This window comes from Physcomitrium patens, chromosome 7, assembly GCF_059467195.1.
Source record: "Physcomitrium patens ecotype Gransden chromosome 7, ASM5946719v1, whole genome shotgun sequence".
Lineage (NCBI taxonomy): Eukaryota > Viridiplantae > Streptophyta > Bryopsida > Funariales > Funariaceae > Physcomitrium > Physcomitrium patens.
The window spans coordinates 5,174,048-5,318,226 of record NC_143416.1 but is presented as its reverse complement, the minus strand read 5'-3'; the positions used below and the strand labels follow the sequence as shown (position 1 = coordinate 5,318,226).

The 144,179-nt window shown below is 32.6% G+C and overlaps 1 protein-coding gene across 18 annotated transcripts; it reads right to left on the bottom strand.

Annotated features, from left to right (window-relative positions):
* Positions 1-86,487: 86,487 nt before the first annotated feature.
* LOC112284397 (uncharacterized) lies at positions 86,488-121,409 on the bottom strand. 18 transcript variants are annotated; one of them, XM_073535060.2, is made up of 52 exons: positions 120,739-121,409; positions 119,781-120,256; positions 119,350-119,541; positions 118,959-119,035; positions 118,501-118,638; positions 118,202-118,324; positions 117,796-117,921; positions 117,233-117,667; positions 116,774-116,971; positions 115,767-115,856; positions 115,222-115,323; positions 114,832-114,945; positions 114,301-114,393; positions 113,720-114,008; positions 112,407-112,513; positions 111,995-112,158; positions 111,543-111,717; positions 110,894-111,034; positions 110,591-110,721; positions 110,112-110,330; positions 109,751-109,971; positions 109,161-109,329; positions 108,756-108,849; positions 108,069-108,271; positions 107,515-107,839; positions 106,893-107,217; positions 106,093-106,356; positions 104,751-105,430; positions 104,024-104,404; positions 103,545-103,817; positions 102,625-102,879; positions 101,951-102,208; positions 101,516-101,776; positions 100,732-101,038; positions 99,119-99,522; positions 98,553-98,795; positions 98,167-98,265; positions 97,423-97,683; positions 96,948-97,166; positions 96,185-96,400; positions 95,789-95,941; positions 95,154-95,321; positions 94,647-94,826; positions 93,518-94,408; positions 91,870-92,445; positions 91,581-91,731; positions 90,198-90,347; positions 89,337-89,803; positions 88,890-89,021; positions 88,406-88,558; positions 87,329-87,533; positions 86,488-87,217 (listed from the first exon to the last, which is right to left on the bottom strand). In XM_073535060.2, the coding sequence occupies exons 2-52, from the start codon at positions 120,079-120,081 to the stop codon at positions 86,985-86,987; spliced, it is 12,132 nt and encodes a 4,043-aa protein (XP_073391161.1). In that variant the 5' UTR covers positions 120,082-120,256; positions 120,739-121,409; the 3' UTR covers positions 86,488-86,984. The 18 variants fall into 18 exon arrangements, with proteins under 18 accessions (XP_073391161.1, XP_073391162.1, XP_073391163.1 ...); XM_073535061.2 differs by having other exon boundaries at positions 120,753-121,409; XM_073535062.2 differs by lacking the exon at positions 120,739-121,409 and adding an exon at positions 120,488-120,732.
* Between the last annotated feature and the right edge of the window lie 22,770 nt (positions 121,410-144,179).

The window sequence follows — 144,179 nt, the reverse complement described above, 5'->3', positions numbered from 1 at the left end:
TAGCGGATGTAATACACGAAATTGGAGAATCAAGTCGTACAGTGGTTCAAGGGGTAGCTCCGGTTATCGAAGCGAGACGGGTTCCAAGTGGTCTTGCGGTGGAAGAGGAGAATCAAGTCCCATTATTGATAGATATCAACCAGTTGGCGTTTCCAGAGGGTCGATTCCCTGAAGGAGTATCTCTTAAAAATGCCGTATTGAAGCACATTTCGCAAATACATTGTATGGTACGAGCATTGGATGTCGAAGACAGAAGTAAACGGGATTGGGAGGACAGTAAAAAAAGGATATCGGATAAAAATCAAAAAATCAGGGAGCAAGAACTGAGGATTCAAGAAATTGAAGAAGTCAAGTTGGTCCTGGAGCGGAAATTGGTTCTCCAATATGAGGCTTGGACAAAGGAAAAAGAACAGATTTCACGGATTGTGGAAGGACAACGGGACGAATTGATTCAGAATAGGAAGTCATGGAATTTGGAACGGGAGAAGTTCAAATGCCAGTTGCAAGCGGAAGTGGACAAGACAGAGTTATTGGCGACAGAGAAAGCGTTATTGTGTGACCAATTGAGATGTGAAACGGGAAAAATGAGGTCTGAAATTGAAGTTTTACAAAATGAGGTGTCAAAACTGACGGAAGAGTTAACTGTGAGGAGCCAATCTCAAGTGTCGATTAAAGATGTCCCAGAAGGGATGAGTCCGCAGCAACATCAGTTGGAACTTCGCGATGCCCAGATCCTGAAACTGGAAGCTCAGATCCGTGAATTGGGAGAATACAATGAAGATCTTTCAGCCCAGTTGAGAAAGGAGTCGCTTGAAATATTGGAAGAGGATGAAGACGTACCACTAGAGCCAGAATCGGTGGAACCAATAATGGATAATGTAGTAATTGATCAATTGGATATATCAAATAAATAGAAATTTTGGAGAAGTTTTTTTTTTAGTTATGTATCGGTTCTATGTTTGCGAGGACGCTGCACAGATGGGAGTGGGGCTATGTAGAATAAGTAGTTATTTGTTGAATTGTAGATACTTAGTTCATAGTGTAAACAGGGATAGATGACTGTTGAAAAGGTAGTTCAGTAGGTAAAATGGATGAATAGTTAGGAAAAGTAGTTTTCATTAGAGATGTAGCAGTTGGTATCTCGTGGTAGCATAAGGAGGATGGGAGAGAGGAAGTAGGGGCCATTACTGTGATAGTGTGAGTCGGGGTAAGCTTGGTACTACCTCTTTTCTTTTGTTGTTATGTTCTTTGAAATAAGAGTATTGAGAGTTTCTGAATATTGTGAAGTGAATCATGGAATGAAAGTGTGAATGGAATTATATGTTATTGAATGAGAAGAAGAGAGATTGAATGCTGAAATCTGAATGTAGTTCAGCAGAGAGAATGAGTCTGTGTTTGTGTGAAACACTGTAATGTGAAGGCAGTTAATGGTGAAGAACTCCAGAATTTGGATTATAGTATGATTATGTCCTGTCATTTAGGATAGTGCGGGATTACATGTTGTTGTTATCAGTGATGGTGGAGTATTATTAGGAAGTGGAAAGCATTGTAGTGTTTCCTGGATGTTTTAAGTAGTGCGGAATACAGTTAATTGTGTGACCCTAACGTGTAAGCTCATGCGGTATTCTTTCCCTCTGTTCGAATTCCCCTATACAGGTTTACTCTGATTAGATAAGTTAGAGTAAGTAAAACGACAATCACAAGTACCAATTGCAATACAAATAGGAGCAGTAGGAGATCGAACTACAAGTATGGCACCATTACCTACTTTTAGTGGTTGGCCGGACTCTGATCCCGATCACCATATAACTCAATTCTTGTAGCCTATGTGGCTAATAATGGTAGAACTGAAGACATTTGGTTGAGATGGTTGCCAATAACTTTAAAAGATATAGCTTTTGAATGTTATATTCAGCAACCAATGGATAGATTTCTCAATTGGGAGGCCTTGAAGAATGCCTTCTTAACCCATTTTAGACCAATTGGATTTAAAGATCAGCTTTGAGAAAGTTTTAGGAATAGCACGATGTTTGTCGGAGAATCTGTAGAGTCCTATTATAGCAGGATCACAGATATACTTTGTAAATGGTCAAATAATCAAATGCTAGATGCGTTTATATTGTAGATATTAATTAACGCTTTGCATCCACCAGAATTAAAAATGTTTGTAAAAGAGGCTCGACCAGCTGTTAGGGACATAGTCTTTAGAACCTTCTAGAAACAAGTTTCTAGAACCTTCTAGAAGCAAGTCTCTAGAACCTTCTAGAAGCTTCCTAGTTAATGGAAGTTGCTTGAGAAGTTTCCTAGTTGGTAGAAGATGTTAGGGACATAGTCTTTAGAACCTTCTAGAGATAAGTTTCTAGAACCTTCTAGAAGCTTCTTAGTTGATAGAAGTTAGTTGAGAAGCTTCCTAAATAGGAATATATATTGGAATCGAGGCTGAAGAGTTCTTCAGTCTCGACAACAAATCTCTTGGAGCTCTAGCTCACCTCTTTGGTATTGTTCTTATATTCATCTGATTAATCTAGTTCTTAGCAGTTCTTCTTAAACTTTTTGTTACATCTCGAGCTTATATTTCTGTGTCTGTGATATTTTGTCGAAACTGTACTCACCTCAGATATTAGAACTAGTTTCTTCCTCATTAGAGTGTGGATTATCCCTCTGCTTGAAGATGTACTAGCTTTTTAGAAGTTGCAGATTACCCTCTTCTAAACTGATACTTCTTTTATTACAATATTGGAGTCTTATTCTTCTTAGAGAGAGTGGATTACTTCTTTTTTTGAAGCTCTTAAGGCGTTTTAGAGGTTGCGGAGTACCGTCCTCTAAATCAATATTGTCTTTTTGTAGAATCATTTCTGTCCTTCTCTTAGAATGGCCAGAGGCCAAGACATTAGTATGACAGAAAGTTTGGAGTCCAAATTGGATGCTATCATGAATACCTTTATACGTTATCGCAAAGAATTGTAGAGATTGAAGGAGTCGTAGCAAGGCTTTAGAATGATGGAACATCTGGGATGGCACAATTTAGGTTGCACCAGCTTCAAACTTTTGCACTTGGAGAAGTAACTTTGCCTCAGGTTTGACAAGCACCGCTGGTTCTACAACACAAGGAGCCCTGAGTTAGCCTTCCGGACAAGTTCAATGGTATGCATTCCAAGTTTCGAGGATTTATCAATCAAATCAGATTGATAACAATTTTATGGTCCGAATGCTATCTAACGGAGGAGTCACGTGTTGGGCCTGTTGGAACCTTACTTACAGGGCAAGTTCTATGATGGTTTGCTCTTTTGTTTGAGAAATGATCGTCCATACTAAACAACTTTGAAAGCTTTTTGGAGGCGTTTGCGAAAGCATTTGGTGAACATGACAAGGTTTGATGCGCTACAACAAAGATCCAATCACTACGACAAGGGATGCGCTCTACATCAGTCTATGCATCAGATTTCAGGCAATTAGCATGCGACATCAATTGGGATGAAGAAGCATTAATGAGTCAATTCTATTGGGGTTTAAGGGATGATGTGAAGGATTTGCTGTTAACTCTTCCTAATCCACGAACGCTCAACCAAGTTATTAGCTAAGTTGTAAAGTGCGATAATCGCCTATTCCAACATCACTAAGATCAATGCGCAAGACAACATATGGTTCGCCACGCCCCAACTATGTTGACAAGCAGCATAAATTCACATTCAGAGGTAGAAGACATGCAAATTGATGCAATACGTGTCAAATCTCTCACTCTAGAAGAAAAAAAGTAGAGTATGGAGGAAGATCTATGCTTGTATTGCGATGAAGAAGGCTACAAAGTTGAAAACTGTTCCAAGAAGTAAAATCGACGCACTGTCAAGATCAGGGGTGCATTTGTTCAGGAAAACAAGGATGCCCAGCCACAATAGGAACCATGCGGCTGGACAGTAAAATATCGCAACAACAATTAGGTTCCTTTCTTTCCACTCAATCTGCCCTTTGTTTTATAATTCTTTTATTTATTGGCCCTCAGAAATTGAGAACCTTAGCATTATTAGATTCAAGAGCATCTGCTTGTTTCTTAGATAAAGAATTTGTGAAGTGTCATAAGATCCCTTTAGTACAAAAATCCAAACCTGTTCATGTTGAGGTCATAGATGGGCGACCTTTATTGTCTAGTAGTATCACCCATGAATCAAAACCTATAGAAGTGATGTTTAAGGGCCATAGTAGTCATATTATTTTTAATATTATTAGAACTCCATCAAATCCTATTATTCTTGGTCTTTACTAGTTGGAAGCATAAACCATCCATAGATTGGAGGTTACAAAAGATGACCTTTCTCACAAAACCATCCAAGAGCAAGCCTAGTAGAAAACCCCAAATAGAAAAATCCTTATTCATTGGAGCAAGAGTGTTTATGAGATCGTCTAAAGAAGGTACACCGTTTGTCATTTATGCGGCTCCAAGTATAGGGGAGAAGATCTCGACAACAAGTATACCGGTGCAATATAAGGATTTTAAAGACGTGTTTCAAAAGAAAAATACCGACATACTACCAGAACACCGACCATATGATTGTGCCATAGACTTCCAAGAAGGAACACAACCACCTTTTGGCCCAATCTACAATCTATCGCAAACGGAGTTGGCAGAGTTACGAAAGTACATCGACGAAAATCTAGCCAAGAACTTCATTCGTCATTCAAAATCATCAGCTGGAGCACCCATCTTATTTGTGAAGAAGAAAGATGGATCATTATGGATGTGTATGGACTATCGAGGCCTCAACAAGGTAACAAAGAAAAATCGTTACCCATTACCCTTGATTTCTAGTCTCTTAGAACAACTTGGATGTGCGAAGATCTTTACAAAAATTGATCTAAGGGGAGCTTATAATCTCGTACGAATCAAAGAAGGAGATGAGTGGAAGACAGCATTCCGTACAAGGTATGGTCATTTCGAATATAATGTCATGCCTTTTGGTCTTACCAATGCTCCAGCGGTTTTCCAACATATGATGAATGACATCTTTCGAGAACACCTCGACGATTTTGTTGTCATCTACTTCGACAATATTCTAATATTCTCTAAAAACGAGGAAGAACATGAGGAGCATGTTCGTTTGGTCTTGGAGAAACTACGCAAGCGAGGACTATATGCCAAATTAGAAAAGTGTTTATTTCACCAGACGGAGATGGAATTTTTGGGGTTCATTGCGACTACAGAAGGTTTGAAGATGGACCCCAAGAAAGTAGAAGCAATCATGTCTTGGGAGGTTCCGAAGACGGTTAGAGACGTACAATGCTTTCTTGGTTTTGCTAACTTCTATCGGATCTTCATCAAGAATTATTCTCAAGTTGCTGCTCCTCTCATTCGATTAACATGCAAAGATAAGTTGGAATGGGGACCTTTGGCGGAGAAGGCGTTTCAAGATTTGAAGACAGCATTTACTACAGCTCCAATTTTGGTACATCCAGACTTTATTAAGGCCTTCTATTTAGAAACTGATGCTTCAGATTTTGCTTTGGGAGCTGTGCTTTCAAAAATGAGTGAAGATAAGAAGCTCCATCCAGTTGCATTCTATTCTCGGAAGTTCTCTGCTGCTCAAATCAATTATGAGATCCACGATAAGGAACTTCTTGCTATAGTGGATTCTTTCGAAGAATGGCGTCACTTTCTTGAAGGAGCTGCACATCCAGTAATCGTATATACGGATCACAAGAATTTGGAGTATTTCATGACGGCTCGAGTTTTAAATCGGCGTCAAGCTCGGTGGAATATGTCGCTATCTAGATTCGATTTTGTTATCACTTATCAACCTGGAAGGCAGCAAGGACTATCCGATGCTTTATCAAGGAGATCGTATCTTGCACCAAAGGTTGGAGAAGCAGCGTTTGATCAACAATGTACAACGTTATTGAAGCCAAAGAGATTTCTACTTTGTGCTACTATTGTATCATTTGATACTGACTTCCTAAACCAGGTACGTGCTATGACCATTAAAGATTCAGTTGCCATTGATATCAAGCAACATACCAATGACGACAAGTTCAAGGTGGAGGGAGATCTTTTATACTTTGAAGAGCGATTTTACATTCCAAAAGGACTAGCACGACTCCGAGTTCTTCAATCTCGCCATGATTTTCCAACTGCGGGACATTTTGGATTCAACAAGACCTTGGAGCTTATTTCTCGAGATTTTTGGTGGCCCCAAATGTGGAAGGATGTGAAAGATTTTGTCCTCTCTTGTGACATCTGTTCAAGATCTAAGAATCCTCGGCATCGCCCTTAAGGACTTCTACAGCCATTGCTAATTCCACGTCAACCATGGTCTTCAATTTCTATGGACTTCATCACAGACTTGCCATCATCAAACTCATTTGACAGCATCTTTGTCGTGGTAGATTAGCTTACGAAGATGGCACACTTTGTTCCTTGTAAGAAGACATCGTCCAGTGAAGTCACAGCAAGACTCTTTCTCGATAATGTGTATCGATATCATGGACTACCAGATGATATCATATCAGATCGAGGTACCCAGTTCGTGTCAAAGTTTTGGAGATCTCTCTTTGGGATATTGAAGGTGGATATCAAGCTTTCTTCAGCTTTTCATCCTCAAACTGATGGCCAAACGGAATGGGTGAACCAAGTCTTGGAGCAGTACTTACGATGCAGCATCAACTATCAGCAAGACGATTGGACGACATATCTACCGCTAGCCAAGTTTGCATATAACAACACCCTCCATGCGTCGACTCAACAAACACCATTCTTTTCCAACTATGGATATCATCCGAAGCTTGATTTATTGAGTTCGTCAATAAATAACAATCCAGCAGCTGAAGGATTTGCGAAACAACTATTAGACCTTCAAAATATGTTGAAGCTTCAATTACAATCCGCTCAAGAATCCTATAAGGCGTCTGCAGATAGATTTCGGAATCAAGCACCTACTTTCAAAATTGGAGATAAAGCATGGCTTCTTCGACAAAATATCAAGACCAAGCGACCATGTGATAAGTTGGACTATCGAAGATTGGGACCATTTATCATCCAGAAGCAAATCAATCGAGTGGTGTACCATCTGGAATTATCGGCTTCTATGAAGGTGCATCCAGTCTTTGATGTTTCTCTATTGGAGCCTTATCGAGAATCGTCTTTTCCTGGAAGAATGCAATATCCGCCACCTAGTATTGAGATCGAAAACCACGAAGAATACGAGGTTGAAAAGGTGCTGGATTCACGGTGAAGGTGGGGCAAGTTGGAGTATCTTGTTCATTGGTGCGACTATGACATTAATGAGCGAACGTGGGAGCCAGCTGAAAATCTTGCGAATGCGCGACAAAAGGTACAAGAGTTTCATCAACGACATCCCGATAAATCTAAATCAATTCGATGATAGCTTCTTTCTGAAGCTTGTTCTCCCAACAATATAAGAAAAGGGAGGAGCACCAGCAAAATTCATAGTTGATGTAGTCATTCTCTCCAAGATAGCGTAGAACTTTGTTAGTAGCCCAAGTTTGTTCTTATTGTTTTAGCCTTTGAATATAGATAGCCAAGATACTACACTTGTCATGTCATCTCAAGCAACTAGCTCACGAAGACGACCGCGAGATGAAGAACCGCTTGCACCACGACGACGTCGAAGGATTCCGAGCAATAGATCGCTGGTGATTATATTTGAGGTCGAGCCTGCCTACAATGGTCAGCTAGAAGGAGTGTTTGCAGGACAATTTCACAATGAAGACACGGAGGTTCATGCTTGGTCAGAAGTTGAAGGCGTAGGCCACTACCGTTGGCTTCAAGGACCATTGAATCACTTGCCTCGTGAACAACAATTGGAGTTCATAGCAGAGGTTATGCGACAGATCTTCATTTTCTTGCGTTGGTATTGACTGACGATAACATTGCTTCTCGGAGACCTCGAAGCTAAAGGAAGAGGTGATGTTAGGGACATAGTCCTTAGACCTTTCTAGAGACAAGTTTCTAGAACCTTCTAGAAAGAAGTCTCTAGAAACTTCCAGAAGATTCCTTAAATATTCTCTTAGAATATTCTTCAAAGATTTCCTAAAGATTCTTTGAAGATTCTCTAAAGATTCCCTTAGAAGGGTCTAGAAGATTCTTAGAATATTCTAGTAGATTCTAGGAAATTACTTGAGAAGCTTCCTAGCTCTTGGGTAGTTGCTTGAGAAGCTTCATAGTTCTTGGGAAGCTTCTTGATGCGCTTCCTTAGAACCATAGGCCAGTAGTATATATAGGAGTCGAGGCTGAAGAGTTCTTCAGTCTCGACAACACATCTCATGGAGTTCTAGCTCACCTTTCTAGTGTTGTTCTTGTACTCATCTGTTTAATCTAGTTCTGCCACTTCTTCTTGAACTTCTTGTTAGATTTCAAGTCTATATTTTGTGTCCGTGACATAGGCTTGAAGATGGACCCTAAGAAGGTGGAAGCAATCGTGTCCTGGGAGGTTCTAAGGATGGTTAGAGACGTACAATGCTTTCTTGGTTTTGCCAATTTCTATCAGATCTTCATCAAGAATTACTCTCAAGTTGCTGCTCCTCTCACTCGGTTGGCATGCAAGGATAAGCTGGAATGGAGACCTCTAGCAGAGAAGGCTTTTCAAGACCTGAAGATGGCATTTACTATAGCTCCAATCTTTGTACATCTAGACTTCACAAAGGCCTTCTATTTAGAAACTGATGCTTCGAATTTTACTTTGGGAGCTGTACTTTCACAAATGGGAGAAGACAAGAAGCTCCATCTAGTTGCATTCTATTTTCAAAAGTTCTCTGCTGCTGAAATTAATTATGAGATCGACGATGAGGAACTTCTTACTATAGTGGATTCTTTCCAAGAATGGCGTTACTTTCTTAAAGAAGCTGCACATCCAATGACCATATATACGGATCACAAGAATTTAGAGTATTTCATGTCGTCTTGAGTTCAAAATCGATGTCAAGCTCGGTGGAGTATATCACTATCTAGGCTCAATTTTGTTATCACTTATCGACCTGGAAAGCAGCAAGGACTATCCGATGCCTTATCGAGGAGTTCGTATCTTGTACTAAAGGCTGGAGAAGCAACGTTTCATCAATAATATATGATGTTGTTGAAGCGAGAGCAATTTTGGCTTTGTACTACTATTGTGCCAATTGATGCTGACTTCTTGAATCAGGTACGTGCCATGACCATTGAAGATTTAGTAGCCATTGATATCAAGCAACATGCCAATGACGACAAGTTCAAGGTAGAGGGAGATCTTTTATACTTTGAGGAGCGATTGTATATTCCAAAAGGACCAACACGACTCCGAGTTCTTCAAACTCGCCACGATTTTTTAGTTGTGGGACATTTTGGATTCAACAAGACCTTGGAACTTGTTTCTTGAGATTTTTGGTGGCCCCAAATGTGGAAGGATGTGAAAGATTTTTTCCTCTCCTGCGACATCTGTTCAAGATCCAACAATCCTCAACATCACCCTTATGAACTTCTATAGCCATTGCCGATTCTACGTCGACTATGATCTTTAGTTTCTATGGACTTCATCACGGACTTGCCATCATCAAACTCATTTGACAACATCTTTGTCATAGTAGATCGGCTTACAAAGATGGCGCACTTTATCCCTTGCAAGAAGACATCGTCCAGTGAAGTCCTAGCAAGGCTCTTTCTTGATAATGTGTATCAATATCATGGACTACCAAATGATATCGTATCAAATCGAGGAACCCAATTTGTATCAAAGTTTTGGAGATCTCTCTTTGAGATACTGAAGGTGGATATCAAGCTTTCTTCAGCTTTTCATCCTCAAACTGACACCCAAACAGAATGGGTGAACCAAGTCTTGGAACAATACTTACGATGTAGCATCAACTATCAGCAAGACGATTGGATCGCATATCTGTTGCTCACCGAGTTTACATATAACAACACCCTCCATATGTCGACTCAATATACACCATTCTTTTCTAACTATGGGTATCATCTGAAGCTTGATTTATTAAATCCGTCAACAAATAACAATCCAGTAGTTGAAGGATTTGCAAAGCAACTATCAGAGCTTCAAACTACATTGAAGCTTCAATTACAATCCGCTCAAGAATCCTACAAGGCGTCTATAGAAAGATTTTGGAATCAAGCACCTACTTTCAAAATTGGAGATAAAGCATGGCTTCTTCGACAAAATATCAAGACCAAGCTACCATGTGATAAGTTGGACTATCAAAGATTGGGACCATTTATCATCCAGAAGTAAATCAATCTAATGGCGTACCGTTTGGAATTACCGGCTTCTATGAAGGTACATCCAGTCTTTCATGTTTCTCTCTTGGAGCCTTATTGAGAGTCGTCTTTTCCTAGAAGAGTGCAATGTCTGCCACCTAGTATTGAGATTGAGAATCACGAGGAATATGAGGTCAAAAAGGTGCTGGATTCACAGCAAAGGTGGGGCAAGTTGGAGTATCTTGTTCATTGGCTCGGCTATGACATTAATGAGCGAATGTGGGAGCCAACTGAAAATCTTGCTAATGTGCTACAAAAGGTACAGGAGTTTTATCAACAACATCTTCATAAATCTAAGCTGGTTCGACAATAGCTTCCTTCTGAAGCTTGCTCATCTAAGAATATAAGAAAAAGAGAGAGCACCATCAAAATTTGTAGTTGATGTAGTTATTTTCTCCAAGATAAAGTAGAATTTTTTCAGTAGCCATAGTTTGGTCTTCTGATATGGATAGTCAAGAGATAGATATTATGCCAGTCAGATTATCTCAATCAACTAGCTCATGAAGGCGACCCCAAGATGAAGAATCACCTATACTACGATGACGACGGAGGATACTAAGTAACCAATCACTCGTGATTGTATTTGAGATCAAGCCTACTTATGATGGTCAGCCAAAAGGCATATTTGTAGGACAATTTCACAATGAGGACACGAAAGTTCATACTTGGTCAAAAGTCGAAGACGTGGGCCACTATCGTTGGCTTCAACGGCCAATGAACTACTTGCCTCGTGAACAATAGTTGGAGTTCATAGCAGACATTATGCGATAGATCTTCATTTTCTTACGTAGATACTGATTAATAACAACATTACTTCTTAGAGACCTCGAAGCTAAAGAAGGGGGTGATATTAGGGACATAGTCCTTAGAACCTTCTAGAGACAAGTTTCTAGAACCTTCTAGAAGCAAGTCTCTGGAATCTTCTAGAAGCTTCCTAATTGATAGAAGTTACTTGAGAAGCTTCCTAAATAGGAGTATATATTGGAATCGAGGTTGAAGAGTTCTTCAGTCTCGACAACACATCTCTTGGAGCTCTAACTCACCTCTCTGGTGTTGTTCTTGTATTCATCTGATTAATCTAGTTCTTAGCAGTTCTTCTTGAACTTCTTCTTAGATCTCGAGCCTGTATTTGTGTATCCGTGATACTAGCTATAGTAGAGGCATTATTGGCACTAGCAAAGGTGTAGGAAGAATGTCATTATGACCAATTGTTAACAGTAGAGGCCACAATGATTTAAAGTTTAGGAAGCCAACAAATATAACCGAAAAATGTGTTGATGGATAATTATTCAGAAATGGCTGCCTCCAATGTGAAGAATATTATGTTGCAACAACCAATTAATGCTACACCACTTCAAGCAATAGCGCTAATAATGATGATACCTTATTTTACATCACCAACTTATCAACAACTAGAGTTGTTCACAAATGCGACTGTTAAAGATCCAAATGAAGTCTAGTTATTAAATCTAACAAAAAAAATGGAAGAATTGGTCGTGAATTTGGCTAAAGATAAGGAAAAATGACATAAGCCTTCTAATACGAGACCTAATGTATGGTGTAATAATTATAAGAGACAAGGTCATTTTGATACAGAATGTCCATCACCCAGACAAACGGGTGCTCAGTGTACATTTTATTGAGGAAAGCACCCTATCCAAAACTGCTGGCATTTACAAAGGCAACAACAATTCAGTAATCAGACCATGATCCCATTAACTTAGTGGAAAGTCAATCAAGTTTAAATGAAAAATACGTATGGATAGAATGAAAATCGATCTAATCAAAAAAATCAAACATTTAATAATTTTCAAAGTTCCAATTTTAATCATGGATTTGCATCAAACCTTTAGAACTATAAGAATGAGCAAGAGAGGTATCAGCAATATGCTCCATCGACGTCATCAAATCAATTACCCTCCGTACCAACAAAACAACCAAGATCATTTTCTAACCATACATGGAACAAGCTTAGTAGGTATATATCGGTGGAGACACCCAATATGCTGGATGGAGGTGCAAGAAGACCACTTCGTTGTTTCCATTGCAGATAGATTGGTCATTATGTGAGTGAATGTCCTAGTCTCAGAGCCAGTGACGATTATGTGCCAATATGTACAAATTGCAAGCAGTCGAGATATACTTATTAACAATGTAATGCTCAGTTTAATTTCAATAATCAAGATCATCAGATCCAAAGCCAAAGAAAAATGGAGGAGATATATCAAGGTCCTCAAGATTCACCAGTTCATTGAGTAGAAGTAGTCCAAGCAGTCCTTATAAGAAGTCAGCAAAATAGAAAAGGACCAATTCAACATTTGGGTGATCTTGAAGCAAAGGACCAATTGGATCTAATTACAGGGACATCCAATCCAGGTCCTGACATGGGCCTTCTACTCAGTATAAGACCTGAATTGGTTGTGCACCCCAATGAGGTACCAATTATAGAGGCTTCGGTTCCGTGTCGAGCTGTTCTGTTCTTTACAAAGTTTTGAAAAACATCTTTTTTGTTGAAAGCTTCTTTAAGAGGCGTGAATTCCAAGGAATCAATATCAACCCAATTGAGAGAACAATCTTACTTATTGAAAGAACTGATTTTATAGGCTCCATCAAATTTAGTTCCAAGAGCTTTACCAATTTTTAATATAAAAAAAACCAATTTATTTGCATCGGTGTCTAGGATTTGGAAGAAAAAACGGACATTGGAAATTACCACTAATGCACAACCATATGATATTCTAAAAGATTTGGGAACCATACAGCCTACAATCTCCATGAAGCAACTATTGGTAGTAGCAACAGAGTACCAAACTATCTTGAATTTTACATTAATTTGTCGTAGATCTCGAAATAAAGAAATCCGAGAAGTAAGTTTGAATCTCGATTCGGGTGCACCTACAATTGATGTCTCAATTGATGGAATATTATTATCAGGAGTACAAGTAGATGGAGAATCTAGTGTAAATCTTATGAATAGTACTACAATGGAGGAACTAGGTTTGGATCACTTATTGCCTATTACAGTGGTTTTGAGAATGGCTGACTCCAATCGAGTTAAACCTATGAGTATTTTACGAAATATTGATACAATAATTACGAGGATTATCTACAAAATTTATTATATTATTTTTTGATTGCAAAGCTCTATATTGTCATACCCAATTTTATTGGGGCGACCGTGGTTGTATCAAGCTAAAGCTCGAAATGACGAGGGCCAGGGTACATTGATAATTGGGAAAGGTAATGATAAAATTGTACTTCAAATATACCTTATCTAATATCACGGAAAAACTCAAGTGGCTAGTTCAAAATTCACGTTGGATTGTAAAGATGACTCTACAAAAGAAGAAATTGTTGCACCTGACCCAATTTATGCTAATACAAGGCAAGTTGTCAAGCACACTTGAATGAACTATCAATGCAGGGGATTGGGAGAGTACTTAGTTCCTCTAGATGTTATTCATGATTCTGATCATATGATTGCATATTGAATGAATAGACGGGATGTTAATCACGTTAGTGCTATGGAACTGGAGTTTGAAAGTTCTTATGTGTCGAATTTTATGAAAGATTCTAGAATTGGACAGAACATCAGTCTAGGGACTCGTGAAATTTCACGATGTCAACCAATTAATTTAGGTACAGGAGAAGCTCCCCAAATCATTCAGATTTACAATGGTATAAAAGGCAAGGATGGAGTTTTGTGACACTATATTTATCAGACTGAAGTGCATATTATATTCGAAGGTTGCCACTTGGACAGTTAGGGTGGACATTTTGTAGAAAAAAACAGGGCTTGTAAAGCTTTATAGGCTGGTTATTGGTGTCCAACAATGTTTGTAGATGCCCACTAATTCGTCTGTCATTGTGACCCATGTTAGAGAATGGGTCGATCTACTGGAACTTCAGCAATGCCATTGGTACCAATTCTGGCTCAAGCACATTTTAAAAAATGAGGAATTTTTTTTGTAGGACCAATTATACCAGCCTCGAGAAATGGACAAAAATGGTATATACTAATAGCAACGGATTATGTAACAAAATAGGCTGAAGCAGTAGCTACGAAAACCAATAATGTAAGTACAATAGCAATCTTTTTGTATGAAAATATTATTATACGGTTTGGTTTTCCAGAAGAATTGGTTAGTGATCAGAGAACTCATTTTACTAATAGTACAATCGAAGCACTCTCGACTAAATATGAGATAAAACATGAGAAGACTACATCGTATCATCTTAGAGCCAATGGATAAACAAAAAAGACTGATGGAATTTTATATAAAACCTTAACAAAAACAGTTTCAGGATCGGAAACAGATTGAGATACTAAGTTGTTCACAGCTTTATGGACATACCATTGTCGTATTACGTGAAGTCTTGTTTGAGAATGCACCAAGCACCTGGCTGTGGAAGGTAAAAGAAAATTACAACAAAAGGTCCTAACAATCCAATAGGATTATAGAGAATTTATAATTAAATATTAACAATCATAATCAAATATTAAGTAAGCTCAATTAAATTTTATGGAAGTTATAAAAGAAACACAAGGAAATCCTAAAGAAATATAAAAGAATATTAAAGAAAACTTAGTCAAACCCTAAAAAAAATCTAATAGAACCTTAAATTCTAACCAAATCTTAATCCTAATCCAACCTTAATCAAACCTTAGACAAACCGTAAATCTTAAATCCAATCCTAATCGAACCTTAATCCCTAATTAAATTCTAATCTAAATCCTAAATCCTAAATCCTAAACCAAATCCTAATCCAAATCCTAAATTCTAAACCAAACCCTATCCAAATCCTAAACCCTAAATCAATCCCTAATCCAAATCCTAAATCCTAAATCAAATCCTAAATCCTAAATCAAACCCTAATTAAATCTTAATCTCTAACTAAATCCTAATCTAAATCCTAAATCCTAAATAAAACCCTAATCCAAATCCTAAACCCTAAATCAAACCCTAAATCCTAAATCAAACCCTAATCCAAATCCTAAATCTCAAACCAAATCCTAAACCAAACCCTAATAATTCCTACAAAAAATTTAAACCTCAATAACTAATAAATAAACCGTTGATCTTAACTAAAATTTTGCACTCTTCTAAAAAAATAAGTTAAAAAGAAGCAAAAAAAATTTGATAAGGATCGGAGTTACCAAATTGACGATATCCTCAAAAATGTGCTCGGATATTGGCTGGCCTCCTTCTCCAATCTTAATGCCAATCTTCTAGAGTCAATATCTATCATTTCACCTTTCGATTGATCTCAAAATTCTCATACGCATATAAAAACAAGTCTAATATCCTCTCACGTAAGCTTCACTTCAATCCAACTAATAGATTGCAAGAAATCTCAAAAACCCCCACTGGACCTAAAATTCTACTTTCTGAGACCTTGACCCACTTAAACCTCAATATCCCTCAATTCAACCGTTAGATCAAGCTCAAATTCATGACCCATATTAAACACAACTATAACCAAAAATCCACAAAGTTTCACCCGTAGATCTATTACAAAACTCTTGAAATCATCCAAAATAGAAACCCTATTTTATTTCATAAAACCCAAGTCATCCGAAACAAACCTTGACTTTGCGAAGCTATTACAAAGTCAATACAGATCTAAATCACCGAAAACTAACATTCATAGAAACCCTATCCAATCTTCTATCAAACCCCACTCTTCGATCTACCAAAGAGTCCTTCAGTCGCCGTCAAAGCACAGTTTTGTGCCTCGGGGTCTGATTTTGATCTAGGTTCATAACCGGTCCTCTTCGGATATCAACTTTCATCTTCTTGAGGTAATTTTTACTAATTTGTACTCCTAACTCCTCCCTACATATGCCTATATTCTTTATTTTTCTAATCTACCTTATTTTGCCTTATTTATGGCCTTATAAAGTGAATAGAAGCATAATTTGCAAACAGGCAGCATTAGCACCTTTAATTTTTCTACCCTTTGACTAATATCTATTTTTTCAAGATAATTTGCTATAATATTTTTGAAGTGAGATCTTCAAAACATGATATTTTTTTCACCCTTTCACTTATTATCCATGTTACATCATGACACCATATTGCATATAAAGTTACTACCAATGCTAACTCTTTCCAATTGGTTTATGGCCAGGAAGCAATCTTACCTATTGAATTGGAAGTCCAAAGTTTACAAATTGCTATAGATAATAGATTGGAAGATCAGGATTCATTATGGCACCGTTTAGAAGAATTAAAAAAATTAGATGAAACTAAAGCCAATGCATTAATGATAATGGAAACTATCCAAAAACGAAAGAAGACTTATTATGATAGTAAGCTTAGACCAAAGGCTTTTATGCCAAATGATTTGGTACTTCTTTACGATAGTCGATTTAAAAAAATTTCAGAAAAATTTCAAGTTCGATGGCATATGCCATATCGAGTTATTGACGGATTTCTAAATGGTTCAGTACAATTGGAAGATTTTCTGGGTACTAAATTTACAACACGGATCAATAGTAATCGGCTTAAACTTTACTATACATAAATCTGGGATGGATTTTCTATTACAAAAGGAGGAGTCAACCCAATTGATTGGATCATAGTATGAAATAGGAAGGAGGCTCTTGACAAGCATCGTGTTTTCTTTTGTGGTTAAGGAGAAGATGGTGAACATGATATCTGAGACAGTAAGAATGGCGATCGATTGGAAGGAATGGCAAGAACGGCTGCAGGTAGAGGTTGCGATATTACAGACTCAACGAGCAGCATTAGCAAAGAAGGCCAATAATTTAGTACGAACCAATATGCCAGTTTCAACGATAATACCTTTAGAGATACTTTTAAAACTGACAGAAGAATGGCAGAAGATGTAAAGAGGAGAATGTCACCAATTCAAAGAGTGGTAAGCCAACACCGTTGATTGAAGAAACCAACACTGCTACGTCTTTATAAGTTGAGGCTAAATAATTTTTGTGAGGACATTGCATAATTAGAAGTGGGACTATATAGAATAGATAAATAAACTTTGTGGTAAGTTACTGGTTGGTTATTGACAACCTTGAGAATTAGACTGATGGTTAGGCAGTTTAGTTGGTAACAGTATGTTGTTAGTAGAATAAATGGTTAAGAATTCAAAGGGTCATAACCTTTGGAATCCATTGGTCGATGGATCATCTTTTTGGTAGGATCAATAGATTGAGGAAAGAGAAGCCGAGAGCCAGACTGAGATTTGTAAGTCGGGGTAAGTTTGGTGCTACCTCTTTGTTTTCTTTATTATTTGCTTATGAAGAATGGTGATTGAAAGAAGTATTGTTGAATTGATAATCATAGAATGGATTAATGATTGAATTAAGATGGAAGTAGTAAGCCTTGGTATTTTGTAGTTTGATACTTGATTTCACATAGCCAAAATACAGTCAATTGTGATACTAACAGACTAAATTCATATAACCAGTCTTTCCCCGTGTTCAAATCCACCTCTATTAGTTCAATTGCTTTGGTCTATTGAAGCTTGAACGCAATAAGAACAACACTATTCTATGCACTATAAGTTTATTTTACCAATATCTTACAGAAATGAACTAATATCTATTCTATACTTATACAATTTAGATTGGTACAAGACTATGTCTCTTAATTTAAGTTCCTATGTTTTTAAATTGGCAATGTTTTAAAGGCAAAGATGATAGATTAATTTCTACAAGGTTTGAAATTTGAGTCTAGTAAGAGGTGGAACTAAGAAATCTATAAATATTTAAAGAGGTAATTAGGATTGTAAAGAGGATTGATGCTATAGATTTCAAAAATCATAGAGCACAATCTATTACACAAAGTCCTATGCCACAATCTAATACTATGGCACAACAACCAATGCCAATGGAGATTGATGCCTTACAAGGATCATTAACACTACAAACACAACAAATATTGGCATAGGAGGAATTGTGTTTTTATTGTCAAGAGCTAGGCCATCAAATTGGAAGTTGTATAAAACCTCAAAATTTAAGTATCATGTGAGCTCTCAATTATACTCTAAAATTTAAATTTTTGTTATTTTGTTATTTTATGATAATTAAACATGTTAGATTAGAATTTATATAAGTGGAATTTAGTTTTATAGAATTTTTAGGATTACAAACCTTGATGGTATAAATCATAGTCTAATTCCTTGAATTAGATTAATTAGGACTAAAGTGATAAGAGTTAGAAAATTAGAATAGCAACTTAGTTAGTTTAATAATTTAGAGATTATTAGTCATTACTATAAGGATTGACTAAAAGCCTATGAATGCATCTATGATCATTCCCCTGATTTAGGAGTTGGAATTATAATTCTTTAAAACATTTAGGAAAGTTAGCAATGATATATTTGGATTTTCCTCCAAATTCGACAAATTTAAGCGGCATGGTGGTTCTTCTACTTAACGGAAGTCTTTTTAATGTAATGGTGGCACTGGATTTATCTCGTGGAGTGAAGAAAATAAGATTAGCAACCTCTCCTTCAAATTACAAGATAAGCAATGAAATTCTCATTTTGAAGAATTTCACAAAAATTGTTAAGATCCTTGTAAGTAAAAACTTCCATGAAAATTATAATTGAGCATGGATAGACGCATGTGAGTAGTCGATCTTAGCTTAAAAAGGTGTTTTGAACACAATAGTGAAGTTAGATTTACAAAAAAAATGCTTTCTTGACTACTTACAAGAGCCATCAGCCTTGGTAACGAGGTTGGCTCTGGGATGAATGAAGGCCGTAGATCTAGATTAGAGATCTTAAAAATCAAGGGTGGAGATGTAGCCACCCTTCTACGAGCCTCCACTCAATTGTATAAGAGAGGCTTGGTTTTCCAAGTCCTCTCTCTCTCCTCTTTTGGGTGAAGGGTGGAGCCATGCCAAAATTTGGCCAAAACCCTAATCTTAATTTTATTTAGATTTTAATTCTCATTGTGATTCTTGTGATTGTGTATGTATGGATTTTGAATTGTGAAGGATGGTCATTAAATTTTAAAATATGTTTCATTGAGGTAGATATCTCCTCGGCCTTTCAAATATCCCAAGGGTTTTAAGGGCCTCAGATTTTCTTCAATCAGTCACTCAATTTCTGTTGTTTCAATGTGAGATTCTAAAAAATTGTAGCTTTTGTTGTTAGCTTTCCAACAAGATAAGACTTGCTCGATTTGGAGTAAGAAGGAATTTTTGGTGAATTTTTGAGTTTGAGGGAGTCGACTGCCTTTGCAGTTTGAATCACTCGAGTTTGGAAAGGCATTTCTCAGTGCCTAGTAATTGGATTTATTTGAAATTTTGGGAGCATCAATTTTTATAAGCTAAGCTCTGAAAGGCACAAGTTTTGTTGAATTTGAAGACAATCTGAATTTTTAGTGAATTTCTAAGTGAAGAGGGTTGGTCACCGCGGCAGTTTAGATCACTCAACTTCAAAGGAGGAATTCTCACGACTGGATTATTAGATTGCAACAAAGATTATTGGATCAAAAGCGCCTTTAAGTCAGCCTTGCAACAAGCTAAGAATCAATTGAAGCCTATAGAATAAGTAGTTATTTTTAGAATATAGTTACCTAACGTATAGTGTAAATAGGGATAGATACCTGCTGAAAAGGTGGTTCAGCAAGTAGAATGGATGAATAGTCAGGAAAAGTAGTTATCATCTGTAGTATAGGAGTTGGTATCTTGGGGTAGTATAAGGAAGATGGGAGAGGGGAAGAAAATGCCAGACTGTGATAGTACTGAGCCAGGGATAAGCTTGGTGCTATCTCTTCTTCTTAGTTTTCTTGTTTCTTTTGTGTTAGTGTTGATTCTAGTGAAGAGAATCGATTTAATGAATTAATGTTTGATTTACGAAGTTGTTTATGGATCACTATTTATCAATTGTTGTGAAAGATTGACGACGTATGAAAGTTTCTAACCACTGTTTATCACAAGGTTGTAAGTTCAGTGGAGAGGAATTGTAATCGAAGGAATTATCTTGATCATATTCTATAGATTGGAAGTTGTTTGTTCTAGGGTTTGGGATATGCTTGTGTGTTCGTGAATTACACAGGGTACTAAAATTATTGTCTTGGATGTTATTGTATTGATATGAGAGAATGGACAGTAGGAGGGAAAGTTAAGTGTTCTTTGGTATGGTAAGCATTCAATAATTGCGGTTAACTGTGTGACCCTAAAAATTGGAGCTCATATACATGGTCATTGCCTGTATTCGAATTCTCCTATACGAGTTTATTTTAGGAGGTTTCTTCTGGAATAAGTAAAACGACAATCACAAAGCCAATTACAAATTTTGGTGAATTTTGGAATAGAAGGGGGTCACTACCTTCAATCCTTATGTATTATCAAGGTACCTTCGCTTTTACCTTTCTTACTTTATTTTTACTATCGTCTACACAGTGACTTGTAAGCTCTACATTTCACTTTTTGGCTAATAAATTTTAACTTTAACTTTTAATCTTTAACATTCTCACTTTAAATTTTAACTTTAACTTTTAATTTTTAACTTTAACTTTTAATTTTTAACTTTAACTTTTTAATTTTTAATTTTAACTTTTAATTTTAAATTTTTACTTATTTTTTCACTTAACCTTTAATTTTAACTTTTTACTTACTTTTTTATTTAACCTTTTAATTTTAACTTTTAACTTAAATTTTTAATCTTAATTTTTAATTGTAAATTTTTTCAACTTAATTTTTAACTTAGCTTTTAATTCAAACTTAAGTTTTTATTCTTATGGTCAATTAATAGTAATAACTTAGTTAATTATTTTTATTGTGTTTGCATAGTAAATTTTATTTAACATGTTAATTTAATGTTGATAACCATTGCTTGGAAGGCCTAAAACTAATTGAATTTTTAATATAAAGATTTAAATTAATCTAACAACTACACAATTGGGAGCTCTCCAATTCCACCTCTTGGACTTGTTGTGTGGCATAGGTTTCATCAAGAGGTGAAATTTAGCTTCACATACCAATAAAATAAGATAGATTTATAGTCTCGAGATTCACCAAGTCGATAATGAGGCAAAGCAAGAAAACAAGGTGCCTAGGGCTACTACTAGAGATAACTACTATTTCTTAGAGATAAATGGCATGGCCTTGGATAAGTATAAAAAGAGTCAATTGATGCATCTAACTAGATTATTAAGAGGACAACCATGTTAAGTGTGTAGATTGAGGCTCTATAAAAAATTACACCGAGATTGAAATTGTCGATCAAATCAAAATTAAAAATAAGGTTACTAAAAAAGTGACTATAAATCTTGTAAATAACTGGAAGAACATATTGAGTGAGATATATAAAAAAAAAACTTAAGGTTGATTGATATCTATGTCTTAAGAAAAAAAGTTTAAGGTAACAAAGCTAAGATATGATGTTATTCTTTCTATGCCATAGTTAGAGATAAAAAATAAGCAAGTTGATTGGATAACAAGGACAATCTCCTTCAAAGATGGTAGATACAAGATGAATCTTTGTACCTCTGCATCGAGTGAAGAGAAAAAATAATCTAAAACTAAAAGTTTTCTTGTAGGAATGACTTTTATGAAGAAGCAAATACAACGTAAGCAACAAATATATATGGTGGTTCCAAATATTACATTACTACTGGAAAAGTGAGTTAAAGGAGTAGAATGAATAGAACAACTTATACGAAAGTATTAAGATGTCTTTCCAACCAACCTATCTAGTGGTATGCTTCTTGATTGAGGTGCCTATCTTTCAAATAGAACTATTATCTACAGCCAAACTGGCAAGTTGACCAATTTATTACCTAGCACCAAATGAACTTGAAGAGTTGTGGAAGACATTGAACAAACTTTTGGAAAAGGGCTTCATTCAAGAAAGCACATCATCATGGAAAGTACTTATATTCTTTGCACCCAAAAAGAATAATGGACTTTGACTTTGCATCAACTATCAAGGCCTAAATAAGTCGACTATTAAGAATGCATATCCACTTCCATACATAGATGATCTTCTTAATCAACTTTGAAATAATATCATCTTTAGTAAATTTGATCTTAAAAGTGGCTATTGACAAATACCTATTGCAAGAGAGGATATAAAAAAGATGTCATATTATATGTGCTACGGATATTTTAAATAGCTTGTTTTATCTTTTGGCCTCATCAATGCTCCAATCTCTTTTATAGGTTAGATAAAAAAATTATTTTAGGATCTTTAAACAAGTATATAAACATCTTCATTGATGATATTCTTGTATATAATAAAATCCTCGAAGAGCATGAATAACATCTATAGAAAGTGCTGCATTGGCTACATCATAATCGCTTCTATTATAAGTAATCAAAGTATGAACTTTGTGTGAGCCTAAAATCCACCACTCTATGGAATTAGTACTACACAACAAGCTCAAAAGATAGAATGGAAGAACTTCCAATTTTAAAATTATTAAGTTAATTTAAATGCAGATGTATGTAGTTCAATTAAAATTAATGCCTTCCAAGTAATGATTACTAATATTAAATTAAAATATTTAATGAAATTTAAAATATAAAAATGATAAAAATAATTAATTAAGATGTTACTACTAACTCACAGTAAGAATAAAAACTTAATTTTAAGTTAAAATTGAAAATTAAAAGTTGAATTTAAAAGTTAAATATGAAATTCAATTTAAAAGTTAAAATTAAAAATTAAAGGTAAAAATTTAAATTAAAAGTTAAAATTTAAAAATTAAAGTTAAAAATTAAAGTGAGAATATTAAAGGTTAAAAGTTAAAACTTAAAATTTATTAGCCAAAAAATGAAATATGGAGATTATGAGTCATTGTGAAGATAAAAGTAAAAATAAAAGAGATAAAAGCTAAGGTAGCTTGACAACGTCTAAGGATTGAAGGCAGCAATCTACTTCTACTTCAAAATTTGCCAAAAATTGTAACTAGCTTCAATATGAATGATTCTTAGTTCATTGCAAGCTTAACTTAAAGATGCTGCTAATCCAATAAATTTCGTTGCAATCTAGTAATCCAGTCCTGAAAATTGCTCCTTTGAAGTTGAGTGATCTAAAATGTCGTGGCGACCAACCCCCTTCACTTAGAAATTCGCTAAAAATCCAAATTGTCTTAAAATCCACCAAAACTTATGCCTTTCAAAGCTCAGCTTACTAAGCTTAGTACTTCCAAAATTTCAATTGAATCCAATTATAAAGCACTGAGAAATGCCTTCCCAAACTTGACTAATCTCAATTACGAAGGAAGTCGACTCCCTCATACTCAAAATTTCACCAAAAATTCAATTTAATTCCAAATTAAGCAAGCCATATCTTGTTGAAAAGCTTACAATAAAAGCTAAACTCTAAAGGAAATTTGCATTCAAAATAAAAAAATTGGATAACTTATTGAGGGAAACTTGAGGCTCTTGAAACCCTTAGAATACTTGGGAGGCCAAGGGAGCTATCTATTACAATGAAGCATATTTTAAAACCCCATGATTATCATTCACAACTAAAAACCCATAAAAATCCACCCACAATGTTAATGATAAAAATTTAAAATTTAAATGAAATTAAGATTAGGATTTTTGGCCAAATTTTGTCATGGCTTTGCCTTTCACCAAAAGAAAAGAGAGAGAGGGCTTGGAAAATAAAGCCTCTCTTATAAAATTGAAATGTGAGGGATTTAAAATATATTGTATTAATTTAAATTGGTTCTTGCTTTCATGAATAAGTTTCTAAATACTTAAGAGTTGTCATCTTTATTTGATTTGTTCCTCTTCAACCAAATCTTTGTTCTTGACATCTTTTAAATAATTGATTGTTACATGCAATGGCTTGAATAATAAATTGTTTCAAAGATTTTACCTTAGATATTGTTAGTAATAAATCTTTGACATTATCCTTCAATTCATATCAAAATTGATTGATGAGGGCTTTGTCATTGCAATCCATGTCACAAGCAAGGTTTTGGAATTTAACAGTATATACAGTGGCTAACTATGATCCTTGTCATAAAGATAAGAGCTTAGTCTTTGCTACTTTTTTTTAATCACTTTCTTTAAATGTGGACACAAATATTTCTAAGAATGAATTCAAATCATACAAAAGTTAGAAATCTTTTATCATTAAATGTACAAATTAAGAGAGAACACTTATTGATAGAAGTGCATGTATGAATCTAACTTGAGTAAATCCATAAAAGTATTGGAAGAGATGCAATCTTAGATAGAGCTTATTTTGTTATAAAAATCCTCAAAATTTTGATCTTATTCCATCAAACTACTCAGGCATATTATTCCTTGTCTCTATTATACTTATAGAAAAAAAATTCCCTAGATTTGGTTGTGAGGTTAATTGACTTGCTTCTTTGAATTGCACAACTTCTTACCATAGATTCTAAACTTTTTTCATAGATGTAGGAATAATACTTCTATGATTCATATTCAAAATACATCAAATTTCTATTCTTAAAGTGTTGACAAGCTCATGAAGATCTATGATAGTTATAAATCTATTCTTACTTCTATTGAGAGTAGCATTTGTAAACTTTTTTTTCATAAAGAATTCAAATAAGTTCAAAAAGTTAAATTAAAGAAAGATAATCTGCAACCTCTAGTATCAAATGAAAATTATCATGAAGAAGGATAATCTACTCTCTTTAAGAAAAAGATCAGTATTAAAAAAAAGTTATTTATTTAAAGATGAGTAGATTGTAACCTTCAAAATATAATAATAGAAGTGAAATAATTTATTCATTTTTAAAATAAGATAGAAACAATAAGTTAGTACTCTTCCCAAATTGTCAAGGACATATATCTTGGAAGAAGAAAATCCTCAATATTCTCTTGTATTATTGAAAAGAACTAAAAAGTTACTTAAAGTTGATATATTATTGAATTAAAATAGCTATTGCTAAAAACAAGAAGATTAGAAAGTCTTAAAACAAGACTAAAGTCTAAAAAGGTACCTATATCAATCAATTTTGATATGAATTAAAAAATGATGTCAAAGATTTATTTAAAAAAATATTAATTTACTAAAATAATTTATTATTCAATCCATTACATGCAAAAAATAACTTTTTAAAAGAAACTAAGAATAATAATTTTTTTGAAGAAGAGCAAACTAAATCATGAAAAAAAATTCTAAATATTCAAAACTTTATTTTTTACAATAAAATCTACATAAATTGATATAGTATACTTTAAATCTCTCATTGAGTAAGAAAAAATTAGATATTATCTGCAATGATTGTGCTTATGTTATGAAGAGCTTAAGCATATTATTCAATATTATGTATAAAAGAAATACAATTATAGAACAAAAGAATATGGTTGTTAAAGAAGATAGAGTATTGGAACATGAGTTTGATTAGCTACGTTAAGTATTAAACATCTCAAATCTTATATAATACGTAATAAAGATCATATTTTTTCTCCACAACCATCATGTTATTTTATAATAGATGATTATTTAAGACATAAAAATCACAAAGCCTCTACATTGTTAGATTTAAAAATCTTAGTTTTTTTTTAGATAATTTTGTTAAAAACCATGAAATATCTTGAGTATAGTATATTAACCTTGTGTATGTAGAAGTTATACATGATCACATTTCATCTTTTAAAGGTATTATTCAGAAAAGTATTCTTATAGAAGTAACAATAAGTAGTCATAATAGCTTAGTAATATTTAATATTATTATATTACTTTCTATCATGGATATACATATAATTATTTATATAATATGAATAAGTAAAAGTAGATAAAATTACATTGATTTGATAATATCTTATAGAAAAGCTTCCTAAAAGCTTTATAGATATAATTTTATATTTATATATGTCTATAGGTAATTGATAGATTATTAACTTGGCCAATATATTATCCACATTTCATACGTATTGACGACTTATGATACAAGCTAATGATGTGGCATACATTTAAGAAACTTGCTTTATAAGTTAAGACATGTGTCTTGCAAATTGAACATTTATTAGAGGTTTTATAGAACATTGCCACATGGTTCTTAGCTGGAAAGTATATATAAAGGTAATAGGAAAGCCTTCTTCATGCTTCCCAATTATTTTCTTGCTTCTAGTCTAGTTTCAAGAGTTTTTAGTTTTCTAGCCTTTGACAATAGTCATTCCAATTTTTTATTAAATATATTTATTTTCTTATTTCAAATTTTTCATCTATATTTGATTTATTTTTTATTTTTTTAAAAAAATATGAATTTCAAAAAATTAAAAGTCTAATATATTCTTGAATTTTTTAAAAATATTAGAATTTTTTTTAAAGATAATATGATATTAAATTGAAATGGCTATTGCCAAAAATAAGAAGATTAGAAAGTCTTGAAATAAAATTAAGAACTAAAAAGGCATTTATAAGAGTGAAGAAGTCTTATCTCTTACTTAAATATATACTATCTAATTAAGAGCTATGTAAAAATGTTCTATAGGACGTTCAATATATATTAATTTTGTAAGAAAAATATCTTAACTTGCAAGATAAGTTTCTTATATGTGCACTACATTGTTAGCTTATATCACAAGTTATCAACATATACAATAAAGGTTAGGTTATTGGCCAATTTTCTAACCTATTAATCAAATAGAAACATATATAAAGTCAAATATGCATTGTCAAGAGAGTAAGCTTCTCTAAAAAAAATATAGGATCTTTAATCACAAGTAGGTTATAAGAAGGTACAATGTTGTTTCAAATAAATACAAATATAAAAGACAATTCAAAGATTAGGTACAATTTATAGATTAATTTCTTTCTTATTCTAAAATATATCCAATTCTTAACTCTAAATTTAAATCTAAACTTTCTTTTATTAAAATATCTATAACTCACTTATTACTAATTCAATCTAGGTAAAGTTAATCTCATTGAAAATAATAAAAAAAAAATCCAATAAATAGCGTAAAAAATCTCAAATCAATTTTAAAATTTGTTGCCCAAAAACTCTAATAATTTCCTTTAATAAATTTGCTTGGATCTCCTTCTTCACAATTTCATTTCTTGCATGCTATAGCTTATTGAAAAGCTCATAATTCAAACTAATGTTGAATCTCCCCTCTTAAAAACTCCAATAAAAAAAACCTAATTGATTCAAAAATCCTTCCCTTGACGTTTTTGCAATATTTGCCTTGAATCACTATATAGTCAAGTATCTATCCTAAATGATAATACCTTTAAGCTTGAATAATCCATTCAAGCCAAAAATTTCTTATTTTAAATTCTATTCAAATTTATAAATATATTAGCATTATGTTCCTCCTTTCCTATCAATGAAATTAATTACCTTCTAAATAATTTTAATGCTTTTAAATTAAGTACATCACAATACTCACCTCTTCTAAACTTGCACATATTTTGGTATGTACCAAAGAATTAGATTATAATACCATTGTCATCAAAATGAGAGTCATTGTGAGTTCTATCACTTTTGAATCATTGATCAAAATGTTGAAGCTCAAAAGCCTCTAAATCTTCTATATAATTCATTTCATTTTACCGCTTGAAGACTTTAATTTATTTTACCATAATCTTAGTCTTCAATGGTGCCTTATTAATTGTCAAAGAAAATAAGTTGCATTATTATGCACTTTAACTACTACGTAAGATCTAAAATAATGCTATGCAAATTTACAAAGAAAAGAATGTTGGTGCATCAAACTACTATTATAAACTAAAATTCAATCATCTACTTTAATTAGCTTAGGCCTCAATTAATAAGTTTTATCAAATCTTTCTTTTTTGTTCAACCTTGCTACTTTAAACTTTTATATAGCAATTTCTTGATTATTGGAAAATCTTTTTAGTTGGTGAATTTCAAGTTCCAACAATCTCTCCCTATCTGCCATCTTTTTAAGATGAAAACAATCAAGAAAGAATAAACTTCTCTGTAGGTATTAAAGGCTTTTGTCTCAATATCAACTCTATTGGCATATAGCTAATAACTATGCTATGAGTAGTCCTATCTATCTATAAAGCAAATAAAAAAAGCCCAGGCTACAATCTTGTTTGATTTCTACATGCTTTGATCAAAGTCTGAATGATTGGAGGATGCTCTTTTTTACTCTTACTATTGGCTTTAAGGTTTTTAAGAGGTGATCAATTTCAATTGCATCTCATATCTTGTGAAGAAATCACATGCCTTTGCCACGTCAAGCTCACCTTAGTCTGCTTTCATTTTGCCAATGCTTCTATGGCAACATATAATATCCTCCAAAACAAACCAACATACTACCTCTATAAACTTTGACCTCAATGTCTTCCCTTCTACATAATTAGAGAGCTCTTCTCTTGTCAAAATTAAATGCTTTATGTCTCAAAGTTCTATTGGCATGGCAATTAAATCAATCACTGTAGAATTGGTAATTGGTCTTTGAAACCCCGTACCAATTCTTTGTTGGTAAAATCTGGAATTGGTCGGATGGTTACCAATTGGTATTGGTAGGAATTGGTAGTTAGCGGAAAAAGCGGTTAACAGGCCAAAATACGTACCTTTTGGAATCTGTTAACTGCCATGTCAATTGAGTAGGATAAAGAGGTTGAGGAAGAAGGAATGAGGGCCAGACTGTGATAGTCGTGAGTCAGGGTAAAGCTTGGAGCTACCCTTTTGTTTTCTTTGCTTTTGTGTTTTTCTTTAGTATTGGATTTAAGAAAAAGATTGCTGAAACTGTGATTGAGATATTAAAAATTATGAATTCGAATTAATTAATTTAGAGAAAGAAAGTGTGATTGTGATAATAGAGATTATTGCATTGTGTTAGTAGCATTGGAAGATTGAGTAAAAGTAAAGGAATTGAGAATTGAAGTACTGTGGAAAGAGATTAAGCATCCTATAGATGTCAGGAATGTCAGTGATATTGAGTAGCTGTAGGGCAATGAACAATTGTAGAGATTATGAAGGGATTGAATTGAGATGAGGAAGAGAACTTTGGAAGTTTTAGATAATTAATACATAATCAATTGTGACATAACATATCCAATTCATACAACGAGTCTTTCCTTGAGATCGAACCCACCTATACTGATCAAATATCTTGGTGTTTTGAGTCCGAGTCAAACGACGATTTCATTTTTGGCACCGCTGCCGGAGAAAGAACAACAGTACGAAGTGTTAAAAATTGAATGTAAAATGGAAAAGGGAAATAATTCCAATAATAAAAATATTGGAAGTTGAATAAAAGGATTATAAGAATGTTTGATTTAGACTTTGAGAATTTTTAGCCAAGGTCATCAAGAAAAAGTTATCTCCATGAAAATGGCTTGCAATTTTTGTATGAACTTGAAAAATTCCAAGGTGAAAGAAAAGATTTAATTGATCAAATTTTAATAACAGATGAAATGATCAATGATTTAAAATTGGAATTGCGAGAAGAACATGAAACTTTTCAAATTCAAGAAAATCAATTGCAAGAAGAAAGAATATTTAGGGATATGAAACAACAAGAGTTCAATATGAAATATCAAAGAGAAGAATTGTTAAAGATATATTCTACATTTGAAAGTAAAACTTTACAATTGAAAACTGATATTTCAAAATTGACTCAACAAAATAAAGAATTAAGTAGTCAATTGGAAGAAATGAAAAAAATTAACCTTGATAATGACTACAAAAAGCAAAATTATCAATTAAATATTGAAGTTATGGAAAAAAATTTGGAAATGCTTCAAAGCTCTTGTGATACAATTACAGTACAACGTGATATGACTGAGGATAATCTTACCAAATTTAGTCATAATGCATAGAAAAATAAAAAGAATTATGAATTGTATATTGAATCTTTAAAAAATGAATTATGCACAAAAAAAAATGACTTGATCAATTCATTGGACGAAAAAGATGATTTATTGGAAGAAACTTCAAATCAAAAAAAAATATTTATAATTTGATAAATAAATTGCAACATGAATATGAAAAATTTCAACAATTAGAAGAAAGAAACCTTGAATGTATGGAAAGGAAAGAAGCAACATTCAAACAATTGCATGAGGATATGAATTATGACAATTTGGAATATAAAGATAAGAATATAAAATTGGAAATTGAGATTACTATATTAATTGATAATAATAGTAATTTAGTTTCACAACTAAATAAAGAAAAATCAAGATTCAAAATTAAGGAAGTTGAGGCCATTGCAAATAAAGTTTTGTCAAAAGGAGTTGAAGAAAATTTGCAATCAAAGATTTTAAAGAATAAAGAAATTTTATTTCTAGCTAGACAAAGAGGTGAAGCTTTGGCAAAATTAAAAGTTAAGCCATTGTTTTGCAATCAAGCCAATGAAGGTTGCTTAATAAAATATTTTGAAGTCAAATTCAACAAATTTACAATCTTTAGTACTTGGAGGCATCATTATTTATCAAATTTTAAATTGAAGAATGAAACCATGTCAAATTTGCTTAAAGTAGATAAGCAAGAACCAAAGCTGTTGAAAAAAATTGTTTTAAAAAGGACAATGGATTTCAACATGTGGAAAAGAAAAACTTTTGCAACTCAAAAATCAATTGTGAAAAATAAAATATCAGCGTTTCTTTATGAGAATTTTCATTCAAATTTGGAAGGTGTGAAGGAAATTTTATATTCTCAAACCTTTAATCTCAAAATTAATAAAATAATTATGGATCTTAAGACATCTATGACATGTTTAATTGATAACTGTACGACTATATTCAATATTGGTGGTTTAAGATTTACAAAATCTTATGATGATGTTTTCCAAACATTAAGCAAAGTATGTGTGCAATGAATTCAAAGTATTATCATATATTATTTTCAAGCAATATTATTGCATCAAATGGCAGTTTAAAGAATTTGTTTCTACAAGTGTCAAGTAATGAAAAAATATGGGATCCTGGCATATTTGAAAGGAAAGAAATTCATGCGCTGAACAAAATAAAGATATAAATCAGTTTATAAATGGGAAATCTAGTCTAATGGTAATCAACAAGCCAATTCAGATTGGTAAAGATCCAATTTAGATTAAAAATGACCCAATTCAAAGATGGAAATGACCCAATTAAATTAGAAAATATCCAATGTCAGATTGGAAAAGACCTAATTTAAATATTGAAAGACGAAGGACCAATTCAAATATTGAAACAGACCCAATTATTGAAAATCAGCAAGAACCAATACATGGCGAAGGTACTCCAATACTGTTTAAAAAGGAAAGTCCGATACCAGAACCAATAATAGGTTCAATTTTATTAACCAATTCGACCAGTATATTGGGTTGTTCACCAATTTTAAGCAGCCAATTTCAACCAATTTGGGTGGCCAGTCTTAACCCGTAAGAGAACCAATTTTACAAACGGGATCAAGCCAATTCCAGAATCAATTCCAATTATTGGGAAGACCAATGCACCAGTATCAAGACTAGAACACTGAAATAGAAGGTGAAGAAGTGGAGGAGGAGGTTACCAATTTGAAGCCTGGCGCACCAATATCAACGGAAGAAGCCAATGATGCAGCAATTTAGGAAATCGGTTACGCCTGTATAATACATAAACCTGAGACAGATTTTTTCTATATTGGTGGGGAGGAACGAGTGGTCATTACGTGCTAAAGTGACGGCGCAAGTATTATGATGGGAATTGTAACATGCGTAATAATGCGATTAAGACAGGAAGTGTAATACAGAGGTCGTTACGAAGATCCTAATAGGCTAGGCGTCAAGAGCACATCAGAGTACATCAATTCAAGAGGAGAAACATGGTAGAAGTTAGGAATGGGACTCTATTTTTACATTATTTACATTGCAAATTTTATGAGCTGTATTCCCGAGTGTGAGTTTAGAGTATTGTTGTGAGTAGAAGAGATAGTGATTCGTAAGAAGAGGACAGCTACGAGAGATGAGAGACAACGTTCAATCAGGTCGAAGGGCGAAATGCCACCAATAGAGTGTGTTATAGTGACCAATATGGAGCCGATAGCTATGGACATCTTTTGGTCGTAAAAGAGACAGAGAGAGTTTTGCACAGCGCAGATGTATGGGTTTTTGAAGTTTTCGCAAAAGCTACTACCAATTGACATAACATTGGTAACAGAATATTTGAAGAATTATGATCCGGAGGATGGGTCCAGTATGGCGCATGGCAGAATTATTGGTATAGATGACGTGGTGCTGAACAAGGTATTATATCTTCCAATGGGTGAGTTGCCAATATCGGGAGATCTGGAGTTTGATTTTGTTCCAAGCAACTACTTTAAGTCGGGTAATGAAGCATTTGAGAAGAGTCAAGGGTGGAAAACAGTGGATGCACTTTCGCCAGAGCTAGTAGAATGGATGCGGTTTGTGCAGAAGAAATTAGGGTTGAATCGGCATACGACATATATATCGAGAAGATTATTATTTTTGGCAATTGCTACGTTGGAGGGGATGGTCTTCAATTGGACAGCATATGTTGCAACAAGGATCCATGCGGAATTGGACACGAAGAGGAGAACAGGAAAGGTTACGATGTTGTTGTGTTCCAATTACGTGGGTAGCGCCATTAAGTATCAGCTGCAGCAACTAGTATTGGTGGCGAGATCGGGACCTGTAGCGATGGAGACAAGACCGGAGCCAGTACCAATACCATCAACACCAGTAGAAGGAGCGCCGATAGCAGAATGCAGTCAAGCTAGGAATTGCGATCGGACCAATGCGAGTTCATTATCAACGGAATTGGTTCCCCCCAACACCAATAGGGCAGAAGCAACACCAGTACCAGTGCAGTATTTTCAACGGGTGGATTCATTAGGAGGTAGTGAGCAGGCAGGAGAGCTTAAGGAGTTGATCTCAGCACAGATTAACCAATTGCATTTGGCAGTTGTAAGGATGGACAACGAGCTGAGTCTTCAACAGAAATTGGAAGAAAAGAACAAGATTTTGGAGAAGCAAAAGCAGAAGATCAAGGATTTATAACGCATTTTAGTAACGGACGCCCTCAAGTATGCTAAATTGGAGCACTAGGTCAAGGAGAGAGAAGGGGAATAGACCAGGCAGCACAAGATGATGAAGACTCTGGCGGAGCTTAATAAGTAGGAGTGTATTGAGTTGCGGAACCACTGTCAGGAGAAAATGAATCGGGCGGAAGAATTGGCGGCCGAGAAGACTAAATTGGAGGACGATTTACGTAGGCAGTCGGAGAGTTCAAAGGTGGAGAACGAGACGTTAACACTCCGGATTCAGGAATTGGAAGCCGAGGTGTCTACATTGAACAAGCAGAAGGAAGCAGCCAATCCCGCCAGTACATCGTCAGGAGAACCGGAGATATAGGTGCATGTACTCAAAGAGCAGCTGAAAGAGTGAGACAACCAAATCGCATTATTGGAATCTCAGGTGCGCACATTGGAAGCGTTGAACGAAGATCTGACAGCCCAACTTAAAGAGGAGCAGACAGAAGAGGGAGCGGAAGACGAAGCCAACCCAATAGCGAAGCATATTGGAACAGAATAAGGAGAACAACAAGTTCAAGAATTGGAGGAAGAAGATGATGTGCAAATGTTATAAAATTGGTGTATATTGGTGTTTGCGAGTACGCTGCACAGCTAGGAGTGGGACTATGTAGAATTGGTAATTGGTCTTTGAAACCCCGTACCAATTCTTTGTTGGTAAAATCTGGAATTGGTCGGATGGTTACCAATTGGTATTGGTAGGAATTGGTAGTTAGCGGGAAAAGCGGTTAACATGCCAAAATATGTACCTTTTGGAATCTGTTAACTGCCATGTCAGTTGAGTAGGATAAAGAGGTTGAGGAAGAAGGAATGAAGGCCAGACTGTGATAGTCGTGAGCCAGAGTAAAGCTTGGAGCTACCCTTTTGTTTTCTTTGCTTTTGTGTTTTTCTTTAGTATTGGATTTAAGAAAAGGATTGCTGAAACTGTGATTGAGATATTAAAAATTATGAATTCGAATTAATTAATTTAGAGAAAAAAAGTGTGATTGTGATAATAGAGATTATTGCATTGTGTTAGTAGCACTGGAAGATTGAGTAAAAGTAAAGGAATTGAGAATTGAAGTACTGTGGAAAGAGATTAAGCATCCTATAGATGTCAGGAATGTCAGTGATATTGAGTTGCTGCAGGGCAGTGAACGATTGTAGAGATTGTGAAGGGATTGAATTGAGATGAGGAAGAGAACTTTGGAAGTTTTAGATAATTAATACATAATCAATTGTGACATAACATATCCAATTCATACAACGAGTCTTTCCCTGAGATCGAACCCACCTATATTGATCAAATATCTTGGTGTTTTGAGTCCGAGTCAAACGACGATTACAATCACCCATTAAAAATGAATGACAAGTGGATAGGTAAGGCATAAACCATTTCTATATCTTACCTTAGATTACAATTGGTATTCTTTATAAGAGCTCATAAATTCCTCCATATTTTTATATAAGTCCTACTAATAGTGTTCCTTGATCTTTATGTAGGTAGTCCAAACTCTTCTATGTCCAATCCACAATGTATCATGAAACTTCTAATACCTTATATTTGGTCCCTAAATCATCTACCAATTTCAATGGCACACCATCTCTCCTCTTTGACCTCTTCTACAAGAATCCATTACATAAAAGATAGTTGTAAGATTGGTGCCTAATATCCTTAAAGGTCTTGTCTAAGCAACCATCTTGCCTCTCTATTGTACTCAAATATAAGCCAATGTCTCTCAACCTCCCTTCATACAAACCAATTTTGAAAGGTAGAACATTATTATCTTGATTTCTTCTACTTGTGACAAATACAAAGCCTTACTCTAAGTTTCCATCTTCTTCTTGTACAAGCATTTTTTTCTCTCTTGAGTACATTGTCTTAGATAATATATTTCCCACCAACTTTTTTTGTCCATGACATATACCAAAATAAGATTTAGAAATTTAATAAAAGAATTTTTTAGACATAGCTATATTTGGTATACTACAATTAAAAACCATTCTAAGCAAAGAGAAGCAATTGATCTCCAACACCACATGAACACCTATTAAATAATTCATCTTAGCTTTGAATATTGTAAGTACATTCCAAAGCTACTTTTTTACTTGTGGATAAGATCTTTGCCTTTTAATAAAAATCCTTACTTTAAATCTAATTACAAACTGGTTATCTTTCTTATTATCTTGTCTAATAGTCCATCCAATGTCTATAGGACTTGTATCAACTATTACTATTACTGATCTTCTACAATTATAGTTCACTTTCCTTAATACTGGTCATAATTTCAAAACCACCTTTAATCCATCCATGGCCAATTCTTGCTTTTCATTCCATGAAATTTTTTTTTTTTTTTTTACAATAAATAATACAAAGGCTTACAATATGAACATAATAGAAAATCCATATATAATAAAATATACAAGTATCTAAAAATCTTCTTATTTTAGTAATACTCCTATATACTTTTAATATTATTATAGTATCTATCTTATCCAAGTTTGATTTTCTTCCATAGCTTTTGCATGAATGGCCAACAACTATAATTGTTTTAAATCCAAATGTAAACTTTTCAAGAAATAAAGTAAAATTTTCTTCTTCAAGTCTTTTCAAAATGCGTTCCACCTCTTCAATATATTCTTTTATAAATGTATAGAATCCATTTTCTTCTAAAATCAAATCCTTATCTTCATCTTTGTAATTTTTTATTAGAACATCATCTAAAAAAAATAAGATCTTTTTTGGTACAAACTTTCTTAAAATTTGGTTCATTGTATTTTGCATATGAGCTATAGAATTAGTTGCACTTTGCTATAAGGTATACATATGTACTAGACTTGAAGGAGTCTTCATAGTGGTTAGGTCCCTATTCTCCTTTGCTAATTAAAATTGATCATAACTTGAGTATAAATTCTTATTAGAATAAATGACATGCCTTACAAAAGCTTTTGTTACTTCATCTATGACTAGTCTAGATCCTACATTCCTAATAGTCATCTTATTAGCTGATTGTATGTCTTGAATGAACCTAAGTGCTCTAGACTTCTTTGACACGATGAACCATCAATTAAAATAAGATATAATAGATAGTTGAAGAATGTCCATCTCGACCTTTTCTTTCAATAAATCTATCAATTTGAATAAAAAAGCCTTTGGCACTAGAATGGGCTTTAAATTCCTAGGTACATGTGAAATAATAAAAATAATTATAGGTATTATTATGCTAAAATCCACACAACTAATTCTTTTAGTTACAAAGGCAAAAGCCTTATCATGTTTAGAAACTTCTCCTTTTCTACCTTGATAAAAAAATTAACTCTTTCAATCATCAACTTATTCAAAGACTACTTAATGAACTGATGACCAATTTTTCTCAACTCCCTCAATCTTGGCTCTATAGTAGCTTGTGTTGATATACTTTTTGGTATCTTGAGGTAATTGAGTTTCCATATATTTTATCTTCTTGGCCATGGTTTTATACTTAATCTACACTCTAGCCTCTTTCAATATTATATGACTATCAATTATCTCAAGCCTTTTGAAAAATTCTAAAATATCCTCATATATTTACCTTGAATAAAGCTCTACAACAACACTATTTCTAATTCTATCTATATATAAAGCCAATCTCACTAAAATCTTTATATAATCATCTATAAATTCTTCTTCTTCAATAACATCCAAAATGCACTTACTACTTGAAATCATATTCAATTCTTTTAAATTTTTTTCATATTTCTTCATACAATTCTTATACATATGACCTAAATCTCCAACCTTTTGAAATCTCAAAACTTCTAAAGTTATTAAATCCAAAAATACACACTCATAGTTATTTATATTAGAAAGTGTATGGATAAAAGATTCACTTGCATCCTTGTATGTCCATACTATAGGGATTCTCTTTAGAAATCCAAAAATTCATCATTGATCTCAAAAGAACTTTTCTTAATTGGTCTTTATTTTATTCATGATTTGGTCTTATCATGACAAATTACATTAATTTTTTTTTATCATAGTCCATAATCTTTACATAGTGAGATTGTAGAATAGATATTAGTTCATTTTTATAAGATATTGATAAAATAGATTAATAGTCCATAGAATAGTCAGCTCAGGAGGACGGATGGTTGATATAGTTATTAAAAGTAGTTATTATAGGATTATGGTTAGAATTTGGAAATCAGTAGCAATTATGTAGGAGTTGTAGAAGTTTGTTGGGGGGGGCAAACTGTGATAGTCATGAGCGAGGGTTAAGCTTGGTGCTACCTCTTTATTCTTTATTTTCTTTGTTGTTGAAGAGTAATGGATAGTTTTTGAATACTGAGAAGTGAGTCTATGGAAAAAATCAGAGATTGATTTATGAGTTATTGATTATGTAATTGGAGTATTATGTGATTGAATTATATGAGAAGTTATTGGAAGATTGATTATGGATGCAAGATTATGATTGTTATTTATTGAGACTTGTGTGTGTTTTGGACAGAGGAAGTCTGTGATTACAAAAATTGTGTGGATCTAGATTAGTTGGAGTGAAGTCTGTTATTCCTAGTGTTGGATGGAAATTATTGTGTTTTGAGCAGTCTTTTGAGAGTGCAGGGTTGCACATTGTGGTTATCAGTTGATGAAGGAGTATTGTTCCTAGAAGGAAGCATTGTAGTATTTCTTGGTGTTTTAGTGGTTCGGATTACATTTAATTGAGTGATCCTAACTAATAAAGTAGTATAAGAGAATAGGAAGCAAATTCAGCAGTATATCATGAAAGATTATGATTATTGAGAATGAAAACATTGCAGTAAAGAAAACACTCCAATCGAAAGAAAGACAAGAGAGAGCATAAGTAAGAGAATCGTTGTGAAATGAATAAGAATATAAGTTAAAAAAGAAGCATTGATAAAGTTGGATTAAGCCATGATTGCATACATGTCGGCATATCCGAGTATACCTAGAAGCTGACCAATCTCTAATATTTCAGACATATATACCGTTAAGAAAATTGCCAAAAATACTCGTAGGAAATTTTGTCAACAGCTCAGCATATCTCTTGAGTTCATTAACTGCGAGTAGAAGAAATACAAAAAAATTGGGTACTCCATTGGATACCTTCTTAATAGCAAAAACTGCCGATTCTATAAAAACTAGTTCTATAGAATGGCATAAATTTCTTCTCAATAAAAGCCAATTCAGCATATTTCAAAATCCATTGTTTTCACTTCCAATTTAACTAATAAACTTATTCAGGGATAATAATAGTAAATTGAGGAAGTTAGAAAGTCTGAAAAAGATAATTTAGAAAGGTAGTGGTAATTTTAATAAGAGATTAAGCGGCACATTGTCCTCTTCAATGACGACAAGTGGTCCAGCACTTCCAATAGCAATCTAAATAGGTGACGTGAGCCATCGCATAATAAGAATGGCTCCATTACCTACTTTTAGGGGCTTTCCAGGTACAAATCCTGATCAACATTTATCTCAGTTTCTAACAGCATGTGTAGCCAATAATGGAAGAACCGAAGATATTTGATTACGATGGTTGCCAGCAATCTTAAAGGACACGACGTTTGAATGATACAACTGCCAACCAGTGGGTTAATTTCTGAATTAGAAAGCATTGAAGAATATATTTCTAATCCATTTTTGGCCAATAGGTTTTGAGGATCGTTTTCAAGAAAAGTTAATGAACAGTAAAATGATCTTCAGGGAGGCAGTGGAATCGTATTATGGCCAAGTGGCTGATATACTCAATAAGTGGCTGAATCACCAAATGTCGGAGGTATTTATCTTATCCATATTAATCAATAGTTTACAACCACCAGAGTTTAAAATGTTTGTGAAAGAAGCTCAACCCATTACGGTGTCTGCATCCCTTAATAGAGCCAAGGTTTGGGAGGAATGCCATTATGATCAGTTTTTAACTGCGGCTGCCACGATGATTCCAATTCAAGGCAGTTATCAAAATCTGACTTAGAACGGATCAGTGGGTGCTTATTCCCAGATGTTAGATTTAAGGGCCAATTCCATTGCTAATATTCAGAGGCTAGTTAATGTCACTCCATTGCAAGTTATACCACCAAACGTGACAACAATATATGCTCCCTATTTTTTGTATCAACAATAAGCATTAACTGCGACAGAATTATGAATAATACCAACTCCAAAAGATTCCAATGAAGCCTTGTTGTTGAACCTGACAAAGAAAATAGAGAAAATGGCCGTTAATATGGCCAAGGATAAGGAGAAGAGGCAAAAGCCTACCAATACTAGGACCAATGATTGGTGCAGTAATTGTAAGGACCACAGTCATTTGGTAACAGAATGCACTTCACCCTCACAAATGATGGATCAATGTACATTTTGTGGAGGAAAGCACAAAACAGGTAATTGTTGGAATTTACAAAGGTAACAACAATTCAATAATCAGACCATGATTCCATCAACTCAGTGGGATGTCAATCAAGTTTAATCGGAGAATACGTTTGGATAGAATGGAAATCGATCTAATCGACAAAATCAAGCATTCAATAACTTTCAAAGTTCCAATTTTAATCAAGGGTCTGCAATAAACCACTAATACTACGGGAAGAAGTAGTAGAGATATGAGCAATATACTCCTCTGACGTCATCGAATCAAGTTCCTTCCGTACCAACAAGACAATCAAGATCATTTTCTTAACGTATATGGAACAAGTCTAGTAGGTATATACCAATGGAGACATCCACTATGCTTGATGGTGGTGCAACAAGATGACTTTGTTGTTTCCATTGCAGACAGATTGGCCATTATGCCAGTGAATGTCTCAATCCCAGAGCCACTGACGATTATGTATCAGTTTGTGGAAATTGCAAGCAGTCGGAGCATACTTATGAATAATGTAATGTTTTGTTCAATTTTAGTAATCACGATCAATCCTGATTCATTTCAATTTAATGAACGCTAATACAATAGATGCTTTAGATTTGGAACACTTAGTACCCACAACATTGGTATTACGGATGGCAAATCATAGTCGGGTTAAATCAATGGATATTTTATGGAGTGTTCAAACTATAATTGCTGGTATTACATATACAATTAACTATATCATCTTTTGGCTATAATGTTTAACTTTATCGTATCTAATTTTATTGGGACCCTGACTTTATCAAAAGAAGGCCAAGAATGAGTGGAATTGAGGTACTTTGATAATTGGCAAGGACAGCGACAAAATGGTATTACAAATGATTCCAATACACTGTCGTGTTGTAACACGAGTATGCCGTGAAAATATAAAGAAAGAGGACTTTTATTAATGTTCAGTTACCTCGAATATTGGGAGCAACGACCAATTCCAGTGTAAATACTGAGAGGCTAGGTTCAGTCATCCCGTTACAGTCAGCCGGGGCTTACTGAAATGCTCCGTTCGATTCCAATAACGGGAGTCAGCAGAAAGGGAAAGGACCAATTCAACGACGGATGAGCATAGTTTGAAGAGCCAATTGGATCCAATTTCAAGACATCCAATCTAGATCTTACCCAATATGAGACCTAAATTGGTCGGACAACGTAATGCGATCCAATTGTGAAAACATCCAGGTCTTACTACGGGCCTTTTAGCCAATATGAGACCTGAATTGGTCAGGCGACTCAATGTTGTGCCGATTACGGGGCTCCAATTTCGTTTCAGGCTGTTTCATCCTTTGTACTGTTCCGGGAACGTCCTTTTGGTAAAAAGATCTCTTAAAGGTAAAAACGGAGGAGAAAGCTTTGACATCGAGAGCCAATTTTGGATCCAAGCTCTGACGGCGGGAGCCAATTTCGGATCCAAGACGGAAGATTAAAGAAATTCAGAATTAAGATTAAGAAATGAGAGGGGGGAGAGAAAAAGTTTTTGGGGGGATTTTTGAAGGGTCGGAGAGCTAGCTTCATGCTTCGGGAAGGGAAAAAAAGATGGAGAATTGGATTTTTTTTCTTCATAGGGTTTTGGGAAGACTGAGGCAATCGTTGCTGAAGTCAGTGTTGTAATGGTGACTCGAGATTTTTATTGAAGTGGATTTGATTACTCTTGACTGTTTTGTGAAATCGAGTTACGTCTGTGATGAAGAATTAAAAGGGTGTCTATAGGATTGAGTATGCGGAGTGAATGAAATTTATTGGGTTAATCTAACAAGACAGTCAGTGGATACAAGATCGTGAGTATAAAGCGGTGTCGTATTACGTGTTGTCTTGTTTGGGATTACACTGGGTATCTGGCTGTGGAAGGTATAGTTGTTTTTGCAAATAACAAAGAAACCCTAATAGATTTTATCCATGTATGAAGAATATAATTGAAATATTAATTTCCAAGTATTTAAAAACATTCCTCATAGTCATTTTAACCATACAATATTCCAATTGCTTTATTTCTTTTATAATTAAGTTGTTTTTGTTTTTCTTAACAAGTCCTAACCCTAGCCAGTGAGCTTTGACAAGCTGTAACTTTTGATCCAACCGTCCACTTAGTGTGAAATTTTGCACCCAAATACCAGTATAAGCCTTCTATATGCTCAAAAAATTTCAGCGCAACCCAACTTACAGATTGCAAGAAAAAACCGCACTGATGACACTCAGCCGCAACCTTGAAATTTGATATAGAAACTCCAGAAGTGATTTCTCCTTTGTCAACAGTTAACTCCAGTTCAAAATTGAATAGCTGCTTGATCTCCAAATCTTCTATTACCAAGCCAAAAATTACATCGATCCAACTAGTAGATCTTCAGATATCATAGAAACCCTATCCAACCCTAGACTGCCAACTTCCGACAACCCTTTGTACTAAAACCCAGATATCTCTTGATTGCATGGTTAGATTAAGACAAATTTTTGTATACACTTAGCACACCCAACTATCCAAATAATACCAAATTTTGACCTATAGATGCTACACAACTTGCACAAACCGATTGAGAATGCAAACCATCAATGTTTTATATAAAATCCGAAACACCAAAATAAACACTGACTTTGAGCAGCAATTTTTCTCCCCTCACAAACCCTAATGAAACCAAACTAGTGACTTTGAAAAGAACTTGAAGCTAGCTCTTCAATCCAAAAACCCGATCTAAAAAAACCCCCGTATTTTGCCATAGGCGGCCGTTTTAGTGGCTGGAGGTCGGATTTCGACCCTGTCTCATCTCCAGCCGACCCCCCGGATATCAATCTAATCTATCCTAGTGGTTTTATAGCCCGATCCTACCCTCAACTTAATCCTAGTATCAACCGTGCTAATAAATTATCCTTTTTATCCTTTTTTTACTATTTTATGGCCTTTCTAAGGTAATAAAAAAGTTACTATAGCCTAGAAGGTAAAATTACTAACTAGTTTTTATCTACTAGCTATTAAGTAAAGAAAATAGGATTAGAGGCTTTTATAAAAGCCTTGTAAAATATATTGAATGCTTGTTGAACCATGATAATAGAATATTAATTAAAATATTATTTTTTTTGTCATATTTTCACCATATAATCGTGTCACAACACGACAGCGGTATCAAAGATTAGCAATTTGGGTTGTTCGGGGTTCTCTATAACGTCTAGAGACCTACCGGCTGGGATAAAAAGGACTTTGGCGAGCAGTCGAAGGACATCCGTATAGACTTACGGTATATTCTTGCAGTTGTTTACATTCCAACAGTCAAAAACTGATAAACTGCTTGAATATTAGCGAATCTCCATACTACCTTCTACAACTAGACGCCCGACGCGTTCTCGAGTAGGAAAGCATGTAATACGATAATGCTATCATTGAGAGTCTTAATTGCCAGCATCTAAATTGACGTCGGACGATGAGCTTAGCTTCGATGATACCAAAGTCGCACTGATTACGGAGGTGCCTGTGGAGGTAGAGCAACATCCTGGAGTAGTGTACCAATGTGGAGGTCTGGAGGAGTACTTGATGTACCCGACGGATTCAAAAAGCTCTGATTAGGTTGATATTGATTGGATGACCAAGTATGATGTTGTCAAGGACAAGAACTCGATAAAAAAATAATTCAGACAAGTGAGCCTTCACTCAAAGAAAGGTAACAAAATATAAATAAACAAGTATGTATATTGAAAGTAAAATTGGAATGGCTATTGCCAAAAGATAAGAAAACTAAAGACCCTTGAAACTAGACTCGAAGCAAGAAAGGAATTGACAAGAGTGAAGAAGGCTTCACTCTTGTCTCTATATATACTATCTAATTAGAAGCTACGTGGCAACGTTCTATAGGACCTCTAATATGTGTTGACTTTGTAAGACACATGCCTTGACTTACAAGGCAAGTTTTTCTATGTGTGGGCCACATAGTTAGCTTGATCTTTAAGCTAACAACATGTGTGGCACATGGCCAACTTGTTGACCACGTTTCTAATCCAAAAAGTCAATTAAAGACACCTATGAAGTCAAAGCAGCGTCTATGAAGCTTCTAAAAAGCTTCCATATTAAATATTATAGAATTAACTTACTTTTATCTATTTTTACTTACTTCTACTTATTTGTATATATAATTACTAGCTTATATGATTATGTCCGTGACATTACCCCCCTTTCTATAGATGAGTTCCACGAAGAGCGGTCATCATATGTTGAGGAAATCTATGATGCGACAAATTGTATTCGCCACATACTCTGATCTTTGTTCTCTTCAAAGATGATTGATAGGGCCTCTCAACCATCGGTAGTGTTCCATACTAGGACGGAAGACCACCCAGTTATTTGATCATTGTTGAGGCCTACATAACTTCCTTCGAATAGAATATTTGGAACACCATCAGGAGTTGTTCCTACCTCTAGCACAATCACCAAACATCGGAAGTCCCTTCCCAAATCGTGATACTAAACGCGTTGTCGTGTTGTGGTTTGGCTACTATATAAAAATAATGTAATTATGTACTTAATATATAATTTATTAAGTAACATGATGAGAGCCATGTTACTAGATTTTAGTTGGTTGTAGAATATAATTTGATTATTACTTTGAAAAGAAGGTGTTTAAAAAGATTACTATAGAATTTGTATAACTTTAATTTTCTTTTGATAGTGGCTTTTAAGATTGGTTTTCGTTGATAGTAACTTCTAAATATTTAGAGTTACCTTTGTTAGACATTGGTGACATTTAAAAACTTATTTTGGTTCATTTATTTAGTGTTTAGAGTATACATTATGTAAATCTTATAAGAAAAAGGATTAAAGAAGGATTTTGGTAGTAAGGGAGGAATTAGGGCACCAATATAGATGAATGGAGATGAAAAATAAAAATCTCCATTCCTATTGGTCAATAATCATGACCAATGGGCTTTGAGGAGGCTGCCTAAGGCCATATTAGGGATTAGGGTTAGTTTCTCGAGGCCATTCGAACTTTAAAGGCTAGGTTCAAAAGGTTTAGGTTTTTGGTCAAGGTTTTGGTGCAAGTTTTGTGTCATTTAGGGTTTCTATGAAGAAGTTATAGGCGCTCAAAGTTAAGATGTTAGTTTTGGACCTACTGTCACTCTTTTGGGCATAACGCACTTGTATGGACGGAAAATAAGGATCGACGACTGCAACTGAAGAGAGCACTTTTGCGGCTATCGTTTTTGCATATTGCTTACTGGATTCTAGTTTGGAATGAAGGAGTTATTGGATTTTGAAGTCAGCACATAAAATCTAAGGGTAGTAAGTAAACCGATTTAATAGTGTTTGTCTCTTGAGCTATATCTTGAGGAATTTTGTGAGATTTTGGCTCAAAATTTCAAGGAATGTGTAATTTCATGTAAGTAAACTTTTTGCATAAGTTTTATGACATTTAGAGTTCGGGTTTTTGAGATATAAGGAAAATAGTTTTGGGTGCATGTAAATTAGGGTTTGGAGTGTCTGCTACGGTTTCTTAGATGCCAAAAGATCGGGAGTGAATTTGCGGTTCGTTTTTTTTGTGGTGAAAGGTAAGGCTAAATTCTACCTGTCTTGTAAATTTGAAACAAACAAAACGGTTGGATCAATAGTTATGATTTTCTAAAGTTCCAAGCGAGAAAACCCTTCGCGGGAATAATATGTTTTGAAGGGATTTTGTAATATTTGGAGTTTTGTACAAAAATTAAGGAGTTTCGGAAGCCAAGAAAAGAATCATGTAAAGGTTTAAGGTACACTCTCTACAGCTAGATACCAAGTGTATTCCGAGATAGCAAATCATGCCATTTGACAGCGTTGTATCTCGCCATCTATTCGAGGAAGAACATGTCGTTCTTGAAGATCTTCATCTTAATTGCGTCGTCTTGAAGGTTGTGACAATCGTAATGTCTTGTTTGATAAGTTAGCAAATGAAGGCTCTTGAGTCGAATCCACTGGTTGTTGGTTCTCCATCTCCTGAGCTTCACTACTATAAAGAAGCTACGAACAAGAATTGAAAGTAGAATGTTATCTTGCCTAGATGTTATTTCTTTTATAAAGAAGATTTTTATCTTGATTTTGATGGATGTCGTCGATGAAAAGCCTCCACCGCCTTTGCTGCATTTGCAAGATTCTTTATTGGCTCCTATGTGCATTCACTAATACCATATCCGTGCCAATGGACAAGATATTCTAATTTATTTCGGCGCCGCCTTGCATCTAAGATTTCTTCTACTTCAAACTCTTCATTATTGTCCACTTCTATAGGAGGAGGTGGAGCTTGTCGTCTTCTTGGTATGTTCACTGTCTTGTATGGTTCAAGAACAGAAACGTGGAATACTGGATGGATTTTCATTGACTCTGGTAGATGTAAACAATATGCAACTGGATTGATTTGTGCAGAAATAGAAAATGGTCCTAGCCTTCGATAGTCCAATTTGTCACAAAGACGAGTGGTCTTGATATTGCGACAAAATAGCCATACCTTATCACCCAAGATCATTGATGGTTGTTCCTTTAGATAGACATTTGCATTGACCTTTTGTTGTTCTTGAGCCTCTTTTAACTACGCCTTCATCGTTGCATGTAGCTCTGATAAATGAATTGCCAAATCTTTTGCAGCAGGATTATCAACTTTTGAAAAGTCAAAAGTATCAAGTCATGGATGATAACCATAATTAGCAAAAAAAGGTGTTTGTTTTGTAGAAGAATGTATCATGTTATTGTAAGCAAACTCTGCCAATGGTAAAAGAGTTGTCCAATCATCTTGTTGGTAATTAATGGTACATCTTAAATATTGCTCCAAAACTTGATTAACATGCTCCGTTTGTCCATCAGTTTGAAGATGGAATGCTGAAGATAGTTTTATATCCACTTTAAGAATCTTGAAAAGAGTCCGCCAAAATCTTGATACAAATTGAGTTCCCCTATATGATATAATATCCTTGGGTAATCCATGATAGCAATAGATATTGTCAAGAAAGAGTTTAGCTGTTTCTTCACCTGTGATAGATTTTGTACATGGTACAAAATGTGCCATCTTGATAAAACGATCTACTATCATGAATATAGGGTCATAAAGAGCTGAGATAGGAAGATCCGTGATGAAGTCCATAGAAACAGAAGACCATGGTTGTTCTGGAATGGGTAATGGCTGAAGAAGTCCAAAAGGTTGATGACGAGGAGTTTCCATCTTGAGCAAACATCACATGATTATACAAAATCTTTGACTGCCTTTCATATTTGAGGCCACCAAAAATCCCTACATATCAGCTCCAAAGTCTTATTATATCCAAAATATCCTGCTGATGGGAAGTCGTGACGAGCTTAAAGAACAGGTAAACGTGCTTCTCCTTCTATAACATATAAGCGTCCTTCGAAATAGAGTAGGTTGTTCTTGAATTCAAATTTAGACGGTCCATGAGATTTAGAAGAATTATTCTTGATATCATGAATAAGAGGGTCTGAAGACATTCTTAACAGGACTTGCTTGAGAAAAGTTAAATCAACAGTCAATGTTGATTTTATTGCTCGAAGATGAAATTGCTCCGGCTTCAAGAGAACTATTCTTTGTTATTCAAAAGCTGCATCTCCTTCTTTTGGTGCAAGATAAGAACGTCTAGACAAGGCATCGGATAAACCTTGTTGTTTTCTTGGCCGATAAGTGATGATAAACTCGAATCTTGATAAAAATATGCTCCAATGAGCTTGGTGACGATTTAATATGCATGCTGACATAAAATATTCGAGGTTCTTGTAATCCGTATACATGGTGACTGGACTAGAAGCGCCTTCTAGATAATGAGGCCATTCTTGAAAAGAATCCACAATTGCAAGAAGTTCTTTGTCGTGGATCTGATAATTGATTTCTGCTGTTGAGAATTTTTTTAAATGAAAGGCTACTGGATGAAGTTTGTCATCTGTTCCCATTTGTGATAAAACCGCACCTAGAGCAAAGTCCGATGCATCTGTTTCCATAAAGAATGCTTTGGAAAAATCAACACGATACAAGATTGGTACAAAAACAAATGCTGTCTTCTAAGATTCAAAAGCAACTTCCGCTTCTTGATTCCATTGGAGTTTATCTTTACAAGTCAAACTTGTAAGTCGAGCTGCAACTCGAGAGAAGTCTTTGATGAAGATCTGATAGTAGTTGGCAAATTCCAAAAAATATTGGACATCTCTTACCGTTTTTGGGATCTTCCAATGTATAATAGTTTGAACTTTCTTAGGATCCATCATAAGTCCATCATTTGAAATGATGTAAGCTAAGAAATCGACTTGAATAGACTGGAATATATACTTTTTTATCTTGACATAGAGTCCTGCATCTCTTAATTTTTGTAATACACGACAAACATGAAGTTCATATTTTTTTGGATTCTTGGAATAGATCAAGATGTCGTCTAGATAATAGACCACAAATCATCCAAAAACTCTTGAAAAACATCATTCATTAGATGTTGAAAAGCTGCTGGTGCATTTGTAAGTCTAAAAGGCGTGACGTTGTATTCAAAATATCGATACCTAGTTCGAAACGTAGTCTTCCATTCATCTCCTTCTTTGATGCGCACTAGATTGTATGCTCCCCGAAGATCTATTTTTGTATAGATCTTAGCTTGATTCAGCTGATCAAGAAGTCCAAATGTTAAAGGTAGTAGATACCTGTTCTTGATGGTAATCTTGTTGAGTCCTCGATAATCAACACACATCTGAAATGATCCATCTTTTTTCTTCACAAATAGAATTGGAACTCTTGCCAGAGATTTAGAATGGCGTATGATATTCTTAGCTAGATTTTCTTCAATATACACCTTGAGTTCAACCAACTCATTTTGTGATAAACTATAGATTGGTCTGAATGGCGATTGTGCTCCTTCTTGAAGGTCAATTGAGCAATCATAGGGACGATATTTTCAGAGTGTATTTTCATTTTTTTTTTCAAATGCATCTTGAAATTCTTGATATTGGCTTGGAATGCCACTTGAAGTCTTTTCACCAGTAGAAACGGGTGTGGCATAAATAATATATGGTGATTCTTTCATAGCAGCATGTAAGAAAGCTTTTGCACCTATAAATACGGGTTTAATTGAACTGGACTTATGACTCTCTACTTGATTAACTACACTATTAGTTATACTTTTAGAGAGAATAAGAGTTCGGGAAATCCAATCTATTTGAGGGTTGTATTTTTCTAACCACGATAAAGCTAAAATGATTGGATTAGAGGGAGATCTAATGATATTAAATACGACAAAACTATTATGACCATTGATAATTACTTCTATAGGAAGGGTTTCGTGAATAATATCTCCAGAAGATAATGGACGACCATCTATGACTTCTACATGAACAGGTTTAGTTTTCTTTATTAAAGATATGCTATATCTTTTAGTAAATTCTTCATCTAAAAAATACACTGAGGCTCTTGAATCTAACAAGGCAGAGACTTTGTAATGATTAGGTCCTAAAATAACATTTAATGTAAAACAAGGAGAGGGCTCTAAGGAGAGAATAGCACCTTTACTAGATGTTGTGCAAGGTTCTAGCCGCATGGTCCCTATTGTAGCTGGACAAACTCGTTTTCCGACATATTATCTTCTTTCATAGCCATACTCCTCATTTTGTGATTGCGTCGTTTCTTTGGACAATGTTGAGCAGTGTGCTTTGGTTCTCCACAATATAAACATAATCCTTCTTGATGACAACGAGTCTTTTCTTGCTTAGTAAGAGGTTTGAAACGTACTGCATCAATTTACATATCCTCTACTTTTGAATGTATGTCTTGAAGAGGTGTTGGTGTTGCCATTGAATTATAGTAACGTTGAGGTCCACTTGTATGGTTCTCAGATCGGGATTCAAAAAGGTGATTGTTGCACTTCACAGCAAAGTCAATTGCTTGACTCAATGTTTGAGGATCACGTAAGTTGAGCATTAATGTTTTTACCTCATATTGTAATCCATAGAGAAATTGACTAATAAGTGCAACATCATCCCACTTGATATCAGTTGCAAGTTGTCAAAATTGTGAAGCATATAACGTTACTGATCGATTTCTTTGTCATAAAATACGGATCTTATTGGTTGCAAAACGAATTGCATCATGTTCTTCATACATAGATCAAAACTCCATCAAAAAAGTCTCTAGATTATCCAATATTGGATCTCGTCGTTCAAAAAAAGATGAAAACCATGATAGTGCTGAACCTGAAAGAAACATACCAATGAATCTAATTTGCGATCCCGGAGTTGGATAGGTTTGGGGTTGAAGTTCAATCACAAGTTACACTTGATTGATAAATCCTCGAAACTTGGATCTGGTGCCATCAAACTTCTCGGATAGGGCAATTCTTGGTTCTCTAACATTTGAAGGGCGTTCCACCATAGGAAAAAGGACATGGTTTGGTGCAGATGTTGAAGCAGCTCTAACCATTTCTATATCTTCACTTCCTGCCAATCTTGTTGCTCCTTGTGGTGGTAAATTGAGTTGATGCATTGCAAGCATTAACTCCTTCAATTGCTCTTGCATTTGTGCCATTGCACTCTTCATTTCAAGAAGTTCTGCCATGATAACACTTAGAAGAGAGAAGATGTCTAATATCGCTCAAGACAAATAGAAGAGAGGACTTGAAAACTAAAGACAATATGAGTTTAGAAGAGGGTAATTCGCAACTTCTAATATGCTTATAACTTATCAAGAAAAAGGGATAATCCACTCTTAATCAAGATTAGACAAAGCTCTGATATTGTAGGTGTACTCTTGTCAATCTGTCAAGGATAAGAACTCAATGAAAAAGCAATTTAGACAAGTGAGCCTTCACTCAAAGAAAGGTAACAAAATATAAATAAATAAGTATGTATATTGAAAGAGAAACTGGAATGGCTATTACCAAAAGACAAAGAAACTAGAGACCCTTGAAACTAGATTGGAAGCAAGAAAGGTGTTGACAAGAGTGAAGAAGGCTTCACTCTTGTCTCTATATATACTATCTAACTAAGGACTACATGGCAGCATTCTATAGGACCTCTAATATGTGTTGACTTTGTAAGATACATGCCTTGACTTACAAGGTAAGTTTTTCTACATGTGGGCCACATAGTTAGCTTGATCTTCAAGCTAACAACATGTGTGGCACATGGCCAACTTGTTGACTACGTTTCTAATCCAAAAAGTCAATTAAAAATACCTATGAAGTCAAAGTAGTGTCTATGAAGTTTTTAAGAAGCTTCCATATTAAATACTATAGAATTAACTTACTTTTACCTACTTTTATTTACTTCTTCTTATTAGTATATATAATTACTAACTTATATGATTATGTCCGTGACAGATGTGCACCATGTTAGTGCCCTGGACACAAGATTCAATACTTCACACATTTTAGATCTATCGATTGATTTTCAACGAGCGCAGGGGTTGAAATAGAACATCACCATTGCACCTCTATGTCAAACTATTAACTTGGCGAGTACAGCTTAAGACGACCTTTACTACGAATTGCGCCACATTTGCTTACTGCATGATGCCTTTTGGGTTATGCAATGCCTGAGCCATGTTTTTGAGAGTCATGACTCAGGCCTTCCAAGCCTATCTCCGACTGTTTATGGAGATCTTTTTAAGTGACTTTTTTGCATTCAGTACAAAACAGGATCATCTTAATTGTCTGAGAAAATATTTGGCTCATTGCGTTAAGTTTGGAATATCGTTTAACTCGGAGAAGTATCAATTTAGTCTTTGGTCTAGTAAATTATTGAGACATATCATATGCAGCTATGGTATTGCTATGGATCCTAACAAAGTGCAGCATATAATGAATTTGCCTAGACCAGAGACGGTTTTCAGTGTTTTAGAATTTGTGGGCCATGTTAGTTATTATCAAAGATTCATTCGTTTATTCACAGTTATTTATCAACCTTTAACGAACTTACTGAAGAAAGCTCCGTTAGATGGGACTAATCCCATCTGGACCATAGAGTGTACCTTGGCATTTGAAGCGTTGAAGTGAAAATTGGTCTCTGCATCAATATTGGTGGCTCCTCATTAGACGGAGCCCTTTCATATTTACGTTGATGCATCTAATGTGGCTATTGAATCGGTGTTAATTCAGAAAGATGAAAAGAGTCTGGATCATCCTATCTATTATGCCAGTCAAAAATTGGTGGCTACCGAACGTAATTACACTACTATTGAACGAGAAGCGTAGTAGTGTAATTGGATATGATATACTCGGTTCAGAAATTTTGACACCATTTGCTTGGGTATCCATTTATTTTTTATGTAGATCATGATGCCCTCAAATACATGATTAATAAGCTTCAATTGAGTGGGCACATTACTTGATGGGTCTTACTCTTACAAGAGTTCAATTTTATGATTGTCATATGATCTGGGAAGAAACATGCCAATGTTGATCATTTATCCCAATTGTCTAATATTTTTGACAACCAGCCTATCCCGGATGCTCTTCCTGATGCCGATTTATTTGTGGTGGATGTGATTTTCTTCGAGTATAGTGATATCATTCAATTTCTGACCTTCTACACCTTTCCGTCGACTTTCACCAAAAAAGCTTAAGAAGCGACTCATTCTGAAGAGTGCCATGTACACAATGATTCACGATACTTTGTATTAACAAGGCAAAGATGGTACTTTACATCGTTGTATCTTCCCAAGTGAAGTACAGTTGATCCTCCAAGGTTGCTATTTGGATAGTTGTGGTGGTCATTTTGCAGGAGATAGTACTACTCATAAGGCTTTAATGGCCAGATATAGGTGGCTCACAATGTTTTCTAATGTGTACCAATTTTTTCGTTGTTATGATTCCTATCAACGAATTGGTCGACCCACTGGCACTTTCGCCATACCGTTAGTACCAATCTTGGCATAGGCACCGTTCAAAAAATGAGGTATTGATTTTGTTGGTCCTATCGTACCATCGTCAAAACTTGGCCAGAAGCAATATATTTTAGTCACCACAGACTATGTAACAAAATGAGTAGATGCTATTGCTACTCGCCATGATAATGCAAGTACGATGGCTACTTTTCTTTACGATAATATTATAACTCCATTTGGGTGTCCGAAAGAATTTTTTAGTGATTACGGTACCCATTTCATAAATGCTACCATAGCTACCTTGATGAACACATATGAGATTAAGCATTGGAAAACTACTCCATATCATCCTCGTAGAAATGGATAAACAGAAAAGACCAAAGGAATTTTGTACAAGGTCTTAACTAAGACAATTTCGAGGATGAATATCGATTGGGAGAGCAAATTCTTTATGACTTTGTGGGCGTATCGTACCGCATATAAAGTAACTATCAACACTACTCTATTCCAACTAGTTTACGGACACGAGGCAATTTTATCTATCGAGTTGGAGGTTCAAAGTTTACTGATTGCTTTGGATGAACGTCTCAGTGACAACGAGTCATTATACTCTCGGTTGGAAAAATTGGAAGAATTGGATTAAATACGGGCTACACCTCTTTTCCACATAGAAGCAACTCAAAAACGGAAGAAGAATTACTATGATTGTAAACTGCGTCCGAAGATTTTTATGCCCAATGATTTGGTATTATTGTATGATAGCCAGTTTAATCATTTTTTGAAAAAATTTCAGGTTTGTTGGCATGGGCCATATCGGATGATTGAAGGTTTTTCCCATGGGTCTGTTCATTTGGAGGATTTCATAGGCGATCGATTCAGTATCCGCATTAATGGGAACCGATTACAGTTATATAATACATAAAATCTGGGGCGGGTTTTTCATTTCTTTTTGGACGGGTGACTTTGAATGGACATATGATAGATCTAAGTATGATATAAGTGTGTTAAGATGTAGAGGCCACTGAAAAGATAGTTAGTAATTATTAATGTGTCAGATAGAACTAAGGTGAGAAACAGACAGTATGAGTAATATGTTGTCATGATCACCAGGTAGTAAAAAGAATAGGAGTGGGGTACCAGTTAGAGGTCATTCTGTATTGTTGTTTTTGATTGTTTTTTTGAGATTGCCATTTCTTGTGTTCTTGGCGTTTTCGAGCGTAGTAGTTCTAATTAAGAGTTTGAGAGAGGGAACGTCATGGCAATTGAAAGTACAAAGCGAGCTATAGACAAAGAGGATAGTGGACGAAATGTGAGAGCTAGACGTACATCAAAACCATCTTGTGTGATAATTATTACCAATATAGAGCCAATGAAGTTGGATATCTGCTGGATGCCAAAAAGAAAAAAAGACTTTTAAAATATACAGTTATTTTAGTTTTTACACCTGTCAGATCACTTATCATTAATTAATGTGTCATTAGTGGAGGAATATATGGTGAACTACAACCCGGAGGATTGATCGAATGTGGTACAAGGACAAATTATCGAGATTGATAGAACAATCGTGGAAAAGGTGTTGTTTCTTTCCATTGGAGAGATAGTGATAGGAGCTGATGACTCAAGCGACTTCAGTCTATGAAGATATTTTAAAGGAGGTATGTCGACCTTTGAGAAGAGTCAAGGTTAGTAGACTATTGAGGCAATTTCACCAGAACTCGTAGATTGGTTCCGTTTTGTGGTGAGGCAGTTAGGATTGTATCAACATCCTACATATATGTCTAAATGGTTATTGTATGCAGCAGTAGTGGCGCTTGAAGGTATGGTGTTCAACTGGATAGCATACGTAGCCACTTGTATTCATACAGAGATAGGAGCCAAGTAGAAATTGCAAAAAATCACTTATTTGATTTGTTCTAATTATGTAAATGATGTGATCGCGCACACATTGCGTCAAATACTGCTAGTAGAAGAAAGTCATATACCAGTGCCAGTGCCTCCATATAGAAAATGAATTCATTAGCACATAATGTCAATATAATGGGTGTAATACATGAAATTGGGGAGTCAATTCATATAGTGGCACAAAGGGTCGTTCTAGTTATTGAATCAGAACGAGTTCCAATTTGTTTAGCAGTGGAGGAGGAAAATGAAATCCCAATTTCGATGGATATTAATCAGTTGGCATTTCCACAGGATCGATTGCCCAAAGGAATACCTCTTAAAAATACTTTATTGAAGCACATTTCACAAATACATTGTATGGTGCGAGCATTGGATGTAGAGGGCAATAGCAAACGGGATTTAGAGGACATTAAGAAGGTGATATCAGAGCAGAACCAAAGAATTGAAGAGCAAGAATGGACAATAAACGAAATTGGAGAATCCAAGCTGGTATTGGAGCGAGAATGGGTTCACCAATATGAATCTTGGACGAAAGAAAAAGAACACATCTTATGAAGTATGGAAGGACAATGGGACAAATTGATCTAGAATCATAAGACATGGAATTTGGAATGGGAGAAACTCAAATGTCAGTTGCAGGCAGAAAGAGAGAAGGCAAAGTTATTGATGAAAGAGAAAGAAGCATTGAGTGACCAATCCAGATGCAAAACAAAGAAGTTGAGATTCGAAATTGAAGTTTTACAAGTTGAGGTGACAAAATTGATGGAAGAGTTAACAGTGAGAAGTCAGTCTCAAGTGTCAATTGAAGATGTTCTAAAATGGATGAGTCAGCAGTAGCATCAGTTGAAACTCCGTAATGCCCAGATCTTGAAAGTGGAGGCTCAAGTCCGTGATTTGGGTGAGTATAATCAAGATCTATCAAACCAGCTGAGGAAGGAGCCGACGGACAAATTGGAGGAGGAGGAGAATTTCAATTTAGAACCAGAATCGATAGAACCTACATTCGATAATGCACCAAATGATTAATTGGGTGGGTCAGAGGAATTAGTAATTTTGTAGAGTTTTGTTAAGTAGTTTTTAGATAGGAATCAATTGTGTGTTTGCGAAGATGCTACATAAATAGGAGTAGGGCTATGTAGAATAGATATTAGTTTGTTTTTGTAAGATATTGATAAAATAAACTAATAGTCCATAGAATAGTCAATTTAGGAGGACGGATGATTGATTCAGTTATTGAAAGCGGTTATTATAGGATTACAATTAGAATTTGGAAATTAGTAGTAATTATATAAGAATTGTAGAAGTTTGTCGAGGGACCAGACTGTGATAGTCATGAGCCGGGGTTAAGCTTGGTGCTTTCTCTTTGTTTTTTTGTTTTCTTTGTTGTTGTAGAGTAATGGATAGTTTCTAAATACTAAGAAGTGAGTCTGTGGAATAAATTAGAGATTGATTTATGAGTTATTGATTATGTAATTAGAATACTAAGTAATTGAATTATTTGAGAAGTTATTAGAAGATTGATTATGGATGGAAGATTATGATTATTATTTATTGAGAGTTGTATGTGTTTTGGACAGAAGAAGTCTGTGATTACAGAAATTATGTGGATCCAGATTGATTGGAGTGAAGTTTGTTATTCCTGGCATTAGATGGGAATTATTGTGTTTTGGGCGGTCTTTAGAGAGTGCAGGATTGCACATTGTGGTTATCAGTTGATGAAGGAGTATTATTCCTGGAATGAAGCATTGTAGTGTTTCTTGGTATTTTAGTGGTTCGGATTATAGTTAATTGAGTGATCTTAACTAGTAAAGCTCATGTACTTAGTCTTTCCTTGAGTTTGAATTTTCCTAAATCCTCTTTGATATAATACTGATCTCCAGCCCATGATCAATAAGTACTAAAGTGTACTCTTTGAGGTCTCATACTCTCATTTCAGCCTCTATAATAGCTCTAGTCCAAAAATAATGTAAAAATTGAGCATTCATCTATTCACCTCCAAATCTTCCATAAAAAGTATAATTAGATACATTTACCTCACTTATGTCTATACTATGCTCCATGTCTTTGTCGCTTATTATGTTTCTTTGATTCTTGCTTCTACCATGGCTTTGGATTATCACTTCCTTTCTTTTAAGTAGCATCTCCTCAAACATAGGTGCATAAAGTTAAAAAAAAGTCTTGTCCTATCTTTTGGTCTTCTTCTTCTATCAAATAAGGATCTAATACTTTTATTATAACTACTTCTACCATCATTTGTTTCTTTTTCTTGATGACATCAATGATAAGCTCATAGAAGTTATTCTTTGCAATACCAAGTGCTTCCTTCAAGGTGAACTCAATTTTTATATCCAAAATTTGCTTCATAATAATAGAACTTTTGATATCCAATTGAAGCTTATACGAAGGATTTTTACCTTTAGGCTTGTCTAAGCCTTCTTTTCTCTTAGTTTTTATTCTATTCTCTCAAGCTCCAACTTTTTTTTTTGATTGAAATAAAAGAATTACTTGTGCTTTTGAATAGGAAGGTCTTTCTCTTTCTTGCATATATTCTTTAACCTTTGATAGCTACTTCTTGTTAGAAAGCTTTGCTACATCTTCTTTAAAGAATCTAGTCTTCTTATCTTTTTAAATAGAATTTTAATCTTCTAAATCCTTATTACCACTTAAAAAAACTATGATACTAATAATATCAATTGGATTATCTCAACTTATTGCCCTCCTAATAGCTTCTACAGTTCTAATCAAAGTCTCTCTTAGTAGCCTCGAGATAGCCACTATGCCTTCAGTCTCTACCTCAATGATATAAAACTTACGCTCTTTTGCATGTAATCCACTTATTCTTATAATAAACTCCTCTATAAGCTTTTTATACCTCCTCTTTTAAAATTGAATTCCAAAGGTTGTTCCATTCTCATATGATGTAATTTTTTATGTAAAAATATATCAGGTATTTAGTTGTAGAGAGTTTAGATTTAACTTATTGGACAAGGTCCAATAAGTAATTTATTCTTATTATAAAGGCCAAATAAATATAATAGTATTAAAAAATATTCTAATAATAAAATCTTTTTATATTTTAAAAACTTTATATATGAAGCTTTATAAAGCATCTAATAATATCCTAACATGCTTTGCTATATGAAGTCATAACTAAATCATTTGCCAATGTTGTGTTGTAATACAACTATATGATAAAAATATAATCAAAAATAAATTTTTAATTAATATTTAATCATCTTGGTTTGATAATAATTCAAGATATTTAAAAATAGCTTTTATGAATGCTGATTAATTTATTTTCTTATCTTAATAGCTGGTATATTAAAAATTGATTAATAATTTTACCTTCTAAGTTGAAGAAATACTTTTATTATCTAAAAAAGGCCATAAATTGGTAAAATTAGGTAAAAATAAACAAATAATTAGCACAGTTGATACTAAGATTAAATTGAAGGAAAGATTGGACTAAATACTTCCTAGGATAGGTTAGGTTGATACTCAAGGACCGACCATTTGTAAAACAAGGTCAAAATCAGACCTCTAGCTACTAAAACAACTACCTACAACAAATTAAGAAAGCATTTGAAGATTGGAAATTAGGATTTGGGAACTAATTCAAGTTGATTCTAGAAGTATAAGATGTTTTCAAAGGATTTGGAATGACTTTAAAATTTTTGTTCAAAATCAAGAATTGTATTGATGATTGGAATTTATATAATATAATTAGGGGTAGGAATCTTAGCTAGTTAATGCAATTAATATCAAATCTATGGTTTAAAATTTAATAGTACTTGATTAATTTTGATTAAATTTTATATAATTAATAAATACTTATTAATTTTATATCTAATAGTACAATTGAGATATATTTGGATTTTGATACAAGAAAATATCAAAAATTGGTAGTTTGAGGTTGGATACAGTTTTTATGATACCTAAAGATGTGTTTGTTGGATCAAGATAAAATTTGACATGTTGTTAGAAGACTTTAATATCAAGCTATATATATATATATATTTTGAATTAAAGTTAATAATTGGAGAAGAAAAAATTGCTATTGAAATATTTGCATTAAGTTTTAAGTTGGCATCCAAGTAGTATCAATGAGGTTTTTGAGCTTTTTTTCATAATCTGTAAGTTAGATTGGATTGAATTTTTTAAAATATATAGAAGGCTTATAGTAGCATTTGTATGCAAAATTTTCTACCAATTACACAATCACATTAGGAGTTACAACTTGTTAAAGCTTACTAACTAAGATTAGGATATATAAAGAAAAATCAAAATTACCTAATTATGAAATTAATAAGGTAATTAGGATTTATTTATGATTGAGGTTACTAAAAAGAATTTTTTTGAAGACTTTTTAATAACTTTAAGTATTTTTGAATTAAAATTCAAATTAAACTTTTCTTATATGGATGAAACCTATTTAGGTTTCTTAGATATTTGTAAAGTACAACTTCACCTTCTACAATCAGGTGCCTAATGTATTTTTAAATAAAATAATACATATTATAACACTATTAAGCTTGATTTCGAATAAGTTCAAAGAAAATCCATAATCTCTTCATAAAAATCTATCTTTTTATTACAATTTTGATATAGCTCTACATCTCCATTTTTAACACGTATATAAAGTCTTAGCTTTCAAAACCTCTTTTTTTTATATAAAATATCCAAATTATAGCAAAACCCTTTCAAAATACTTTTTTCTTGCAAAAGATGTTTTTTATCTAAATTTTACGAATTCATATCTTTTGATTCAATTGTTTAATTTTTCTAAAATTTCTAGATAATATGGACTTTGTCCTTAAGGTTTATTACAAAAAAAATAAACCATAAATCTACTACAAATCTTTTGGCATCTTAGAAATCCTAGCAAGTACTCTAAACCATAATTTACAAGCACTTGAGCACTATTTCCTCCATATCTCAAAAATATAAAATTTAAATACCACAAAATTTATTTATAAAATTTAGTAACATGAAAATATATATTTTTAGATATTTTTAGCTAAAATCTTATCAGATTGCTCAAGATATAGCTCAAAATACAACTACTAGTACATTGGATCATTTATTGGCTTTAGATTGCATGTATTGACTTCAACTTCCTATATTTTCTTTATTTTAGCTTAAAATTTATTAAAAAATATATAAAAAGTATAGTAAAAAAAGTTCTCTTTTCAATCCTTATCACCAATCTTTCATTTCTTTTTGTACATATGCATTCTGTCCAAAAGAGTGACAATAGGTTTAAAACCAATACCTTAACTTTGAGCGCCTATATTTCTTTCATAAAAATTCCAAATCACATAAAATTTATATCAAAAGCATATCCAAAATCTTAAAATTCTTTACTTTAGTCTTTTAAGTTCAAAGGGCCTTAAAAAAATTACCTTGATTCCTAATAAGGCCTCAAGCAGTCTCTTTGAAGGCCATTTGATATGCCTTTTGGCCAATGACAATAGAGATTTTCATCATCCATTTTCATTCATCCATATGGATATCATAACTATTCTTTTTTATACAAAAATCCCTCTTCAATCCTTTTTCTTATAAGATTTATATAATATATGTCCTAAATATTAAATAAAATAAAATTTTTGAATTGAAATTCACATTATATTCTTCTTGCATGGATGAAACCTATTAGGGTTTCTTGGCTACTTGTGAAAGATAATCTCACCTTCCACAACTAAATGCCTGGTACATTCCTAGGCAAAACAATACGTAATACGACAACGCCTTGCAAGGCTTTAGTCACCCTCTTTTCATTTGATTGTACCTATAAATTTTTCTTTATAAATATACTTAAAACCAAGAGCAAATCATTGGCACTTACTTTCCTAGTGCTACTTGTATCAACTCTTCTAAAATCATCTATCATCTTTGAATATAAAAAATCTCTCAATTCTCTCTTTTTAACTCTTGAATTTCTTTTCATATTCTAAGCTTGCATCTTAGTTCTATATCTCCATTGTATTCCACTTATACTCTTGATTACCTCAAAGATGCTCTTAGAGGAAGTACCAAATTTTTGTCAAGAAGGCAAGCTTCCTTAGGAGAACACAAAATCCTTGATCACAATTAAGTTATAAGAAGAAAAAATGATGTTTCAAATAAAATCAAATATAAAAGATAGTCCAAAGGCTAAGAATAATTTATAGATTAATTCATGTCTTGTATTAGGATGCGCACAATTCTTATTTCTAATCTCAAATTTAAATCTTTTGTATCTAAATTTTTATAACTCATTTATTATTAATTTAATTTATATAAAATTTAACTCATTGAGGTTTTTAAAAAATCTAATAAAAGACATAGAAAACTCCAAATCAATCTTCAAATTTGATGCCCATAAATTCTAGCAATCCCTTCCCACAAATTTGCTTGGATCTCCTTTCTTACATCTCTATTTCTTGCATGCTATAGCTTCTTAGAAAATTCACAATGAAATCTATCTTCTCTTCAAATATCAATACAAAAAAATATAAATATAAAAAGTGGCACAGAAAAATCCAAACTAATGTTGAATCTCTTCTCTTAAAAGCTCAAGAAAAAAAAAATCTTACTTCATTTCAAAATCCTTGCCCTAATCTTTTCTCAATATTTGCCTTGAACTACTATATAGTCAAGTATCTATCCTAAAAGACAATATCTTTAAGCTTAAATAATCCATTTAAGCTAATAATTTCTTATTTTAAATATCATTCAAATTTATAAATTTATTAGTATTATGTTCTTCCTCTCTTACTAGTAAAATTAATTATCCTCCAAATAAATTTGATGCACTTAAATTAAATGTATCACCACAACATCTATAAAGCTTCTAAGAAGCTTTGTAATAAAATAATATAAAATCTACTTACATTTTCCTTCTATCTAATACTTCTTATCTAGGTAAATATGTTCGTGATATTACCTTCTTTTCTAAAAATAATTTCTATAAAGAGTAATCATCATCTTTCTTTGATTTTTGATTTTTTTTATATTTGATAGAATAGATTTGTTATTCTTCATCTTGATTTTAATAGAAGTCATTAATAAAAAGTACCAATCTTCTTTGTTGCATTTACAAGCTTATATGTAGACTTCTATATGTATTCACTATTATCATATTTGTAATAATGAACAAGATATTTTAACGTATTCTGATGCTATTTTTATTTTAAAACTTCTTCCACTTCTAGCTCTTGATTATGATCGACTTCTTATCATTAATATATATAATTAATCTAATAAATATCTATATGATTAGATAAAAGTATGTAAAAATAAGTAAAAATAGATTAATTTCATAATACCTTCTAAAGTAGCTTCTTAGAAGCTTCATAGACGTTGCTTTGACTTTAAATGTATTTGTAGTTGATTGATAGGTTAAAAACTTGGTCAACAAATTAATCACATGTTGATAGTTTACAAAACAAGCTAACTATGTGGTATACATATAAAAAACTTGCCTTGCAAGTTAAGATAAATGTCTTATACAATCAATACATTCTGAAGGTCTTATAGGATATTGCCATATAGCTACTAGTTAAGAGTATATATGGAGACAAGAGTGAAGCCTTTTTTACTCTTTTCAATGCTTTTGTAGTCCTTATTCATATTTCAAGACTTTCTAGTCTTTTTATTTTTCACAATAGCCATTTTAGTTCAATATTATATCATCTTTGAATGACTTTTTAGTTCTCTTCAATGACATAAGAGTGTATTGTGTATTTTTTTCTTTGAGATTCATATCCTTGACATTTTGACAAGAGTGTAAATTTATTATTTTTATCTTATTTTAGAAGTAAGTAGATTACTCCACTTCTATTGTTGTGTTTAAAAGATTACAGATTATCTACCTCTAAATAAATAATGTTGTTTTTTAATACTAATATTTTTCTAAAATAGAGTATATTATCCTTCTTTTTAAAAAAATTTATTTGAAATTAGAAATTAGAAATTATCCTTCTCTAATCTAACTTTTTGAATTTATTTGAATTATCTATGGAAGAAAAGATTATGAATGCTACTTTCAATTAAAGTAAGGATAGATTTGTAACTATTGTAAATCTTTATGACCTTTTTAACATTCTAAAAGTAGAAATTTTACGTATTTCTAATATAAATCATAGAAATATTATTCCTAAATCTATGGAAGAATTTCAAAGTTTGTGGGAAGAAATTGTGTATTTAAAAGAAGCAAGTAGATTAACCTTATAACTAAATCTAAGGAGTTTTTTTTTATAGAAGTATGATGGGAACAAGGATTAGTATGCCTAAGAAGTTTGATGAAATAAGATCAAAATTTTGAAGATTTTTGCAACAAATTGAGCTCTATTTAAGATTGCATTCCTTCCAATACCTTCATGAATTTGCTCAAGTTGGATTCATAGGTGCACTTTCATCAAGAAGTGTTCTTTTTTGGTTTGTACCTTTATTAAAAAAAGATTCATGACTCTTTTATGATTTGAATTTATTCCTAGAAGTATTTACAATCATATTTGGAGATAATGATTGAAAAAGAGTAGCAGAGATCAATCTCTTATCTTTACAACAAAGATCATGGTATTATATGATGTGAAGTCTTGCTCAAGAATGCATTGAATATCTGACTATGAAAGGTAGAATGGGAATTGCAACAACAAAATTCTAACTCAAATAGAATACAAAATAAGTTCTAATTAAACCTTAATAATACTAAGTAAGTTTTAATTAAATTTAAAATAAATCTTAAAGAAATTACAAAAAAAATAATAAGAAATCTTAAAGGTGTTTGAAAAAAATTGACAATAAACCATTAAAAAATCTTTAAGAAATTCCAAAGAAATATTACAATGATCACACATATATCTTAAATAAATCTCAACTAAGTCCTAATTTAATTCTAGTTGAAATTCTAATAGATTTTAATCAAATCTTAGACCAAATTCTAAATGCTAAATAAATCTTAAATTATAAACCATAAATCATAAACTCTAAGCAAATCCTAAAACCTAAATCCTAAATCAAATTTTAAATTCTAATCTTATCTTAAATCTTAATTAAATCCTAATCAAATCCTAATCAAATCCTAAATCTTAATTCAAACTTAATCTTAAATCAAATTCTTATTCCTAGTTCAATCCTAAATCCTAATCAAATCTTAATAAAATTCTAACCAAGCTCTAAATCCTAATCGAATCCTAATCCTAAATCAAATCAATATCTCTTTTTTATACAATTCAATTATTTTCAATATTCACATATGTATTATAAATTAAGTCTTTTATTCTTATACACAAATTTTATTCCAATCCAATTAGTAGATTACTGAAGATCTTAGAAATTCTAATTGCCCTTCAAAGTTCAATTTCCAAGACCTCAACCTACTTAAAATTCAATAACCTTGTATTCAATCATTCAATCAATCTTAAATTTATAGCATATACTTCAAACAACTATATTCATCAATTCTTAAAATTTAAATTGTGAATCTACTTTCAAACTTATAAAAAAATTCAAAATGTAATATCTTTTTTATTTCACAAATTCCAGAGTCATCCAAAACAACTATAACTTTGTAAAATTCTTATTAAATCACTACATAATTAAATCAATAAAAATTAATATGTAAAAAAATCTTATTAAGTTTGCTATCAAAACCTATTCTTTAATTGGCCAAAAAACCCTCGAATCATTGTAGGTGCATAGTTTTGTGCCTCAAGGTATGATTTTGATCCAAGTTGATAATTTGTCCTCTCTAAGTATCAAATTTTATCTTCTTGAAGTGATTTTTATTAAAATCTGCTCTTAAATCTCTCTTATACATGCTTATATTATTTTATTTTCCAATATATTTTATTTTTTCTTATTAATAGCTATACAAAGTAAATAGAAGCTTATTTTATAAAATAGCAGTAATATTATCCTTTAGTTTTATTATTTTTTTGATTATTACCTATTTTTTAAGATATTTTCTATAATATTTTAAAATAAGATATCCTATAATATAATATTTTCTTCTCTCTTTCATTCATTAGCTGAATTACATCATGACAATAGTCATCTATCATATATAATATTGAATTTTGAAACCTTACTTATCACATAGATTGGAATGACAAAGCTTTTATCAATCAATTTTGATATAGATTGAAGGATAATATCAAAGATTTGTTATTAAGAATGCCAAAGGTAAAATCTTTAGAACAATTTATTGCTTAAGTTATTACATGTGATAATTGATTATTTGAAAGATGTGAAGAACAAAGACTTAGTAGGAAAAAAATAAGTCAAATAATAAAAGGAGCTCCAAAGTTTTCAAAAACTTATTCATCAATGCTAGAACCAATGCAAATTGATATGGTACATTTTACATCCTTCACGGAGCAGGAAAAGATTTGACAATATTAAAAGAGATTATGCTTATATTATGAAAAAACTAAATACATTACTCAACATTGTCCAAAAAAACAATACAAATACAAAATAAAAAGCATGGTTGCCAAAGAAAATGTGTCAAAAAATCTAACTACAATAGGAACTGTGCACTTAGAATCTTGTATAATTCTTAATGAAGGTCATATTTTTTCTTCAGATCCTTCACCTTGTTTTACAATTGAAGTTTATTTCAGACCAAAAAATCACAAAGTCTTAACTTTTTTAGATTTAGGAGCTTTTGTCTATTTTATAGACAAAGATTATGTTGAAAAATAAGAAATATTATAAGTCAAGAAAATTAAATATATACATGTAAAAGTCATAGATAGTTGTTCACTACATTTTGGAGATGTTATGCATGAGACTATTCTTTTACATATAGTAATTAAAGATCATAATAGCATAGTAATATTTAATATAATAAGATCTTTATCCAATCTAATTATTTTAAAATTATCTTTATTAGAAAACTATAAACTTCAAATAAATTATATTTTTTAAAAATTTAATTTTTTTTAATAATTCAATCAAAAATCTTATTAGTCAAATACAAATACATAAGTGTAGTACATCTAAATCTTTCCTAGTAGGTGCAAGAGCTTTCATACATGCCACAAAAGAAAGATTATCTTTGCTATATATGCCACATCCATTTATGATGGTGAGAAGATGTTAAGTGATTTTCTTAGCCAATATCAAGATTTCTAGGACGTTTTTGAAAAAAAAATATAAATATTCTTCTAAAGCATTGTCCTTAAAATTGTTCTATTAATCTTCTTGAAGGAACTCAACCACCATTTGGACCAATCTATAGCCTATAATAAAACAAGTTGGTTGCATTGAAGGAATATATTGATGAAAATTTAGCTAAGAATTTCATACGCCATTTTAAATCTCTAATTGATGCTCCTATCTTATTTATGAAGAAAAAAGATGGATCTTTGTGGATGTGTGTAGACTATTAAAGACTCAACAAGATCATTGTTAAGAATAAATACCCTCTACCTTTGATTTCAAGACTTCTTGATCAACTCAATTAAACAAAGATCCAAATAAAAATAGACCTATATGGAGCATATAATTTGGTATGCATTAAAAAAAGAGATGAATTGAAAACTTCATTTCAAACTAGGTATGGATATTTTGAATATAATGTCATACCTTTTGGAGTCACAAATGCACCAACTTCTTTACAATATCTAATGAATGATGTCTTTTATGAATTTCTTGATGATTTTATTATTTATTATTTGAACACTATCTTAATTTACTCTAAAAATATGAAAAAACATAAAATTTATGTTTGTTGTATATTAAAAAATCTTAAAAATACAAGATTATATGTCAAATTTTAAAAAATATATAATCCACACTAGTTAAGTTGATTTCTTAGGATAAATTATTTTTAACAAATGATTAATGATAGATCCAAAGGAGGTCTAAATTATCATGAATTGAAAGATTTCAAGAACAATAAGAGACTTGCAATGCTTTTTGGATTTTATTAATTATTATTGAATCTTCATCAATAGAATTTTTTTGAAGTTATAACTCCACTTATATGTTTAACTTATAAAGACAAACTTAAGTAGAGTAAAAAAGCCAAAGCATCATTTTATACTTTAAAAATGGAATTTATTTCTACATCAATTTTATATCATTTTGACTTCTCTAAAGTATTCTTTATGGAAATAGATCCATTACACTTTGCCTTAGATTGAATATTATCACAAATAGGAGCACATGATAAATTCCATCTAGTAGCTCTCTAATCTAAAAAAATATAAGCAGTCGAGATTAATTATAAGATCCACAATAAAGAGTTCCTTATAATTATAGATTTATTTCAAAAATAGCATCATTATTTAGAAGACATCTTCAGTCTAATTACCATATATACAAATCACAAGAACCTCGAGTACTTCATATTGGGATGAGTTTTAAATTGTTGTCAAGCTTGTAAGAGCATGTTTTCATCGAGATTTAATTTTTAGATCACTTATCAACTCAAAAAATAATAAAAATTATTAGATATCCTTTCTAGATATTCTTATCTTGCATCAAAAGAAAAAGAAGCATCTTTTGATCAATAAAGAATAATTTTCTTGAATCCAGAGTAATTTTCACCCTCAAGAAATAAAATAAACACTAACTATTGATTCAACTTTTCTTAACTAAATTCAATCAAATATGTCCTCTGATCTTTTTGTCTATGATATCCAGAATAATTCTTTTAAGTCTCAAGATACTTCCAAGTTTAAATTCAAGAAAAACATACTCAATTTTAAGGAATAATTATATATTCCAAAAGGTGGAGTACATTTACGTATCCTTGAAACTTGTCATAATTTTTCTAAAGCCAGATATTTTGGATAAAATAAGAATTTAGAACTAATATTTATTCAATAAATATAATAAGCAAGACATAAGTAAGTAAAAATCAGGAAGGTTAGATACAAGAAAAGTGTAGAATGAGATACCTCCCACTTCCAATACTCTTTACCTATAGGTGGTGGTTGCTAACCAACGAGACAACTTCCATCTTTTTGATATTACATCCATTTCTTCTTCATCCAATTAAATCTTAGGTTCTTCCTTAATATAATTGCCATTTAAATCGTAGCCACCATCTTAATTACTTTCCTTCATCTTTTTGCTGTCTTTTGACTATTAGCAACTTATTTAAGTTAATACTTACTTACTTTAATACTTCTACTTTGTTATTGATCAAAGGCTATTAATCCTAGTCTCTTTGTTAACTTCTGGTGCATATCCTTCAATAGTACTTTTTGTCACGGCCATAATCATGTAAGCTAATAATTACATATAGAAATAGGTAGAAGTAAGTAAAAGTAGATAAAAGTAAGTTAATTTTATAATATTTAATATAGAAGCTTCCTAGAAACTTCCTAGACGCTGCTTTGACTTCATAGGTGTCTTTAATTGACTTTTTTGATTAGAAACGTGGTCAACAAGTTGGCCATGTGCCACACATGTTGTTAGCTTGAAGTTCAAGCTAACTATGTGGCCAATACGTAGAAAAACTTGCCTTGTAAGTCAAGGCATGTGCCCTACAAAGTCAACACCTATTGGAGGTCCTATAGAACGTCGCCACATAGCTCTTAGTTAGATAGTATATATAGAGATAAGAGTGAAGGCTTCTTCACTCTTGTCAACTCCTTTCTTGCTTCTAGTCCAGGTTCAAGAGTCTTTAGTTTCTTGTCTTGTGGCAATAGCCATTCCAGTTTCCTTTTAATATACCTACTTGTTTATATTTTAACTTATTATATCGAGATAGCCTTTTTGTGTATATTTTCCCTCATTGAGTCTTTGTCCTTGACAGATTGACAAGAGTACACTTACAATATCAGAGCTTTGTTTTTCTTGAGTAAGAGTGGATTACCCCTTTCTCTTGACAAGACATAAGCGTATTAGAAGTTTGCGGATTACCCACTTCTAAACTGATATTGTCCTTAGTATCTTCTTTGTTATCAAGTCTTTCTTTTCTTATGTCTTGAGCAGTATCAAACAAATTTTTCTTCTTAGTTTCATTATGGCAGAGCTTGTTGAAATGAAGAATGCAATGGCACAAATGCAAGAGCAAATGAGGGAGTTAATGCTTGCGATGCATCAACTCAATTCACCAACACATGAAAGAACAAGAATAGCAGAAAGTGGGGATATAGAGATGATTGGAGCTGCTTCAACATCTACAACAAATCACGTTCCTTCTCCAATTGTACAACACCCTGTAAGCACTAGAGAACCAAGAATTGCCTTACCCAAGAAATTTGATGGTACGAGATCAAAAATTCGAGGATTCATCAATCTACTACAATTGGCAATTGAACTTCAACCGCAAAGCTATCCAACTCCAAGATCACAAGTCAGGTTTATTGGCACTCTACTTTTTGGTTCTGCATTATCGTGGTTTTTGTCTTTTCTTGAACAGCGAAATCCAATATTGGATAATTTGGAAGCTTTTTTGGCAGAGTTTCGATCTATGTATGGTGAACACGATTCAACTCGTGTTGCAACAAATAAGATCCGAACTCTGCGACAAGAAAATCGCTCAGTAATAGTGTATGCTTCTCAATTTTGACAACTTGCAATTGACATCAAGTGGGATGATGCTGCACTCATCAGTCAATTTCTTTATGGATTGCAATACGAAGTAAAGAAATTGATGCTCAACTTACCTGATCCTCAAACTTTGAGTCAAGCAATCGATTTTGCGATAAAATGTGATAATTGACTTTTCGTATTTCAATCCGAGAATCATTCACGGGAACCTCAACGTAATTACTCAATGGCAACATCAACATCTTTGCCAAACGTACATTCGGAAGTAGAAGACATGCAAATTGACGCGGTACATTTTAAACCCCTAACTGAGCAAGAAAAGATTCGTCGTTGTCAAGAAGGATTATGTTTATATTGCAGAGAACCTAAGCACATTGCTCAACATACTCTAAAGAAACGACACAACCATAAAATGAAGGGTACGACGGTCAAAGAAAACAACATGTCGGAAAACGGATTCGTCTAGCTACAATAGGGACCATGCAGCTGGAACCTTGTACAATTCCTAATGAAGGTCCTATCCTCTCCTCAAAATCCTCTCCTTGTTTTATAATAGAATTATATTTAGGACCTAAGAATTACAAAGCCTCTGCTTTATTAGATTCGGGAGCCTCAGCATGTTTTTTAGATGAACAATTGTTAAAAGTCGTAAAATACCTTTTGTACAGAAACCTAAATCAGTACATGTAGAAGTCATAGATGGTCGTCCCTTGTCTTCTGGAGATGTCACTCATGAAACTCATCCTATAAAAATAACAATAGACGGTCATGATAGCTACATAGTTTTTAACATAATTAAATCCCCGTCCAATCTAGTTATTTTAGATTTATCATGGCTAGAAAAATATAACCCTCGAATAGATTGGAATTCACGTAAACTTGACTTTTCCTAGAGCGTTATTAATAGTTCTACCAACCAAGTAAAAAATTATAAGTCTAGTATAGTAAAACCCGTACTGATAGGTGCAAAAGCATTTATACACGCAGCAAAAGAAGGATCAACTTTTGCTATTTATGCTGCACCTATTTCTGAAAACGTAAAGACTTCAAGTAGCATTCCAAGTCAATATCAGGAGTATCAAGACATTTTTGAGAAAAAAAATGTAGATATTCTTTCTGAGCATCGCCCATATGATTGTTCAATCGACCTCAAGGAAGGAACTCAGCCACCATTTGGACCAATTTACAGTTTATCGCAAGATGAGATGGCTGAACTCAAGACATATATTGACGAGAATTTAGCAAAGAATTTTATACGCCATTCAAAATCTCCGGCAGGAGCTCCAATTCTATTCGTAAAGAAAAAAGATGGATCTTTACGAATGTGTGTTGATTATCGAGGACTCAACAAGATCACAATCAAGAACAGGTATCCATTACCTTTGATATCAGGACTCCTTGACCAGTTGAATCAAGCTAAGATCTATACAAAAATAGATCTAAGAGGAGCATATAATCTAGTACGGATCAAAAAAAGAGATGAATGGAAGACTACGTTTTGAACCAGGTATGGACATTTCGAATATAATGTCATGCCCTTTGGACTCACGAATGCACCAGCTACTTTTCAACATCTCATGAATGATATATTTCATGAATTCTTAGATAATTTTGTCGTCTGCTATCTAGACGATATCCTGATCTATTCTAAGAACGTCGAAGAACATGAAATACATGTTCGTCAAGTATTACAAAAACTTAGAGATGCAGGATTATACGCCAAGATGGAAAAGTGTGTATTTCACACTACTTAAGTTGACTTTTTAGAATACATCATTTCAAATGATGGTCTCATGATGGATTCTAAGAAAGTCCAAACAATCATGGATTGGAAGATTCCAAGAACATTAAGAGATGTCCAATGTTTCTTATGATTTGCCAATTACTATCGGATCTTCATCAAAGATTTCTCACGAGTTGCAGCTCCACTTACACGCTTGACTAGTAAAGATAAATTCCAATCGAATCAAGAAGCGGAAGCAGCATTTGAAGCCTTAAAGACATTGTTTGTCTCTGCACCAGTCTTATATCATGTTGACTTTTCTAAGATATTTTTTATGGAAACAAATGCATCAGATTTTGCCTTGGGTGCAGTTTTATCACAAATGGAATCAGATGACAAACTTTATCTGATAGCTTTTCATTCAAGAAAATTCTCAACAGCCGAGATCAATTATGAGATCCACGATAAAGAACTTCTTGCGATCGTGGATTTCTTTCAAGAATGGCATCATTATCTAGAAGGTGCTTCTAGTCCAATCACTGTGTATACAGATCACAAGAATCTCGAGTATTTCATGTCAGCATGCCTATTGAATCGTCGTCAAGCTTGTTGGAGTATGTCTTTATCAAGATTCGAGTTCATTATTACTTATCGGCCAAGAAAACAACTAGGTTTGTCCGATGCCCTATCTAGACGTTCTTATTTTGTACCAAAAGAAGGAGATGCAGCTTTTGAGCAACAAAGAACAGTCCTCTTGAAACCGGAGCAATTTCATCTCCGAGCTATGAAATCAACATTGACTGTTGATTCAACTTTTCTCAAGCAAATCCAGTCCAGTATGTCCTTAGACCCTCTTGTTCATGATATCAAGAATAATTCTTCCAAGTCTCATGATCCTTCTAAGTTCGAGTTCAAGAATAATCTATTATATTTTGAAGGACGCCTATATGTTCCAGAAGGAGAAGCACGTTTACGTGTTCTTCAAGACTTTCCAGCAACAAGGCACTTTGGATATAATAAGACTTTGGAACTCATATCAAGAGATTTTTGGTGGCCACAAATGTGAAAGTCAGTCAAAGACTTTGTACAATCATGTGATATTTGTTCAAGATCAAAAATTCCTCGTCATCGACCTTACGGACTTTTTCAGCCATTACCTATACCAGAACAATCATGGTCTTCTGTTTCTATGGATTTTATCACAGATCTTTCAAGCTCAAGATCTTATGATTCTATATTTGTGATAGTAGATCGTTTCACTAAGATGGCATATTTTGTGCCATGTACAAAATCTATCACAGGTGAAGAAACAGCTAAGCTTTTCATTGATAATATCTATCGCTATCATGGATTATCTAAAGATATCATATCGGATAGGGGAACTCAATTTGTGTCAAGATTTTGGAGAACCTTTTTTCAAGATTTTAAAAGTGGACATAAAGCTATCTTTGGCTTTCCATCCTCAAACTGATGGACAAACAGAGCGCGTAAACCAAGTCTTGGAGCAATATTTAAGGTGTACTATCAACTACCAACAAGATGATTGGACAATCCTTCTGCCATTGGCAGAGTTTGCTTATAATAATACGGTACATTCTTCCACGCAATAAACACCTTTCTTTGCCAATTATGGCTATCATCCACGACTTGATACTTTTGATTTTTCAAAAGTTGATAATCCTGCAGCAGAAGATATGGCAAATTGGTTGTCAGAGTTACATACAATAATGAAGACGCAATTGAAGGAAGCTCAAGAACGACAAAAGATAAACGCAGATCTATATCGTAAGGAGCAACCACAACTCAACGTGGGTGATAAGGTATGGCTACTTCGTCGCAATATCAAGACTACTCGACCTTGTGACAAGTTGGACTATCGTAGGCTTGGCCCCTTTTCTGTTTCTGAACAGATCAACCCAGTTGCATATCGGTTACATCTACCGGAGTCAATGAAGATCCATCCTGTATTCCACGTGTCTCTTCTTGAACCATATAAGACAGTGGATATACAAAGAAGAAGACAAATGCCACCGCCTCCTATAGAAGTAGATAATAATGAAGAATTTGAAGTGGAAGAGATATTAGACTCAAGGCGGCGCCGAAATAAGCTGGAATATCTTGTTCATTGGCGCGGATATGATATTAGTGAACGCACATGGGAGCCATCCAGGAATCTAGTAAATGCATCAGCTAAAGTCAAAGTTTTTCATCAACGACATCCATCAAAACCAAGATGAAAATCTCTCTTATAAAAGAGACAAGATTGAGGCAAGATAACATTCAATTTCCTATCCTTGTTTGTAACTTCTTTGCATTTGTGACGCTAATTAGATGGAGAGCCAATAACTAGCGGATTCAACTCAAGAACCTTCGTTTGCTAACTTGCCCGACGAGACATTACGATTGTCACAACCTTCAAGATTACGCAATCGAGATGAAGATCTTCAAGAACGACATGTTCTTCCTCGAATAGATGGTGAGATACAATGCGTTTGGTATCACGATTTGGGAAGGGACTCCCAATGTTTGGTGATTTTGCTAGAGGTAGGAACAACTCCTGATGGTGTTCCAAATATTCTATTCGAAAGAAGTTACGAAGGCCTCAACAATGATCAAATAACTGGGTGGTCTTCCCTCCCTGGTATGGGACACTACCGATGGTTGAGAGGCCCTATCAATCATCTTCGAAGAGAACAGAGATCAGAGTATGTGGCGAATATAATTCGTCGCATCATAGATTTCCTCAACATATGATGACCGCTCCTCGTGGAACTCGTCTCTAGAAGGGGGGGTAATGTCACGGCCTTAATCATGTAAGCTAATAATTACATATAGAAATAGGTAGAAGTAAGTAAAAATAGATAAAAGTAAGTTAATTCTATAATATTTAATATAGAAGCTTCCTAGAAACTTCTTAAACGCTGCTTTAACTTCATAGGTGTCTTTAATTGACTTTTTGGATTAGAAACGTGGTCAACAAGTTGGCCGTGTGCCACACATATTGTTAGCTTGAAGTTCAAGCTAACTATGTGGCCTACACGTAGAAAAACTTGCCTTGTAAGTCAAGGCATGTGCCCTACAAAGTCAACACCTATTGGAGGTCCTATAGAACATCGCCACGTAGCTCTTAGTTAGATAGTATATATAGAGACAAGAGTGAAGGCTTCTTCATTCTTGTCAACTCCTTTCTTGCTTCTAGTCCAGGTTCAAGAGTCTTTAGTTTCTTGTCTTGTGGCAATAGCCATTCCAGTTTCCTTTTAATATACCTACTTGTTTATATTTTGACTTATTATATTGAGATAGCTTTTTTGTGTATATTTTCGCTCATCGAGTCTTTGTCCTTGACACTTTTATAAGCAAATCTGTAAGTACATCTTCTATTAATCATTCCCATTTCAATCTTCTCTCTTATGAAGTGATGTTGAATGTCAATGTGTTTAATTCTTGAGTGATGCTTTGAATCCATACAAGCATTTTTTTAACTTATAAACAAGGTGTAACTTGCCTTCTTCAATAAATCCTTGAGATTGATCCATGTAGATGTCTCCTTCCAACTCTCCATTCAAGAAAGTCGTCTTCACATCCATTTGATGCATCTCCAAGTCCATTGCTACTCCAATTGCCACAATGGATCTAATGGTAGTGAATTTGGCCACGAGAGCAAATATCTCAATAAAATCAACACCAATAACTTGTAAATAGCCTTTGGCAACTAATCCTACTTTATACTTCATAGTATTGCCTATTACATCCTTCTTTGTTCTAAATACCCACTTACAACCAATTGAAGCTCAATTTGATGGAAATTGAGTCAATTTCCTTATTCCATTATCCATAAGTGATTGATATTCTTCTTCCATGGCTTTTTCTTACTTCAAAGCATTTGTGGACTTCATTGCATGACACAAACTCAACGGATCAGCAAGAAGTACAACATTGGCATGTTCTTCACTTACTTGAAAAATTATGTGATTCTTCCATCGTTTGCCATGTTGTTTTCTATCTCTCAAAGGATATTTCCTTTTATTTGAAGAAGATTCAACTTTTTATATTCTATGATCTCCTCCAACCTTCTTTTCTTTTGTAGATGGTCTTTTTTCACTCAAAGGTTGATAATCCTCATCACCATCATCATCAATATCTTCATGTTCTTCATTACTGATCTTAGCATTTTTAAAGGCCTTGTTTACAACCTTCTTTGCCTCTTCATCTTCATTTCCGCCATTACAACCATCATTGTCTTCATCTTCTTTTTTCTTTGCTGAATTTGAAGATGTGTCCACAAATACACTGTTATTCCGACTTGGACACATCTCCAAGTACTCACAAGCATTCTTGTGCTCCAAAAACTCATCACAACTTTTAATAATCTTTTTGGTTTCCAAATACATGAGCCTATAAGCCTTTGTACCTTCACAACATCCAACAAATACACATTTTGTACCTTTCGCATCAAATTTTGATCTCATACAATCTGGTGTCTTTGCATATGTTATGCATCCAAAAGTCCTCATGTGTGAAACACAAGGTTTCTTCCCACTCCAAGCTTTTTCAAGAATTTTTTATGTAAATGCACTTGTAGAGCACCTATTCCTTGTATACACTACTATTACTATGGCTTCCATCCAATATTCAAATCCAAGATTTTGTGCATATAGCATATTCCTTGCCATCTCCACAATAGTGTAATTTTTTCTTTTAACAATTCCATTTTGTTGTGGAATGTAAAGAGTAGAGGTTTGACTTGCAATATTATACATCTTCAAGAAATCATTGAATTGCTTTGACATATACTCACCTCTATTATCCAAACATAGTATCTTAATTTTGTAGTCACATTGTTTCTCTACAAGTGCATTAAACTCTTTAAACCTTATAAAATACTCATTCTTTGCTTTGAAGATGAAAATCCACATCTTTCTTCAAAAATCATCAATAAATATGACAAAGTATCTTACACCTCCTATTGATGGCATCTTCATAGGTCTAGAAATATCAAAATGGACTATCTCCAATAATTTAGTTACACATATTGCAACTCCACTTCGAAATGTAGCCCTTTATTATTTGCCTTGAATACAATCTTCACAAGTAAGTGTCATAGCATTGTGGCTTATATGACCAAGATCTAAGCCACTTACTAGAGATTGGAGCTCCTTCATACTCTTGGCATTCAAATGACTAAAGCATTGATGCCAAATACCAAACTTGTCTTGATCTTGAAGAAATTCAGCAAATACCGCCACTTTAATTTCATTCACCTTCTTACACTTGATGAAGTAGAGGTTGCCATCTCTAAAGCCCTTTGCAACATCATCTCCTTCTAATATCTTCACAAAACACCTATTCTTATCAAATTGTACTTTACAACTATATAAAACAAGTTTACTCATCGAGAGGAGATTTTTCTTCATTTTTGGCATATATAAGATGTCTTTCAATCTGATCTTCTTAGTTTGGCCTTTCACAACAATCTCTTTTATAATAGAGCCTATTCCAATAGCTTCTACTTTGCCATTATCTCCTATGAATATATTTGTTGTAGAAATTTTTTCATAAGTATCAAATGAATACTTGTATGAAATCATATACTTGGTGGCACTTGAATCAACAATCCACTTGGACATGGCAACCATGGAAGTATCTTCACTTGCCATGAATGCATAATCATCACTTCTACATTCATTATGAGCATTGTTTGTACTTTCTTCATCTCCTTTCTTAGCCTTGTAGTAATTTTTAGCAAAATGATCTGATTTTCCACAAATAAAGCAAGTTCTTGTATTGCCACATTGGTTAGAATAATTCTCCTTACTTTGTCTTGAAAAGAGAGCCGAATCTTCACTTTGAGGCTCTTTTTCTTTCCTCTTCGTCACTTCATGAGTAAATCTTACCGTTACATAATCCATTGTGAGTTCTTTTAGTTTGATGGATTCAAGTGCCACAATGAAGTAGTTGTAGGACTCAAGAAGGATCATAAAGAAGATCATGACAATATTACTATCATCTAAAGGCTTATCAATAAATGCAAGTTGATTAGCAAGGGCCTTTACCATATTGATATGAGCCATGATGTCATCACCTTCTTCCATATTACAAGTGAAGAATATTTTCTTTGTGAAGATGATATTGAACAAGTTCTTGCTCTCATATATATTGCAAAGGATCTTCCATGCTTCTATTGGTCCTTTACAAGAGATGATAAGAGAAAAGTTGGCTTCATCCAAAATGGTAGAAATCATGCCAAAAGCCTTCTTTTCACGTCTTCTAAAGTCCTTCTTCTCCTCAGCATCAGCATACATGCTTAGAGGCTCTTCACTTTCATCTACAATGTCCCAAACATACAAAGATGTCAACAAAAGTTCCATTTTTATCTTCCAATGATAAAAATTATCATCTTTAAACTTTTCAATGACTTTCAAACCTTTACCCACACTAGAAGCCATATCTAAGAATAAGTCTATAAAAAATATCAAGAAAAGGAGTCTCTATGTGCTTAAAATCACCAAAACAATTTTCCACTAGCCAAATCTCATAATACCTTCTTGTGAACAAAAAAATGTTTTTTTATTCCAAATACTCTCAACTCAAGCTCTAAAGCTTCTATTAAGTATGTGGACTCTAATCAGCCTTACTATTAAGTTTTTTAACTCATAAAACTTACTTTTTCACTAAAACTTTTACAATACCAAAGACACTATGAAGGTCTTTGTATAAGGTCTTAATCACTCAATCTTAGGAATTAAAAGCCTTCAAACAGATGTTAAGAATCTATAAGGCCCAAATCAGAACCTCTGCAAGCCAAAACATAAGATTAGATCATACAAATCCTAACATCAGTAAATACCATAAGATCTATTCTACATAAAAGTAACAATCAGCAAATAACTTCAACTTACTTAATAAGTACAATCAAGTATGTGTGGGTCTATAACCTATTAAATAAACACAATAAGCAAGATACATGTAAGTAGAAATCAGCAAGGTTAGATACAAGAAAAGTGTAGAATGAGATACCTCTCACTTCCAACACTCTTTACTTATAAGTAGTGGTTGCTAACCAACAAGACAACTTCCATCCTCTTGATATTACATCTATTTTTACTTCATCTAACTAAATCTTAGGTTCTTTCTTAATCTAGCTATCTTATTAGTTACTTTCTTTCACATTTTTACTATTCTTTGACTATTAACAACTTATTTAAGGTAATACTTACTTAATTTAATAATATCAAGAGATTTTTAATGGCTTCAAATGTAAAAAGTAATTAAAGACTTTATACAATCATGCAATATTTGTTCAAGATCCAAAACTCCTCACCATTGAATTTATGGATTTTTTTTAGCTATTACCTATTCTAAAACTATCATGGTCTTTTTTTTCTATGGATTTTATGATGGATCTTCTAGTCTCAAATTTATATGATTATATATTCATGGTAGCAGATTATTTTACTAAGATGGCTTATTTTGTATCATGTATAAAATCTATCATAAGTAAAGAAACGGCTAAGTTTTTTTTTAACAACATCTATTACTATCACAAATTACCTTACGATATTATATTGGATAAAGGGACTCAATTTATATCAAGATTTTGGAGAAACCTTTTCAAGATATGAAAAACAGATATAAAGCTCTCTTCTACTTTTCATCATGAAATTAATAGACAAATAGAATAAATGAATCAAATTTTTGATTAATACTTGAAATATACTATCAACAATTATCAAGATAATTGAACAATTCTTTTACCATTGGTAGAATTTGTGTACAATAATTTGATACATTCTTCTACTCAATAAACATATTTTTTTGTTAATTATGGTTATCATCTATGACTTGATATTTTTGACTTTTTAAAAATTGATAACCTTGCAACAGAAGATTAAGCAAATTATTTGTCAAAGTTATATGTAACAATGAAGGCATAGTTGAATGAAGCTAAAGAAAGTCAAATAATTAATGCAAATGCTTATTGCAAGGAATAACCACAATTCAATGTAGGTGATAATATATGTTTATTTTGTTGTAATATCAAGACTACTTATCCTTATGACAAATTAGACTATTATACGCTTACACATTTTTTTAATAGTGAATAAGTTCATACTATTGCTTATTGATTATATCTACTAGAGTTTGTATAGATCCACCTAATATTTCATGTATCTCTTCTTGAACCATATAAGAGAATGAATAACTTAGGAAGAAGAAAAATGCCACCTCCTCCTATAAAAATAGATATTAATCAAGAGTTCAAGGTAGAAGAAGTCTTAGATTTAAGGTGGCACCAAAATAAGTTGAAATATCTTATTCAGTGGTATGGATATGATATTAGTGAATGCACATGGAAGCTAGCAATGAATCTTGTAAATATAATAAAGAGAGTTGAGGCTTTTCATCTACAACATCCATCAAAATCAAGATGAAGAATAATAAATCATTGCTATAAAAGAAACAAGATCTAAAGAAAATAACATTCTACCTTCTATTTTTTTTTGTAATTGTTGTCTATTTATAATGCTAAAAAGATAGAAAACTAACAACTAATAGATTCATTTCAAAAGCTTTCACTTTCTGGCTTATTGAATAAGACATTACAATTGTCACAACCTTCAAGACAACATAATTGAAATGAAGATCTTCAAGAATAATATGTCTTTCTTCAAATAAATGGAAAGATACAATATATTTGATATTATGACCTTGAAAGAAACTTCCAATGTTTGATGATTTTATTAGAGATAGAAATAAGTAGTGATGATGTGCCAAATGTTTTATTTGAAAGAAGTTACAAAGGCCTCAATAATGATCATATAATAAAGTGGTCTTTTTGTCCTAATATGGGACACTAACGATGGCTAAGATGACCTATCAACCATCTTCAAAGAGAAGAAAGATCAAAGTATGTGGTAAATACAATTTTTTGCATCTTGGATTTTTATCAACATATGATGACCACTCTTTGTGAAACTTGTCTTTAGAAGGTAAGATGATATCATAGAAATATATATATATATATATATATATAATAAATATCTATATGATTAGATAGAAGTAGATAAAAATAGATAAAAGTAGATTAATTTCATAACACCTTCTAAAAAAACTTCCTAGAAGTTTTATAGATGTTATTTTGACTTTACATGTGTTTGTAGTTGATTGATAGGTTAGAAACTTGGACAATAAGTTAACCATGTATTAATAGCTTGTAGAAAAAGCTAATTATGTGGCACACATATAGAAAACTTGCCTTGTAAGTTAAGATATGTATCTTGCAAAGTCAACATGTTTCGAAGGTCTTATAGAACATTGCCACATAGTTCTTAGTTGAGAATATATATAGAGGCAAAAGTGAAGCATTCTTTACTCTTATCAATGCTTTTGTAGTCCTTATTCTAATTTTAAGACTTTCTAATCTTCTTGTTTTTCACTATAGCTATTCTAGTTTGATATTAAATCATCTTTGAATGATTTTTAATTTTCTTCAATGACACAAGAGTGTATTGAAGATTTTTTTCTTTGAAATTCATGTCCTTGACCACTCTATAAGAAGAGGTGAAATTTTTCTTTTTCTTGAGATATTCATCTCTTATATGGCTTAAAAAAAGACCTATAAAATATAAAATAGATCTTTATAGATTCTAATAGATGCAATCAATAAGCAATTAGATTGAATTATTTATAAATAAGAAATGATTTAAGCTTACAATAATTTATTTTGTTATAAAGAGTGGAGGGAAGAGGTAGTCTTGATATTATGACAAAATAACCATATCTTATTGCTAATAAAGAATTGAAGTTGCTCTTTGCCATAAGCATCTATATTGATTTTTTTTTCCTTCTTGAGCTTCTTTTAATTGTACCTTTATTGTTATATGTAACTCAGATATGTGATTTGTCAAATTTTTTCCATAAGATTATTAATTTTTTAAAATCAAAGGCATCAAATTATTGATTATAATTATAATAAGTAAAAAAAGATGTTTGTTGTATAGAAGAATATATTGTATTATTGTAAAAAAACTCTGTTAATGACAAAAAAAAATTATCAATTTTCTTATTAGTACTTCATAGTGCATCTTAAATATTACTTCAAAACTTAGTTTATGTACTTTGTTTGTCCATTGATTTGAAGACAAAAAATCAAAGATAGCTTTATATCCATCTTTAGAATCTTAAAAAATATTTTTTTAAATCTTAATAGAAATTGAGTCTTCTTATCTAATATAATATTTTTAAATAATCTATAATAGCTATAGAAGTTGTTAAAAAAAAAATTATTTATTTATTTACATATGATAGATTTTTTATATAGTATAAAATATACCATTTTGATAAATAGATCTACTGTCATGAATATAGAATCATACAAATCTGAGACTCAAAGATGCATAATAAAATCCATAGAAACAAAAGATCATAATTTTTTTAAATTAGGTTAAGGTTAAAGAAGTCTATAAAGATAATAACAAGGAATTTTTGATCTTAAACAAATATTACATGATTGCACAGTCTTTAATTGTCTTTTATATTTGAAGCTATGAAAAATATCTTAATATTAGCTCTAATGTCTTGTTTTATTTAAAATATCAGATTGCTCAAAAGTTATGATAAGCCTCGAAAATACATAATTATGCTTCATTATTTAGAATATATAATTATTTCTTGAAATAATATAGATTATTTTTGAACTCAAACTTAGAAGTATCATAAGACTTAGAATTATTATTTTTAATATCATGAATAAGAGAATCAAAAGACATAATTAATTAAATTTGTTTGAAAAAAATTGAGTCAAGAATCAATATTGATTTTATTATTAAACAATGAAAATGCTTTGACTTTGAGAGAATCACTTTTTATTAATTAAAATCTGAATCTCTTTCTTTTGGTACAAGATAAGAATGTCTAGAAGGGGTATTTAACAAACCTTATTAATTTTTGAGTCAATAAGTGATCTTGAAATCAAATCTTAATAAAAACATACTCCAATGGGCTTGGCAATAATTCAAATCTCATTTGACACAAAATACTTGAGGTTTTTGTAATCCATATACATGGTGACTAGACTAAAAAGGCCTTCTAGATAATAATATTATTTTTGAAATGAATCCACAATTATAAGAAGCTTATTGATGCAAATCTCATAGTTATTATGGGCTGCTGAAAATTTCTTAGGATAAAAAGCTATAAGATGGAGCTTGTCATTTTTTGCCATTTGTGACAAAAACAAAATCTAAAGCAAAGTTTAATGCATCTATTTCTATAAAGAATACCTCAAAAAAGTCGACGCAATCAAGATTGGTGTAGAAATAAATGTTGTCTTGAAAGCTCCAAAAAATGCTTTAACTTCTTTGTTCTCCTTAAGTTTGTCTTTAAATGCCTATCATGTAAGAGGAGCTACAATTTAAAAAAAAATCTTAATGGTGATTTGATAATAGTTAGTAAAGCCTAAAAAAAATTATACATCTCTAATTATTTTTGAGAACTTTTGATTTACAATAGTTTGAATCTTTTTAGGATCTATTTTAGAAATCTTAAATAAATATAAAAATAAATATTAAAGAAATAATATTAAAGCTAAAAAAATATTTAAAATATAAATTTTAAATAAATTATAAATAAATCTTAATTTAATCTTAATTTAATCCTAATTAAAATCCTAATAAAGCTTAATCAAATCTTAAAACAAATTCTAATTAAAACCTAATAAAAACTTTAATTAAAATCTTAATGAAGCTTAATCAAATTATGAATCAAACCTTAATAAAACCTTAATGAGATCCTAAATCCTAACCAAATTCTGATAAAATCCTTAACCCTAAATCAATCCTAATGAAACCTTAGAAATATCCTAAATATCATCCAAATCCTAAATAAATCCTAAAACAAACCTAATCAAATATTAAATCTTAAATAAAACCTTAATAAGCCTATAATATATTAAAATTTTAATAACTAAAAATTAAACTATTGATTTTGATTTAAAATCTATAAATTTTACAAAATCTAAGTTAGCAAAAAGCATAAAAAATTTGAAGAAGATTACACATTTCAAATAGACAATAGTTCCTTAATCCCACTTAAGTATTAGCTTGCTTCTTTTTCCAACCTTGATATTGATATTCTAGAGTTATCATTTCTTAATTTCATCATTCAATTGATTCTAATCTTTGAATAATTTTTGAAAGTCAAGCTAGCTATTAATGAGCAAAATTTTATATTAATCCAATTGAAAAATTGATAAACATCATAGAAATACTCATTGGTTTTTAAAATTCCAATTTTTGAGACCACAATCCATAAAAACTCTCACATCCTTCAATCTAATTACTCAATTAATTCTAAATTTTTTCACATATATTTACAATAAGCATATCAAAAAACTACCAAATTTTTATTTATAAATATACAAAAAAACTCAAAAAAATCTCAAACTTATAAACCTAATTTATTTTTTTAAATCTAAATTTATCAAGTACATCATTTAACTTTAAAAATTCTTCAAAACCTCAATACTGATCCAAATGATATAAAATTAACTCTTAAAAATCTCTTTTTAAGTCTAATTTTTAAAATATATTCTTTAATTTATAAAAGAATTCCAAAGTTACCATAGGTATGTGATTTTATTCCTTGAGGTCTACTTTTGATCTAGATTCACAACCAATCCTCTTTGGACATTAAATTTAAATAATTTGATGTAATTTTTCCTTAAACTTATACTTAAATTTATTTAAAGATGCATGTATTATTTACTTACATAATTTATTTTAATTTGAGGCATTTATGCTCTTTTGTTTGAAAAAATTTATAAAAACTTCAATAATGCTTAAATAGTAAGATGGTCTTTTTATCCTAGAATTGGACATTAACAATGGTTGAAAGGACTTATTAACTACCTTTAGAAAAAATAACAATCAAAGTATGTGGCAAATACAGTTTGTTGTATCTTGGACTTTCTCAACATATGATCACTGCTCCTTGTGGAACTTATTTCTTAAAACGAGTGTATTGTCATGGACATACATATATTTAGTTAGATAATATGAATATATAAAAGTAGGTAAAAGTAGGTTAATTTGTTAATATTATATAGAAAAGCTTCCTAGAAGCTTCATGGATGCAATTTCACCTTTATACATATTTATAAAAAAATTAATAGGTTAAAAACTTTACTAACAAATTAGCCATGGATGACATGTATTGATAGCTTATAGTACAAGCTAACAATGTGGTGTTTATATAAAAAACTTGTCTTACAAGTTAAGTCATATAACTCACGAATTGGACACATTTTGGAGGTCCTATAGAATATTGCAATATAGCTCTTAGGTAAATAGTATAGATAGAGGCAAGAATAAAGTTTTTTTTTATTCTCATCAATTCCTTTTCTTGTTTTTAGTCTAATTTCAAGAGTCTCTAGTTTTCTAAAATTTAGCAATAGCTATTCTATTTTTTTATTAAATAAATTTAATTTCTTATTTTTAATATGTAATTTTTTTTATTCATTTTTTACTTGTTCATATATTTTTGTTGAATTCTTATCTTTAATATCTTCTAATCTAATTATTTTTTATTTTCAAAGTCTCTATATTAATTTAGAATATTATTTAAATTATTTTTATTATTTAAAATAGATATGGCATAAATAAATAAAATAGATTAAATTTTTCAGAATGCATAAAAGCTCTTGAATCTATAAATAAAATTAAGTTGTACTAGACTTATGATTTTTCATTATATTAGCAAAAAAACTTAATTATTTGAAGGAAAAAGTTAAGATTATAAAGAAACCATTCTATCAAAGATTTTCCTTATGATTGCTCCATTTATATTTTTTGTATCAATTTTTTTAAAGTCGTTTTAGCTAATATTGTTATAAATTTAAATATAAAGAGACAAATCACCAAATAAGAAAGTTCATCCAATAAGAGAATTTACTCATTAATTTAGTTTGTTAAGTTAATTTGTTAATTTAAAAATAATTACTAATACTAATTAATACTACTTATAATTTATTTATTCTTTGCTATATATCACTAAGACTTTTATAAGTTATTAATCTATATTAGAGTTTAAATCAATTTATATAATCAACAATCAAAATAGATAATGTGATTAAATTCTATTATTTTTTTCATCTTGATATAATTTTTTAAACTAAAAATAAATCAAAATAAGATAGTATTAATATTAAATTCAAATACCAATTAATTTTTGTTGATTTTTTATTTTTAATATCAATTTTCTTTATTAAAATTTATAGGAGTGTCAAACATCAAGTGGATTATTAAGCTTAATAAAAAAAATAACATTTTTAATATGCATAAATCTAAAATCACTACAATATGCTAATTGAATATAATGTAATAACAATCAATATTTGACTTAACTTCTAAGTGGTACTACCAATACTTAGAAATATAAATTTGATAATTTAATAGCAATGCAATGTTGATTAGATAATCACTTAGTTTACTCTTAATGATCCTATATTCCAACCATTATCCATCTTAGATATGGCATAGTTATTTTTTTTTTTTTTTGTATAACCATGTAGGCTACAACAAACACGTGAGGTCATAGAATCATAGGAAAAAATAATAAATAATAATTAAAATAAATATCTAACTTTTCTTGATTAATAACATCTTTCAAAGTGCAATGAGTGTCATATTAGATTCTTCCTATCATTATATGATGTTTGATTATAATTATTAACTTAACCTTATCAATCTATTTGGTATTCTATGATAGTTTAACAATCTACTAGTAATATTTATAAGAGCTATTTATTCAAATTGAGAATACAAAGGAAAAAAAATTAAAAATTCTTGACATATTAGCTAAATTTTATGTTGTTATGATCTTCAAAAAGGAGCTCAACTTCCAATTCACAATTTATTATAAAATGAATTAGCTATACTAAAGAAACATATTCCGGAAAATTTGGCTAAAAACTTCATAAGCCATTCAAAATTTTTAACAAGAATACCTATCTTATTTATGAAGAAAAAAATAAATCATTGTAGATATATGTGGATTATTATAGAATTAATAAAATTATCATCAAGACTAGGTATCTTCTATCAATTATATTAGGACTTGGTTTTTTTTTTTTTTTTAATGTCATTTTTTAATTTATGATGGATTAATTATTTACACTAAGATTTATTGTACAAAGATAATTTGCATGAATATTTTTTTAATATCTAATATTATAAGTTTCATATTTCAGAATAAATTTTGTAACATATAAAAATATATATATATATATATATATATATACATGTATGGCTAAATTTGTATCACAAAGTTATTCAAGTAAATACTTCAATCACAGTGTATCATGACTTACTGTTTATATATATATATATATATATATTTGTGTTATATACACTATTTGTAGACTAAAAAATTAAGAAACTAAAACACTAATCATAGACACAACCACGAAATACTATCAAGTGGACAACATCGACTTAAATATCACAGAACTGTACAATTTTTGATTTTTTGTTCTTTTAATTTATTTGTTTGTTTTACTTGAAGCTATTTTGAGAAATTTGGTGACACCATGAAAATCTTCAAGTTTTATCTTGATTATCAATCAAATTATGCTTGTTCTACTATTTCACATTCTTTGTACAATTTCTATACTATTTCATTCAAGAATTGGAAATTTTGTGACGTAAATATGTACATATGTACATAAAAATATACACAACCATTATTATTATTATTATTATTACTATACATTGAAAATCATAAATATAGAATCTAATGACTTTTGAATACCATAGTTAAATAACATAGTTAAATCACAGTTATTGTAAGGTACATCATATTAAATTTAATGACAAAAGTGTTTCAATATGTTTATCATTTTCAAAAATTAAATAAAGTATTAAATTGTAGGAGACTATTTCATCATGTGTACACAACACTTGCTCTTTTTCTCTTTCATCTCAGGTTTTTATTACTATCTATGTAACAAATATATATATATACACATTCAAACAGAAAAATTTGAGTTATATGAAAAGATCAACATTTTGAGGTTTTCAGAAAAATAAAAAAATCATATTTTGTTGAGTCCATCATTTTGGACCCTAAAATAAAAATAAAAAGCAGCTTCTTCTGAAAATTTTCAGAACAATTTACTCATTCAATATTTGAATCATCACATTGTACCACATGAACTTAGTTTTTTTTCTATCCATTTGTTCCATTTATTAAAAACCTAGTTAGCTGTTCTGAAACTCTGGCTATCACCTTTCCCAATAAAAACACAAAAAAAAATAGACCTCAGTTCTTTTTTCCAATAAATCTAAATCCATCAAAAATGTCAACCCAACAATTATTGCTCATGTAGTTTCTTTTTCTTTTTCTTTTTCTTTTTTTTTGTCTTTTCTTTTCCTACATGACCACAATACAAAATATACAAAGAAAGATAATAGAAGAGTGATATCAAAAAATGATAAATGTGACAAGCCTTGCCTTGTTGTCACACAACTTGGCACAATGAAGCCACTCCTTGTAAAATCCAAAAGTCTGGAAATGTGAGAGGGTCAATATTTAGGCTTAGGTTCAAAATGTAATTGGATGATGCTCCCGTTGTTGTCAAAACTCCTGCTCTCACATGCGTTTTGTAAAGTGGGCACTCGTAATTTGCTGCTGGTGGTACATAATTGACCATGGGTATGAAATGTAGCACTGGAAGCTTTGAATACATTTCACCTGAAAATTCAGATAATTTTTATCACATTTTTCACTTCTCATGTTTTTGAATTGAAAACTTGATATTATTAGTGGCAATAATTGTATTGTTTCAATTAGAATATAAAATACCTGAATTGGCTTTTGCTAAGAAATGCCCATCACGGTTCCAACGAGCGCCATCAAGATAGAGACCGTAGATGTAGATCCCATTTTCGGGTGCCTCTTGAAGTTCATTTTCATTTTCTGTTTGGAGGACGGAGAAACTAAAACTCAATGTATCAATAGGGATTTTATACTTTCGAGCATGTGTTTGCAATGCCCCTGTCATAAATCCCTACAAGATTTTTCAAAATACATGAAAGTTGAATTAGTCATTAACTTCAATTTCTGTACATAGTCTTATGCTTGTTTGTTGATTTATCATTCATAGTAATTGTTAAGCAGACTCATGAAATACATGAAACATTATTGATGGTGTCTTTGTGTCAATACACACACACACACACACATATATATATATATATATATATATATATAAATACCTAAAAATTATAAAAAAATACAATAGGTCCAATGTTTTTTATTATTTATTTATTAAATTAACACTTAATATGTTTATATTTGCTGGAATCTAAAAAAAATAAAAAAATATATAATAATTAATTAAAATGTGAAATTTTTGTGTTTATTTCTTGGTAATGCAATAATTAGCTTGTTTCAAGAACTATAAACACAAATAAATCTTGGATTTGAATAAAGAGTTGGAGTGAAAAAATAAATTTATCAAATCATTTTCATCAAAGTCTCATTTGGTAAATATTTGAAAAAACTAGTCTCTAAAGACCTTTTGCAATTTTTCAATCCATAACAAGTTTTCAACTTTCCATGTCAATTTCATTCTTCAAATGATAACACAGAAAACAGCATTCAAGTCATTTCTTTAACTGGAAGGTGGTCACCTATATAAACTAACTAAAATAATGGATAGACATAAATATGATATACTATTTTGTATAAAACATTTCAACTTGATATTTAGTATTACTCTCCCATAACAAACTAAATATAAAAAAAATCACAATTTCTATTATTGTTCATATATATACACACACACACACATATATATATATATATATATATTCATTCATTCAATCAATGATTTAAGAGTTGAGGGAGTGCATTAATATTTGCAAAGCCATTCAATACCTGAGGAAAATAAAACCCAGGAAGCCAAAATGACTTGGGCTCTCCTGTTAAAATCCACGTCAGCATGAAATCCATCCGCTTATGATAATCTATCATCCATGATGCAAGCGGCTTCAACGATGGATAAGCCACTGATTTCCATAGTTCGGGAACCTAAAGTCAATCATTCAAATCTTCATTTTATAAAATTTTCAAATAATTTTCATCATTGATTCTTGTTATTATTATTATCATTATTGTAATTAATGCTAATGTTTAAAGTTTATGTTGAGTCCTTGAAGTGGAATTTCTTTAGTGTGATTTTTTTGTTAGATATTATGACATGCACAATAATTCGATCATCATCATGATTTTTCCTTAGATTTACATATATTTGTAGTTTGTGTGCTAGAAATTGTACATAATGTATTGCAAAATTGGATTATAATAGTTAAAAGAGAGAATTGTTTTTTGGTTTTATTCTGAGTTAATCTTGTTGTCGTACTTGATTTGATAAAAAGTTGTTAAACATGCTTTCTAATTCAGCAGACATAACAACCAATCCTTTGATTGCGCGTTGCAATTCAGCTAATGTGAACACCATCACTCTTAATAGTTTATTGAACCTTTCACATTCCTGCACTTTTTCTCACTCTGTTTGTTAAATTCCTAAATATTTTACGTATCTATTTGTGTGTATACTTATATATATATATATATATATAACCAAAGCTTCAAAATTTTACCCATGTATACACACATGTAAATTATATCAAAGGTATTTGAATTCTCTTAACTCCTATTATTTCACATTCAGTTTACTAATGTATTTCAACATCAATCAAAGTCCTTAATTAGATATTTATATATAAGGTTCTATGTTACTTTTTATATGAGGAATGTTGCTACAATATTTGTTACAATAACAAAAATAAAAATAGTAAAAACCCACTTGAAAAAGAACCACTGTGAGCGAGCTCATAGGCGAGCTAATCCCAGAAGGAGAGGTTGCCACAGCTTGCTTGGCAAGGAGGGGGTCCAAGGCACTCGGCAAATTAAGGGCAATGTGTTGTGCGAGATTGCCCACAGCTTCATCGGGGCTCTTTCCTCTGCTTCCCCCACTTGCTCGTGGTTGAATGCTTGAGATCACATTTGATATCTTGTTGCTTTCTTGGAGTTGGAATGTTATCAATGCATTCTCGTGCATTCCAAACACATCTGGTCCTTCACTATTTGGCAATGACCTGATGTATTCTATATAATCAAGTCGGACCCCTTCTTGTGGTGGTTTGTAGATGCCTGAGTTTGTAAACTTGTAGCTGTCTACAAGGACCACTGGGTTGTAAAAGTGTCGAAGGTTACTCATGAGGCACCGTCGGTCTAGGTCGTCCGTAACTCTCCCTCCATAATTGATTTCTCCTATTTCATTTATTTTTTTATGTTTTTTCATGTCAATTAGGGTATTGAATGATTATGATCATGATTTGTTGAGCTTTTATTGCATTTTAACTCAATCTTGGTTTTAATTCTTAATTCTTTACTTTTTAATAAAAAAAATTAAAAATTTGTGATAACTTTTATCATTGTGAGTGGAAAAGTTAGAAGAAGAGACTGCAAGGCATGATAACACATTGTGTAGATTTTGAGGTGTATAAAGTGAATTTGAAATGCTTTCATTAGATTTGATCTGCTATTAACAACTTGAATGACTTAGAGTGCTAGTATTTGATTATGTGTGTGCATGTGCTAGAATAAACTTTATTCATATATATATATATATATATAAAGAAAGTTTGGTAATAAGGAAATCAACCTGTCACATAGAGCAATGCAGGCCAAGGGATTTCTTCTTGCTCCTCCAAAAACATGAACAATGTACAAAGTGCACACTCTAAATCACTGTTGTTGAAATCATACTTTATGTTCCATCCCAATGGTCCAAATTTCCTCCTTTCTTGTATAACTGATTTTTTGACATGTTCACAAGAGAGATTAAAAAAAGTTGATTATTACATGTTTAGTGAATTTCTAGCAACATCAACTTCAGATTTCCATGTTGAAATTTCATTTCAGACTTTAAAAAATTGAAATCTTCTGGATAAAATCTTCTGGATTATTTCACTTGCAATACTTTTTGACTTTAAAAATTACAAATTATTTTGATATTTTACTATCAGTTGATTATAGTCCATTAAATGTATGAGCTATTCAAACTATGAATAACATCAAAATCACATTGGTGAAACAACCCTTCACTAATTCATTCATTGAGTTTTTTAATATTAAAAATATATACAGCCATCGTGTTCAGGTTTATGTCTTTTCTCATTTAAAAATAATAAAATTTTAGTTATGAGTTAAATTCTCAAGTTAAGCCTTCAACAAAATGGAGATATTATGAAAGATATGTGCAAAACTTCAGAATAATAATTTCAGACCTATAAACCTTTCAAAATTCCATTTTTAAACTATAAAAGTATGAAAAATTATCAAATGATATTATAATATATGATTGAAAAAGATGTGGTATTCAATGTTCATAATTTTGGGATAAAGGGGAAAAAAAAAAAAAAAAATGAAGACAGAAAGAGGCAATTAAAACAAATAAGTGAATAATCAAGTAAATATCCTTGGTCTTTGAGAACCATCTCATGTTAAATTCAATAATATATTAAATTTATTAAATTCCTTTGAAATAGATTTTTTTATTTTTTATTTTGTTTTATTTTTACATCACAATGAATTTTTTCTTTCTTTCTTTCTGTAAAAATTATATTCCTTTCATTGAAAAAAAATATTTAAAACTAAAACCTTCAATTATCTAACACACATCTAAATTGTAATACATCTTTTCTCTCTCTTTTCTTTAGTTCACTTGTCAAAGAAGAAACAAGTAAAAACTCTAAAAATTATGTGAGTGTGATGATGTAAATTTTAGAAAATTGACACTAATCAATGGTTCAAAAAATATTAAACCTGTCAATACAAAACCACATTTTCACAGATATTTCATTTAAAAAATATTTATACCAAGGTGGATGCAGGACATCTAAAACCAACAATCAAAATGAATTAACTCCAGATTTCATACACTGGGTACCAAAACAACCAAATTAAACCTAAGAAAAAGTAAAAGAAAATACAATGAAGTAACAAGCAAAAGTAAAGAAAAAGGAAAAAGTTGAGAGTTACACACCAGCGTGAAAGAAAGAGATACAAAACATCAATTTCTTCCAAGGTGCTCTTTTAGAGCATGTTTCCACAAATTCATCCCCAAAGCTTGCATATGTTTGCAAAAGATTTGCTTTGCACCCTTTGGGAGGTTCATTGGTGAGCTTGATCCCATTCTATTCAAACATGTTCAAATTTGTCAATACATGTATTCTCACATGCATGAAGAACCTTAAACAACCCCATGAAGATGTAAAAGCATGGAGAAAAATGGTGTGCAAACAAACAAGGGGGGAGGGGAAGAAGTGGCTCACTTGGAGAACTGAGACGGGGAACTTGGATGAGGGCAAGGAGGTGAGCCAGAGGCGAAACTCCACATGGATTTCATTGCGGTCGGACGAGAACCGTTCTATGATGCGTTCCATGGGTGTCATCCATGAGCTCGCAAGATGGCAATTTTGCAAGCAAACCCAATCGCCAGAGCGCTTGGCTTGAGAAATTAGGGTTTCTGCAATAGGGCCTTGCCCTTGACCAAGGGATATCATGTGGAGGCGTTCTCCTGCACGCCTTTCTTGCTTGTCTCCAAACCGCTGTAGCATTCCAGATGGATCCGCCCCTGTTGAGAGGATGAATATGATGGGGGTCACATTGGATGAATCGGGAAACACATCATCAAGCAAAAGGGGCTTGGACCCAATGTATTGCTTGCCCAGCTCTTTGCTAATGAAGAGCTCGCAAGCAAAGAGAAGCTTTTCCTCGCGGATGACTTTCAGCAACATGAGCCACTGAAATAGGGTTACATCCGTGCACCATATCCCTGGCATGGGTTGCATGTGGGGGTCCGAGTGAACAAATATAGGCTTCCATATCTCTGGGTCTTTGGCTATGCCCTGAAGCCATATACATTAACATTTTTTTGTTATTTTTTTAATATTTAATATGCATTCATATGATTCAACAGCAGGTTTTTGATGTCAATGTGAAACTAATTTTGTTTTGGGAGTTGCAGGGAATAGTTGCAACAAATAGTGGAAAGATGATTGATTTTGGTTTTTATGGTTAACATAACTGGTGGTTTGCAATGGGTTGGTTTTTGTGTTGGAATTGAAATTTTTTACTTCTGTCTCAGTCATATTCAATTGTTAATTTAAAACATAGTAAGAAAGAAATAAAGAATATCACAATTAAGTAACAGATACAACACTGTTTCAGTGAAAAGTTATTTCTATAAGTCAATTACCTATCCAATTTTGGTTTGTTTCACATGAAAGTTGTTAAATTTCTATTCATATATATATATATATATATATATATATAATGTCATTTTTATTTTTTGTTGAAGAAAATTTTCATACTAAGATTTTTTTTTTTTTTTTTTTCGAAATGTGTGCATTGTGTGACATGAGTCACTAATTTGGAGGTGTTTTGTGATTATAATGATGGACTTAAGAAAGTTCCAAAACAATCTATAAAAAGAAAAAGACATCTATCTAAAAGGCAACATGTTTTGTACATATATACATTCATTTCATTGTATGTCAATGAATTTAAGCTACAACAGATGCACAAAAGTTTGTTTAGCATCTGAATGTAACACTCTAAAGCTATTTCAAATTTTGATTATTCTGTATGCATTCTAAATAGTAAATATAAACTAAAAACGTAACATTACTCTTCAATTAACTTTGATAAAATATTCAAAACAAGAAAAAATAATGAGTAATCTGTTAGATCCTATAATTTTGAAAATTCAATCTTGTTTCATGAATTGAAATGTCTGAATCTATGTCACAATCAGTTATGGGGTTTCACATAAAATAGTTTGAAAAAAGCTCCATGTGATTAATCCATCATAAAACAGCAATAAAAACTAGTGCCATCATACTTTACATTAAATAAAAAAAGAAAATATAAAATTAAAATTAAAAATTAAAAAAAGGTAATTGAGAATGAAAAACTTACAGCACACAATGTTTGAAAAGTGCGGGTGGGTATCTCTTCCAAAAGCAAAAGGTTGGTCCAAACTTTCTCAGGGATCCAATCCACATTTGGTTTTTGTAGGGAGCCTTTGCGGGGATCAGCACCTGCAGCATATAATAGAAAGAACCTCCATTCCAAAGGATTAATTGACCCACTGTGGTGCATAATAGTGGTGCAAATGAGGAATGAGAAGGTGAGTTTATGCTCTTCAAACAATCCTCGGCTAACATTGAAGTACATATACTCGGTTATGAAGTGGACTAAGATATCCAATCGTTCATTCAATCCATCGGCTTTTGGAGCCAAGTCTATACAAAGATTGAACATGTGATTAAAGAATGTTAATGAGTATTGATACATTGAGTCAATCAAAGCAAGATCACTAATCACAAAATACAATATAGATCCACGGTTGGCAACTATGCGATATAATTCCCGGGCTGCCCTAATCTCTTGCTCGGTGACTTCAGCTTGTTTGACACGCTCTGTGATAATCCCCGAAGTCACTTTGGAGATTTCTAAGGTGTTGATGAGAACCATGTTGTCTAAAATATTCCCTTCACTTTCTTTCAACATTTTCAATATCTTGTCCTCAAGGTCTTTGAGTTGTTTTTTATCACTACTTATCGAGATGACAAGTCGGTCATTTTGCTCCTCTAAGTCGGATCTTTCCTTTCTCACAACCTCACCCAATAGTTGGTCTTCCAATCCTCTCATTGTGACAATGAAGTTCACAAGTGTCACTTTGATGCAAACATCTGGCATGTAATGTGGATTCGCTACTTTGGTTGTCATATATAATTTGAAGTTGTGGTCATAGTCCACATCTGTGTCTCCCATTCGTATGAGCCACCTTCCTTGCTTAAAAAATATCTGTGGTCAAAGAGTTAAAACATAAATACATGAAATTATTATTTGTTAGATAGTTAGTTAGTTTTTTTTTTTTTTTTTTTGTTTGTTTGTAGTTGATAAAATGAATAAGTAAATAATACAAATCAAATTATTGTTTTTGTCATGATTCAATGACATGTAATAACATTTGGTTCTTTTTAAATCCTTTACTTTGATTTAAATAAAGTTATAGTTAAATGGTGTAGGGGGATAATCAAACTTGTTTTTGAAGAATGGGTTCTAAAGCTGGATCAAGAGTGTCTCCAATATCTTCAAGTAGTACAGGATTCCCAAGCCGGATGCTGCTTTCTAAAATTCTCAACAAATTTATGTCCGTCAGCCGCACAACTCTCAACCCATTCTTGCTTTCCATTGCTTTTATCCAACTATTTGCTTGACCCTGCAATAAAATCATTGTGATATTGTCATCATTTTTATTCTGACCATTGAAAATCTTAAGCTACTTTTCTTCTCAATAAATGATGGACTGAATTTACAAAAACACTTTAAAATTCAGACTTCAATAGTTTTGCAAGATGTCCAAAGGCAAAATCAATACAAGTCAACAATGCCCAAGTTGGATTTTCTAAAATCTACATTAAACTAAACGAGAGAAGTATTTTTTTATTTTATTTTAAATCATGTGTATTTTTTTAATATTCTTTTAATATATTGTGCAATGTATTAAAACAAAATAAAAATAGTGGATGTAAGTGTGTGTGCTTACTTGGGGATCTACCATGAGAGGCCATCTACGTCCACGAGTGACCAGAATGCCATTATCAACTGATACATCATCACTTGGAAGGCCCCAAATATTCCATTCTCTTACCTCAACTGGTGTTGCCAACAGACCTCGCAATGTAAAATTTTCTGAGCATGGTATTTTTTGTTCCTGAATCAAATATGGATTCAAGTTTTATGTAGAACAAAATTTAATTTGATGCTTGAACCTAACTACAAATCCACCTTAAAGTTCAAAATAATAATAATAATAATAATAATAATAATTGTACATCTAAATTTGTATTGATTTTATTGTGTTTTATAGATTTCAGGTTTTTATTTTATTTTTATTAATGTGTTGTAGATAGTTCTTTGCTTAGTTTCTTGAGAACACATTCAGTGTTAGTAATCTAACATATTTTATGGCAAAAAAAGAAAAAGAAAAGTGATAAATGCAATATTGAGATCAACACTGATTCCTAACATGATTTTTCATTCAAAGTAAAAGAAAACATAATTATCAAATTCCAAATATCTAACATCAAAATAAACCTTGTCATTTGTAGTGATTAATTTATGAAGGATCCTTTTAATTTTATCACCAAAGGAAATAAAAAAATCAGTGGTAGTGTATACCAAGCAATAAGTAATCCAATTGCCAACAAGGACTTCTCGGTAGGCCCCAGAGAAAGCTCCATAATAGGAAATGCATGCACAACATAAAAACACATCTCCAACAAGTAATTTCCTTTTTTCTTCAATACTTATGGCCGTTTCTTTCCACCTCACCTAATCATCCAACAACACATTTCAATGTCTTGTTGAACATTAGGCTTTCAACTAATCAAAGTCATTCATTTAATTTAATTTAAATTTTTTTCCAATCTCAATGCCAAAAATAAAAACAAATATCAAAGAAACCTTATTTTTTAGAAAATTCGCCTATTCAATTGAGGGTATAAATATGACCTTCCACTTTGTAAACATATAATTGGTTTAAAATAATATTTTGAGAGGGGACTTGAGATTTACGGCTTCATCACCAAGAGCAGCTGTTAATTTTCCTGCTCTGATCAAGCGATTTTCTGTGAGCAGAGCTTGCCCTTTCAATTGGGCCAAATCATTTTCTACACGTTTTAAATTTTCAACCAATGCATTCACTTGTTCTTCAACTTCTGCTAATTGGGTTTGTTTTTGTGCTAACATGGCATCTGCAGCCATTAACTCAGCCTCTGCTTTTGCTAACACCTATAGTGATTATTATAATTATTATTGTAATTGTGACCACTGGAGATTAATATTGTATTAATACATACTTATGGAGATCAATTCTAACAAAACATAATTTTTTTGGTTCAGGTAGGTTTACAATTAAGCAAACGTACAACAATACATTACCCACCCTTCAAAAGTCTAACATATTGGTTAATTTCGTTTTATCTATAAGTTTACTTTTCTTGAGCAAAATTTTATGAACTTATATTTATATTTCAAGAAAACAATTAATCAATTAATTGCACTTGTAAATAATGTCAAAAAGCGCAATGCACAATTCAATTCTAATATTATTTAGATTCCTATGATACCAAGAGCAATTATGTTTAATATGTATGTATGTATGTATACTAGTAAGTACATAAATTATAATACTGCTTTATCTTTGTAAAAGTAACCATTTCAAATGTGAGACTTACATGTTGTTATGCACTCACAAGTCTTTTCAAAACAGTATCTCATTTTGGATTCAAATTCACCAAATTACAAAATACACATATTAAAAATGTAGTGGGCTTACAATTTTTTTAGGGGCAACAACTTTGGACACATTAGCATAGACATCCATGGCCCTCACCCACATACACAGACTCGTGGCTGCTTTGCTTTGTTTCACCACAAATTCTGGTAGAAAATTTGGGTTGTTTATGTACACTGACAGCTTCTTCTGCATGACTTCTGAAATATTATCTTTGTCAAACTCAATCAGGGATTTGATGAACCCTGTATCACTCATAACCTACACATAAAACCAAGCAAAACTATGTATAATTAAATATCTTTCCAATACAATTCATCATTTCTCACAGAAATAAGAGTGAAAGACTATGCACAAGATAACTTTATAAATTTGCCTAGTGACTGGTGTAATTAAATATTTGTTAATTCATTTATTTACTTCCACAAACATATTGAAAAAATTTGCAGCAGGTAGCAAAGTTAATAAATTTGTTTATTGATTGATTAATTGATTGATTTATTAAGTTATTGTTTACTTTTTTGGCAGTGTCCCAATCAGGTTTTTGGCCAAAAAGAATGCACACGGCTTCCATGGTGGTGAGGACCAAGAGAGGGGGTTTGGAGAAGGATTTGATTTCCGTGATGTCGTTTTTGTTGAGAGAGTTGAGGGCCGCCAATGCAGCATTCAAGGCGGGCAATGCCGCATTTAAGTCCCGTTGGGCATCATCCTTGATTAATTGTGTGGATTCTGCTTGCACTTTCACTTGGGCCTCTTCTTGTGCCACTATGTCTTTCACCTGCACATGACCCCAATTTCTAATGCATTACAATTCATTTTATTTTGTCTTTCTTATTTTATGTTTGTTTGTATGTTTGTGTAGAAGTAGAGATTAGTTCCTCTTTCACCATCTTGCTTTCAGGCATTTCTCAAGAAGAACTGTTACTCTTGGATATATATTTTTTAAATGAAGGAAGAAAAATAAGAAAGAGAAATGCCTGAAAGGAGTGGAGGGGGGGGGGGACTTATATTTTAAATTATTGTTCAAATTTTTGAAATGAAAATTAATGTCACAATGTGTGAAGTTGCAGCTTCTACTGTTATTATCATTTTAATGTCTTTGTGTTCTTTGTTTATTTTTATTGTTATAATAAAGTGAGCTACTTTTACCAATATCATTGCTAAACTAATGTAGATTCTACTTTGATAGTATCTCATGAATAAAGAATCATATTTTCATTGGTTATAATGATTATTTCATTTTGTTAAATAGTGTTATTACAGTTTGTGCAGCTGCTTGATCACTTGCAACTTGGGCGAGTAGTTTATTTGTAATATCTGATTTTTCTGCTAAAATTGGTGCCAATTCGTCCAACTCAACCTGTCAAAACATAATTAATTAAAGGGGAGAAAATGGTTCACAAAGAGATATTTCTATTTGTATCAAGTAAAGTTTCTTAAACAAATTGTTTGAATTACACTACAATGTCAGAAATAAAATAACAAAGTAATAACATCACTTGTGATTGCACTGATTCTGTTATTAAAATTTAATTGAAAAGAAAAAATTGTCTGGTTTTACATCACAATTCTAGAATTGAGTTTATCAAGTAATACAAATTCAATTAATTTGTATTTTGAGAGTAAGCACAGGGTACTAGAGCAAACCTTCATTGTTGCAATCAGCTCATTGGTTTCCTTTAACTTGTTGAGACCATTTAAGAAACGATCTTGAGCACTGATGCTTTCAAGTCGTTTTTCATTCAATAATGTAATATATAGATTCACACAATCCAAATAAGATTTGGGAGTTATGTAATACTTTCTTTGCATTTCAGCATAAAACTTATCAGCCATGTCTGACACTGAAGTGTACACGCCCACACAAAAAGTTGCAATTTTTTTGTTGATCTAAAACAAGCCACAACACTATCTAAATTCAAGAAATTTGCAATACATATAAACACACACACTCACACACACACACACACACATATGTATATATATATATATATATAGATATATTTAAACTCTTTTATTTTAACAATACTAAAACCCTTATACATCCATAAAGTAACACACACAAGAAACTTCACAAGAAACAGTATTATGTATATATATGTATATATAGAGAGAGAGAGAGATAGTAACACTGACATATATTGATATTGGCTTATGTTAATATTAATGTCAACAAATCATATCAGCTTTTTGGAGGATCAAAAATTGCAAACCTCAAATGAGCCCAAATCCACGGATTCCAAGAAGTAAGAACTAACAGAAAGTAGGGCTTCTTTTGGCCATTCATTGAACCAATCAATTGTGGTGCAGTTAATGAGCGAAGGAAATTGTCGGCACCGACTACGGAAGGCATCACCAATGGGGCTCATGCAAAGTACCACATGGATATTTTCACGAGACCTATTTATAAATGAGGTGTACAATTGCTCTTTGGTAAGTGGTAACCCAAGTGCAAACACATAATCTCTAATTTCTACCATCACTTGGTCTTTCTCATCCAATGTATGCAATCCCGGTACCTCTCCCGAGTTCAAAAGATTGTTGATGTCCTCCACAAATCCTTCATTCACAATTTGAGTGTCCGATAGTAGAAATGTGACTGGCTTGCCATCAATGCCTTCATTATCACCCAAAATTTAATTTTTCATGTTCCAATAGTTTTGTCTTAATTAATCCTCAAAAGATAAATAATACATAAATTTTAACTATAATAATTATGAATTTTACAATGAATTATATCAATTTTTTACTGTATAATATGGAAATGCATGACTTTAAGATATCATAAACACAATCAAGTAGCTTAATCCTATTACTTTTTAAAAACCTAATATTCAGAAATGTGTATATTTCATCTCAGCCCTAACATCAATAAAATAAAATAAAATAAAATAAATCTTGAGGTGGTGTTGAAAAATTGTATTCTGAATTAATTACCATCTAAGTTTTACTTTTTATTTAATTTATTTTAACCCTTTGATTAATACATTGTGATAATTCTGTAACAAAAAATGTCATCTCTTAAGAAAAAATATACTACAATGAAAATTGTAAAGGGAAGGTCAACAGGAGATGCCATTGCAATGCATTAAGAAGACAGCCTGGTTCAAAGACTTGAAATGAGTAATTTATTTCAATTATGGTACTCAGAAGCGTGATAATAAAAGTAATTGGAGTAAGATGTCTAAGCTCACCACACTAAGAATGTATTTTACACATAGTGACACCTTTTAAAACCTCTTATTAAGGTGGGAAGTGGAACAAAAAGATATTATAGAAGGGAATTTGGGAATAGAATGGGTCATTGTAGGTATAAATTTTCATACCAGAACCCAAAAACTAAAAACCATATGGACTGAACTTTACATATCAGAACCAGTTATTGAGTTCACAGAATTTAATTTTACAGCTTTTCTTAATCACATATGATTCTATTCCATTAGTTATGCATGAATACACTCTTACATGCCAAATTACATGTTCATATTTTATATTCACATGATTATTGTTCATCACTAAGTAGTTCAGCTGAAAAGATGCTAATATATTTACTGCATTGAAAGCAAGCTGTTGTAATTATATATATATATATATATATATATATAATTGAATTATAGTGTGTGGCATAATTGATTAAATGAGAAATTAAACATCTAACTAAATGAAAAATGTTAAAACATGTATTGATGCAAGTGCAATTATATAAATGACTAAACAAATATGTTTATTATAAATCACCCAAATTCTTTGGTTGATTTTAAACCAAGCTTTTACACATATATATATATATATATATATATATATAGGCACACATACATATAATTACCAGAAATTTTGTATAATTCCTTCAAATCTTCTCGGAACTCTGCATTTCCATAGCCTTTTGTGAGTTCAATTTGGAAGCATTGATACTCTGCCAAAAAGCATGCATACCGAGTAAGACTTTGTTTTCCAGATCCTCCAACCCCAACCAACATGGCATTCCCTCGAGGTTGACGCAGAACTCGTGTGATACGTGATATGTGCTCAATGGCATCCTTGAAAAAGACCAACTTCATGATATTTGTTGTGGTCATATTATAATCTTCCAAATAATCTTTCAACAATTGGGGAACTTTGCTGTAATCTAAAACCTGTTTTTGTTGCATTTCAATGGAGTGAAAAAACTTATAAATAACTACATTGAAAATTTGCTTATGTTTTTTTCATGTAGGAGAATATTCCTTTTGAACATAAATAAACAAATGTAAATAGACTTTTCAGCTTTGAAATTATCACAAACAAATTATTCGAAAGTAGGAAAAGAATCTTAATTGGAAAAGAGGAAATATTCTCAATAATGAAAACTTTTTACTTTTTACTTTCACTTTCACTTTTTTGGTAATCTCATACTTTGTAATACATTACATGAATTATTTGTATTGAATATATGATATGTGATTGAAGTTGTTACAGAGTACTGATTTCCTTTTCAAAATACTCATCTATTTTTAATGATATAATATTCTTATCAAGCAGATGTTGTATATATATATATATATATATACATATGTGTGGATACATGCACACATGTACATTTGTAAGAGAATGAGTGAGTGATTGTAGAATACTTGTTCATATCTCCTATCTTCTTTCTCATACCCTGGCCTTAACCAATCCCCAAACATTATAATTTGGTGTTCAAAAACATCTTCAAAACTAGCAACCTCTTCAAAGTTCCTTTTCAACAGCTCATACAAAATCCCTAAGAAATAAGTTTTGTCATTCTGATCTACAAGCCGGTCGTGGAAGACACGCATACTCTCATGGACCCATAGTAGCTTCAATTGCTTCTTAGTATTACAATCTATTGGTTTCACCATCAAAATCCCCTACACAAATAACAAAAAAAAAAGACAAAAAGAAAACTTCAATAATTCATATATATATATATATATATAAGTCTAGTTAGTATATGTATATATTTATATAGAAGTCTTATTAGTATTTGGAATGGATGAATTTGTTGATTTAGGTGGATGAAAGGAACTTTGAAGAGGTTATACCTGGAAGACTTTGGAGACATCACGGAGGTTGAAGGTGTAGTGGGACTTGGTGGGGGTGGGGAGGAGCTCATGACTAATGTGTGAGTAGGTCTCAATGCTACTATCCACTATGGGCTTCACCATGCCCTTGCACTCCGCCGCAAACCCTAATCCCCCTAGAAATCCTTCGAGAATGCCCCGGAATATCATCCGCAAACTCCCCTCAGTTGGAGGTTGCACACACACCATGGATAGATGCCGGATGAATCTTGGCGTCACCTTTTGTGCACACCCACACACATGTTTTCATCGATCAATGTTTTCACATGCCCTCTATTTTGCTTGATTATTTAAAAAGTCCATCAAGGGTGTTAGTAGACTAGAATTTCAATTTGAAAAACATTCAAAGAATGCTACAAACAAAGTTTAATATTAGTAATACAAAATAAAAGTTTTTACAAAAGGTAAAAGTTGATCTTTGAATGCTTTCTTTATTCATCTTACCAATACTAGCATTACACATAGAATGCCTTAGAATACTTCATAGAATCATAAAGTGTGCAAAAGATGCACCAATCAAAACAATAATTGAATGAAAAGTGGAGTTTGGGAATTGACTTTGTAAGAATATTCTTTTAAAACTGATGTTAAAAAATGTAAATAAATAAATAGCATGAGAAAAGAGGGAGGGATACCTCATTGCGGCCTCCACCGGGTGGAGCACAGGCAGCCACAATGGTCATGTCCTCAATGTCTTTCCAAAACAACAATTGGCGGTCGTAAAACCCTCGGAAATCTAAAAACTGCCGGAGCAATTCCACTGGAGGTTGAGCAAAGTATTTCTCACGCAAAGGCATGTTTACATCATCAACAAAGCAAATGATCTTTTTTCCACTTGGAGCTCCAAACCGTGTCCGATGCTTTTTTTCCAATTTGGCTTCAATGGATTCCTATGCCAGAAATTAAATGAAAATACATAGATGTCTTTGCAATTTAATTTCCATGAATAAGATAAAGCCTTGAATGCATAATTGCAATTATGGGTTTTTAGAAATAGAACATTGTCTATTGAGTGGATTATGTAGTGTGGAATAACTTCACATTTTGCATGTTAAAAACAACGAAAAATAATAAAAAAGTAAAAATAATCTAAAACCTCCTCCCTGTGCACACTCACATCACATGGAGAAATAAGCATAATTAATAAATAAATAATGAATAGATCCAGAAGTATATTTGTGTTTGATTCTATTTCATTTACAAGTATTATAGATGTGCCACAAACTAGCTTTAAAATCCATAACAATGATTATTTTATGATGACATCCCCATAAACATCTGTAGTAACTTTTACCATTCCCTTCAAAAAGGAAAAGAAACTAAAATAAAGTCAAATTTCACATATTGGATGGGATCAATTAAGGCAAGAGTATTGAAGGAAGTTGAAAAATTATGCCAATTTTTTAATCCAAAAATTAATTACATCAAAATGTAAGTTAATACATACATGAGCTACATTCAAAATTTGAGTTGTCAGCCAATAATCAATAATCAATAATCATCATGCATTTTTATTTTATTTTTGGATATTGGTGCTGATTTTAATGAATGATACCTGAGTTGCAATTGCAGTTGTTTGAGCACTAAAATTGAGGACAATGGACATGTAATTTTTTTTCTCACGCAGCCTTGTGATGAGATCCATGACAATGGCACTCTTGCCTACACCCGACACTCCTTGGAATAGAATTGCTTTATCCACCTCAAGATATATCTCCATAATAAATCCCAATCTTGTTGTGTCTAATGTGGGTACCATGAGTTCAAAAAATGATGTTTCGGAGACATATTTAAACTCTTTAATTACATCCTCCCATGGAGCAAGGTTCTACAGTCCACTCTTGATGTTTAGACCATAACTTTGGTTGGTATTTCTCATAATTTTCGTTTTGTATGTCAAAGAAAATAAAATTTGCTCAAGAAACACATATTTTTGTGGGTGTATGTATATAAAAACATCAAGTTTACACCACACAAAAGTATAAATATTAAATACTTGAACAGGGATCTAAAAAGAAAAAGAAAAAGAAAAACCTGATCTTTCACATTGACAAAATATTCATAGACAGTGTCAGATCCTGGAAAGATGGTGAGTGTTTCAAATTCTGTTCTAAAGAATACATCAAAGCCTTCAATACTTTTGTGGTCTATGTTTCCTCCAATGGACCAAATGCAGGCCCACCCAAAGATGCGGCTCAAATTTGCCATCACCGTTTCATCTAATTCTCCTTCTTTAAGAATGGATAGATTAACATTTACTCCGCGGCTCGGTTGAAGAAGTGCTTGCATTAGACAACACAATGATGTGACAATATTGATGTCCATGGATGGGATGTTTTCTTGGCATTTTGTCCTCAAGAATTTTAACCCCTTGTCAATCCATGTGTCACACAACATGTAAATGTAGTCTGCCACCTTATCACCCACCAACCAGTATTTTAAATATTTAAAATAAAAACCAAGCCATAAAAATGTTGTTCAGATGATTTACTGAAATTTCTAAACAAATAACTACAATAATTATCAACAATACAAAACTATTTACTTCCATAACAAAATACCACAAAAATATACAATTCATTGATTAAAAATGAAAAGTTAATTGGAAGTTGTAAATCATCACACCATGTATGTCTAATCTATACTCTATGTTTATCTAGAAATGAAATAAAATAACTAACTTTGAGTCATACTTTTATTTTTCTATTTTTTTTTTATAGCATACACACATACATGTGTTGAAAGTGAGGAGGAGGCAGACCTGTTTGGGCATATGCAGGGCAAGCTCACGAGGGAAGCGTTGCAACCATGAGCGAACAAAAGGGCGCCAGCCAAGCTCCTCAGGTGGGACATAAACCATACCACAACGACTGACAGTGGCAGGTGAGGCCACAGCCAAATCCTGCACTTCAAACAACATGCGCATGGTGGTTGCATTTAGCTTGATGCGCTCCCCATTGGGCAAACACAGCACACAATTGTCATCCAACACAGTGTTCAAGTTCTCGATCCAAATCGCATCCACTGGCCCATCAAACACCACCCACTTCTGGTCCAGTGTGGTATCAGCTACACAACCACGAATGATGGTGCTCCCAAGCCCATCCGTCCACTCATTTGAAAGTAGATTGTACTCTCCATAGAGCTCACCCATCTTAATGCACTTAGGGTTTAGCACAAAGGCGTGTGTTACTTGGAATGCTGGGTTAGGGTTTCCATCATTGCGGAGTTTTGTCATGGCCTTTTGCAGCATACGGCAACACACCGTCTTGCCTCCACCTGTGGGGCCTATGGTCATCACCCCAAACCTAACATTCATGGTCTCAAACAATTGTATGATTTTGATCACAAATGTGGCCACTGCTTGATATCCATGTGCCTCAAGGCAATTCTCAATTGCATTTTGAATGGCACCAAAGTCTTGCCTGGGGATCACCACACCTGTTGTTGCCAACACCCCCCCCCCATGAAGACACATTATGTAAGCTTTTGTTTCTCCATGAAAAAGCTCATGTTTTTCAATGTAAAAGCTACACATACTAACATGGAAGAAGTTATGACCTAAACGATTAGTTGGACTTTTGTAGGGATTGTTACAAAAGCCTCCTAGAAAGTAGACTGTAGAGGTTGTCTAGTAACAAGGATTGTAGCTAGTCCTTGTATATCACACTCATCCAATTGCAGAGGAATAGTGTCCAATGTATTAGCAATGAATTTAATAAATACATTGCAATTGTGCCAAATATCATGGGATTAGGTGTGCAAAAATGGATGTGAATGTTGTCTTCATTTGCAATGCTTAGTTAGAAAAATGCATACACACATATCTTTCTCTTTCTTCTCCCATCTATTTAATATTGAGAGTGAATACTTATTTATGTATATGTATACATACATAAATGTGAATCCAAATAATGCAAGAATGACATTAATTTGATCAACACAAATATTTTCATGAAATCATGACATTTGAAATAGAAGATTGTTGTCAAACCCAAGTTCAACATTCCATCTTCAATGTGTGTAAATTCACATCCACAAACATGAAAGTACATGTCACATTGCATGTTAGGAATTACAATAATTGAACACAAAAAAATGACCTGGAAACAGGTCTCCAATAATAGCCATGAATAAATCAGCATCTGCTCGGAGAAATTTGGGGAGGTTACTATCTTTGAATGCTCGGATGAGAACAACATCTTCCACAAGGTCTGGATTTGCTCGTTTTAATGAGCCTGCCATTACCAACACAGACTTCACGGCCCGCATCCCAAAGTCATAGTGATCTTGTTGACTTAATTGCTCACTTGCTAACTTGTACAACTTCACCATTTTTCTTGATAGTGTTTTTGCATTGGCAAAGCCTATTTGACAATCCATACATATGTAGATGTTAATTAATAAAAATTCATGAGGTCAACAAATGAATTATGCTTGGTAAATATTTCATTTGCATTCAAATGAAGAGGACATACATTTAAGTGTTTCCACAAAACTAAACTCATTTTCATGCACAGATGAAAGATTTTTTTCACTCTCTTCAGATTATGTATGTGTATTTGTGTGTGTCTGTATATGTATATGTATATATAGAGAGTTTCATATAGACACCTATTTTTTAAAAATTGGACATTTTTTTTTATTATTGGATACCAAATTATAATATTTTGCATACATGCACATAGACACATGGTTATTTATACATCATTATTTCAAAAAATGAGATTTTTTTTTTTTTTTTTTTTTTTTTCTATTTCAATTTAATTCTCTACTCAAAGATTCAAACTTATAAAAAGATTTATTTTTGATGATTTATTTTTTAATATTTTAGTGGTGGTTTTAAAGTTTGATGACTGTTACAGATTAATGAAGTAGAAAAGTGAGTGAGGTGATTGGAAACCTTCAGAGAAGAGCATGACTTCAGCCACAAGGGCATAATCGGGGATCATCATGGACACCGGCCGAAACAACACCTTCAAATTGTCTGGCAATTCTGTGCGCCCTGCGTACCCAGGATTCATGGTGATGAACACGCCACACGTGGAAATGAGCCTTATCTCCCTCCCTTCAAAATTAAATTTTGAGTGCCCAGCTTTCAATGCATTTTGAATGGTCAAAAGTTGTTGTGCCACCACCGAGAGCACTTCAATGTCAATTCGGTTGAATTCGTCAAAACACGCCCATGCTCCACATTGAGTCAATCCTGCAAAGAATTTCCCCATGAACTATACAACACCCCCCATGTTTCCACTCAATCAAACATTCCAATTTTTTATAAGCCCTTCATTCACATATTTGGAAAGTCAAATGGAAAAAAAAGGTAGAAAAGAAAAAATCTCCTTTCTAGACATGTATTAATGTAAACCCACATACATGTGTGTGTGTATGTATATATATATATATATATATGTATAATCACATTGTTGTTGTCACTTGTATTGAAATTTAAAAGTTTATTTATTTATTTATTTTTATTTTAAGGTGTATGATCGGGGGGGGGAGGGGATGAGGGTGTTAGGCACCTTGTAATCAAGGTTTTCTCCACAATTAAACACCACACATTGGATGCCAAGGGCTTTCCCAAGGTCTTTGGTGGTTTCGGTTTTGCCCGTACCCGCAGGGCCAGCCGGGGCTCCACCAAGCTTCAAGTGCAAGGCTCCAGTTAAGGTCATGTAGCATCGGTCAGTGAGCGGTGTGATCACCAAGCGCATTTGAGCTCCCAAGTATTCATACGCATAGTGAAACACTGCATTTGTTTGCCTCACCACACAATCCTCCACCTCATCATCCCAATAGTAGCGCAATTGCATTTGCCACCCAAATTCTGTCCCTTTAAATGTCTTATTGCTACACACAAATTCATTCATTCATCATTGTAAACATCTTGTTGTATAGCTTGATTTTCACTTGTATTTGAAGAAATTTATTTAATAGGAATGTAGCTATTAAAAGCTTACTCTATCATGAATTATTTAAAGGTTTTAGAGTTTTAGGTGTATGTGTATGAATATATATATATATATATATATATAGATATATGTAGTGTCAAGTTTTGGCTGATATTAGATGAAAGCACCTGAGTAAATTATCAACAATATCACGTGCATGCACATCAATGGTGATAAGAGCAGTCAGAATTTTTCTTTGCAGTGCATGAAGATCTCCACACACTAAAACAGAGAGTTCTTCTAACTGATCAACATTTTTCTTTAAGAATTTTGTTAGTTCAGGTTCAACTGCTTGAAGAAAACAAGCCTCTACTTCCCTTGCCCAATAAACCTGTAAAAATTTGTTGCACTTAAAAAAAAGAATAGACACACATCCTACTACATATCACTAGTTTGAGTTGTACAATCCACAGAATTTAAAAATAGAATCATCTGCTAATTCATCTTTTGTAAAATTATTTTTGTAGAGGAACATAAGTAGATGAATATTTAATCAAAAATTAAGTTGATTGATGAAAAATGAGATTTAAGACATACTTGTCTCTTTTGAAATGACCAAACAGAATAGGAATTAACTCATCATTTACAAGTAATATTTTTGAGTTCAGTTATTTATATATTTATATCTTTGGGTGTCAAAACCAAAATTGTTTTGAAATGAAAAAAAGAACAAAGAAGAGAGAGTTATTACACTTAAGGAGTTTGTTCCTCACCACATAATGATAAAAACCCATTCTAAATAATAATATATCTATACCCATGTGTGTATATATATTAAAGAAATTAGACTTGCTAAAAAGTAGATCATCAATTACTTGTGAGATCATGACAACCAATTGTGCTGCATGCATGAGCACCCATTGTCCACGAGGTTTCTGTGCATACTCCACATAAGCATGCTTTGCAAGCCTAAAAAAAACATGTAGATAAATATTCAGACACATCATTCTTACATTACTTACATTACATTTCTTACATAATAGAAATCAAATATACTTCCTTGCCCACTTTTAAGATTACTTGTGTACAAATAATAAATTCCATACCATATATATATATATATATATATATATATATAGAGAGAGAGAGAATAATATCCATTTAATATATATATATATATATATATATATATGTATGTGTGTGTGTGTGTGTGTGTTTTTTATTTTATTTTTATTTTTATTATGTTTGAAGAAAGACAAGGGTAAGATGTGGATGCATACCTTTGAAGGCTAGACACCATGTTTTGTTCCACTGCTGTGAGCCAATTCTCTACATTCCCACGAGCTTTGAGGTTCTTTCCAAGTGTGATGCGCTCACCCTCACTTGAAATCATGGCAAATATATCTATGCTTTTGGGGTCCTCACCAAAATCTAAACTTCTGATTCCATCTGAAAGTGAAAGTCAAATCAAATGAATTAATCAGGTACAATTGCATTGGAAACATGAATCATTCAAACTATTTGTAAAGCGGACACACAAAATTGTGGTGATAGTATTTTTCTTTCCTTGTCATTGAAAAGATGCACATAAGTGTCTATGCGTGTTCATGTGTGAAAAGAAAGAACAAAACTAAACCAACATACAAACACTTTTTATCCTAATGTTGCATTGTTTTATAAATAATCTCAAGGACCTAAAAAAATATTTTCAATACTACTTGGTAATTTTTTCAAATATGAGATCACATGAAGAACCATCATTAAAAATGAGTTGAAAAAAATCAATTTCACAAATAATTCTAAAAAGTTTTTATTAGTTCAGAACTTGTATTTTGTGAAAGAAAGGAAAAGAAGAAATTAGGAATATTACCAAAGCATTTAGACATGTGAGGTTGCACAGCTTGAACATTTCTTGTTTGCGCAAGAATTTCAATCAATTCATCATTTGATAAGAAATAGAAGCGTGGAAATGCCATTCGCTTGGTTTCAAGGTAGTCTTCCAAATTCTTTTGAATCTTTTCTAATGTTTCATTACTTTTTTGAAATATTTCAAGCCATCCAGTTGCCAATCCAGATTGAAGAGCATTTGGTCTGTTCAATTTAAAATAAAAATAAAAATTAGAAACATAAAAAAAATGATACGAGGATGCCTTTTCTTATAAATGTACTATTTAAAAATAAGAACGGAAAATAAAATTCATGTATGGAAAAAAAGATATTTCAAATTCCACCTATCATGCGTTCGCTTCATAATGTCTTTGAATTGCTTATCAACCGCAAAAAATGCTTTGCTTTCATTTGGTAATTGGCGTTGGATATCAGGCGCACTAAATATGCTTTCAAGATACATCCATTGTTTTTGAACTTCACACCATTGGTCAAGAACCTTTCTAAAGTGCTTCAATTGCCCTTCTAATTTCTCAACCTCCATTCGGATCCCCGTTACAAATCTATAACACATGACCACAATTATTATGTGAATTATATTTTATTGCTGCTCTTTACATCTAAACATTCTCAATCAAACTGGATATCAATTACACTGGAAATAATTGGAAAAGCTATCAAAAAGAAAAAATCATATTCCATGCTCATGACAAAATTATTGCAACAGATTTAAATGTGAATTAAATATATATTAAGTAATAAATAATAAAAAATGAAATAAATTATATATATATATATATATATATGTTTTGTTTGTGGATACCTTGAGGATGTGATAGTATTCATAGTTACCATTGATTCATCTAAAGCCGAATAGACCTCATCCACACCATCTAGAATATATGAATCCTTCATGTCTTTGAAAGGCTTCACCACAAACTCAACAGTTGTCCACTACTCCAAAACAAACATGGAAATACACAAAAGAAAATATTCCTTTGTTAGATCATTTACTCAAACAATTCATCTTGTTTGTATATGCATGCTCACAAATAAACTTATTAATTAATTTAACTTAAAAATATTTATTTGGTTTCAAACTTCATGGGCACATTAAAGAGCATACTCTTTCTTGGACTTTTGACATAAGTTCTTCAAGACCCATTTCTTGTGTTGCCTCATTAGATACTTCCACAATTGCATTTGTGAAATCCATTACTTTCAGTTCCAAAAGTTTATTGAGTGTGAATTGGGAATTCCTTTCAATCTTGCATCAATCAAAACATGAAATTAGTGCAGTCTTTCAGGTGATGGTTTAGTTATTTTCATTTCACACGTTCACCTTTTTCACAAAACTAATTCTCCTTTTTAAAGTATTTCATGATGTTTTGAGTACATGGATGGTAGTAATTAACTTTTTGGAACTTTGATTGGCACTTTTTTAGTTCATTATTCAGCACCAAATCATCTACTTATACTTTGACTTTGTAATTATAGATGCAAACAATGCAACACTTTATGCAAGAATTCATTAAACTCAACCTTATGGTTTTGTTGATTTATCTTGAAGCTTTACATGAATATATGCATGTCTTCATGCATACTTTAAATTTTAAAAAACATTGTACTCAAGAATCATCTAGAAATGTGCATAAGATTTTACACCAGTTACAATTCAAACATGATCCAAACATTAGTTACATGAACATAGTCATGTTTTTGTAAATGAGTTTTACTTATTAGTAGATTATAAAACTTAGGGTTTATTGGGTCACCTTGCGGCCTATTATAATTTCTATCTTTTTCCAATGGCGATCTCGTAAAGCCGGGTTCAGCATGTTTTGAACAACTGGTAAGGTGTTCACCAACACAGTCACCATTGCCTTCAAACGCTTCACAACAGGGTTTGGAGGAATTAATCGTTCCAGCTTTACATACAATTTTGAATATCTACACCAAAAAATCATACGGAAAATTGTAGATTATTTTATAGAAAACACACACATTACATTCATTGAAAAGGAATTAAGCACCACATTATGAGGAAATAGAAACTATTAAACCATGTGAGCAGTTAGTAATACAAAACAAATAAATGTCAATAATGGAATTGTTAATAAGATTAATTATAAAATGCCATCTACATCATGCATACATACACACACACACACACACAGATATATATATATATATATATATATAGAGAGAGAGATATAAACAATGTTACTTTGTAACAATGGACTCCATTGCCTCCACATCAAGGCTTTCAAAATGGGTTGTATTCCACAAGGCTGACTTCTCTGCCAACTCTCGTAACCCTTCCCATAATTGATATTTCAGAGCAACTTCTTCACTAGCTTGAGCTAAATCATCAAACTTAGATTCTTTGGCCTGTCAATACATGGATCAAGTTTCTATTTATTATCTTTGAGTCACTTATTATTTGCTTTAAATTTATATTTTTATATTTCTACATTTACAGCTGATGTTTTTTTATTTTTGTTATTTTGATACAATATTAAAGTGAAAAGAGATTCATTCTTTTTACATAGCACAGGTTTTTATTTGAAATCAAACGATTTCATACTAAAACCTTGTTAATGTATATTATTTTCTGTCAAGTAGTGTAAGTTGAAAACCCCAAATAGATGTTGATATTCAACAATTTTCTTGGCTCGAGTTTTTTGTTCAATCACATCATCGTTTAATTTCTTCATGAATGGTAATACCACATCTTCTTCAGCATCTGTGAATAGGTTTGGGATTGTAATTTAATATTTTAGAATTAAAATAAAATTTTCTATATATATATATATATATATATATGGATATAGATATATGATTTTAACAAGAAAAAAAAAATCAAGTTCAAATATCTTTAAAAATTCTGATAAATTTCTACCAAGAAAAGGCAAAGAGAATGAAGCCATCAAAACATATCTGATTTTCAAAAAATTAAAATTTAGCATCATTCTTTACAATAAATTAAAATATTCTTTTTATAGTTTCTTTCAACTTACACGTAATTCAAAAACTAACAAATAATTAAAAACCTATTAGCTAATGAATTATGTCTGCATCTTAGACTTGTAATGTTAAGAATGTTAAGAAAGCGAGCTTTGTGTTATTATTTCAAAAATTTAGATGTATTTGAATTTGGGTTTCTTCAATTCATTTATTAGAGATGGGTGTTAAAAATAGATAAACCATTACTATTAGTTCTGTTTGTCAAAAGACCATCCATAACACTACATTAATTCATACATAATCAAATTTGAAAGGTATAAGATTGTGACAATCTCCAGATTTTTACTTGTATATAGGAAAAAAGGTTTCATAAAAATTCTGAATTTTTATCATCAGCTTTGGGTTTCTATGATTAACTTGAATGCCATTTTATCTATTATGCCATCAATACAATGTGGTTCATGTTATTTTCATAAACTTTGATACAACATTGATAGTTTGAAATAGTACTTTATCTACTAACCCTAATTTGAATTTGTTTATCCAATCTAATCTACTATACCAGTTTTCCTTTACCATGTTGCTCCTAGAATGTAAATGTGATGATATTTTGTTAGTTGTTTTCTTTATGTTTTATGAACACTACTAACTCTTTTATTTGACCAGTGTAGTATTGTTTCAATTTTATGATACCACACATTATAATTACCATCTTCTTATATTCTCCAATAATCCACTCATCTACATTGCAACTATTTACCTCTCAAAAGTTTCAATGAACTTAGAAATCCTCACAACATTTTAGTTATGCTAATTGGATCACCAAGTCACAAATATTTCCTCCCTATTAACCAACATTCTTATCATTGACTTTTTTTAAAAAATATTTAACAAGTTATGCTTATGATTCTAATATTCAACAATCATTATGTTATATATATATATATAGATATAGATATATACACACTCTTGTGACCCTACATACTGGCGCTTAAGATCATAGGGGCTTGTGCAGAGGTGCGGATATCAATGACATCTTTACGAAGGAGGTTAACTTCATTGGAGAGGTCAGAGCTAAACTTTTTGATATTAAGGGGTTTGGCATCTTCAACTAAATCCATTGCTTCTTTACATGATGTAAAATCCACAGCCATCATTTGGAAGGAGGCTTGTTCCATGGCGGGCACCTCCATACCATATTCCTTTATCAACTCATAATGGTCAACAATGCTTTTACTTTGGTCCTCCAAATTGGCCAATGTCTTTTGCAAATCCTATTTTATTACAGCGATTCTCATAATAAAACTTATGTTTTTTGAAATACTAAAATTATTCAAGACAATAAGATTATGTAACAAGTATGACTTTCATTTAAATGGTGTCTTTGTTATTATTACATACTTGACTTATATTTTATGATTCTACTAAGTAGAAGTCTTTGTGGAATAGCAATGTTTTTGCAAAAGGGAAAAAAAAAAAAATGGTAAAAAAGAGAATATAATTGTTATTTTTTAATTTAAGAAAAAATGGTGTTTAGATTTTGGGGACATGATTAAAAATTCATACATCTTTAAAGTTTGCAATGTCAACAAATGATTCCACACTATTAGGGACAACACGAAGTTTCTTTTCAGCTTCATGGATTTTATTCATAAAATCCTGTTTGCAGAATAAGAACATTGTGCTGAATTAGTATAAGACAGAGCATGAGTACACTACATGTTACTCAAAAATATAACATGCATGAATTTAACCTGATTTCATTGTTGGAAAAAAAATTTTATTTTTTTTAAAAAAAAATAATAAAACACAACATCAACACTCAGACACCATATTCTGAAAGTTTGAATTTAGATGACATTTTATCACTATTAAAAAAAATCTAAATTTACACGTATATATATTCATTTAATGGTAATTAATAAGTATATCTCAATATATTTTATATTTTTCATACGTTTTTGTGATCATTTTTATCAAAGCAAACAGTTTTTTTTTATAGCTCTCATGAGTTTGTGAAATGGTACATTGAATATTGGAAATATTGAAATATTGAAAAAGATGCAAATACATTAGAGCAGGGCATATAAACCTCACTGTTAATAATTTTCCAGCAACAAAGGATAACAAAGCAAAAATGATTTTTTTGGCTTGTTGAGGCAAAGGAAGCAAAGATTGTTTAGCTTTGGCTGTTATGATATGAAAGATTCCCTGATGAAATCACCATTCATACACTGGTTAATTAATGTCTCTCATATATATTTCTATATAAGGAAAAATAATATTTTAAACTTTGAATTGCAGAGTTGTATTTAGAAGTTGAAAACATTTGTATTTCACTAAAACTATGTCAACTAATGCAGGAGTGAATGCTATTGCCATTGTTTTGTGGATATTCTTATTGCCATTGATACTATCATAACCTTCAATTGCAATAGTTTGTATAAATAATTATAGATACACAAAATTAGTACCTAATGTGCTCACCACATCATAATAGTCTGGAAGGTGGGCTATGGCATTTTCTTGGCAAAGATATATTTCTATATCATCTCGAAACATTTGTAAGTCTCTTTTGCCTTCCTCAACCTACAAAAGAGTCCTATCAATTATACTCATCAATCTTTGATGAACACTAATGAACAAGTGGTTTTCAATTCTAAAAACTACCCAAAAAAATTTAGTAAATAATAAACAAGCATCCATGCAACAATTAGTTATAGGATTTTTTAGAAAAAAATAAACATACTTAATAATAATGTAAATAAACTAAATAAATACAGTTATATTGACATTTTAATATATTATGACCATGTTGTTTAAAACTGAAATGAGATAGAAAAATCATGACATGGTGTATCAAGAAAAACTTCTAACTTGTTATGCTTCTTGTTTATGTGCAATGACTAGTGTATTAAATTGATTAATAAGAAATGGTTTTATTTTGAACTATATCATGATATTGGTGTTCCATGCATTGATATTATTGTATTAAATTTTAGACAAGTTCACATATCAAAACATGGAAATACCTCCTTTAGTAACATGTCATGCGTGATAAGTCGATTTGCTATGCATTGGTCAAGGTGCTTTTGAAATGGTTCTTTAACAAATTCAATACTCTACATTATTCATCAAATTGGTTATTGACAAGTATTCATATGCTAATATTTACACACACACACATATATATATATATATATATATATAGAATGAGTAAAATAATATTGAAGTTGGAAATTCTTCAAAAGTGACAAATATTTTTCTGGATATCATTATTTCTTTTAATTTGAAACATTCATTGACGAAAGTCATATATTTGTTTGTACTTGCTATATTTAGGATGCTTTGGATTAATTTTTTTAAAAAATAAATATCATTAATAACATGTATTTGTTTCCTATTTTTATTTTAAATATAAATAATTGAAATGTTCAAAATTGAATAATTTACGTTTGATGGGTCAAACTAGCTTTCCAGAAGATTATAACAAGATTTTTTTTTTTTTTTTTTTTTTTTTTTTTGCAATTTTATTTATAGTGCTCTAATTCATTGACATAAACTTCATTATGTAAAAAAATTACTGATTTATACAATTAAGTTTATGATAGACAGATTTTTCAAAACTATAAATCTGAAAAATATCATTTATATTGAGATGGTGGCTTTAAAAAATTCATGTCATGAAATAAAAATTTGAAAAAAATTTAAATCAGAATTTTCAATTTGTTTATGTATGTATGTAAATGTGGTATAAGTATATATTATGTTGTAATCATAAATGAAAAATCAGTTAATAGAATTAGTTATCATGTTAGGTTTCAAGTTGAGTATGTTTTGTTTGTTTCATACTTTGTTATGTTGATTTGATTTTTCACTATTTTTAGTAATAGTTTAAAAATGTGTAATTTGAAAATTCTTTATACTTTATTTAATACATTCCAATAATTCAAGTTGTTTTATTTCATATTAGTTTTTTTGCATCAAAAGATTGAATTCAGAAATAATCCTCATGGACTTTGTCACATAGTAATCATACCTTAAATGAAGATTTTATAATTTTTGGAATTTTTTTCAGAATTGCATGGAATTGATTTTCACCAATAAGATCAACATAGGATGTCAAATTCTCAACATCCACATCTCCTTTATCAACAACTCCATCAAGCTCGGGATGATAAAGCATTCTCCGTAGAACACGTACAACATTCAAAATATCTTTGACATATCCTTCAATCTATACCACAATTTCATCTCACAAGTTTGACAACTATACTGTATTCAATAGCAATGCAAAGCACAAAAAAATCAAAATCCCAATGCTTCTATTAAAAAAAGATGGATTTTAAGATAAAATTCCAACTAATTATTTATTTATTTTTGTGATATATTATTTTTCTAACTAATTATTTATTTATTTTTATTTATTTAGATATATTCTACACAATATATCTAATCAAATAGTGTAAAAGAGTATATGGACATGGAAATTCAAAACCTTTATTTTGTAATCTTGAAAAGAAGGATGGAAAACAAGAATTTCATCACAAACCCACAATTCCACCATGAGATATTGTGGAGGTGTAGCAACTTTTTTTCCATCCTCATCAAAAGATTCATTTATGGTAGAAGAAGAGTTAGCAAGAGAGGATTGTGGATTTGGTGAGCTCATTAGAATGGAATCTCTAGAAGAGCCATGCTCGTCTTCTTCATCATCTCTTCCGCCCACATTGTGGTTTTGCAAAGCCACTATAGCATTGTTATTTACTTCATTGTGATACAAGTTGAGAAAGATGAAGACCAAGTCTTCTAAGGTAGATTTCAACACCATGTGTAATGCATCCGTGATGAGATAATCCACCAACCTTACAAAACTTAAAAGCCGTGATTGTTCCAATCTCTTTGCTGCTGCTATCAAATAGGTGTATCGTTCCTATGTTTGGTTGATTGACAATTAATCTTTGAATTTTCAAAAAATTCAATATATATATATAGAAAAAAATGGAGAAAGAAATAAAACCATATTATGATGGTAAAGGTTAAAGGATGTGTAGATTGTACATGGTTTTCTGATTCTTCATTTGGGAGTGACATTGAAGAATCATTGGTACCCAAAAGACTTTCTTCAAGTTGAGCTAAAGCATTCATGCAAGCATTTTTTATTGCTATTATAATATCTCTTGCATACTTAATTCCATTCAATAAATTGCATCATGTCATATCAATTATAATATTGAGCAAATAATTTGATTATTATTTGTGTACGGGATTGTAACAAGTGAATATAACTCTTAATTTTAGAAATTGTATGTATTGAAATAAAACAACCATGTTTTTAATAAAATAGAATAAAAATAGAATAAAAATATTGTCTCCAAATTACGTATAGATTTTTTTCATCACAAAAATTTCAAATCAAACGTTACAAAATTTATGCATTAATTCTAAAGGATGTATTTATGAATACCTGTGATATGTCTAAATCAACAATATTTTTTTTAATTGTTTGCTCTTGTATGAATTCATTCAACGTGTATATTTTCTTTGGATCAAGATAATAAAACCGCATAGTCCAAATTTTAACAACTATCTGTACTAATCACAGTCTCATCCAGATTCAGAAGATTGAAATATTATATTCCACAAACGAAATATTACTACATATGTTTTTTGTATTTTTGGAATTGAACTCGTTAATTTGATAAAATTTCAGAAGATTTTCAGAATTCAACCTAAAATAGATTTTTTTTGAAAATCAAGCCATACCTTGCGTATTTTGACCAACACATCTGCAAAAATTACATGATTTGCAAACAAGTTTTTTTGAATAATTGCACTGGCCAATGTTTTTTTCTTTCTGCGAACATAATGTTTCCAAAGCGCCCATGTCTTCCAAATTTTATACTGTAATAATTGTGAAGTTTTGTAAATCATAACATGCATCTAAAGCTATTATACATAGAACTGTTTCCTAGGTAATATAAAGGAAATACATGAAAAATAAAAAAATAAAAAAATGATTTTGATTATGTTCATGTTTAGATAATGCTTTTTAAACAAAGTTGATATTGTAATGTGAAAAGGAAGGAGAATTTGATTATTAGTAAAAAAAATTCGTTAATAAGAATAAAATAATTTTACAAAATTGATTCAATTATGTTTCAGGATATAATTCCACACAAAATACACAAAAAAGAAGTAGAAGTAAAAACACTTAATCATACTTGGGAAAAAATGTTAAGATGCATGATGCATCTAAATTGATTATAAGCTCTTTCCCATTGATCCAATGCTTCAAATTCTATAATGCATGTCATCACAATAACTCTTGTTATTCCATCAACAGTAAAAACAGAATTTCAAGAAACCACAAAGTAAACATTAAGTTCTAAAGTAGATCCTTGAACAGTATATGAGTGATACTATTAAATTAGATCATCCATTACAATTTTTATTTGCAAAGTTTTGGGTGTTTATCAAGATAAAACTTAAAAATTATCTATTTTTCTATCAATATATATATATATATATATATATATATTGACAGAAAACACAGTATATGAGTGATACACACATGCATACAAAATATAAATAGGTGTTGAATGTTATAACAACCGGCATTGCCATTGGAACTGAAGAGGGTGACTCCTTTGGAGCTCATGGTGTAATGGAAACACGCAGCATGTTGGCGGAGGTGGCAATGCCTCACAATCTCCAATTCATATGGATCATACTTTGGAGACTTTGGAACCAATGGTGGTTGCAAATACACAAACTCCGGCCTTGTTGGATCTTCTTTCAATGACTCTACACACATAATCCTTCTATTGCATTAATATAAGTAACTTACTAATTCCAACATCCTTTAAAAAATGATTAAATGTTGAATTATACATGCAAGTTTTTTACAAATTTATTTTCACAAATTTTATCTTATTTGGTATTAGTATATAAATGAAACCATTTGCAAGACAACAAGTAGAATTGTTTTTTTTTTTTTTTTTTTTTTTTTTTGATTGTATTGGATTATTATATAAATGATTTACCAAAAAAGGGCAACCACATGTATTGAGTTTCTGATTCAGGAGTTGCAAGCTTGAATTTTCCTTGTCTACGCTTCCAAGCTTCTTTGGCACTTGAACTACTTGTAGCTTTGCAAGACTCAATTTGTGGTGAAAATTCAATTGAGGCTTCTGGTACATTTAACACCAGTGGATGGCTCATATAAACTTTTTTGTCCAGGGTAAATGTTTTCTCTTGTTTTCCTTGAAGTCTTCTTTCAATTGAGTTTTTTGCAATTTTGCACTTTTTGGAAATAGGGTTTTCATCTTCATCAATAGATTCCATTTTTCTTATGTTGATCTTCTCTCACCTCCAATGTCAAGATTGGACTTGTAACTTGGAAGTCAATTGATGAATAATCAAAATAAATAATGTTTGAATCTTTGTTTTAGGGTTTTACTTTGTGCATGAACTGTGCATTTTAATTTTCCAAGAGTCCTTGAACACAATTGTTTCATGCCTATCATGTTTTCAACCATGTGTTAATTTCATGCAGAAAGTATTATTATAATTATTTGAAAATGTTGAAACCTGAAATATTTAGGTCATGGGGTGTGATTTTAAGAAATATATGTAAAAGATAGAAGAAGAAAGAATAATAAGTGTTATGATTTAGTTTAAAGATCAGAGAATAATATGGCTCAAATATTAAAATAAAATATAATAGATAAATAAATGTAATTACACTTACATAATAAACCAATATTATTTGAATTATGTTGTATTTTGTAATTTTGAATTTTTTTTAAAAATAGTAATAAAAATAAAATTGTTTAGAGAACATACACCATTCAGAAACATAGAAACAAGTTTTTTTTGATTAATTGTAAACTACTGTTAGTAATAAAATAAATATACTAATTGGATTGAAAAGAACCACACACACACACACACACAAATAAATAAATAAATAAAGAAAAATATAAATATATTCTCACATACATAAACACACTTACACAACAGTAACGATGTTATTCCTGAAAGATTGCATCTAGTCTGTGCATTTCTCTTGTAATGCTGAATTTCGGGGTTTCCAAATAAGTGGCACTGAATTAAAACTCCTCATTGCAAACCCTTAGTAAAGAATTTAATACAAAAATTAACATGACAATAATAAAATTTGAAATCTTATTAAGTGTTTCTAAGAATGATGTTAATATTTACAAACAATTGTTTTCAAATTTTGGTTAGTATCTAGTGAGTTAAACCAAAAATTGATTTGTATGTAATCATGAAAGTAATGATTTCTGTAAAAAAAATTAAAAAGTAAATTACAAGATAACTCTTTTTAAAAGAAATGAAAAGTAAAAGAAAAAGAATCATAATTTGTTCAAATATCTTGATTAGCTTATTTGTTTTCTTTCATGATGACAGTAAATTAAAAATGTATAGCTTGTCGTGTTAAGAAGCCTTCTGGAATTGATATTGACCAATTGGTTCAACAGCTTCGAATTGCTTTTCCATTTCATGGACTGCGCTCTACTGCTTATTAAAAAGTATTTGTTCTTATGTATGAATTTAGAGTGATTCTTCATTCTCATTAGATGTTGAGATTTAAAGTGCAGATCTTGCTTCTCTTTCTAATTATATTATCAAAGATGTCATAAATAAGCTAGAAATGAATTAAAGTAATTTGGAATAAATCAAATTCAATTCAAATTGTCAAAATTTTAATCTTCACAAGTATTACAAATTCTCATGAATTAAAGCATGTGAGAAGTCAATTCCTACTAGAAATATGTTTCTAATATAATAATACAATAGTAAAGTTATTTTTGGCCAAAGAAGTATTTTTAGAGGTCATTTGATAGCTATTAGCCTTAATCTCAAGTTTTGACAATTATGTCACATAATATGGCATTGAGTGCCAAAATATGTCAAATAGATGTACTATACTTTAGTTAAGTGGATTTTCATCTACTTAATGTTTTTAGAATAGTTGACCTTATAGTATTAGGTGAGGTTTGAGGATTTAGGTAGAGAAGCCATCTTAACTTGATTTTCTTATGAAATCAAGTTTATAAGTCTTATTAAGAAAAAAAAAATCATAATTTTAAGGCTTTCTTTAGCTATAGTGTTTTAACCATTGACTATAATTTAGGCTCTTCTTTATATACTTGCACGTTTGAATTCTCTTTTTGTGACATATTAGATATCATTACTAAGTTGCACTTAGAATCTTTATTTTTTATTTGACAAAAATCTTATTTTTTAAAATTTTGTAGTGTAGTAAATTAAAATAGAATAGATTATGAAGAAGTTTTTTTTCTTCAATTTTTGTGGAATGTAGTACAAAGGTTATTATTTTACATTGTTGTTCTTAAATACTAAGTATTATTGTTTTTGGAAACTTTTCCTAATAGATATGTTAAGATTGCTGATTGCTATCATGGTGTTGGAGTATAGTATGGCCCTAGAATATAGTAGAGTACAACATTGAATTGTAGCAATAGAATTTTAATGTGGCATTGATCTAGATTCATGTTTCTATTTTTGTTGCTATAGTGTAATATGGTGTTTTTATTGTGTGATATAAGGATACATTATTAGAAGTTGTTAGAAGCCATAATATTGATAATGATGACAATGATCTAAGAATAATAAACTCTCATAGGAGATTTGTAGCTATTCATTACAATTTGAGTTATATAATGATAGTTTTTTTTTTTTTTTTTTTTTTTTTTTTTTTGTAAGGCTAAAATTTTATTATAATAATTTTATTAGGCCATATATCTTAGTTACTTGTATACTCTCCATATTCCATACTCTCAATTATAATGAGTCTAAAAATCCCTCAAACATTGGAATTTATTTTAATACTTCTTTTATTGGGATTCAATGCTTTCTTTCAATTTCTTTACTCACTATGAAATTAGTATGTCTATACAAGCAACAAGGATATATATATAAAAAAAAAATCAAAGCAATATTTTGTAGCAACTTATGGCACATGACAACCATGGTGCACAATAATAAGTAATAGTTTATATATAATTATAGGCAAAAATAGATGAATTAATATCAATAAGTTTTTCATCTATCTACTATAGTGTCGTTTTACTTATTCTACAATTTCTTTCGGAATAAACCTGTATAGGGGAATTTGAACATAGGGAAAGACTAAGTGCATGAATTTTGCTTGTTAGGGTCACATAATTAACTATATTCCGAACTACTAAAATACTAAGAAACACTATGATGCTTTCTCCCACTAACAATACTCCTTCATCAATTGATAACAATAGTGTGCAACCCTGCACTCTCAAAAGACCGCTCATAACACAATAATTTCCATCCAATACCAGGAATAACAAACTTCAGTCTAATAATTTGAATTCACATAATTTTCGTAATCATAGACTTACTTTGTCCAAAATACACACAACTCTCAATAAGTTATAATCATAATCCTCCAATAACTCCTCATATAATTGTCAAGGACAAGAACTCGATGAAAGCTAAAGAGTAAGTGAGACTTTTCTCAAAAAGAAATAGGACAAAATAGAAATATGTATATTAAGAAAGAAACTGGAATGGCTATTGCCAAAATACAAGAAAACTAGAGACTCTTGAAACTAGACTAGAAGCAAGAAAGGAGTTGACAAGAGTGAAGAGGGCTTCACTCTTGCCTCTATATATACTATCTAACTAGAAGCCACGTGGCGATGTTCTATAAGACCTCCAATATATGTTGACTTTCTAGGCCACATGCCTTTGCTTGCAAGGCAAGTTTTCTATGGATGGACCACGTAGTTAGCTTGTTCTTTAAGCTTCCAACATGCGTGGCACATGGCTAACTTGTTGACCAAGTTTCTAACCTAAAAGTCAATTATAGACTTCTATAAAGTCAAAGCAGCGTCTATGAAGCTTCTAAGAAGCTTCTCTAGAAGATATTACACAATTAACCTACTTTTACATACTTTTATCTATTCATATAGGTAATTATATGTATGTCCGTGACATTACCCCCCCTTCTAGGGACGAGTTCCACGAAGAGCGGTGATTATATATTGAGAAAATCTAATATGCGGCGAATTGTATTTGCTACATACTCTGATCTTTGTTCTCTTCGAAGATAGTTGATGGGTCCTCTTAGCCATCGATAGTGTGCCATTCCAGGGCGAGAAGACCACCCTGTTATTTGATCACTGTTGAGGCCTTCATAACTTCCTCAATCTTGTCTCTTTTATAAGAGAGGTTTTCATCTTGGTTTTGATGGATGTCGTTGATGAAAAACTTTGACTTTAGCTGATGCATTTGCTAGATTCCTAGATGGCTCCCATGTGCGCTCACTAATATCATATCCGCACCAATGAACAAGATATTCCAGCTTATTTCGGCGCCGCCTTGAGTCTAATATCTCTTCCACCTCAAATTCTTCATTATTATCTACTTCTATAGGAGGCGGTGGCATTTGTCTTCTTCCTTGTATATCCACTGTCTTATATGGTTCAAGAAGAGACACGTGGAATACAGGATGGATCTTCATTGACTCCGGTAGATGTAACCGATATGCAACTGGGTTGATCTGTTCAGAAACAGAAAAGGGGCCAAGCCTACGATAGTCCAATTTGTCACAAGGTCGAGTGGTCTTGATATTGCGACGAAGTAGCCATACCTTATCACCCACGTTGAGTTGTGGTTGCTCTTTACGATATACATCTGCATTTATCTTTTGTCGTTCTTGAGCTTTCTTCAACTGCGCCTTCATTATTGCATGTAACTCTGACAACCGATTTGCCATATCTTCTGCTGCAAGATTATCAACTTTTGAAAAATCAAAAGTATCAAGTCGTGGATGATAGCCATAATTGGCAAAGAAAGGTGTTTGTTGCGTGGAGGAATGTACCGTATTATTATAAGCAAACTCTGCCAATGGCAGAAGGATTGTCCAATCATCTTGTTGGTAGTTGATGGTACACCTTAAATACTGTTCCAAGACTTGATTTACGCGCTCTGTTTGTCCATCAGTTTGAGGATGGAAAGCTGAAGATAGCTTTATGTCCACTTTTAAAATCTTGAAAAGAGTCCTCCAAAATCTCGACACAAATTGAGTTCCCCTATCCGATATGATATCTTTAGGCAATCCATGATAGCGATAGATATTATCAATGAAAAACTTAGCTGTTTCTTCACCTGTGATAGATTTTGTACATGGCATAAAATGTGCCATCTTGGTGAAACGATCTACTATCACAAATATAGAATCATAAGATCTTGAGTTTGGAAGATCTGTGATGAAATCCATAGAAACAGAAGACCATGGTTGTTCTGGTATAGGTAATGGCTGAAGAAGTCCGTAAGGTCGATGTCGAGGAATTTTTGATCTTGAACAAATATCACATGATTGTACAAAGTCTTTGACTGACTTCCACATTTGTGGCCACCAAAAATCTCTTGATATGAGTTCCAAAGTCTTATTATATCCAAAGTGCCCTGCTGTTGGAAAGTCATGACGTGCTTGAAGAACACGCAAACGTGCTTTTCCTTCTGGAACATATAGGCGTCCTTCAAAATATAATAGATTATTCTTGAACTCGAACTTAGAAGAATCATGAGACTTGGAAGAATTATTCTCGATATCATGAACAAGAGGGTCTGAGGACATACTGGACTGGATTTGCTTGAGAAAAGTTGAATCAACAGTCAGTGTTGATTTCACTGCTCGGAGATGAAATTGCTCCGGTTTCAAGAGGACCGTTCTTTGTTACTCAAAAGCTGCATCTCCTTCTTTTGGTGCAAAATAAGAACGTCTAGACAGGGCATGGGACAAACCTTGTTGTTTTCCTGGCCGATAAGTGATAATGAAGTCGAATCTTAACAAAGACATACTCCAACGAGCTTGACGACGATTCAACACGCGTGCTGACATGAAATACTCGAGGTTCTTGTGATCTGTATACACAATGACTGGACTAGAAGCACCTTCTAGATAATGACGCCATTCTTGAAAGGAATCCACGATCGCAAGAAGTTCTTTATCGTGGATCTCATAATTGATCTCGGCTGCTGAGAATTTTCTTGAATGAAAAGCTATCGGATGAAGTTTGTCATCTGTTCCCATTTGTGATAAAACTGCACCCAAGGCAAAATCCGATGCGTCTGTTTCCATAAAAAATGCCTTGGAAAAGTCAACACGATATAAGACTGGTGCAGAGACAAACGATGTCTTCAAGGCTTCAAATGCTGCTTCCGCTTCTTGATTCCATTGGAATTTATCTTTACTAGTCAAGCGTGTAAGTGGAGCTGCAACTCGTGAGAAATCTTTGATGAAGATCCGATAGTAATTGGCAAATCCCAAGAAACATTGGACATCTCTTACAGTCTTTGGAATCTTCCAATCCATGATTGTTTGGACTTTCTTAGAATCCATCATAAGACCATCATTTGAAATGATGTATCCTAAAAAGTCAACTTGAGTAGTGTGAAATACACACTTTTCCATCTTGGCGTACAATCCTGTATCTTTGAGTTTTTGTAATACTTGACGAACATGTATTTCATGTTCTTCGACATTCTTAGAATAAATCAGAATATCGTCTAGGTAACAGACGATAAAATTGTCTAAGAATTCACGAAATACATCATTCATGAGATGTTGAAAAGCAGCTGGTGCATTCGTGAGTCCAAAAGGCATGACATTATTTTCAAAATGCCCGTACCTGGTTCGAAACGCAGTCTTCCATTCATCTCCTTGTTTGATCCGTACTAGATTATATGCTCCTCTTAGATCTATTTTTGTATAGATCTTAGCTTGATTTAACTGGTCAAGGAGTCCTGATATCAAAGGTAATGGATACCTGTTCTTGATTGTGATCTTATTGAGTCCTCGATAGTCAACACACATTCGTAAAGATCCATCTTTTTTCTTTACGAATAGAATTGGAGCTCCTGCTGGAGATTTTGAATGGCGTATGAAATTCTTTGCTAAATTCTCGTCAATATATGTCTTGAGTTCAGCCAACTCATCTTGCGATAAACTGTAAATTGGTCCAAATGGTGGCTGAGTTCCTTCCTTGAGATCGATTGAACAATCGTATGGACGATGCTCAGGAAGAATATCTGCATTCTTTTTCTCAAAAACGTCTTGATAATCCTGATATTGACTTGGAATGCCACTTGAAGTCTTTACGCTTTCAGAAATAGGTTCAGCATAAATAGCAAAAGTTGATCCTTCTTTTGCTGCGTGTATAAATGCTTTTGCACCTATAGGTGCGAGTTTTACTATACTAGACTCATGGTTTTTTACTTGGTTAATAGAACTGTTACTAATGCTCTGAGGAAAATCAAGTTTACGAGAAATCCAATCTATTCGAGGATTATACTTTTCTAACCATGATAAGCCTAAAATTACTGGATTAGAGGGAGATATAATTATATTAAAAATTACGCAACTACTATGACCATTTATTACTACATCTACAGGAAGTGTTTCGTGAGTTACATCTCCAGAAGACAACGGACGACCATCTATGACTTCTACGTGTACAGGTTTAGTTTTTTGTATTAATGATATTCTATGACATCTAGCAAATTCTTCATCTAAATAACAAGATGAGGCTCCTGAATCTACCAAGGCAGAGGCTTTGTAATTATTAGGTCCTAAACACACATCTATTATAAAACAAGGAGATGGTTCTGAGGAGAGGATAGGACCTTTATTAGAAGTTGTACAAGATTCCAGCCGCACGGTCCCTATTGTAGCTGGACGTACTCGTTTTCCGACATACTGTCTTTTTTGACAGCCGTACTCCTCATTTTGTAGTTACGTCGCTTCTTTGGACAATGTTGAGCAGTGTGCTTAGGTTCTCCACAATATAAGCACAATCCTTCTTGTCGACGACGAGACTTTTCTTGCTCAGTAAGAGGTTTGAAACGTACCGCATCAATTTGCATATCCTCTACTTCTGAAGGTATGTGTTGAGGAGACGTCGGTGTTGCCATTGAATTGTAGTAACGTTGAGGCCCACTTGTGCGACTCTCGGATCGAAATTCAAAAAGTCGATTGTCGCACTTCACAGCAAAGTCAATTGCTTGACTCAATGTTTGAGGATCAGGTAAATTAAGCATCAATTTCTTTACCTCATATTGTAATCCGTAGAAAAATTGACTCACAAGTGCGGCATCATCCCACTTGATATCAGTTGCAAGTTGTCGAAATTGCGAAGCATATAATGTTACTGATCGATTGCCTTGTCGCAAAATATGGATCTTGTTGGTTGCAACACGAATTGCATCATGTTCTCCAAACATGGATCGAAACTCCGCCAAAAAAGCCTCCAGATTATCCAATATTGGATCTCGTCGTTCAAGAAAAGATGAAAACCATGACAATGCTGAATCTGAAAGAAGTGTACCAATGAATCTTACTTGTGACCCTGGAGTTGGATAGCTCTGGGGTTGAAGTTCAATCACTAATTGGACCTGATTGATGAATCCTCGAAACTTGGATCTGGTACCATCAAACTTCTCGGGCAAGGCAACTCTCGGTTCTCTAACACTCGAAGGGTGTTCCATTCTGGGAGAAGGGACATGGTTTGGTGCAGATGCTGAAGCAGCCCCAATCATCTCTATATCTTCACTTCCTACCATTCTTGTTGCTCCTTGTGGTGGTAAATTGAGTTGATGCATCGCAAGCATTAACTCCCTCAATTGTTCTTGCATCTGTGCCATTGCACTCTTCATTTCAACAAGCTCTGCCATAGTAGCACTTAGAAAAGAGAAGATGTCTAATAACGCTCAAAACAAATAGAAGAGAGGAATTGATAACAAAAAAAATACTAAGAACAATATCAGTTTAAAAGAGGGTAATCCGCAACTTCTAATGCGCTTATGTCTTATCAAGAAAAAGGGGTAATCCACTCTTAATCAAGAAAAGACAAAGCTCTGATATTGTAAGTGTATTCTTGTCAATCTGTCAAGGACAAGAACTCGATGAAAGCTAAAGAGTAAGTGAGACTTTTCTCAAAAAGAAATAGGACAAAATAGAAATATGTATATTAAGAAAGAAACTAGAATGGCTATTGCCAAAATACAAGAAAACTAGAGACCCTTGAAACTAGACTAGAAGCAAGAATGGAGTTGAGAAGAGTGAAGAGGGCTTCACTCTTGCCTCTATATATACTATCTAACTAGAAGCCACGTGGCGATGTTCTATAAGACCTCCAATATATGTTGACTTTCTAGGCCACATGCCTTTGCTTGCAAGGCAAGTTTTCTATGGATGGACCACGTAGTTAGCTTGTTCTTTAAGCTTCCAACATGCGTGGCACATGGCTAACTTGTTGACCAAGTTTCTAACCTAAAAGTCAACTATAGACTTCTATAAAGTCAAAGCAGCGTCTATGAAGCTTCTAAGAAGCTTCTCTAGAAGATATTACACAATTAACCTACTTTTACATACTTTTATCTATTCATATAGGTAATTATATGTATGTCCGTGACAATAATTCAATCACTTAGTGCTCTAATTATATAATTAATAAGTTATAAATCAATCTCTGATTTATTCCATAGACTCACTTCTTAGTATTCAGAAACTATCCATTACTTTTCAACAACAAAGAAAACAAAGAAACAAAGGAGAAGTATTAAGCTTACTCTGGCTCATGACTATCATAGTTTGGCATCCTAACAAACTTCTATAATTCCTATATAATTTCTCTTGATTTCCAGCTTCTAATCGTAATCCTATAATTAACCACTTTTAATAACTAAATCAATCATTCGTCTTCCTGAATTGACTATTGTATAGATTGTTAGTCTATTTTACCAATATCTTATAGAAACAAACTAATATCTATTCTACATAGCCTCATTTCTATCTATGCAGCATCCTCGTAAATACACAATTAATTCCTATCTAAAAACTACTTAACAAAATTCTACAAAATTACTATTTCCTATGGCCCATCTAATTAATCATTTGCTGCATTATCGAATGTAGGTTCCAGTGAATCTAGTTCCAATTACAAATCTTCTTCTTCCTCTAATCCTTTCATTGACTCCTTTCTCAACTGGTTTGATAGATCTTCATTATACTCTCCCAATTCACTGATCTGAGCTTCCAGTTTTAAGATTTGGACATCCCAAAGTTCCAATTGATGGTGCTGCTGATTCATCCATTCTGTAACATCTTCAATTGACACTTGTGACCGACTATTCACTGTTAACTTTTAACTGGAACTACTACTCTCGAATACAGAAGAAACACAAGAAATGGCAATCTTAGGAAAACAATCCAAAACAACACCACAGAATGACTTTAACTGGTGCTCCACTCTTATTCTTTTACTACCTGGTGATAATGATAACATGTTACCCATACTGTCCGTTTCTCTCTAAAAATAATTAAAACTCGTCTCGATTATTATATATTAAATAATCATAATTAATTCCTATTAATGTGGATATTAAATCGATGGCCCATGAAATCTTCCAATTGAACAGACCCATTGGAAAAACTTTCAATCACCCAATACGGTCCATACCAGTGAACTTAAAATTTGTCCAAAAAATGTTTAAACCGGCTATCATATAATAATACCAAATCATTAGGCATAAAAATCTTTGGACGCAGTTTACTATCATAGTAACTCTTCTTCCATTTTTGAGTTGCTTCCATGTGGAAAAGAGCTGTAGCCAGTATTTTATCCAATTCCTCTAATTTTGCCAACCAAGAATGTAATGACTCGTTGTCACCAAGACGTCCATCCAAAGCAATCCGTAAACTTTGAACCTCCAACTCGATAGGTAAAATTGCCTCTTGTCCGTAAACTATTTGGAACGATGTAGTGTTGGTAGTTACTTTATATGTGGTACGATACGCCTACAAAGCTGCAAAGAATTTGCTCTCCTAATTGGTACCTACTCTCAAAATTGTCTTAGTCAAGACCTTGCACAAAATTCCTTTGGTCTTTTCTGTTTGCTTATTTGTGCAAGGATGATATGGAGTGGTTTTCTGGTACTTAATCTCATATATGTTCGTCAATGCAGCTATGGTAGCATTTATAAAATAGGTGTCGTGATCACTAACTAATTCTTTCGGACATCCAAATAGAATTATAATATTCTCGTAAAAAATAGTGGCGACAGTACTGACATTATGATGGCGAATAGTAATAGCATCTGCCCATTTTGTTACATAGTATGTGGCAACTAAAATATAGCATTTTTTGCTAGGTTTTGACGTTGGTGCGATGGGACCGACAAAATCAATACTTGATTTTTCAAACAATGCATGTGCCAAGATTGGTACTAACGGCATGGCTGAAATGCTCGTGGGTCGACCAATTTGTTGACAGGGATTACAATGACGAACAAATTGGTGTGCATCAGAAAACATAGTGGGCCACCAATATCCTGCCATTAAAGCCTTGCGAGCAATGCTGTCGCCCGCAAAATAATCACTACAACTATCCAAATGAAAACCCTCTAGTATCTACTATACTTCACTTTGAAAGATACAGCATCATAAAATGCCATCTTTGCCTTGTTTATACAAAGCATTGCGAATCATCGTGTATGGTGTCGTAATACGTGAAGTCTTGCTTGAGAATGCTTCGGATACTTGGCTGTGGAAGGAATAATGGAAATTATAATAAAAAAATCCTAATTCTAATAGAATACTAACAATGTTCTAATTAGATCATAATAATGCTAAGCAAGCTTAATCAAATTCAAAGAAATCTCAAAATAATTTCAAACAAACAATAAGAATTCTTAAAGAAACATTAGAAAGAACACAAATATCACTCAAATACATCTCAATTCAATCTTAATTTAATTCTAGTTGAAATCCTATTGAACTTCATTCAAACTTTAGGCCAAAACTAATTGAATCTTAAATCCTAATAAAATCCTAAATCCTAAATAAACCTTAAACCAAACCCCAACCAAATCCTAAACCAAATCCTAAACCAAATCCTAAACCAAACCCTAAACCCTAAATCAAATCCAAACCAAATTCTAATCCAAATCCTAAATCCTAAATCAAATCCTAATCTAAATCCTAAATCCTAAATCAAACCCTAACCAAACCCTAAATCCTAAATCAAACCCTAATCAAACCCTAAATCCTAAATAAAATCCTAACCAAATCCTAATCAAATCCTAATCAAATCCTAAACCCTAAACCAAATCCTAACCAAATCCTAAATCCTAAATCAAACCCTAAAACAAATCCTAATCCAAATCCTAAACCCTAAATCAAACCCTAATCCAAATCCTAAATCCCAAACCAAATCCTAACCAAATCCTAAACCAAAACCTAATTCTTACAACAGTTTTAAACCTCAATAACTAATGAATAAATCGTTGATCTTAATTCAATTTTTTCAAGCTTCTAAAAAAATAAGTTAAAAACAAATACAAAAAAATTGATAAGGATCGGAGTTATCAAATTAACGATAACATCAAAAATGTGCTTGGATATTGGCCGACCTCCTTCTCCAATCTTAATGCCAATCTTCTAGAGCCAATATCTCTCATTTTCACTATTCGATTGATTTTAAAATTCTCCTATACATAGAAAAACAAGTCTAATATCGTCTCACGTAAGTTTCACTCCAATCCAACTAGTAGATTGCAAGAAATATCAAAAACTCCTATTGGACCTAAAATTCTACTTTCTGACACCTTGACCCACTTAAACCTCAATATCCCTCAATTCAACCATTAGATCAAGCTCAAATTTAAAACACATATTAAACACAACTATAACCATAAATTCACAAAATATCACCCATAGATCTATTACGAAACTCTTGAAATCATCCAAAACGTAAATCCTATTTTATTTCATAAAACCCAAGTCATCTGAAACAAATCTTGACTTTGCAAAGCTCTTACAAAGTCATGTCAACTCCAAATCATCCAAAATCAACACTTATAGAAAGCCTATTTAGTCTGCTATCAAATCTCTTTCTTCGATCTCCAAAAGAACCCCGGAGTCGTCGTCGAGACTCGGTTTTGTGCCCGAGGGTCTGATTTTGATCCTAGTTCATAACTGGCCCTCTCCGGATATTAATAAATAGTTTTTCTAAGTAACTTTTTTCTAGAATTTACTCTTAACTTCCTTCTAAAGATGCATATATCATTTATTTTTCCAATCTACTTTGATTTGCCTTACTTATGGTGCTATAAAGTTAGTAGAAGTCACCGTTCTAAAAGGCAGCATTAGTACCTTTTAATTTTTCTACCTCTTTGACTATTAACTATATTTCTAAGATAATTTGTTCTAATACTTTGAACTAAGATCTCTTAAATTACAATAATCTCCACACTCTTTCACCTATTAGTTGTGTTACATCATGACAATGGGGCACTCTTCAAAATGAATCGCTTCTTAAGCTTCTCAGTGAAAGTCGGCGAAAAAGTGTGGAAGGTCAAAAACTGAATGATTTCACTATACTCGGGGGAAATCAAATCCACTACAAATAATTTGGCATTGGGTAGAGCATCAAGGACAAGCTCATTGTTGAGAATATTAGAAAACGGGGATAAATGATCGGTATTTGCATGTTTTTCCTAGATCGTACAACAATCGTAAAATTGAAGTCTTGTAGAAGTAATATCCATCGGATAATGCGCCTATTCAATTGAGGCTTATTAATCATGTATTTGAGGGCGTCATGATCCACATAATATACAAATGGATATTGTGATTGCTCGTTTTACTTATTCTGGAAGAAACCTCCCAGCATAAACCCTTATAGGGGGATTCGAACATTGAGAATGACTAGTTGCTTAAGCATTCACGTTAGGGTCACATAATCAATTACCTCCTGAATGTATTGTCTCTATTTCTAATATCTGAACACACAAGGAAACTATAATCTCCTCCTTCACCTTATCGATCTCTTCTTTACAACAATTCAGTCATATCAATAACTGCTATTTCCACCAATATATTCATCCTCATAATCTCCAACTGTAATACTGCACCCTCACAGCTTTGAGCACACAATTACTCTCGTTCCAATCCCTGGAATTCTTCACACAGAACTGCCATTCACATTACAGTGTTTCACACAAACATAGACTCATTCTCTCTACTGAATTACAATCAGATTTTAGCATTCAATCTTTCTTCTTCTCAAATAATACCAATCACATTTCCATTCCATAATTCACTTCACAATATTTAGAAACTTTCAATCCTCTTATTCAAAGAAAATAACAAACAAAAGAAAAGAGGTAGCACCAAGCTTACCCCGGCTCAGCACTCTCACAGTCTGGCCTTTGGCTCAGCACTATCACAGTCTGGTATTTTCTTCCCCTCTCCCATCCTCCTTATACTACTCCGAGATACCAACTCCTATACTACAGATGATAACTACTTTTCCTGACTATTCATCCATTCTACCTGCTGAACTACCTTTTGAACAATTATCTATCCCTGTTTAAACTATAAATTAGGTATCTATATTCTAAAAATAATTACTTATTCTACATAGCCCCACTCCTAACTATGCAGCGTCCTCGCAAACACTCAATTGATACCTATCTAAAAATTATCTAACAAAACTCTACAAAAATTACGATCCCTCTGGCCTATCTAATTAATTAATTGCTGCAGTATCTGTTATTAGTTCCATCGATTTCGGTTCCAACTACAAATGTTCATCCTCCTCCAATCCTTCCATCGGCTCCTGCCTCAACTGAGTTGAAAGGTCTTCATTGTACTCACCCCGTTCACGGACTTGAGCTTCTAATTTCAGGATCTGGGCATCTCTCAATTCCAACTAGCGCTGAAAGTGACTCTCTCTTTTGGAACTTCAGGAACTGGCAATGTCGATCCTTGTGCTTGACCAATATTGACTAAATCCTCTGCCAATCTTGTCACCTTGGCGTTCAAGGCCTCAATTTCAGCCTTTAACCGCTCCGTTTCACATCTGTATTGGTCACTCAATACCAATTTCTCTTGCGCCAATAACTCGGCCTTTTCTCGTTCCATTACCAAATGACCCTTCACTTTTTCTAGTTCCAAAATTGAATGACTGCGAGCCAGGAATAGTTCTTACCTGTGGATCTCCACCATGCGTTCTCTTTCTTGTGACTGGCTCCTCACTGTTAACTCTTAACTAGAACTACTACTCTCGAAAACACAGGAAATACAAGAAAATGGCACTCCAGCCAACCCAAAACAACACCACAGAATGACTTTAATTGGTGCCCCACTCCTATTCTTTTACTACCTGGTTATAATACCAATATTTTATCCATACTCTCTATGAAAGGTAATGAGAAGTAATCTTTCTTGGTGGCCACATTAAGTTTCAGGAAATCCTGACAAATTCGGATTTTTTCATTCTTTTTTGGCACCATCACAATTGGAGAAACCCACTCACTATTTGGTACCGGGTAAATAAAACCAACTGCAAGAAGCTTGTCCAATTCCTCTTTCACCATGAGAAAATATTTGGATTAAGGCGATATTGCCTCGATTATACCGGTTTAGCGTTCTCCTCTAAAATGATATGAGGCTCACAAACTTCAGCGGGAATACCTTTTAAATCATCATAAGTCCAAACAAAAGCAGATTTATGATGCAAGAAAAATTCGGTCCAACAGGTCAACTCTTGTTCCTTAATACCTTTGTAGACCTTAATTATCCGAGGTTCTGCTGTGGTTGCCAAGTTGATAGTTTGACGTAAAGGTGCAACGACGATATTCTGTTTCAACCCCCGCACTGTTTAAAGTCAGTCGGTTAGTTTGACATGTACGAAGTACTGAATCTTGTGTCTAGGGCACTAATATGGTGCACATCATACTTGATCATCCAATCAGTACTAACATAATCCGAGTTTTCCAAGTCCGTCAGGTATATCAAGTACTCCCTCGGATCTCCACATTGGTACACCACTCGAGGGTGTAGTGCTGCCTCCACGGGTGCCTCCGTAATTGGAGCTACTACGTCATCGTCAGAGCTAAGCTCATCGTCTGACGTTAATTCAGATGCTGGCAATTGAGACTTCTCGTGATAGTGTACTGGGTACATTTGTAATACAATTTTGTCTGTGTCCTTGCCAATTATCAAAGTACTCCGATCCTAATCGTTCTTGACCTTTGCTTGATAAAGCCAGGGTCGTCCCAATAAAAGTGGATACGATGAAGTCGAACATTGTAACCGAAAGATGATATAGTTGATTTCATATACAATACCGGCAATCATAGTTTGAACACTCCGTAAGATATCCATTGATTTAACCCGGCTATGATCTGCCATTCGTAATACCAATGTCATAGATAGCAATTGCTTAGATCCAAGTCCTCCATTGTATCTACGTTCATTAAATTCACACTGGAGCTACCATCGACTTGTACCCCTGGAATTAAAATGCCATCGATTGATATATCGATAGTTGGTGCTCCTGGATTTGGATTTAAGCTAACTTCATGAATTTCTTTAGTGTGGGATCTTTGTCGAATTAATGCTGAATTCAATGTAGATCGACATTCCGGTGCTACAGCCAAAAGTTGCTTCATTGTAATTGAAGGCTGAATAACATCCAAATCCCTCAGAATGTCATAGGGTTCCATATTGAGAGTAATTTCCAATTTTCTTTTGCGTTTCATTGGTTTTGATTTTACTCCGTTCGATAGCAATTCCTTCTTGGCGATTGAGATTGTCGTTGGTAACTTCGCCAACTTGTCTACCACTAAAGGTTCCTTTAATGCGTAAGATCTTTTATTGGGCTGTACAAGTATTGGTACTTGATCAGTTGGGATCGATCTTGATGGTCCCGATAAATTGGCACATGGGACTAAATTGGGTTCCTCAGTCTGTTGAGGTCTCAATATTGAGATAAGTCTCAATATTGATATTGGTTCATTTAGCCCCGTGGATAGCACTACTTGCTCTCCTTCTATTGATTCATCCATGTCTTAAATTGAATTCTTGTCTTTTTGTTGGCCTCTGATAAGCACTGCGTTCACCACCTCGACACGATGTACAAGTGAGTCTCGTTGAACAGGGCCTTTGTCCTCCGCCGATTGGCTTATTTGTATTTGCTGGTCCCGATTATTATAATTAAAGGATCCATTGCATTGTTGATAAGTGTGACCAGACTGCTTACAATTTTCACATATTGGAGCATAGTCATCACTGGCCCTTGAATTACGACATTCACTCGCATAATTTTTGATTTGTCTACAACAATAGCAACGAAGTGGTCTCCTGCCACTTCCTTCAAGGATAATGGGTGTTTCTATTGGTATATAACGGCTAGATCTGTTCCATGTCGGATGAGTGAAGGATCTTGATTGACCCATTGTTACTGTAGAGTCTGACATTGGCTTCGTCATGGGTGGATATTGATGGTATCCTGGTTGGTTCATCACCAATCCATGAGTATTGGATACACGTTCTTAGTGAAATTTTGAGTTGAAGAAATTAGAATAATTCTTGTTTTGTTTATTCGCTCGATTTCCATTCCAATCAAACCTATTATTTTTCTGTACTTGATTGACATCCCACGAAGTTGGTTGAGTCATTATTTGATTACTGAGTTGTTGTTGCTTTTGTAAATTCCAACAGTTGGTGGTAATATGCTTGCCTCCACAAAAGGTATATTGTACAGTCATTTGAGGTGGTGAAGGACATTCTGTTACTAAATAACCTTGCCCCTTACAATTACTGTACCAGACATTGGAACGCATATTGGTTGGTTTATGCATTTTTTCTTTATCTTTGGCTAGATTCACAGCCAATTCATCCATTTTTTTCGTCAATGTAAACAAAAATGACTCATTGGGATCCCTTGATACCAATACATTTGGTAATTTCTTTATAGGTATTGGTTTCTGATACACAGAATAAGGCGCATACGGGTGTGATGATGATGGTGGTACAACTTGCAATGGAACGACATCCACTACTCCTTGTGGAATTGTACCATAATCATTCCTTCCCAGATAACTTTCCGATGCCTCATTCCAATTTGTCATTTGATAACCTCCTTGAGATGGAATCATCATGGGTCCAACTGTTAAGTTCTGGTCATAGTGACATTCCTCCCATACTTTTCCTCACTGAAGAGATGATGCAATGGTGGCTGATTGAGCCTCCTTTACAAACATTTTCAATTCTGGTGGGTGTAGTCCATTAACCAATATGGACAACACAAATGATTCTGGTATTTGGTTATTTGGCCATTTTCGAAGTATATCTGCTACATGACCATAATATGACTGTACCGCTTCCTCTGGTACCATTCTGCTATTCATTAATTTTTCTCTAAGACGTTCTTCAAAACCAATTGGTCGAAAATGGGCTAAAAATATATTTTTCAATTCCTCCCAATTGATAAATTATTCCACAGGTTGGCAGTTATATCACTCAAACGTTGTGTCTTTCAATGTCGCTGGCAGCCATCTCAGCCAAATGTCTTATGTTCTTCCATTATTGACTACACACACCGTCAAGAATTGAGACAAATGTTGATATGGATCCACACCTGGCAAACCCCGAAAAGTAGGTAATGGCACGACGCTAGTCTTTCAATCGCCCACTATATCCATTTGAACTGCAATCAGAACTGCTGGTCCTCCGGATGTCATTAAAGATGTCGATGTTCTGCTCAATTTTTTATTAAAATAAAAAATATCTCTTATAAAAGTCTTTTTCGCACTTCCAGGCCTTCCCGATTGACTATTATTATCCCCAAATAATTTTACTGGTTGAATATGAGGTAAAAATGATAGATTTTGATATACTCTGAATTGGTCTTTATTGGCAAGTGATTTATGCCAATCTTCAGAACCAGTCTTGTTAGGATCGGACGTATTTCTAATTGAAAAGATACCCAGTGGGATACCTAATTCCTCTGTGCCTTCCTCATTTTTTGTTAACGGCTTCGAGAGGTTTGCTGGACTATTAGCAGCGCTCCCCGCGAGTGCTCTTGGTAATTTCTTTAACGGTATGTACTTCTGAAATATTAGAGGTCGAGCGTCTTCTGGGTATGATCGAATATGCCGACAGGCATGCAATCATGGCTTAATCCCACTTTGTTGATGCTTCTTTTTCAATTTGCGATCTCGCTCATTATGCAACAAATTTCTTGCTTGTGATCGCTCTGTTCTTTCCTATGATTGCTTTATTCTCTTTGCTGTTAAATTCTCATTCTTAATAACCATACTCTTTCTTCAAACACTATTGAAATCGACTTCTATTGCCAATTTTTCACACGTTTGGTAATTAATTCCTAACACTCAAAGCTATTATCACTCCCCGGCATCGGTGCCAAAATGTGATTGCTTGTTTTACTTATTTCGGAAGAAACCTCCCAGTATAAATTCGTATAGGGAGATTTGAACACAAAGAATGACTAGTTGCTTAAGCGTTCACGTTAGGGTCACACAATCAATTACCTCCTGAATGTATTGTCTCTATTTCTAATATCTGAACACACAAGGAAACTATAATCTCCTCCTTCACCTTATCGATCTCTTCCTTACAGCAATTCAATCATACCAATAACTCCTATTTCCACCAATATATTCATCCTCATAATCTCCAACTGTAATACTGCACCCTCACAGCTTTGAGCACACAATTACCCTCGTTCCAATCCCTGGAATTCTTCACACAGAACTGCCATTCACATTACAGTGTTTCACACAAACATAGACTCATTCTCTCTACTGAATTACAATCAGATTTCAGCATTCAATCTTTCTTCTTCTCAAATACTACCAATCACATTTCCATTCCATAATTCACTTCGCAATATTTAGAAACTTTCAATCCTCTTATTCAAAGAAAATAACAAACAAAAGAAAAGAGGTAGCACCAAGCTTACCCCGGCTCAGCACTCTCACAGTCTGGTATTTTCTTCCCCTCTCCCATCCTCCTTATACTACTCCGAGATACCAACTCCTATACTACAGATGATAACTACTTTTCCTGACTATTCATCCATTCTACCTGCTAAACCACCTTTTAAACAATTATCTATCCCTATTTAAACTATAAATTAGGTATCTATATTCTAAAAATAATTACTTATTCTACAGATATCCAAGCAAATAATACCAAAACTTTTAAACCGAGTATATCATGTCCAACGCTTTGCATTTAGTAGTAGTATAATTACGTTCGACAGCCACCTATTGTCGACTAACGTAATAGATAGGATGATCTAGACCCTGATCATTCTTTTGACTTAGCACCAATCTAATAGTCACATTAGATGCATCAATGTAAACATAGAAATGCTCCGTTCAACGACGTGCCACCAATATTGGTGCAGAGACCAATTTTGACATTAATGCCTCAAAGGCCATGGTACACTCCATGATTTAGAGGGGACTAGTTCCATCTGACGGAGGTTTTTTCAGTAGGTTTGTTAAAAGTTGACAAATAACTGCAAACGAACGAATAAAGCAGTGATAATAACTGACATGGTCGATAAACCTTTGAATACCAAAGACTATCTCTGGTCTGGGCAAGTTCATTATATGCTTTACTTTGTTAGGATCCGTAGCAATACCATGGCTAGAGACAATATGTCCTAATAATTTTTTGGATGGAATACCAAATTGATACTTCTCCAAGTTCAACGATATTCCAAACTTAATGCACGGAGCTAAACATTTGTCCAAACAATTAAGATGATCTTGTTTGTACTGAATGCACAAAAGTCATCTAAAAAGATCTTCATAAATATCTGGAGATAGTCTTGGAAGGCCTGAGTCATCACTCACTGAAACGTGGCTGAGACATTACATAATCCAAAAGGCATAACGCAATAAGCAAATATGCCCCCATCTGTAGTAAAGGTTGTCTTCAACTGGTCTTCTAGTGTAATTTGAACTTGATTATATCTGGAAAATACATCAAGGAATGAATAACATTCATGACTTGCTACGACATCTAATATACTATCTCTAAAAGGTAATGGAAAGTAATCTTTCTTGGTGGCCGTATTATATTTTTGGAAATCCTGACAAATTTGGATTTTTCCATTCTTTTTTGGCACCATCACGATTGGAGAAACCTACTTACTATTCTGTACCAGGTAAATAAAACCAACCGCAAGAAGCTTGTCCTATTCCTTGTTTACCATGAGGGAATATTTAGGATTAAGGTGATGTTGCCTCTACCATACCGGTTTAGCATTCTCCTCTAAAATGATATGATGCTCACAAACTTCAGTGGGGATACCTTTTAGATCATCATAAGTCCAAGCAAAAGCTAATTTATGATGCAAGAAAAATTTTGTCCACCAGGTCAACTCCTGTTCTTTAATACCTTCATAGACCTTAATTGTCTGAGGCTCTGCTGTGGTTACTAAGTTGATAGTTTGACATAAATGTGTAGGGGCAATGTTCTGTTTCAACTCCCACATGAGTTTCAAATTAGTTGGTAAGTCCGACATGTACAAAGTACTGAAACCTGTGTTTAGGGCACTCATATGGTACATATCATACTTAGTCATTCAATCAATATTAACTTTAGTAGAGATTTCCGATTTCGACGAGTATATCAAGTACTCTCTTAGATTGCTACATTGGTATACTACTCTAGAGTGTTAGGTTACTTCCACGGATGCCTCCGTAATTAGTGCTACTGCGTCAACATCGGAGCTAAGCTCATCGTCCAACATCAATTCAGATGCTGGCAATTGAGACTCCCCGTGATAGTGTACTGAGTACATTTGTAACACCATTTTATCTCCGCCCTTGCCAATTGTCAAAGTACCTTGATCCCAATCATTGTTGGGCTTTGCTTGATAAAGCTAGGATCTTCACAATAAAATTGAATACGATAAAGTCGAATGTTGTAACCAAAAGATAATATAGTCAATTTTATATGCAATACCGATAATTATAGTTTGAACACTCCATAAAATATCCATTGGTTTAATCTCGCTATGATCTGCCATCCTTAACAACAATATTGTAGGTACTAAGTCTTCCAAATCTAAAGCATCCATTGTATTAACGTTCATTAAATTGATGCTAGAACCACCATCTACCTGAACACCCAAGATCATAATACCGTCAATCGAAACATCGATGATTGGTGCACCTAGATTAGGATTCAAATTGACTTCACAAACTTCCTTATTGTATTGCGTATACCGTGTTAACGATGAATTCAATGTAGAATGGTACTCTAGTAGGATCATTAGAAGTTGCTTCATAGAATTAGAAGTCCAAGTAGCATCTAGATCCTTCAAAATATCATAGGATTCTATATTTAAGGTAATTCCCAATGCCCTCTTTCTTTTCATTGGTTTGAGTTTAACTCCGAGAGGTAAGATATTCTTTCATTCTAGACTTGGAATTGGAACAATAGCCAAAGCTTCATTGGAATTTGAACCCTCGAGAGGATCTTTTAATGGATAGGATGTTTCTCAAAACTATGTAGAGAACGAAACAACTTGAAACGGGATCAAAGCCTCCATAATTTAGACCTCATTGGGTTACCCAACTAATTCATGTGTCATACTAGGTAGGAGGCCCATAAGAGGACTTGGATTAGATGTCGCCATAATTGAGTCAAATTAGTCCTTCACATCTGACTCATCCAAATGTTGAATTAGTCCTTTCCCTTTTTACTGACTCTTAGTAAGAACGGCTTGGATATATTCCACCTGATTTATTAGAGAATCTTCAAGACCTTGATTTATCTCTTCCATTTTTCCTTGATTTTGGATCTGCTGATCCCGATTATTGAAATTGAATGGAGCGTTACATTGTTGATAAGTTTGGTCCAACTGCGTGTAATTTCCACACACTGGTGTATAATCGTCACTGGCTCTAGCATTGGGACATTCATTCACGTAATGACCAATCTGTGTGCAACGAAAACAACGAAGTGGTCTTCTTGCACCTCCATTAGGCATAGTGGGTGTCTCCACCAATATATACCTACTAGGCTTGTTCCATGTAGGATTAGAAAATGATCCTGGTTGTCCCATTGGTACGAAGGGAACTTAGTTCGATGACGTCAGTGGAGCATATTGGTGATACCTCTGCTGCTCCTTATCGTAGGTCTGGAGGTTTGATGTAGTCTTCTGATTAAAATTAGAACTTTGAAAGTTATTGAATGCTCGATTTTATTGATAAGATCAATTTCTATTCCATCCATACGTATTTTTTATTTGAACTTGATTGACTTCTCACTAAGTCGGTGGAATCATGGTCTGATTACTAAATTGTTATTGCCTTTGCCAATTCCAACAATTAGCTGTTAAGTGCTTTCCTCCGTAAAATGTACATTGACTCATCATTTGTCAGGGTGAAGGGCATTCTGTTACTAAATGACCGTGGCCCTTACAATTATTGCACCATACATTGGTCATAGTATTGATAGGCTTGTACCTCTTCTCCTTATCCTTGGCCATATTAACGACCATTTCCTCCATTTTCTTCATCACGTTCAATAATAAGATTTCATTGGAATCTCATGGGACTGGTATTAATGGTAATTCTGTCGTAGTTAATGCTTGTTATTGATACGGAAAATATAGAGCATATGCTGTTGTCACATTCGGTGGTATAGCTTGTAATGGGGTGACATTAACTGGCCCCTGAATATTGGCACTGGAATTGGCCATTGTTTCTAACATCCGTGGATAACTACCCACTAATCTATTCCAAGTTGGATTTTGATAGTTGCCTTGAACTAGAATCATCATGGCACCCGTAGTTAAAAATTGATCATAATGACATTCTTTCTAAACCTTGGCTCTATTAAGAGATGTAGTTATTGTATTTGGTTGACCCTCTTTTAGAAATATTTTTAATTCGGGTGGGTGCAATCTGTTGATTAATATGGATAATACAAAAGCCTCTGGCATTTGATAATTTAGCCACTTGCGGAGTATATTTGCCACACGACCATAGTATGATTCCATTACCTCTTTTGGATCCATTTTTCTTGTCATTAATCTTTCTCGAAGTCAATCCTCAAAACTAATTGGGCGAAAATGGATTAAAAATGCATTCTTCAATGCTTCCCAATTGAGAAATTGATCCATTAGTTGACAGTTGTACCATTCAAATATTGTGTCCTTTAAAGTTGTTCGCAACCATCATAACCAAATATCTTCAATTCTTCCATTATTGGCTACACATACTATCAAAAACTGAGACAAATGTTGATTGGGATCTGCACCTAAAAAATCCCTAAAAGTAGGTAATGGAGCCACGCTCATTTTGCGATTGCTCACATCACCTATTTGTATTGCTATTGGAACCACTGGACTACCCGTCACCATTGAAGATAACAATGTTTCACTTAATCTTTTTTTAAAACAACTTGTGCCTTCCCAAATTGATTGTTCAGAATTTTTAAGTTTTTTCAATTTACTATTATTGTCCTTTAATAAGTTTGTCGATTGAATTGGAGGTGATTACCATGGATTTTGAAA

Bases quoted from the DNA above. Each gene is read 5' to 3' on its own strand.
- LOC112284397 (XM_073535060.2), bottom strand. From the start codon at position 120,081: ATGGAATCTATTGATGAAGATGAAAACCCTATTTCCAAAAAGTGCAAA. The intron at 118,639-118,958 runs GTATGATTAAGT...CAATTATTACAG, and splicing joins ATCTTAACATTTTTTCCCAA to TATAAAATTTGGAAGACATG. The intron at 111,035-111,542 runs GTGACCCAATAA...GATTGATGCAAG, and splicing joins AAATTATAATAGGCCGCAAG to ATTGAAAGGAATTCCCAATT.